Source organism: Phocoena sinus, chromosome 14, assembly GCF_008692025.1.
Source record: "Phocoena sinus isolate mPhoSin1 chromosome 14, mPhoSin1.pri, whole genome shotgun sequence".
Lineage (NCBI taxonomy): Eukaryota > Metazoa > Chordata > Mammalia > Artiodactyla > Phocoenidae > Phocoena > Phocoena sinus.
Genome location: NC_045776.1, coordinates 74084954 through 74229132, shown reverse-complemented (window position 1 = coordinate 74229132; position 144179 = coordinate 74084954). Strand labels below are relative to the sequence as shown.

At 42.6% G+C, this 144179-nt stretch overlaps 2 protein-coding genes across 6 annotated transcripts; one reads left to right on the top strand and one right to left on the bottom strand.

Annotated features, from left to right (window-relative positions):
- Positions 1 to 31860: 31860 nt before the first annotated feature.
- On the bottom strand, positions 31861 to 109049 carry PTPN11 (protein tyrosine phosphatase non-receptor type 11). 3 transcript variants are annotated; one of them, XM_032654362.1, is made up of 17 exons: positions 108818 to 109031; positions 90909 to 91031; positions 87618 to 87664; positions 84903 to 85097; positions 82704 to 82896; positions 79527 to 79643; positions 78763 to 78876; positions 60475 to 60571; positions 57769 to 57848; positions 57484 to 57642; positions 53171 to 53302; positions 48924 to 49078; positions 47944 to 48011; positions 47298 to 47449; positions 38905 to 39017; positions 36585 to 36687; positions 31861 to 35876 (listed from the first exon to the last, which is right to left on the bottom strand). In XM_032654362.1, exons 4-16 carry the CDS (start codon positions 84989 to 84991, stop codon positions 36618 to 36620), a joined length of 1539 nt encoding a protein of 512 aa, XP_032510253.1. In that variant the 5' UTR covers positions 84992 to 85097; positions 87618 to 87664; positions 90909 to 91031; positions 108818 to 109031; the 3' UTR covers positions 31861 to 35876; positions 36585 to 36617. The 3 variants fall into 3 exon arrangements, with proteins under 3 accessions (XP_032510253.1, XP_032510251.1, XP_032510252.1); XM_032654360.1 differs by lacking the exon at positions 87618 to 87664 and having other exon boundaries at positions 48924 to 49090; positions 108818 to 109049; XM_032654361.1 differs by lacking the exon at positions 87618 to 87664 and having other exon boundaries at positions 108818 to 109049.
- Positions 109050 to 121389: 12340 nt separating this feature from the next.
- RPL6 (ribosomal protein L6) lies at positions 121390 to 127547 on the top strand. 3 transcript variants are annotated; one of them, XM_032654321.1, is made up of 7 exons: positions 121390 to 121427; positions 122375 to 122599; positions 122689 to 122787; positions 124568 to 124711; positions 125279 to 125327; positions 126347 to 126531; positions 127354 to 127547. In XM_032654321.1, exons 2-7 carry the CDS (start codon positions 122375 to 122377, stop codon positions 127504 to 127506), a joined length of 855 nt encoding a protein of 284 aa, XP_032510212.1. In that variant the 5' UTR covers positions 121390 to 121427; the 3' UTR covers positions 127507 to 127547. The 3 variants fall into 3 exon arrangements, with proteins under 3 accessions (XP_032510212.1, XP_032510214.1, XP_032510213.1); XM_032654323.1 differs by lacking the exon at positions 121390 to 121427 and adding an exon at positions 121506 to 121521; XM_032654322.1 differs by lacking the exon at positions 121390 to 121427 and adding an exon at positions 121572 to 121587.
- The last annotated feature ends 16632 nt before the right edge of the window (positions 127548 to 144179 follow it).

Genomic DNA, 144179 nt, shown 5'->3' with positions numbered 1-144179 from the left:
TAGATAACACTTTCTCTTGATCCAGTCGTAAGTTAGTGAACAACTGGGTGTTTGCAGGTCTTGTTACAGCCCTTATTTTAGTCCTTGGAGGTGAATAGGACTGTGAGTTCCTTGGAGGACAAATCCATGCCTTTTGAATTCCTGCTCTAACAGAACCATAGACTAGGCTCCTAAAACAACAAACGTTTATTTCTCACAGTGCTGGAGGCTGGAAGTCTGAGTTCAGGGTGCCAGCATGGTGGAGGTTTTGATGAGAACCCTCTCCCTGCTTTTGTCCGCCCGTGGCCTTTCCTGGGTGTGTGCACAGAGAAAGACCTCTTATCTCTCCCTCTCCTTATAAGGACACTAATCCTGTCACGAGGGACCCACTAACCTAATCACCTCCCAAAGTCCCCACCTCTAAATACTGTCACATCTTGGATTAGGATTTCAACATACGAATTTTGGGAGGACACAGCATTCAGGCTGGTAGGTGGCAATTTTAACAAGCAAGGGAACTTATTCCCAAGGCTTGTCTTGGGGGAGATCTCCACACCCGCCTGAAACGCTTATATAGAGGCCACAACTGGGCTCAGTTATATATACTGTCCAGACGGTCTCAACCACACCTACTCTCTCAAGGCTGGGCTGTCCTTGAGAATGGCTCTCACTGCAGGAACAGTGGGCAGAATGTACACTGCAAGGTCGGGGAAGCGGGTGAGGAGCCTGACTGCCTGGGGCCACCAACCGGTGGTCACGTCCTCTCAATGACCTCCCTCAACAGCTGACCCTGACACAAAAATGTGAGTGCAAATAAATTATTTGGGGAGGTGGCCTCAGGAAGCACCGGTAGAGGACAGGGGAAGGCAATGGAAGGAAGCAAATAAAAGTGCATCACTGAGGAGATTGCCATTGGGGCAACAGAGCTCAAACCCCCACTCAATGTATCCTCAACCAAGGAGCAAGGGATCTGGGATCTTATTGTTATCCCCCAGCTATCACCAGTCGTGGGTTGATAACATGCTCCAGGAGAAGGGAGGAGTGCTAACTCCTGGCACTTCTAGCCTGCCCTGTATATAGCCAGATAAAGCCCTCGCCTACAAATCTTAGGTGTGGCTGCTGGAAGCTCTCAGGTCTGCATGCCCAAAAATGGAGTGTGCCAAGCAGATATGAGCAGGGCACCCACGACATCTGCTACAGGGACTCACTGAAGGATTTTTTTTTTTTTTTTTTTTTTTTTTTTGCAGTACGCAGGCCTCTCACTGTTGTGGCCTCTCCCGTTGCGGAGCACAGGCTCCGGACGCGCACGCTCAGCGGCCATGGCTCACGGGCCCAGCCACTCCGCGGCATGTGCGATCTTCCCAGACCAGGGCACGAACCCATGTCCCCTGCATCGGCAGGCTGACTCCCAACCACTGCGCCACCAGGGAAGTCCCACTGAAGGATTTTAAGCAGAGTGAGTTTCAAGGCTCACTCTGGTCTTTGGGATGAGAATAGGCTGCAGGCGACAGGAGTGGAAGCACAAGTGCAGTTCGGATCCTGCTGGCAGTGGTTCCAGCAGGAGATGGCCGTAGTTTGGACCAGGATGGTGGCAGTGGGGGTGGAGTGAGTGGGAAGGTTTGAGATATATTCAGAAGTAGGAACTGCAGGGTTTGGTGATGGACTGGATATGGGGATGAGAGAGAGAGGGCCATCAAGGATAGCTCCTAAGTTTCTGGCTTTGTCAACTAGGTGAATGAAGATGCTATTCTCTGAGAGGGGACTGGAGAAGAGGATGTTGGTATTATTGTGGAATTGGATTAAATTAAGGAGACTGCACCTAACCTGGGGCCTTTCCTATGCTAGGCACTCGGTATGGTTCTGTGTTTTTCCTCCCACTCCCATGTTCTCTGAAGACAAGATCAAAGTCTGCTGGGGCCCACAATGAGTGAAACATTTAACCTCTGGGAAATAACAGATAATAGAAACAAACCTCACAGCTCACCTTGGCAGGTTACTGGAATTCCATGTGACATCCCAACCCAATTCTGGAAGCAGATTCCAGAAATTACCTTTGGTCCTACTATACCAGGGGCAGATCTTTTTCCTGATTGGCAGCAGTTATGGCATAATCTGAGTGTTAGAGCGATGCGGTCATTTTCAGCTGGCAATGTGCTTTTAATTCAGTATTTTCAAATGGCTCAGAGTTTTCTTCTTAACACATGGTCCAAAAATAAACATGGGAGAGCAAACATTTGGGATTTGTTCCAGAAGATATGAATCAGTCACTCACGTATTCAACAAACATTAGCATCGATTTCAAGGGAACTGGGAGAGAAAGAAGAGCTTTCTCAAGAGCTAAATCATATGGGCGGAGATGAAACTGTTCAAAACAAAGAAAGAAACTGCACTGAGGGGATCAGAAAAAGCAGTGATTATGTCCACAAGCGGCTTTACAGGGAATACAGGGCCATGGAATGATGCAATAGACTTAGAGATGGAGAGACATGCAGAGTTACCTGAACAGGAGTGCAAACTGGTACAACCAGTTTGGAAAACTGTCTGGCAATATCTATTAGGACTAAACATACATATACACTGTAATCTAGCAATTCCATTTCTAGGCATATTCCAAAGAGAAACGCATTCATTTGTTCACTAAAAGACATGCGCTAGAGTGTTCAAGGTTGTGCTATTCATAATAACAAAAAATCAAAACAAAGAAACTGGAAACAACCCAAATGCCCACCAATAGTAGTATGACTGAACAAACTGTGGTATATTTACACAATGGAATATCGTACACTGTACAGCAATGTAAATGAATAGTTTGCAACAACATGCAATAACATGGATGCTTCCCATACAAAGTCATGATTCTAATAATAACACTTTGCATTTGGATATACTGTTAAATAATTTCAAGAAATACTGAGTAGTATTCCCAGAACAGACACTGTCCTAGGTACTGGAGATACAGACAGCAAACAGGACCTTGAAAAACCCTTGCCTTCATGGATCTTACATTCTAGTGGGGGGAACAGAGAGCAGTAAGTAGTATATCCAAAATCTCCGAACATGTTTTACTTTGGGTTTTGGCTTTTTAATGGAATTAAATAACTTAATGGCCAGGATTGAACTAAATGAACATGATGCTCTAAACCGGGAGGTGATGGACCTTTGTGGGGCGGGGGGGTGACCCTTGATGGACATCAAGGGACCAACGAGTCTCCTAGAAATTATATGTAAAATGTGTGTCTGGGGATTTTTGTGGGGAGATGGCCCAAGGCATACTCAGTTTCTTAAAAAGGTCGCTGACACAAAGGGAGTTCAGAATCTCCAAACTCTCCCCAGTGTTGTTTAGGGAGCATACGAACATTCTCAGAGCACTTGCCTATAATCATGGGATCAACTGTATTTTGCTCCATGTGCTCAACATTATTTCTCTGAACCAGCAAATGTATATACAGCCACAGCCTATGTGTCATTCGTAAATGCTACAAAAGATCATGCTGCTTCACACTCTGATTGCTTAGCGGAACCACTCCCCAAACATCAGGCATGGGGTTGTTTCTCCTTTCTTATCATTCCATAAAGGCTGCTGTGAGAGCTTTGGAAAGATTGTTTGCTCCTTCTAAAGGGTTGTCTTGGAGTGTTTTTGAAAACTGCAAGAAGTGGGTCAAATGGTATCAATGGTTTAATACTCCAGGATGGCTATTGACCACGTTTTCAATATAGCAAGAACAGCTATTAAAAATCACCTACAGGATATGACAAAGGGATCGTTTCAGCTTTAATTCATCACTGATCTTCCTCTCCCTTGCACAACAGTAGTCATTTATCCGTGATGAAATAGAATGAAACATACTTATTACAATAATGGAAAAATACCTATTTTCTGGCAAGATATTTCATGCTTCTATGACCTTGGAAGTGAAGCTCCTCTCAAATTTTTTTCCTATCATTCACCATAACCAATGTGTCAGTTTCAGGGTAAACAGGCAAGATGGGGGTGAGGTGGGGGGTGGGGTTAAAGGGTGGAATGTTGCCATGGTAACAAAGGATTTCAGTGATGAGTATCCATGGTGATTGTTGCTAAATTCTGGGAGGTTTTAAATGCTTTATTTAAAATACATAACAACTGTGCAGCTGCTGAGGATGTTATGAGGGGAAGAGAGGAATGGGCTGTTTGTGCATTTATGGATACATGCTTGGTGTGGTTCAGAAGGAAAAAGACAAGGCAGTTCAAGGACAGACGTGCTCCCTGTGTGATGCCTTTTAGCAGCTATCAAGGACTGCTATCCCTCTAACACAGAATGCTGTCACACCCCCAGGTCCCAATTTTACCTCAATCTCCTACTCAACAGGGTGACATCTAAGATAGTCTCAGGAAGGAACCAGTCTCCACCCTGCTCCTTCCCTGGGTACCCTGCCCACATCACTGCCTCAGAATAGAAATACCCGGCACTTCTGAGCAGAACTGAGAGTTCCCAAGGGGTGAAGCCCATTGGAAGCTTAAAATGAATGCTGAGGATTGTAAAGCAGAGCCTAGTTTTTCACTCCCAAATTTGCATGGAATACGAATTGAAGAAATGGGACTAGAATCCAGGTCGTCTAGTTAGTAATCCAGAGTTCGCTCATTCTCCTTTTGTATTAGAATGAACTTTGACTATGAACAGCAAAGACCCAACGTAACAGGAACTTTAACAAGATGGGAGCTCATTTCTCTTTTGCAAATCAATTAATCAAGCACTAAATCCAGAGGCTCAAGAGGCCAGGCTCACCTTGTTGCTCCACTAGACTCCACTCTCATGGTCACTTCATTGTCCATTATGGCTGCCTAATTCCAGCGATCACAACCAAATTCCAACCAACGGGAAAAGGAAAAGATGAAGAAATAAAAGCAAAGGGTCCAAATGGTTGTCTTTTTAAGAAGGTTCCTGAAAGCTTCTACCTGACGCTTCCCCTTATACCTCATCTACTGTTACCGAACACAAGTTTGTGTGCCCGACAAACAGTGAGGCCAAACAATACCAAAACGTTGGAGTTTGGAGCAGAGAACGTTTATTTCAGCGCCATGCAAGGAGATGGGTGGCTCATGCCTTAAAAACCCCGAACGCCCTGAAAGCTTTCAGCAAAGCCCTTTTATAGGAAAGGTGAGGGAGGGGCGTGGTTAGTTGTTACAAACTTTTGTTTGTAACAAAACTTTTGTTGTTGTTACAAACTTTTTTTTTTTACATCTTTATTGGAGTATAATTGCTTTACAATGGTGTGTTAGTTTCTGCTTTATAACAAAGTGAATCAGTTATACATATACATATGTTCCCACATCTCTTCCCTCTTGCATCTCCCTCCCTCCCACCCTCCCTATCCCACCCCTCTAGGTGGTCGCAAACCACTGAGCTGATCTCCCTGTGCTATGTGGCTGCTTCCCACTAGCTATCTATTTTACCTTTGGTAGTGTATATATGTCCATGCCACTCTCTCACTTTGTGGAGGTTCCTTAAAAAACTACAAACAGAACTACCATATGACCCAGCAATCCCACTACTGGGCATATACCCTGAGAAAACCATAATTCAAAAAGAGTCATGTACCAAAATGTTCATTGCAGCTCTATTTACAATAGCCCGGAGATGGAAACAACCTAAGTGTCCATCATCGGATAAATGGATAAAGAAGATGTGGCACATATATACAATAGAATATTACTCAGCCATAAAAAGAAACGAAATTGAGCTATTTGTAACGAGGTGGATAGACCTAGAGTCTGTCATACGGAGTAAAGTAAGTCAGAAAGAGAAAGACAAATACCATATGCTAACACATATATATGGAATTTAAGAAAAAAAAACTGTCATGAAGAACAGGGGTAAGACAGGAATAAAGACACAGACCTACTAGAGAATGGACTTGAGGATATGGGGAGGAGGAAGGGTAAGCTGTGACAAAGCGAGAGAGTGGCATGGAAATATATACACTACCAAAAATCTAGAAACAATAAATGCTGGAGAGGATGTGGCAAAAAGGGAACACTCTTGCACTGCTGGTGGGAATGTGAATTGTTACAAACTTCTTGGTGTCAGACCCTTTGTTCTTGAGGTCAGGGCACAGTCAGGTCATGAAATTCCTGTAAACCCCCACCAAAACAAAAGTTATTCTCTGTCCTGACAAGAGAAGGCAAGGCCCGAGGCTCAACTTTCGCCCTCTGAGGTCCAGGGCCTGGCTAAGAGGAGGGGGTCCCTGCACCAGCCGGTTACCCTGCCCGGGAGCATTAGTCCAGCACCCAGTCTCAGTACTCCTGCCAGTGCCCAGGCCCAGCTGAAGAGACAGATCTCAGCTGGTGGCGCCCCCAGGGGCAGGTCCCCAGATCCTGCCCAGCTGTTATCACTGAGGGAGCCAGGCGCCCAGGACCCAGCTGGCCCTCAGGCTTTTCATTTAAACTGAACAGAGTCATTTGTACAGAATCAATAGGAATACATGTTGTAGCAAATACCAGCTGGGTTATTACCCAGCTCACCCCAATTGCCCTTCTCTGAGAATAGCCCCAACTGTTAGAAGAACCACTGACCAAAACTGCCCACCCTGGCCAGGCCTGACAGTAACCACTTGCATAAGTTATCTTACAACGGAGGTCCCGGTGAGGAACATGGAACCAACAAGCTACCACCAAGTGGAAGAATTCGGGAAAGGTCAAAAGGAGGGAGGAGACGCCAGTCCATATGTCCTACAAACCCCCCAGAATTCTTCTCGCTGGAATTCATCCTGGCTGAGCGATATGCGCACCACCAGGAAGGACCCTGAGTCAGAATGACTGGCCAGAGACGACCCGGAAACTAACCCCATCACCATTAAACCCGAGACTGCGAGCCACGTGGCAGAGCAGTTCTCCTGGGTTCCCTCACCCTGCTGCTCTGTGCCTGGGCGCCTCTTCCCAATAAAGTCTCATGCTTTGTCAGCACACTTGTCTCCTCACACAATTCATTTCCGAGTGTTAGACAAGAGCCCACTCTCCGGCCCTGCAAGGCGTCCCCCTTCCTGCAACACAACCACAGAGGTGGACCTGAAGTAATGATGTGCAAGTCCTTGCAACTTAACCCTGACCTCTGACCACCTCCTAGGGGTAGACAACTGATCTAAGCTGGACCAGTTTTTGAAATTTGAACAGAAAGACCGAAGTTGGTTGAAGCTGTTACCTTAATGGCAGTGTCCGTATACTCCGGTTCCTGAGGACTCCACAGGCTGCGCCCCACGGAGACCGCTGCCGCCGCCATTAGGCTGCAGAGGCGGGGACGGGGGAGAGGTCCACTGCTGCCTCAAGGCCTGAGCCCAACCAAAGGGCGGCTGTGGCGAGGGCTCTGGAGCTCTGCTGGACACAGCCCTTAGCCTTTCCCGGGGCCCCCAGCTCACCCGCCAGCCCTGAGGCCGGAGAGCCTGGAGAGCCCCGGGGAGGAGGCTGCCATCTACCTCTTACCGCACTCTACCCGCCGCGAGGACCACCACCGGCTAGGCCGACCGTTGGCTGAGGAAGACCTCCAACCGCTGCTCTGCAGCTCTCGTGCCAGAGGTCTCGCGGTAATGATCACGGTCTCGCGGTAATGGTCATGGTCTCGCGGTAACCATGGCAATCTAACAGCTGAGGGCCCACCCTGTCCCTATTACAATGTCTGCTACTGGGCCTCATCTCACTGCAAAGTGGGGAGAGAAAGAAGTGAAGAGAGAGAAGCTCTCACAGTCCACATTTATCTAAAGTGAGAACTGTGGTGGTGCCTGAGATGATTTTACATGGTACATAATCACCTTGGCAGAAATTCATCGCTTTTCCATTCCCTTCCAATCCTGAGCATGACAAGGAGAAAGTCTCGGGTTGGTACCACAGGTTCTGTACGCCACTCTCACACTTGCTATTGCCTCTTTTTAACAAAGAGAGAGGGGGGTCTCAGCCTAGAGTTCTGAGTAGCCCCTAATATCCCTAAATACTAAACCTGATGGGCAGAGCAGATGCTGACTTTTGTTTTACATGAGTTGCTGTCCTATCAATCACAGTTGCCTTGCTAGAGCTTTATAACATGATTTTGCTTGTCTTGTTTTAATTGTCATTTATTTTCTTTTTTTTGGGGGTAATAAGATTTTCCATTTACACTTGTTCAGTGATTTCCTTTTAAATAAACACCTTTACATTTTTAAAAATGAATTGATTTAAAGGGAAAAACATTAAGTGAAAATAGTACAGAGGGTACATGGATATGTTAAAAATGTGACTGAAGTGTGGAACACACAATCTTAGTGGAAAATACAATGGCTGAGGCTGGAAGGGGCTTGCATTCTAATCCCATTTCTGCCACTGATTTGCTGTGTGGCCTTTGACAAGTCCCTTAACCTCTCTGAGCCTCCATTTCCTTACATGTAAAATGAGGAAAACTGGACTCAGTGGTTGCTAAGATCCGTGCTCTGCCCCAAAATATAACTTCCGGGGCCCCCAGACATCATTCCTCTAGCAATAGATGCCCGCTTTGCCTCGGTGAGCATTTGAGAGTACATAAAGCAGCAAATGCTTAGCTTAGTGCTGGAGATTAAACTATATTCAGAACATTGCAAATAAATAAAGATTTTTAAGCCAGTGGGGAGCCATCTCCCAAACATGCAAAATTAGACTTAATTATTTTTAAAACAATACATCTCTTAATTTGCAAATGAGCAGAACGGCATGCTAAGCAGGGTCTTATTTTGGACTCTAACTACAGTAGCTTTTTCAATTGAAGATTTACATACTCTCTCTTCACACTTCCCCTCAACTGTTATTAATAACTCTGCCTTTTCCTTGGGTTTAAATTATCCCTAAATATTAAAGCCAGTGTGCAGAGCAGATGCTGACTTTTGTTTTACATAAGTCACTTGTCATTATAACCCAAAACAAAGACCCATTTCCCATTTTGTCGAGAAATCCCGGGAACAGTTCTTAGAGCTTTCTGAGATGCTCTTCCCAGGTTATGATCCTCTAATTTGGCTTAAATAAAATTTTCCATTTCTTTCTTAAAAAAAAAAAAAAAGAAAGAAATCCCGAGAGATGGTCTACTCTGGAGGTCTGGACTTGACCGAGGTGGGGGACACAGCTCCACTGTTCCTCAGACATGTTGACACCTGAGTTCCCAGGCATATCAAGAAATGCACGGGAAAACCACAGTGAGATACTATTTTATACATAAGCATTGGAGAAAACTGAAATGTCTGACTATAGCAAGTATTGGAAGGATGTGGAATTCTTACAGACAGGAAGCCAGTCTAGGGAAGCAGTATGTATGGTGGACAGAATGATAGCTTTGGAGTCGTTCATTCAACAAATATTTATTGAGCACCTACTGTGTGACAGACACTGTTCTTGATGCTGGGGAGGGAGCAGAGAGCATAACAGAAAAAACACCTTGCTTTCATGGAGCTGATGTTTTAGAGGGGAAGGGTGAAAAACAGACAAAAATAAATAAGAGATAGAGTGTGTTAGATAATGAGAACTGCCAGGAAGAAAAATAAGGAAAGAGGGAGAAATCAGGGGTAGTGGGGAAAAAATTGCAATTTTTAAAAGGGTTGTCAGAAAAAGGTCAGTGAGGTGACTTTTGAGCACAGACTTGAAATAAACCTAGGTGGCTATTTGAGGAAGAGTATTCTAGGCAGAGGGAACAGCCTGTGCAAAGGCCCTGAGGTAGGAGTGTGCCTGGTATGATTAAGGAAGAGCAAGAGGGCCTGTGTGATTGAAATACAATCAACTGGGCTTCCCTGGTTGCGCAGTGGTTGAGAATCCGCCTGCCGATGCAGGGGACATGGGTTCGTGCCCCGGTCCAGGAAGATCCCACATGCCGCGGAGCAGCTGGGCCTGTGAGCCATGGCCGCTGAGCCTGCGCATCCAGAGCCTATGCTCCACAACAGGAGAGGCCACAACAGTGAGAGGCCCGTGTACAGCAAAAAAAAAAAAAAAGAAAGAAAGAAATACAGTGAACAAAGGGATAAAGAGCAGGAGATGAGGACAAAGAAGGAACATAGGGGGCTTGTCAGCCAGGGTGAGGCTCTGGGCTTTTACTGTGGTAAGATGGGAGCCATAGAAGAGTTTTGAGCAGAGGAGGACTTAGTGTCCCTGGGGCTGCTGGGATGAGAACAGACTGGAGGGTAGAAGGTGGTGGGGAGGACATAATCAGGGAGACCAGGGCAGAGGCTACTGAGATGTGATAGTGGCTGGACCAGGTGATAGCAGTGGGGTTGGGAAAAAGTGGGCAGGTATTTATTTTGCAAGTAGAGCCAACAGATTATGCTGAATCCAGATAGAGCTGAGTTCAAATCCCAGCTCATCCACTCTCTTAGGCATATCACTTATCCTCTCTGAGCCTCAGTTTCCGCATCTGTAAAATGGGGATAATCATTCCCATGGGGGGCTGTGGTGGGAAGTCAGTGAGGGAGATGGTGCACAGTAACTCAAAGCTATTATTATCATCTACTCCAGCCAGTGTCCATCTTCTCGTGGCTACACTGACCGCCCCAGAAAGACTTAGAGACCCCTGGGGTGGGGGGGTGGGGTCACAGAGCCATGTTCTGATATGGAAAAGGGAAATGGGTCTGACCAGAATGGACCCTAAGAAGCTGATGTCACCGGCAGCCTAGAAACGTGATGGGTCACAGGCATAGGAGGGAGGGGACTGACCAGCACATGACCCATCCGTCCTCAGCGAGAGGCCGGGAAATACTTTTTCTGGGGTCCACCTCTCTCTCTGCCTCTGCCAGTCCTCTCCTCCCTCCATTAACTGCAGCCTCTTATTCTCGATGGAGAAGTTTCTGGCTGCCTCTGATGGCCTTTCTGCACACTGAAGATGTGGGAAAAACAAAATAATTAAGCCCTGCCTTTCTTGGTATCTTTCAGCTGGGAACCCAAAGTGCTTTTCCAACATTAATGAGACTGTTGAGGCTCCCAGCAGCTGAGCATGGAGGGCAGGTCACAGACAGAGCATGGACCGGGCTGTCAGGGTCTCTCTTTCTGCTGCTTTAAGAGCCCTCCCGAAGGAACATGAGCTAATTCAGAGAAATGTCCATGCCATTCTAAGAGGATAGATGAATCTGCCCTTTGGGCCACTTCTTTAAAAAATGGTAAAATTCAGCACAGAAAAAGGAAGCCAGGGGCTTCCCTGGTGGCGCAGTAGTTGAGAGTCCGCCTGCCGATGCAGGGGACACGGGTTCGTGCCCCGGTCTGGGAAGATCCCACATGCCACAGAGCGGCTAGGCCCATGAGCCGTGGCCACTGAGCCTGCGCATCCGGAGCCTGTGCTCCGCAACAGGAAAGGCCACAATAGTGAGAGGCCCACGTACCGCAAAAAAAAAAAAAAAAAAAAAAAAGGAAGCCAGAAAACCTTAAAATGTTTATGGAAGAAATCTATGTAATTCGCACAGATTACCAACAATCAGTTTATCTGGCTTCCCTGGTGACTCAGTGGTTAAGAATCTGCCTGCCAATGCAGGGGATACAGGTTTGAGCCCTGGTCGGGGAAGATCCCACATGCCACGGAGCAACTAAGCCCGTGCACCGCAACTACTGAGCCTGCGCTCTAGAGACCACGAGCCACTACTACTGAAGCCCACATGCCTAGAGTCCATGCTCTGCAACAAGAGAAGCCACCACAATGAGAAGCCCAAACACCGCAACAAAGAGAAGCCCCCACTCTCCACAACTAGAGAAAGCCTGCATGCAGCAACGAAGACCCAACGCAGCCAAAAATAAATAAATTAATTTAAAAAGAAAAAAAACAGCTTATCCAATTCTGCCATAATCAAGCTGGAAATCAGCATAATGTCATGAAGTCAATCAACAAACATTCTGTCATTTCACATGTCGCTCACACGTTATTTTCTGATCTCTGTATTTAAAATAGCATCCCGCTGCCCCCCCACTGTCTCCTTTATTCTTTGTTCCTTTATCATATTTTATTTGTCTTCTTTCTCCTATTACTATATGAAATTATGATTATCTATTTCCTTATTTAATATTTTCTCCTCCACCTGCAAATAAACCTCATATCTGCCTTATTTGTTGCTCTGTCCCAGCACCTATCACAGTGACTGGCACATAGTAGGCCCTCAATAAATACTGAATGAGTGGGTGAATGAATGAATGAGGGAACAACCCTTCGAGGTAGGTGGGACTGGTATATCTTTGCCATTTAACAGATGAAGAAACTGAGGCTTATCCAGGTTAAAGCTAATAGCTCAAGAAGGGGAAGGGAAAGGGACCAACATGGGTGCCTACTATGTTCCAAGGAATGAGCTAGGTGTTCTCTCATCTGAACCCTTTCACAACCCATGAAGGAGGCAAAATTATCCCCATTTTACAGATGACCAGCAAAGTGCAGATACCACCTTGTGATATGCAGAAAAATAGACCCCCTAAAATGTCCACATCCTAATCCCTGGAACCTGTGAATATGTTACTTCACATGACAAGGGAATTAAAGTTACAGACGGAATTAAGTTTGCAAACCAGGTGACCTTAAAATAAAGAGATTCTCCTCGATTATCTGGGGGCACCCAATGTAATCACAAGGGTCCTTTACATGTGGAAGAAGAGGGCAGGAGAGTCAGTGTCAGTGATGTGACATGAGAAAGACTCAACCAGCCACCACTGGCTTTGAAGGCAGAGGAAGGAGCCATGAGCCAGGGAATGCAGCTGTCCTCCAAAAAGCTGGAAAAGGAAAGGAAATGGATTCTCCCCTAGAGCTCCAGAAAGGAACACAGCCTTGCTGACACTTCAATTGTAGCCCATTTTGGACTTTTGGCCTCCAGCACTGTGAAATAATAAATCTGTGATTTTTAAGCTGCTAAGTTTCTGATCATTTGTTACAGCTACAAAAAGAAGCAAATACGTACCTCCTGATCATTCAGGAGTAAATCCTTGCAGTAGATCCACAAATCATTACTGCCCTCAAGGGAACTTGCCCAGCTCTCAGACAGACTCTTCTGTCCCTAGTTGAGTGGGCAGTGGGGACATGACCCCTCCCCAGCCGTGGTTGATTGGACCAAGCAAGGGACAACTGAACCAAAATAGGTCAGAGTCTCTCTCTCCTGGGGATTTGGACTGGAGACAAAAGCCTCAAATTAGTTTCTGTTTAGAGCAGCTTCAGGCCAAATCTGGTTTGTGAATGGGATTTATTGGGCCTGCACTGTGCTTTATTTTTTTTTAAAAAAAACATCTTTATTAGAGTATAATTGCTTTACAATGGTGTGTTAGTTTCTGCTTTATAACAAAGTGAATCAGCTATGCATATACATGTATCCCCATATCTCCTGCACTGTGCTTTAAAATCTTTTTTTAAATTAGTCGCCAATGCATTTAAATCTTTAAATGTCATATTTTCAAAATCTGGATTACCTGCTGCTGTCAAAACTCAGAGCACCTGGCAATACTAGCCCACACCCCTGAGGGTGATAATTGGCCAGAGCTGGGTTGCAGCTCCCGTCTTCAAAAGGGGTCTGCACACTCCTCTTTGCCCCACATCCCACCACCCCCCATTGCTTCCCAGCACTAAGAGCAGGAAGCCATCAACATCCACCATCATGCCTAGGTTATTGTTTGTACTCACGTGTGTCACACTCCAGAGGCTGAGCCTGTGGGTGGCACCAATGGGCTCCCGTGCCCTCTGGATTTCAGTTGGGTGTGGCCAATGGGAGGTGCCACCAGGAGATCAGAAGGCGGAAAGAGCACGCGATTGTATTATTTATCTTACTGGCTCTCTCCCTGTGGGGTCACTAAGACTGACTGTAACCCTCCTCTGAAGGCCACAACTCCTGCCCACGTGGTCCTTTCCATCCCAGATTCCAGAACCACTCCCTCCCCAGTCTTTTGGATGCAGGAGTGGTTACAGCTCTACTATACTAGCCCTGACGTTCTGCGCTATCCATCCTGGCTTCCTACAGCCTGCCCGAACCTTTATAAATAGTCCCTTTATTAAACCCTTATCCTGATGAGGGTCTGCCAGCTGTTTCCTGATGGGACCCTGACTGGTCAAGAGTGAGGACACGCAAGGTGGACCGAGAAGGCCATTGCTTTCACTGACATCACCTGCCTGGGCCAAGGGAAAGCTGTTTGTTGGGGGTAGAAAACAGAGATTGGATGCATGGACTGGGGATCTACCTGAGGCCCCTTGGGGTATGCGGACAGAGCCAAAGTTTGGGAGAGAAGGGAGGGTGGGCCATGAGCTCTTCCTGAGTCATCACATTCGGGCCCATGACTCTCAGGAATCCAAGATTCTAAATTCAAACCCATATTTGTGCCAAGGTATAAAGATAGCTCACATTTTATTTATTTGCCTGATGTATAATTTTCAAATACACAAATAAATGATATATGGGCCTCCCTTTGCACTCTTGCCTTGGGGCCTGCAAATGTTAGGGGTGCCTCCATCACCCCAAGCCAAGAAGTGAGCATGGAACCCATGCTGAGCTGACTGGATGTCCCCTCTCCCACAGTCTACACCCTGAGCTTTCTGATTAATGCCTTTGACCTAACTGAGCCCGAGTTGGCTTCTGTTGTTTACAACCAAAGAACCTGGACAGATATACACCAGGTATGCCCAACCCCAAATTCATTGTTCCTTCCATTAGAATAGGAGGTAAATACTCACCAGGTCTGCATCCACAGAAGACATAGAAGGTACAGAGAGGGAAGAAGGGGAGGGTAGGAGGGAATCCTTAGGTACATCTCACAAGAGGTATCCAGAGACCGAGATGGATCCTCCATCCCCAATTTCCCCACTCCCCACCAACTGACTCAGGGCAAATAGTGTGTTAAGATCCACTGAGTATCATAAAAAGGTTATGCCTTCAGCTGCAGCCTCCGCCCTCAAATGTATCAAACAAAACAAAGCAAAACCATTTTTTTTTCATTTTTTGCTAGAAATCATCAAAGCCTCCACACTTGATTCTCTGTCTTTTGTAAATATTTCTATCACATCCTTAAAAGTGATCTCACTGAATGGATGAATAATAATCTAGACAGAGGACAGGAGGAAATTTACATCATTTAAATGAGAGCCTCTATTATGCAAAATTATTATTCAAATCATGTAAATATCATCCTCTCAACTGGATGAACTTGTTGGGGGGCAGGGGCAGGCCACTCTGTGGAGCAGCAGGAGGGAGGAAGCACGATAATCAGGACCCTAGAAGAGCAGCTAGAGGGAACTAAAGCCTGGAATGGTCCACAGTGGGATGGGTCTTTGTACATTAGGTTTGCTTGTGCATTACTCTCTCCTAAAAATATGCAAAAATCTGAGTCATTACCCTGCAAATCACAGGAAATGCACGCCTCAGATGTTGGAATTCCCTCCCAGCAGGGTGTCTTGTAAAAATGAGACAACCTGAAAAAAAGTTAGCTTTCAGGATAAATGGGGAAAGGACAAAATGTTTGATACAACAGAGACCAAGCTCCATTATTATTACTGTGGACGCCAGTACCCTAAATAAGAACCCCATTCCTTTGCCTGAGAGGCAAAGGGTCTCCTTTTTTTCTTTCTTTCCTCCTTCCTTTCTTCCTTTCTTTCTTTTCTTTCTTCCTTCTTTCCTTCCTTTCTCTCTCTCTCTCTCTTTCTTTCTTTCTTTCTCTATCTCTCTATTTCTTTCCCTCCCTCCCTCCCTCCCTCCTTCTCTTCCTTCCTTCCTTCCTTTCTTGGTGATGTTCAAAGTTGGGTCTAGATGGCCAGGCCTTCATACTCCACCTTGATCTGTGGGCTGGTCTGGGAAGGGAAAAGAGCAAGGTGGCTCTGCAGCTGAGGGATCCTTGAAGGGATCCTTGAAGGGATTAACAGCTGAGGGCCATCGGCTGTCAGCAGCCCCCAGCAGGGAGGACAACAAGCCCTCCATTGAATGGGGATCTGGGTGGCACATGGAACTGAGGCTTGATGAGGTTATGGAACCTGCCCAACGTCTCATAGGTAAAACATAGACAAATAGTAGAGCCAAGATTTGAACCCAGATCTGTCTGATGCCAACATTTCCCCACCGCCATGCACTTTTTTTTTAAACTGCTAGTCTATACTGCTTAGCAAAAAGCAAAGGAGTTCATAATGACTTGGTTAAAGGGAATAAAAGAGAAAAGATTAAAAGACCAGTCTGAGGTTTGACAGCCTGGGAGCCTGAGTATATATGATGGCATCCCTCACAAATGGGAAAGTTGGGGTGTGGCACCAAAGGAGGGAGGCGAGGTGACAGGTTCTGATCTGACCAAGCTGCCTGTGGCAGAGGCAGCTAGAATGAAATTTTCCATTCAGGGATAGATGACAAAATCACCATGTTGTGAACTCTCTGAGTTGGCAAAGGGCCAAGAAGAAAACCCAGCATTTGTTTGGAGCATTGCATCATGGGAAATGCCGTTAACACTTGGAAAAGATGAAATGCAGCTGAGGAGATTAAATAACAACACTGCACTTTCTTCCAGGGACTGTGAGGACTTGGGCTTGTCCCCAGAGAGAGGCAGCAAATGAAGACAGTTTCACAGATGATGACAAAATGGAACAAGCACACCATGAGGAAGCAGGAGACCTGAGGTTCAGCTCCAGAATTGCGTTGACAAACATACTGTGTGTCCTTGAGCAAGCTGCTTGGCCCCTCTGAGCCTCGATGTGAGTTACAGTGAGTACAGTGAGTGAGTTCTGTCTTACAGGCATAATATAGAGCAAAATCAGATAGGTTTGTTTCCTAACAATGTCTTAGATAGTATTCTTTTGTCACAGTCACACATCGTTTGCACATTAAAGCTTTAGGAAGAGCATTATTTCCACAAAGAAAAATGTTCATTCTTCATCTGCTTCTAAGACAAGGACCTCTTGATCTGCCTTTTGTTCTTTCCCTCTCGAAGGGGCATTAGGTAAAAGAAATATTTTAGTTTCCTCTTTACTGTAACAGCATATATGTGCTGATACATGAAAATTAATGACACTCCATCTGCAAGTTTGAGAGGCAATAGGAAGTGATCTAGGATGTGCCAGGAAGGCAGGAGGAGGAAGAGATCCGGGTGCTTCCTTCTGGCCCCTCCCTGCTCTGACAACCACCCCTACCTCCTGCTTCTATCAGCGACCCCTCCTCCACAGCGCCACCTGTCGCTGGGTCCTCCCAACTGCACTCCCTCTCTTTGCCCGAGAGGTGGTAACACTCCTTTCTCTGCTAGCCCTTCAGTGCCTCAATATACCCTTTAATTCCCTTGACCACACCCACATCATTGTACATAGTCTTTTTTACCAAACTCTGCTCAATTACCCAGTTAAAGTGTGCCTTCTCTTTCCTGCTGAAACCCTAGCTGATATAGTAGGTGCTCAATAAATACAGGAGAAAAAAATAAATGAACAAGTAAGTGAATAAATGAGTGGATGAAAATGGTAACTGTGTGAGGTGACGAATGCATTAATTAACTTGACTTTGGTCATCATTTCATAATGTATATGTATATCAAGTCATCACGGTGTAGACCTTAAATATATGCAATTTCTATTTGTCAATTATACCTGGGTAAATCTGGAAAGGGAATGAGCCGATAAACGAGCAGATACAGGGGAGAAGCGGAGGATTCGGGTTGAGGTTAGTTAGAGTAAGGTCAGTGTTAGGGTTTGTTTGCAAAACAGACGGAGACAGGACTTCCCTGGTGGTGCAGTGGTTAAAAATCCACCTGCAAACACAGGGGACACGGGTTCAAGCTCTGGTCCGGGAAGATCTTGCATGCCGCAGAGCAACTAAGGCCCGGGCACCACAACTACTGAGGCTACGTGCTGCAACTACTGAAGTCAGCGCGCTTAGAGGCAGTGCTCCACAATAAGAGAAGCCACCACAATGAGAAGCCCGCGCACGAAGAGCAGCCCCCGCTCGCTGCAGCTAGAGAAAGCCCGTGCAGCAACGAAAGACCCAATGTAGCCAAATAAATAAATGTCTTTAAAAACAAACAAACAAACAAACAAAACAGAGGAAGATGGGATGACATAGAAGGTGAGGAGCTCTGCCCACAGCTGTCTCTGGTGCTGTGTGCAGACCCCTCCATCCCATCTCTGCCACCCAAGAGGATGTAATTAAAGCCCATTAATTACTTTTCCAAAGGTCAGCCGGCACACCCCACACTCATTCCACAGACAGTACATTGAACCAGCTGCCACATCATGGTCCTTCCAGAGGCGGCTGGTACCTCCACGAAAGGACGCTAGACCTCAGCCTCGAGCGAGGTCACATTGAAGGGGTCCGGCATGCCTGACACCCTTAGTGGACGCCACCAGGCTCCGTGGCTATGAAAGGAAGACATTTCTCATTTTCTACAAGCAATTTTTGTGAGCTACCAGTGCTGTGGCTTAGAATATACTCAGGAGGCCCCATCTGGCTTACTTCCCTAATGCAGGCATTTTCCTCGTTTACAGAATTCTAGGTTTCTAGAGTGTTCAGCGTTTCCCAAGTTTCAGTTATTCAAAGCCATGGTCACAATTTTACTGTGTCCTTGTCATGCATGCTTTATTATCTATTTTATATAATTGACTCTCACCTCCCTCCCCCTTTTTTATTTGGTACATACGTTTTAAAAGGAAACATTATGTCACGCATCAGCAAAGTAGAATGGTTAAGGGCACAGGCTCTGGAGGCGGAGTTCCTGGGTTCAAATGCCCCCTCTGATAGGTACTAGCTGTGTGACCTTGGGCAAGTGCTTCAACCTCTCTGTGATTTGATTTTCTCTTTTCTAAAGTGGAGAATACTAATAATAACTTATCTCTTAAGAGAATTGAATGAGTTATGCATAATAACTTATCTCTTAAGAGAATTGAATGAGTTATGCATGTAAAATCTTTAGAAAAGTTCCTGGAATTAGTAAGCACTATGTTAGTGGTGGTGGTTGCTAGTGTTATAAATAAATGGAAAACTAGTTCTCACTGGCTACACAGACAGAGGGAAAAGGAAAACACAAATACTATATATATATATAATATATATATTATATATATATAATGCATTTATATATATATATATTCATATAATAGAATACTACTCAGCCATAAAAAAGAATGAAATTTTGCCATTTGCAACAACAGGGATAGACTCGAAGGGTATTGCGCTCAGTAAAATAAGTCAGACAGAAAAAAACAAATATTGTATGATACCACTTATATGTGGAATCTAAAAAGTACAACAAACTAGTGAATATGACAAAAAAGAAACAGACTCAGAGATATAGAGAACAAACTAGTGGTCACCAGTGGGGAGAGGGAAGGGGGGAAGGGCAATATAGGGGTAGGGGATTAAGAGGTACAAACTACTATGTATAAAATATGTATAAAATAAACAAGCTACAGGGGTATGTTATAAAGCACAGGGAATATAGCCAATGTTTTATAATAACTATAAATGGAGTATAGCCTTTAAAAATTGTGAATCAGGGCTTCCCTGGTGGCGCAGTGGTTGAGAGTCCGCCTGCTGAAGCAGCGGTCACTGGTTCATGCCCCGGTCCAGGAAGATCCCACATGACGCGGAGCGGCTAGGCCTGTGAGCCATGGCCGCTGAGCCTGTGCGTCCGGAGCCTGTGCTCCGCAACGGGAGAGGCCACAACAGTGACAGGCCCGCGTACCGCAAAAAAAATAAATTACTTAATTAATTAAAATTGTGAATCACTATTTTTGTTTTATAAATTCATTTCATTTATTTATTTATTTTTGGCTGCATTGCGTCTTCGTTGCTGTACATGGGCTTTCTCTAGTTGCGGCGAGTGGGGGCTACTCTTTGTTGCAGTGCACGGGCTTCTCATTGAGGTGGCTTCTCCTTGCTGCAGAGCACGAGCTCTAGGCACGCAGGCCTCAGTAATTGTGGCTCACGGGCTTCAGTAGTTGTAGCACATGGGCTCAGTAGTTGTGGCTCACGGGGTCTAGAGCGCAGGCTTAGTAGTTGTGGCGCACGGGCTTAGTTGCTCCGAGGCATGTGGGATCTTCCCGGACGAGGGATCGAACTTGTGTCTCCCGCATTGGCAGGGGTGTATTTTGTACACCTGAAACTTATATAATATTGTAAATCAACTATACCTCAATTTAAAAAGATAAAATTTTTAAAAAGAAAAAAAAGCAATGTTATTAAATTTTCTTTGTTAGAAAGAGAGACTAGCCAATGCCTGGCATTAAAACTATATTAGCACCAAGCTGGATGTTTCTTCATGGAAAGGACTGAAATAGAATTGAACAAGGAAGGGAATTCCCTGGCGATCCAGTGGTTAGGACTCCAGCTTCCACTGCAGGGGACACGGGTTGGATCCCTGGTCAGGGAACTAAGATCCTGTAAGCCCTGGGGCACGGCCCAAAAGAAAAAAAAAAAAATTGAACAAGGTAGAACACTTTAACCAGGTGATCCGGTGATATTTAAAGCTCCAAACTTGTATCATCTAAAATTATCCTTTGCATCATACCCACTATTCCAATGACAGGGGAGAACAGAGGTCATGAAGATGGCCCGCCCAAGGGCACAGGAAAATTAATACAGATGTCATTCCCAGCCAAGCTGGAGGTTCTTTGGACATAAGGATGCCTGGAATCTCTCCTAGACGTGCACAACCAAGAGCCCCAGTTCAGCTCTGTTAAGTGGGTTCATATCTTCAGGCGCTGGACATGGAAAGCCCTGAAATGTAAAAGAAGGCTTTTATAAAATTTCATAAAAACTTGAGAAGCAGTCAATGGCCGTTACACAAAATGATTTGCAGAAGCTTCAACTATTTTCACCTTCTCCAAACTGCCCTTATGAAAAAGACAGCCATAAACGTGAAGATTTTAGCAACCCTCTCAGGGCTTGTGAACACTGGTAGGTTGCAATCAGTGTCGCAGTTAGCCTCAGGAAATGCAATTCTTTTCGCCACTGAAAATGCCTGCGATATTCTCCTTTGGTTTTCAAAATAAATTCAAATGAGCATCCCTCAAGACAAAGGGAAAGTAACAAATAAAATAAAAATAAAAACATCAGGCTTGGGGGAGTGAAACCAGGAGATGGAGTTTGTTGCTGTGGGAGGTGAACCAATTATTTTCTGTCTTACAGGGTCTGTGCTCCTCACCTGAAAAAACAGGGAACTGAAACTAATGGTCTCTACATAGAGAACAGACTTGTGGTTGCCAAGGGCAGGGGTGGGGTGGAGTGGAGGGAGAGGGATGGACTGAGAGTTTGGGGTTAATAGGTGCAAACTATCACATTTAGAATGGATAAACAGCAAGGGCCTACCGTATACTGCAGGGAACTATATCCAATCTTCTGCGATAAACAGTAATGGAAAATAATTTTTAAAAAGAATGTCTGTATGTCTATAACTGAATCACTTTGCTGTCCAGCAGAAATTAGCACAACCTTGTAAATCAACTATACTTCAATTAAAAAAGAAAACTAATGGCCTCTAATGACTGCCACTTACACCTCACACACACACGCGCGCGCGCGCGCACGCACACACACATACACACACGTGTGCGCGTGCACGAGCTCTAACAGGGCAAACTAGCTGCTCCTCCCACCCACTCAGCCCTTCCCCACATTGTTCTTAGTTAAAGGTTGTCCAGCCTCCCAGGAACCCAGACTCCAGGCTTGAGGCCTCCAAGTACCTTATCTCCATCCCACCCATCCACATAGCACACCAAATCTTGCTGACTCTCATTTTGTTATTTCTTTTTGCTTTTATTTATACAATGCTTATTATCTTCCAGAAAAATGGGCTAGGGGTGCTTCAAATATGATCTCTTTAAATCCTTACAACAGTCAGTAATGAGCACCTTTTATTTTGCTGCCCAGCACCCACACCCTTTCTTCTGGTAATGGCATCCCGTTTTCTTTTGAGGATCACCCCCACTCTCAGTCCATGAGGCTTAGGAAAGGCCAATACACACCTCCTTCCAATGACCCAGGTCTGACCAGTGAGTGTGTGTATTCCATCCCCCTGGCCATAAGGATTCACTCAGGAATGGGTATGTGAGCTGTGGTGATCCAATAAAACCAACCTCATAATTTTTATAAGAACTATTAGGAAAGAGGTACTCTCTTTTCATAGGATTTGCTGAGGGAGTATGATGTAGGCTTGGCGATATTGGCAGCTATCTTGCCACCATGAGGAAAGAAACAGCCTGAATAGAGCCAACGAGTCAACAGATAAATCTCCAGTGACTTTACTAGAGCCTCTGGATCCAGCCATACGGGAAATTAAGCCAGTCTCTAGTGAACATACAACACAAGTAGTTACCTTAGTGGGAGAATGAAAGCAGAATATCTCAAGTAGAACAGTGAAGCATATGCAACAGCCCTGAGGCAGAAGCGTTTTTGTGAAACAGAAAGAAAACCATTGTGGCTGGGGTGCAGAGACCAGGGACAGGCAAGAGTGGAAGAAAATAAGTTCTGAGAGAAAGGTAAGGACCAGACCATCCAGCGTAGGCCAGAGTAAGTATTTAGATATTTATTCTAAAGACAATAGGCAAAGTTTAAAGGAGAGGGTTAGTAATCTGATTTGAATTTTGAGAAGTTCACTGGGGCTGCTTGGAGGAGAATGGACTGGGGTAAGGAAGAGAGCAGGGCAGATATTGGGGGGACCATATGGGGACCACTGTAATTATCAGGGGAGATAAAGGGTGGCCTGGAACACGGTGGCACGTGTCCAAACAGCTGCCCTTGGAAAGGCCATAGAGAGGAAGGGAGGCCGGCCACGTGCTCTATCTCTCTAGCTACATGAAGTGAAAACTAATGCAACAGCCAAGGCAAGATTTGCCGCCCCCAGCAGCCCTCCCGAACCACCGAATCGTGGAAAGCTAACACAATCAATAAATCCACAGCTGCTGGGCGAAGAGTGCTGCTGTGCATACATATAGCCACGAAGCAAGGAGCCGGGAGATATGCACCAGTTACATTCAGTTACGACTGAGCTTGCAAGAACTTGGAAGCTGGGCGAACTGTCTGCCAGACAGGACCCCTTGTACCTGTTTGTCTTTTCCTGTTTACACTCTTCAGTGGTTTCTTCTACTGAATGATATTTCCCTTGAGTTAAAAAAAAATGGCAGATGTTCATTATGAAGGGGAAAGATTCCTCAGGGGAGAAATTAGACAATATCACCTTGGCCAAGCGATCAAGGTTAACATCATCAATAACAGGACAAATGACACCATTGTGCCTCTTAATGGGACACATCGAGAAGGACACAACGTTGCCCACATTGTTTTTGCCAAAAATGTTTAACCCCAATCTAATCACAAGAAACAATCAAACAAATCCAAATCGACAGACTTTGTACAGACAAATGGCTTGTGCTTTTCAAATACCAATGTTGTGAAAGACAGAAAGAGGGACGGGAACTGTTCTAAATTCCGGGAGACTGAATCAAAAGGACTGCTAAATGTCATGCGTGATCTTTGATTGGATCCTGCTTCCCAGAAAAGCAAGACATTTGGGGGACAACTGGGGAAATTAAAATACTGACTATATGTTAGACAATGGTGTTGTGTCAATGTTTAACTTCCTGAGGGTGAACACTGTATTGTAATTACAAAGAAAGATGAGGATGTTTTTAGGACTTGGGCACTGCACAGAGTTGAAGGATGAAGTGTCATGATGTCTGTACCTGATTCTTAGGGAAAATAATGATAGAGACAGATAGGTAGATAGATAGGTAGATAGATAGATAGATAGATAAAGATAGGTAGGTAAGTGGGTAGATAGAAAAGATAAGTGGGTAGGTAGATAAGATAGGTAGGTAGGTAACAGATAGATGGCATAAATGTGGCACCATGTCAAAAATGGCTCTGTCAGGGTGACAATTATGTGAGTGTTCATTGTACTAATCTATTATTCTTGCATTTCTTTTGCACATTGAAATCTTCAAATTAGAAATTGTGGGAAAAATCAGTAACACTCACGCATATAGGACATAGCCGGTGTCCTGCTGTCACTGTGATAAGTCATCTCCCTGATGGGGAACGCTGGGATCACCATGCACCCTGGTTTGACCAGGACAGACATCGTTATTAACAGCACCCCCTGAAAAAACGCTCACCCTAGTTATGTCCAAGATGGTTACCCAAAGTGGAGAGAAAACATTGCCATCATCTGACTTCTGAGATATCAGCGTGTATCACTCATTCATCCACCAAATGTGTACTGAGCACTTGATGGTGTGCTGAGTACAATGCTGAATAAAGTCAGGAAGTTTCCTGCCCTCATGAAACTGATGGCCTACAGCCGAGTTTGGCAAATTACAGCCCACGAGCCACATCCAGCCTGCTGCCTGTTTTTTAATAACTCGTGAGTGAAGAAAAATTTTACATTCTAAAATGGTTGGAAAAAATCAAAAGGAAAAGGAAATTTTATGACACATGGAAATTAAATGAAATTCAAACTTCAGTGTCCACCAATAAAATTTTATTGACACATAGCCCCGGTCATTCATTTACACATTATCTCTGGCTGCTGCCGTACGCCAGCTGCAGAGTCGTGACAGTGATGGCATGGCCCACAAAGCATAAAATATTTACTCTCTGGCTCTCTGCAAAAGAAGTTTGCTGACCCCTGATCAAAGTTGTGTTTTCAGTGGAATTCCCAGGGTTGCCAAAAGATGAAGTAAGATAACGTGCAAGTGTAACAGTACAGGACCTGGCACTTAAGTTCTCAGTTGATGTGTGTTGGCTAACTGCCTCGATTTACTCACCTGTCAAATGAAGATAATAACTGCACCTACGGGGTGTGGTGGTGTGTGGATGTAGTCAGAGAATGCAGGTCAAGCCGTTGGCACGGTGCCTGCATCTGGCAATCACTCAACGAACAGCAGCTACTGGCTGTTACACACGCTGACTTGAGCAATGCGCTCGCTATTCACAAGGTGCTTGTCACATTTATTAGCGTAATCCTTTTAACGCTTCATCCTGAAATATTTCAAATGTTCAAAACAATATATAGGACATATAATATAAACATATTATAAAATGTTATAAAATCCATAAAAAATGTGGAACATATAATCTTATAGTGTAAATACATTATAAAATGTCATAAAATCCAGAAGTATATGGAACATATGCTCCTATAATGTAAACAGGTTATATAATAAGACATACAAATTAATAACATGAAAAAACGGCTCAAATAAGCTTCTTGGAAGCCATTGGAACCCCACTTGCCCCTCTCTGTTCTCATCCAGCCTCATCCCTTTCCAATGCCAAAGCAACAACTATCCAGAGAGTGGGGGTTATCGTCCCCATATTTTCCTTCAGAGTTTGACTACAAATGATTTTCTTCTCCAAACATTGTATTATTTGTTTTTCAATGTGGCTGAGCATGCAAAATAAAGGATCTCATCCCATTCATCTTCTCCCACAATTTTCTTGTCCCTTTGTTATGATTTGTCCATGTTGACATGATCCACTCCTTTCCTATTCTTTCCCTACACATCAATCAGTGTATGGAAAACACCACAATTGATCCCATCCATTCTTCTGTAGAGGGGCATTTGAGGGTCTTCCATTGTTTTGCTCCTACAAACAACCGTTCTTTTATATGTCTGTTAGCTCATTTTATCTGCACAGGCAGTATATTATGATTGTCACCCCATTCTCAGTGAGGTTCTGAAAGCTTAAGTTACTTGCCAAAGTCACGTGGGCAAAACGCATGACCTGGTCTTTACTGTCAGCCCGTCTCCATTCTCAGCTCTTTCAGATCAACCTCCTTCCCAGATTGAAGCAATTTCCCACTTATTGACTATAATAAAAGTAAAAGGTTTTTGCTCGACCATTACCTCTTGGAAGGGCTGTGTAAACTCTAATGCAACCCATGAATTTCGTTCACATCATCCCTGCTACGTGCCATCAGCTGGTAAATTCATAAACAGGCTATGTCAAGGGCCTGCAAGACATTCCCAAGCCCTATAGGGAGAACATACATGTTTATTGGTTGAGCACCTACTATGTGCCAGGTCACCCACTGCCATTAAACTTCTCAACAGCCCTTCACAACAAGGTAGATTTCCTAAAGAGGAATCCATCGATCAAAGGCTTGAACTGACTTGTCTTAAGATCCTATAGCCAGAAGGTGACAAAACCAGGAAACAAACTCAAGACTGTGGGATTCCAAAGCCCTGATTTTTCCCACTAAGTCAACATGCCTAGAACAGAACGTTCCATCTCCTCCTGGAGTCTAAAACTCAAATGTAATTAACACCTTGTATCAAAACATATATTTTAACTTACCCTTAGCAGAAACTTGATGGTTTATTCTTATATCTAAAGAGAGGAATTAGGACTTCCCTGACGGTCCAGTGGTTAAGAATCCGTGCCTCCACTGCAGACGGCATGGGTTTGATCCCTGGTAGGGGAACTAAGATCCCACGTGCCATGCAGTGCGGCCAAATAAATAAATAAATAAATAAAAAATAGAGAGAGGAATTATGTTGGTTCCAAACAAGGATCGTAGTCCATTTTCAAAAGTGGAAAAGGTATTAAACGCAGTAAATCAATTCACAATAGGCCACTGCTAGAGGCTCATTTGTATGGCCAAAGCTCAGGAGTCTTTTCTGTCCACAACCCAAACCTTTGTTAGATATTTTCTAAAGCCTTCATACAAACTAACACTTGAGAGAATCCACCTTTAGAAAGAAGGAAATTGATTTCTGTATGAGAAAAAAAAAAAACAGTAATAGGGGAAGCAACCATCAAACATGTATGAATGAAGATGAAAAAAACTACTTTTTACAAGTCGAGAAATCTATCTGGACCCAGACATCTGTCACCTCCCAAACAGACTTTAATTTTAGAGTTTGCTTCCTTTACATTTTTTCCCCTTCTCTTCCCATAGTTAGATGGATTTAACATATGCTTGGGATTTCACAGACTCGGTTTTGGTAGGTGCGATGTCTAAGAATATCTGAAGCTGTTTTCAAGACCTTATCGGATGACGTTTGTCTTGTTCTTTGAGAGCCAGTCTTTGGATTTTACTTACTCTTCATGGCTACTCTTGTGATATCAAGTGATTCCCAAATCTCTGTCTGCAGACGTGAACTGACCCAAGCACAGGTATAATTTCCAACGACCTTTCTCTCAACGTGGAAATCCTCCAGCGCAGCTCATCTCAAACGTGCCCACGCGTCCCCTGCTGATCTTGTAAAAAAATACAGATTCTGATTCAGTAGGGCTGAAGGGGAACCTGAGACTCTGCATTTCCAGCAGTTCCAGGAATACTGTTGCCCTGTCTCCTTGACTTTCAGAAACAGCAGTGGCTTGACTAGGATGGCAGTAGTAAATGTAGGGAGATGCAACAGGCCAGGAATAGATATACTTTAGTAGAGCGGCCAGAACTGTCTGCTGGGTTGGACACGTAATGGGGGAGGGGTCAGGGACGATCCCTAGGTTTCTGGCCAAAATAACAGGGTGGTGGTCATGCCAGGTCCTGCACCCGTGGAGTAGATGCTGAGACTGCCAGCCCAGATCTTAAAGGGGCAGGTGCAGCCTTCCCCTGGCACTGGGCATGACTGCTCAGAGCTCACAGCTGCCCCCAGGGAATCAGAGTGAAGCTACCTCCACCTGTGACCAAGTCCTGCTTTCCCCACCCTCCCCTGCCTCCCTCTCTCCCCTTCTCCGGAGGGCGTTTCTTCTGCAAATCACTTGCCCAGGAGTTCCTGTTGCAGGCTCCACTTCTCAAGAACCTGACCTAAGACAGATGGGGAAGTTCTCCCTGAAATCTTATGATTTAACCCAAAATTTTTGATTAAAAAGGCTTTGGGGGGTTTTTGCCTAAGTATAAGAGGGCTGGGGGGCGCTGGGGAGTGGCGCCTGAAGGGAACAGCATTTCTTTTCGGGGTGATGTAAATGTTCTAAAATTGACTGTGGGGCTGGTTGTATATACCTGTGAATATACTAAAAACTGTTGAATGGTACAGTTTACACGGGTGAATTGTATGGAATGTGAATTACATCTCAATTTTTAAAAAGCAGTTTAAAAAAAAATAGTTGTCCATCTTCTGCCCAAAACAAAAAAGGCCACCCTTCTTGGTCGAGGCCCCAGGTTGCCTTCCCAACCTTACCTCCCATTCTGGCCTCCAGGTATGGGCTCCAGCCAAGTTAGGCCCTCCCCCTCCCCCGCCCCCAACCATGTGCTCTGCTGTTCTGTGGCTTTGCCTGCCCGCCATACCTCCAGGAATGCTCCACTGGGTCCCACCTCCAGCTAAGTGTGAAGCCCTCGGTCTCTCCCGGGATTCCTCAGGGGACAGTGTGGTGAAAAGGAGGGGGCATGGACTTTGGAGTCAGACCCACCTGGACTCAACAAATCCTAGCTCCCCACTTAATGCGTGGGACCTCAGATAAGTCAGTTCGTGTCCCTGAACCTCAGTTTACTCATCTGTAAAATAGGGATCAGCCATTCATCCTACAAATACTGAGCTACCCAGGCACCATGCTAGGCACTGGGAACATGGCTGTGAGCAAAACAGATGGGGGAGGATACCTGCCTTGCAGGTTTTGAAATCATCTCTGGTAGTGTTTGGCACATTTAACTGTCATTTAGTAAATGAAGGGTATTATCATCATTTCCTTTCACTCTTTTAGTCTTGATCCAGGGCTCATCCGCAGCTGTTTCATTTTCCATCTTGTATTCAGCCTGTGTGTGTCTCCTCTCCCTAAATGGGCCATCAAGTTCTTTAAGACAGGGATCAAGACAGATACTCGTTTTGTATTCCTCACAAGCACCTAGTCAATGGCTCACTGTACTCATTAAAAAGTGGTTGAGGGGCTTCCCTGGTGGCGCAGTGGTTGAGAGTCCGCCTGCCGATGCAGGGGACACGGGTTCATGCCCCGGTCCGGGAGGATCCCACATGCCGCCGAGCGGCTGGGCCCGTGAGCCATGGCCGCTGAGCCTGCGCATCCGGAGCCTGTGCTCTGCAACGTGAGAGGCCACAGCAGTGAGAGGCCCGCATATCACAAAAAAAAAAAAAAAAAAAAGAATCCGCCTGCCAATGCAGGGGTCATGGGTTCAAGCCCTGGTCCAGGAAGATCTCACATGTCGTGGAGCAACTAAGCCCATGCACCACAACTACTGAGCTCATGTGCCATGACTACTGAAGCCCGTGCGCCTAGAGCCCATGCTCCACAACAAGAGAAGCCACTGCAATGAGACGCCTGCACACTGCAAGGAAGGGTAGCCCCCTCTTGCTGCAACTAGAGAAAGCCCGCGTGAAGCAACAAAGACCCAACGCAGCCAAAAAAAAAAAAAAAAAAAAAAAAAGTGGTTGAATGGATACATGCATGCATTATTGTTTGGCACTTTTGAATCTGAAAGAAAATCTGAAGTAATTCTCAACTCACTGGCCCAGATAATTAAGACCAGTCTCACATGGTAGCTGGTATAGAGCTTTAGCATCCTGGTGATGGCAAGAACGCTCTCCCTCATCCCCACTGAGAATGACAATCACAGCAAGGCCCAAACAAAAATGCACAGACAGGTGCATCCCATATGCACCTAAAGAGCGGTTTATAGAAATTGATCCTGGTGACTCAGTAATTTCAGTCGTCAGTCAGTCATGGAGAATTAAGTATCTTTATTCCTAAACTCAAAACAAGACAGACCCAGAACTTGAAAGAAAAAAAAAGGCAAGTGACCTAAAGAGTTCACAGAAAAGCGTAAACAAAGCATTTGAAAAGATGCTTGGCCTCCTTCTTAAGAGAGATGCAAATTTAGTTACACTGAACTATCTTTGTTCACCTATCAGACAGATGAGGGCTCAAGTCTGAAAGGTAGTTTGATAAAGGTGTGAGGAAAGAAGCTGGTAGGGCTATAACTAGGGTCAGCCTCACTGGGGCACAATTCAACATTCTACATCCAAGTAACAAATGTAAACCCTGGGAACCAGCACTTACAGTGAGGCATATGTTCAAAGTTGCTCTCGGTCCTTGGGGATAATGAGAAAGACTGTTCACGGGAGACAGGTGTGGACGAGATTTCCCACTGTATGCTCTTCTGAACCTTTTACACTTTGTTCTAAGTGAACGTATTACCTACTCAAAAAAAATACAGACAACTTTTAAGTTCAGAAGAGCTTTAAGCCTGAGGGGGGGAAATTCTTTTAAGCAGACATATTGGTTAATGGGTACAGAATTTCAGTTGTGATGATGAAAACGGTTCTAGCAACGGATCATGGTTTAATGTCGCACAATAACGTGACTTCCCTGCACTGTATACTTAAGAGTGGTTTAAATGGCCGATTTTGTGTTGCCCATATTGTACAATTAAAACAATTTTTTAAACAAAGTAAAGACAAGCACACAAGACCTCATGAATCATGAGGCCACATTCAAATACCATCACCAGGAATTCCCTGGCGGTCCAGTGGTTAGGACTTTGCGCTTTCACTGCCGAGGGCCCAGGTTCGATCCCTGGTCCGGGAACTAAGATCCCTCAAGCCACATGGTGTGGCCAAAAAAAAAAAAAAAAAAAAAATACCATCACTTGGAAGACCTAGATCACCTGAGTTATCTAGGGTAATCCTGAATGAACAGATGTTATCTTTCTTAATAAAGGATGATTCATTAATTGTAAAACTAAATTACAATGTAACCTTATTGACTTTGTAAATGTATATGAAAACATTTACAATGCAGGAAAAAAAATCCTTTGCCTTATGACATGAACTTGATATTTCCCTTGAAAAATGTTTTCTCAATAATGATTACATTCAGAATGAAACGGCTCATTCCAAACCATAATTTATACTCTATACTAGGAAGTCCTTGCAAAACTGGCCTAGATTATCCAACACAGTGAATTTATATTTCATCAAGAACTGAATGGTTAAAAATGCTGTAAGTAGATGCCTGGATAGAGAATAAAGACACTCATAAATATGTACTATATTTTTTTGCAAAATGTGTCCAAAAGAGTGCTAGAACTGCCACTGGTATAGATCATGACAGAGAGAGTTATTCTTTGTTCAGAGATGAATGGAGAAGCAAGAGCTGAATAGAGAAATAGCTATTTGCCTTGCATGTTCATTTCTAAAAAGAGATCCAAAGAAACTGGCCTTGACTGAACCCATAAGAAAATGAAAGGACAGTTTCCCTCTTTCTCTATACACACACACACACACACACACACACACACACACACACACACACATAAGGTTCCCCACTGGTCAAGAATAAGCTTAAGTGATCCTCACCATTGAATCCTAACTCCCTGTAATTCACTCCTCTATGTAACCATCAATTTCAGTTAATAACCCTTATTGTTTACTCTAATCGAATTATAACTACCTGTATAACTGTTTTATTCATCCATTTCCCAGTCCCTAGCTTCTAGTGGGGATTTAATCTTTGCTGAATGGAAGAGAATTTGTACCCAAAACGGTCTATGGCCTTACCAGGTAGAGACATGACAACAAGTCTGAGCAACACATGAATTTCTTTGTCCATAAACCACCCACAGATTCTTTTTTTATATATAATATTTATTTATTTGGCTACGGGTCTTGGTTGTGGCACGTGGGATCTTTAGTTGCGGCATGTTGGCTCTTAGTTGTGGCATGCGGGATCTAGTTCCCTGACCAGGGATCTAACGTGGGCCCCCTGCATTGGGAGCGTGGAGTCTTAACCACTGGACCACCAGGGAAGTCTAATCATGTCCTGTATACATTATACAGACATACTTTTTACTCGCTATTTACTCATAAGTTCTTCCAAATAAAATTCCCTGTCTCCCAAAGCTACTCATAAAATAGGCACTCAAATGCTTGAGGAACTGATTCATTCATTCTGAATTCCAGGTTCCCTTCTAGATAAGAGCTGCAAAATGTCAGCATTTGGCTAGTATAAGAGGTTGAGGGACCTGTAATCCCAGTTTTTCCTGGACATTTCAGATGAAGTAAATGACAAATACCATAATATACGAAAATGGTTTTATTCCTAATTTTTAGTTCCCATACAGTTTACAAATACACTTTTACTCTGATAATACGGCTTTGCAACTAGCAAAGCAGTTGAACTAACACCCATAAATACAGGTGAGGAGACAATTAACATCCACTAATGTTTCTCTACATAAACTATTCTTTTAATGTCATTTTTTTAAAAACAATTGCAAATAGACTACATAATATACGTGGGCAAAAAGGCAATTAAGTGAATCTCTTGAAACACTAATGTATAATAAACAGTGCATATTATCAACATTTACATGATTCACATCAAAATGATGACATCCTAAAACGTATTCCTTTTAAAGGAGAGATTTATCAATAAAATATTACATATCTTTTAATACTCTGGTACAATACTTCATATACTGCAGGAAAATTAACTGTAGATCTAGTCATCGACTTAATAAAGGATCCTTTTCCATTAGCTTTTATTAATAAAAGAATCACAACTAGGTCATAAATAAACAGGCAAATTATTAATTACATGATTTGAGGTTTAGGATGAAAACTTGTAAAAATTAGTTTGATATACAGCAAAGTTATATAACACACTAAAACCAACTGTTTAATATTTTTGCCTTATGTGAACTGCCCATAGTAAAAAAGGAACAAACTTTTTAAGGATGGAAGATATAATAAACTATATTTTGGAACTTATTTTTCAAAGGAAGAGGAAAAAAGATTTTAACAAAATTAAGGGCTAATACAGATCCTAATAAAGGCATATTGAAATCAGGGAGGCCATGTGCTTACGATGTAAAACTTTATTCCGCCAACAACATACAGAAAACAAAAACTGCACTGGGTTTGTACTTACGTCTACAGTCTAAGTTTCCCTTACGGATTAACAAGCTACAACAGAACACTTCACAATTGCATACCTTTTTCCACATTCCTCTGAACTAGAAATAACCCAGGACATTATATTAGTTCTTAAAAACCCTAGTAACCCCTTAATAACCCTTCAAGATAATCTTGATGATTTTCTTGGCTGTTCCAAAGCAACTGGGCTACGTAAAGAATGCACGAACACCAAGAAAGTAGTACATGTATTTTCTCATCCCCATTTAGCCACATTTGTAAAGTCACCGATTTCAAAGGGCGAGATGACCAGAATTTTCAGGAGGGCCACACACTGGATACAAGGTGTCTTTTTGTTTTGTTTTGTTTTTTTAAAAAAAAAACAGGCTATTAAGACTCTGAAATTTGGCTTTTTTAAAAAAACCCCAATACCACATGCCAGATAATTTCTTCACCCCAAATATAAAATCCTATGCTTGTAATTTTAAAATACTTAGCCAGCTATGGGAATATTGTGCAAATTTAATGTCTACCAGCAACCCAGAAGCAGACTGCAGACGTGTAGCTATCACACCTATTTTCCAGGTAACCTGATTCAACTATTACTGACTGCTGTGGTCCCAGGCCCTCTGACTTCCTCAGAAACCACCTCTTTGGAACTTCCATTTCCACTGTTTTTTTTATACCCGCACCTCGAGCTCACCTCCCCCTCCCCCATCTTCACAGCCCCTCCACGTGAATCCATCCCATGTAATCTTACCGGAGAACCTGCACTCACCTTTACCAAACACACGACAAACCTAGGCAACCTAGGGACTATTAATCTTGTCTTGGCATCAGCTTACACCACATAATAGGTGCTGACTTCGTGGAGGGAAATCTAAATGAAATCAATGTCCTATTACAAACGAAGCTGGCCAGGATCAGGTGTTTCCAAGTGCAAAAACAACTGATCTTAAGCTACAGGCAGAGACGTTAATGCAGCAGATATGTTGTACAATCAAATCCTTGTATGCTGGTGAAAGACCTTGCCCCCAAAGTCCAGAGTCAAAACGTTATCGCAAAAACGAGGACCATTCAATGTGACAATGCAATACAAATAACAGGATTCAAGATCCTTGTTGCAAGTCCTGAACTGGAATCTCTTTCTTTACAGGCTTGACAAGAAGACAGCAGTCATTTACATTCCTCTTAGAAGGTAATTACCTTCAACAATTCTAAGTTCAATGGATGGGGGGGAGGGGAGGTGGGGGGAGAAGTCAATGTAATTTTTTCTGTGAAAATGGCAGCCAGGCTCTCCCCAAACAACCTCAGGGTTTCAAAGGAGGTAAAGACCTCAGAAAGGAGCTACTAACAGGGTTGGATCTAGTCCTTCCTTTTCTGGAGACAAAGCAAGAAGAATTCGATTAAGGAGATCATGACAACGGCAAAGCTGCCGTGGCATTTTATTATCTTTACAAAGTCCACCAATGATGCTTCCATTGAAATACACTCATTGAATGATGATTCAACACACAGGGCAAAGAGGGATGTCTTTGGAGAAGGCACTTCAGGTAGAACATTAGCAAATCCTACTGCTTGGTTAAAACAAAAATGAGCTACTGCTAATTCAATCTGACTAGTGGCCTCATGAGAACTGCCCCTCCGCACTGCAGCCTTGACTGCGTGCATGGGTGTGGGGCCCAACTGAAGCCAGGGGCGTGAAGAAAGCACCCCATTCACCTCCCTCTGCAGCAGCCAGGGCAATGAAGCGGCTCTGCTTTCAAATGCTCTGCCCTCCTGAACACACCCAACCTTAAGAGACCAGTTTCCCAAAGCAATGGTTTAGAACATATGCTAAGAGCCAGCAGAACTGGTTCAGGAAGCTCGCTGAAGGCCCTCTGTTTCTGCCTGACTTCCAGCTTACAGCAGCTATCATAACCAGCTTCAGCTTCCCAAGGTCACTAGCAGCTTCTACTTTTGCTAACCTCTTTTTTTAGCTGTTTTTCCATGGCACTGGTTCTGACGGTCTGTTACACTGGGGGCCTCCAAGGAACCTCACCTCCACTTCATGCCCTCGTGCAGTCTCCTCTTCCCAAATCGGAGCTCGGCCTGGGACTGGTTTTAATCAATAGAAGGCAGTAGAAGTGATGCTGTGACAGTTCTGGGTTTAAGTCTTAAACCTGGCCACTACTGCTTTATACCCTTGGGACCTCTGAGCTGCCATAAATGTGGTCCAGCTACCCTGTGGGCGAGGCCACGTGGAGAAGGTGAGACCTGAGGACCGCATGCAGATGGAGAGGCCCAGCCATCCTGCCAACCACGAGTGACACCAGCAAGACAAGGAGAGGAACCGCTCAGCTGAGCCCAGCCCAGTTTGAAGAGATGGGGAAAAGCCAGTTGTTGTTTAAAGCCACTCAGTTTTCAGGTGGTTTGTCAGCAACAAGTGATAACCCAAAACTGGTTATCCATAGATGCATTTTTTTCCTAAATACAATTACTCAAATGAAAAGAAAAGATGACAAACGTTTTCCCACCACGAGTTTCTCAGTCAACAGGTTGAATGGTAATTGGTCAACTGCTAAGAAGAAACCATGCCTTTTATCCTAAGTTCCCATGATTTCCGCCCCCATGATTTTTCAATGGCAATGCAAGGGGAGACAGTCTGGGAGCACTGGCTTAATTATTATTTAGCCAAAATAAGAGGCCATCAAAAGGCATTATCCACTACTGGATAAGTGATGATAAATGAAATTGTTCTCACTTCTATAGGGTGTTGTTACTTAATTATCCCCAATCATTTTTCCTCTTACAAGTGCCCTATCATTCCCCACAAAGCAGGGGGGAAACTAAGTTTGTTGAGGTTATCAAAAGAAAAAATGACAATAACTAGAATTTGAATCACCATCATCTGGAAAATATAGAGCACAATTTAACTGCTTCCTCAATTTAAAATAAAATTCCATAAAATATAACACTGTCTACATCATAGAGATGATTTCTTCTTATCTGAGGACATGAGTAATTGGAAATCAGGTATTGTTGAGTTAGAATACAGTGGTCTTTAAATGGTTTCAAATTTTGCTTATCAAAAGGTAGTCAACCACAATGCAAGCCTTCCAAATTCAAATTCATTCTTCATGTAAACTTTCTTGCATCTGTTCTTGATCTTTTCAGGGAGAGGGGGAAAGTCCACATCTGGCAAAGAAATAAGTTAGAATTTTTAAGGAGCATACATCTAAAAGTTTGGCAAGGCAGTAAACCATTTTAAAGTAGATTTAGACCTTTTAAATACACTATACATTGAAATAGGAATTTCGACGTGAAATGCTAAAAACTTACCTTTTAAACATACATCACACAATTGGGTCCCTGTCTAAAAAGGTAATTGGAAGGAAGGAGACGTACAAGGGAGACGAATTCCCAGCATCAGAGCTGGAAGGGATGTGGAGTTGAGCCAGTCAGAGGCCCAGGAAGTCCAGTGCCCTGTGTCATACAGCCAGCCAGTCAGAGGCCCACTGGGGTGAAAACTCAGGCATCCTGATTCTGACCATCCAGTGCCATGTCCCCACAGTCCCTAGATCCCTCCAGATCATCTCCCAGCACAGCGTGGGTTAACCTACTTTAATAAAAATTGCAGGAATGATGATATCTGCTCTTCATCACCAGTATCAACCATTTTTCTGTAAGTGCTAACCCTGCCCTTCACAGAATTAATTCTGTATTTGATTTCAATATTTAATGAATCCAGCTTGGAAAAAGAAATACAGGCAGAAGAAAAAAGAGGCTGGGTTTTAAAATTCAATTGTGGTTCACTTTGTTAAAACAGTCACAAATTATTTGCCTGCTTCAAAATGCCACAAATGATATAAACAATTAACCAGTAGAGCACTTCTGTTGAAATACCTATTTCTGTGCTTGAAGTCTTGGCGGGTCTTCTCATCTGAAACTTTTCTGCTGCTGCATCAGACCCACATTTTCATAGACTCTAGCATTATCTTCTCTCATTCTGAAAAGAAGAAAAGGAAGACAACACTAATAAAAATGCAGACATACTGCTTAACCTTACATGATAGTTATAAGGCACATACTCTATTCTCTGGGGACCGTATGCGGCGCAGACATAGCTCCTACCCCCAGGAGCTGACATTACAGGAGAGGATATCGGACAGAAACACACAGCAAAATAATTCTGAAGTAAGAGCCTCAAGTCCCTGTGCTCCCGGGGTTTGGCGGAAGGAGAGTTGTTTTCCAGGAGGGTGGAGCGAGGCAGGCCTGTATGATGAGGCATTGGGTTAGACCTTGAAGGAAGGTGAGACATGTGCATAGAGAAAAGAATGGTATTCACTGTGGGCAGAAGGATCTGAATGGGCCAGAGCAATGTAAAGGCAAAGTGTAGGAACGGTTAGGCAGGGACTACAGATCCATTCAGCCCCCAATCCCGCGACATGAAGGTGAACATGAAGCCGACTGGCAGTTTAGGGCCCCAGGGTGGAGGGGCAATACATCAGAGCCCAGACTCTGGTTTTTTTTTTTTTTTTTTTTGCGGTACGCGGGCCTCTCACTGCTGTGGCCTCTCCCGTTGTGGAGCACAGGCTCTGGACGTGCAGGCTCAGCGGCCATGGCTCACGGGCCTAGCCGCTCCGTGGCACGTAGGATCTTCCCGGACCGGGGCACGAACCCGTGTCCCCTGCATTGGCAGGCAGACTCTCAACCACTGCGCCACCAGGGAAGCCCCCAGACTCTGTTTTGCTGAGCAGAGTGGAGACCAGAACAGTCCAGGGGGACGAGGAACCCAGCAGCTCTGGGCTGGTCAGAGAGGAACAAGCTGAAACAAGCAGCAGGGGCCAGGGTCTCCTGGGTCTGCACCCTACAAGGGGGACAACGGGAACGGAGAGGCAGAGAACCTATTAGTCACAGGCAAGCCACTGGTAAAAAGGGAGTCGTCAGAGCTAATTCTGGTGAGCCAACATGTAGGGAAAGCTTTCTGGCAAGGACTCGGAGCCCTGACGTGCTGGTTCCACTGCAAATCACTGCAGATAGCAATTTAAAATCAACTTTCCCCATCAGTCCGCTGGGAAAGAAAAAAGCAGGCAGAAGGAAGAGGCAGCTTGGTGGAGAGCATACTTTTGCTATATAATTTCATTTCAATGTTAAATAGAAAGCAAATGTAAATACGAGCCTCATATATGTTATGAAAAACGTTTATATAGAGTATTAAAGCCAACAGGGGTTTAAAAATCCACATCAGAAGCAAACAGGGATAAGACTCCTAGGGGAAAATAAAAAGTAAATGTTATACCAGAGAGTGACTTTAGGATACACAGAAAAAAAATAACTTACAATTGTTATTCACATAATCGATTTAACAAATATTTTCTTATCACATGTTTTAGTTTAAACATGGAGTTGGCAAAGTTTTTCTGTACAGGACCAGACTAAAAATAATGTAGTCTCTGTGGGCCATACACGGTCTCTGTCATGTATTATTCTTTGTGTGTGTGTGTTTTTAATAACCCTTTAAGAACCGTCCATGAGCTGTACAAAAGCAGGCCATGGCCCAGATTTGGCCTGGGGGCTGTAGTTTGCTAACCTGGTTTAAATACCCACAGCAGATTTCTGCTGACTGTGGAAAATTAGACCATGATCGTGTTGACACATTGATGGTCAATTTACTTACTTTTACATAGCGAAGAGTCTTGACTCATCAAAAAGGGTGTTACCTACCTCTGCAACAATCCACACCCCATCAAAAGAAAAATTAGATTCTTGGGACTTCCCTGGTGGCGCAGTGGTTAAGACTCCGCGCTCCCAATGCAGGGGTCCCGGGTTCGATCCCTGGTCAGGGAACTAGATCCCACATGCCACAACTAAGGTTTGCATGCCACAACTGAGGAGCTGGTAAGCTGCAACTAAGGAGCCTGCCTGCCGCAACTAAGACCCAGCGCAACCAAATAAATAAAATACTTTTTAAAAATTAGATTCTCCTTGGAGAACCAGCACTTGATATCTGTACAGTCCCGTAGACTCCTAGCCAGTGTAGCAAGCAGCCTTCAGTTTAGGTCAACTAAAATTTAGTTTAGCTAGCCACTGGCACACTCAAGAACCAGTTAGGCAACAATAATGTGCACCAAGGAAAGGCATGTGCTGCAAAGACGTATCATTTTTTAAAGCTTTTCTATAGGATTATGTTCAGGTAAAAAGATTCTCCTTCATTTCTACTTACTCTGCACAGGACGGCGTTGGGGTACAAGGCGGGAGGGGACTCTGATCTCCAGTTGCCTGGTCCGTCAGGGAATACTTAATATTTGTGTATTCGTGCCCTTTCCTCTTGCTTTTCTGCAAAGTGAAGATTGCATATATGAAGAACTGTGACTTTTTTGAGGGAATGAAGAAGTCAAAAAGGCATTTCATTAAAAAGGAAAAAAGAGAGAGAGAGTTTGACAGACAGACAAGTTGGACCCTGAATACTGGTATGTATGTTGACCAAATGTCAGGGAATTCACCTCCTTCATGTAAATACATCATATGGGTGAAAAGCACCTTTGAACCATACAGTTCAAAAGCAGAGAGTCATGCATTAACAACTTACTGTATTAAATGAAATGTACCTGTTTCTGGACTGAGACAGAATTCACACGTTCTTTGACACATTAGCATCTAATCATTTCATAGTTCACTTGCAACACATTTAATGATTTTCAAGTAAACAGGTGGGAAAAGAGTTTCAGAAATAAACGCACTCCAAGTAAAAACTGCACACAGGTACAAAAGATGGCAGCACTCTTAGCAGAATCATACACTTTATCGTATCGTCCCCACCCCACCCCCACTCCAGAAAAAACTCCAGCACATTTAAAACTTTATTTTCAGCCCAATGATACTCTGGGGGAAAAAAGGCAGAGAAAACCAGTAAAATGTAATCTCATTTCAGATACAGAATGAACTGCATTAGGTAGGACTCTAGTTAGATGATTTATCATTCTTTCCTCCTAAATTCACCCAGAAACAACCAATTCCGAAAATCTAATCCATCAAGTTATCTTCATTATATAATGCTGCCTTCATTACAGGATTATTCAAGAAACAGTAAATGTTAGAAAGAGTACCCATATCAAATACTGACGTATAGCAGTGACTTTCATTCACTGTTGTCGAAAGGGTGAACTGGTGCCATCACTTTGGTACACAACTGATAGTACCAACTAGTTAGTATCTGGTAATGATGAAAAGGCACATATATTTTACAACCTTGAACATTTACTTCTTGAGAAACTCATGCACCCAAGCCTAGAAAGAGCTGACAAGGATGTCCAGTGACGTGCTGTTCCTAACAATGTTCACTAAGAGAACACTGAATACCTCACAATGAACACCTCACATTCATATCACGAAATAATATGCAACAGTGAAGAGGAAAAGTATGTGTGTGTGTGTGTGTGTGTGTGTGTATCAAAACAGATTACATACACAATGTTAGGTGGAAAAACACAAACTGCAAAACAATGAAACAGTATATCATCTTGCTAAACATTCTAAACATAAAAACAATGTCATATATTGTATACAGATATTTGTATTTAAAAATTTTTAAATACAAAAAGAGACTGCAAGGTTAGTTAATGCCTTGGGGTTCCGAGGGTGAAGATGAGTGGTGGCCGTGGGGGTGGGTGTCAAACGGAATCTCAGCCATATAGCGGTTACACTTGACTGCTTTTAAAAAGAAAAAAGATTTGAAAGAAATGTGACAAAAGGAAATGGTCTATTATGGGTGTGGTACTGAATGTTTTAAATTTTTCAAAATAAAATGTAAAGCATAAAAGAAATTTAAATCCACCAGTGGAATTTCTTTTTCCTCTCCTTGCTCAAAACTCACCAAAAACAACAGCTAAATAAAAAATGGAAAATCTTACTATACATAAAACAAGGGAATGCTACAACTCCAATCTACAAACTATAAAGTGTCTCTGATATAGTACTGTGAAAACTGGACCAAAATAAGAAGGAAGCTGAGAAGTAACACATACCCCTCAGGTGGTAGCAGGAAAAAGAAACCCCTGAATGTCGCTGTCCCAGGAGTGAAAGGCCTGGAGCTGAGCCATGGCAGGCCATAGGAGAAGTGGGGGAAGGCTTGTCAAGAGCCAGTTCAACAGAGTAGAAAGGCCCACAGTCTGAAGAGCCTTTTCTGCCGTCCACTGCCACCCTCCCAGCTGAGGTGGCCTAGAGGAGAGGCAGGGTAGGAGGGAGCATTATTAACCCCTCTGACTGCCTCCTGGGTCTGCTTTTAGAGGTTCACAGTCCTCATTAACAGATTAAAGGTTCTGAGAAGTCCTGTAGTGAAGAAATACGGTTGGCTTTGTTTAACCCAGCATTCCGCCTTTTTATTTGATTTTTTAAAATTCTCTCCAGGTATGCTTTGGTAAACACCAACCTCTCTACAGGCTGCAGCTTCCCACATTTTAAAAAACTTCTGCTCCTGGGCTTCCCTGGTGGCGCAGTGGTTGAGAGTCCGCCTGCCGATGCAGGGGACACGGGTTCGTGCCCCGGTCCGGGAAGATCCCACATGCCACAGAGCGGCTGGGCCCGTGAGCCATGGCCGCTTGGGCTGTGCGTTCGGGAGAGGCCACAGCAGTGAGAGGCCCGCGTACCGCAAAAAAAAAAAAAAAAAAAAAATTTAAAGTCCTTGTGAATAATCACCTCTGAATAGCAGCCATACACTTTTTAGCACTGAAATGCTGACTTACATAAGAAGTAATTTTTTTAAAGATACAATATAATTTAAAATTAAATATTAGCTGGAAGAATTGACAGAGAGCATCACTTACTTAAAAGTTTAAAAATCCTAACTCTTTTTTTTTTTTTTTTTTGCGGTACGCGGGCCTCCCACCGCTGCGGCCCCTCCCGTCGCGGAGCACAGGCTCCGGACACGCAGGCCCAGCAGCCATGGCTCACGGGCCCAGCCGCTCCGCGGCACGTGGGATCCTCCCGGACCAGGGCACGAACCGGCGTCCCCCGCATCGGCAGGCGGACCCTCAACCACTGCGCCACCAGGGAAGCCCCTAACTCATTTTTTTAAATAAAAAATTTAAATATACAATAAATAAACTGAAGCATAAAGATGCTTTCTACTCAACACTTTTTTAAAAATTGTGGTTTAAAATAAAACACATGAGATGTATCCTCCTTACAAAACATTATGTGTACAGTATAATATTGTTAACCACTTGCTATTGGTGTACAGCAGATCTCTAGAACCTCATCATCTTGCATGACTGAAACTCCACCCCCCACCCATTTCTTTCTCCCTACTACACACTTTCTTGAAAATCAAAATCAATATTTCTACATGAAGTGATGACAAAAGAATTTTCCAATGAGGAATAATTAATGCAAATGGAACAGGAATTATTTTTAAAAATCATAGCAGCTTGAGGAATAACATAAAAATGCTGGAGCTTTTTAGCTTATTTTGGAAAAACAAGAAATAAAACTGATTCACAAGTCAGATGGGTTTGTTTCTCGGAACCATGACAGCCCAGGCTGTCTTATAGATCAAGAAAAATTCTCAGGGAGTAGGGGCTGTTTTGTTCCATTTTGTTTTATTTTGCTTTGAGGAGTGGAGGGAAATTTATTTCAGAGGAGGTCTAAAAAAATGATCTGAAATTTATCTATCCTCCACTGGAATTCAATGACATAGCATGGTTACCAAGTCGTTTGCAATGTTTATAATAAATCTTACGGTCTTGTCAACTGACACACAGCCAAGGTTGAAAGGAGGAACCAACCATGAGGCTCTAAAATCATCTGGTATTAACTATCTTTCCATGTGAGTAAACCCAGTTACATTCTTAAACCTTATATTACAAACAAGCCCAAAAGCCCAGAGCAGGGAGAGAGTAAAATGAAAATGCTCTTGTCTAAGTTACGGAACAACAAGATGATGCATCCAGGGTGCTCTGGGCTCAAATGTCAGGATTACAAAAACCCTGACTCCTTCCACATCTAATCACAGAATCTTACTGGTTCTACTCTCCCTGGGCTCACTATCAGCCCCTGCTATCCTGTCCAAACCACCATCGGTTCTCACTGACGCTGGTCCCCCTGCAGCTGCTCAAGCCTCGTGCCCACCCAGCCTTCCCTCTCAAGCCAGGGCCCTCTTTTTAAAATGACAATCTCTTTTTTTTCATAAATTTATTTATTTTTTATTTATTTATCTTTGGCTGTGTTGGGTCTTCGTTGCTGTGCGTGGGCTTTCTCTAGTTGTGGTGAGCGGGGGCTACTCTTCGTTGCGCTGCACAGGCTCCTCACTGCGGTGGCTTCTCTTGTTGCGGAGCACGGACTCTAGGCGCGCGGGTTTCAGTAACTGCGGCACGCGGGCTCAGTAGTTGTGGCTCGAGGTCTCTAGAGTACAGCGTCAGCAGTTGTGGCGCACGGGCTTAGCTGCTCCACGCCATGTGGGATCTTCCTGGAGCAGGGATCAAACCTATGTCCCCTGCATTGGCAGGGGGATTCTTAACCCCTGTGCCACCAGGGAAGACCCGAGGATCTTATGTCACTCCCCTGCTTCAAAATCCTCAGTGATTTCCCATTTTCCTTAGGATAAAGTTTTAAATCCTCAATATGGCCTGCAAGACCCGCCCCCTCGAAATCTGGCCTCTGCTGACTTTTCTAATCTCACCCAACATGCCCCATGCTCTCCCTCTAACTCCTTCTGCTTCATCGTACGGATTTATTTCCATTTCAGGAACATGACTACCTATATTTCCAGGATCTGGCACAGTGCCTGGCACATAATACAACTGACTTTAATTAATGCAGGAATGAATAAACAAATGAACAAATGTGAGAACACCTTTTTATTGAACCAAGGAGATTATGGAAGATATGTGAAGAAGCACAAGGCTAGGGAAACAAATAAAATAGGACAAATGTAGGCATGGCCTCATACATATATGTGTGTGTGTGTATATATATATATATATATATATACACACACGCACACACATGCACACACATATATATGAGAGAGAGAGAGAGAGAGAGAGAGAGAGGGATTATATAGAGAGAGCTAGACAAGAGAAGTAATTAATTTGCTAATTAGCAATTCAAAGAATATTATACCAGTACAAACAAACATACCCAGTATCCAGATCTTGGCTTTGAAATACCACTCTTCAATAAGAAGAATCAGGGCTCCTTAGAAAACTGGCTGGGAAAGTACAAGATGAACCTAGATCATCTTGTGGTGTCAAAAAGAGTAAGGAAGTAATCAAAAATGGGAACATATCAAAAAAACACAGGAACCAACTCGAAAAGCTTCCCACTAGGCAAATTTGGGACAGTTTAAGCAACAGAATAAGTAACAGTAATGGACTATAACCCATTCTGACATAAATAAATAAATGAATAAATAAATAAGGAAGATGGGAAATTTATTTCTTATAGTAGGCTTCCATCTAATAAATGAAAAGGGAATGGTGGAAAGAGAAAATCACCATTGGGCAAATGTCACAGTGGGAATTTTTCCTGGCAAGAATCGTGAATGAATATAAAACTGGTAGGCAAAAAGTATGATGAAAAATTGTTCATTTATATAGTTTCTTGCATCTACCTACAAGATATTAATTAAAAAGGGAAAGACAGCAACTTAACAGTGGAGAAATCAGACAAACACCTTAATCAAGTGATCAAAGTTAACACCGCCAGGAGTGAAACAAACTGAGAGGGAGCTCATGACGTGATGCACCAGGAAGGACACAGCATCACTTCTGTGACCGTCCTGGCAAAAATGCATGACCTGAATCTCATCAAGAGAACACATCATACAAATCCGAACTGAGGAGCATTCTACCAAGCAACTGGTCTGAACTCTTCAAAAATGTCAAGGTCATGAAAGATAAAGATTGAATACTGCTCCAGATTAAAGGAGACTAAAACTACATGACAACTAAATGCACCATGTGACCCTGAACCACACGAAAGATATTAGTAGGACAAATTGGCAAAATCTGAACACGGTCTACAGATTCGAAAATAGTTACTGTATCAGTGCTAATGTCCTGATTTTGATAATTTTACTATGGTTATATAAGAGAATGTCCTTATTTCTAGGAAATACACATCAGAGTATTTGGAGGCAAAGGGACATTAATGTTTGCAACCTACAAACATTTCATTTAAAAAATTATATAGGTATATATAAAGTTATTTATATGTGTGTGTGTGTGTGTATATACATATGGAGAGAGAGAGAGAATATGAATCAGTGATAAAGTAAATGTGTTAAAATGTTAACAGGAAAGGGAATTCCATTATACTGTTTCTGCAAGTAAAAAAAAAATTGTTTTAATTCTGAAATGGAAGTTAACAAAAGAAATCTACTTCCAAGTAAACAGCAGAATGTGAGAAGATCCATTTATAAAGAGCTGAGAATTTTCTCAGTCTTGCTCATTTGCATTTCCTCTAGATTCCCACCTGTTTCTGCATTTCCTCCTTCCAATGCTGTTTCTCTACTGCCTTTTCTTTTTTTCATTTATCCCTTTGTAGCACATTCTTCCACTCCCAAAGGTCCTCAATGCTTCATAATTTTGGAAATGACTGTATTTCAAAATAATTAATTATCCTAAATGAGTTTTGTTCTTTTGCTTAATTTAAAAATCAGGTGGTCTTAATGTTCTTTTTTTTTTTTGCGGTACACGGGCCTTTCACTGTTGTGGCCTCTCCCATTGCGGAGCACAGGCTCTGGACACGCAGGCTCAGCGGCCATAGCTCACGGGCCCAGCCGCTCCACGGCATGTGGGATCTTCGCGGACCGGGGCACGAACCCGTTTCCCCTGCATCAGCAGGCAGACTCTCAACCACCGTGCCACCAGGGAAGCCCGGTTTTCATGTTCTTAAGTCTGCCACTTAAACCTTCTGCTAAAATAAAGTACTTCTTACTTTACCACTAAATCAAGTAGCAAGTTCCTACACTGAATCAAACAATACAATGCAGAAAACAACATATTACAGGATCTAATTTTTAAAAATAAATATAATCTAAGCCTACATATATTTAGGCTACATAAATCCAAAGGCTCATATACCAAATAGTAGTTCATGTGCTGACACATATTGGCACCAAAAAAGTATTGGCTGAGTGGATGAATGCATGCATTCTAGTACTCTTGGGATGGGATTACCAGGGACATTCAGTTTCTATCGTCTACAGTCTGTAGACTACATTCTATCTACATGCTACCTCTCCAACCCCTCACCTCCAATAAAAGAGCAGCAATAAAGGTTTTTTGTTTTTCTTTTTAAGTAGTTCCTAAATCCAAATTACAACTTCAAATTCAGGGTCAGAGGGACCATATATAGTAATGGGAAGATCTGAAGTGCCAGAAAAGCTGGGAGGGAAAGTCCCTAAATTCTCCAAAACAAGAAGAAAAACCAAAGCTTCTGAGTGAAATAGAGAGCTTTCCCCCCAGCTTTTCTGAACAAGAAAAGACTACATTACGTTCTTCAAGATATTCCCGAATAACTTCCCATTTGTACCAACTGTACTATCCTCTCTTGTATTTATTAGGAGTCCTTCTCTTTGGGCAGCTTTATGCTTTAAGTATTCCTGGCCCAAATTAATATAACTGGAAGACAAATATAAAATAGCCTACAGTAACCATCTAAACAGTTCACAGCACTTACAATAACACAAAGTCAGACTTAAAGCAGTAAAGTTCAAAACCAGTAGCTTGTTCACTATTTGGCGGTAGCTTTCTATACACACACAGCTTCTGAAGATGTTTTTGTACAAGGAAACAATCTAGTGAGTATTTCTGTGTGGACTGAGAACCTACTAAACTAACTAACTAACTTTGGCTAACCACACTTTGATAACGTGGCTGCTATGCTGCTGGGCTAGAAATCTTTCAATTAGGTGGCAGGTCCTATTTTGAGAAGCTGAGTTTTCTGGAAGGCAATAAACAGGGTAAAGCAGGCAAATCCTGTTGATGTTTAGACACCATCCAGTCTGCAGCACAGCAATGGGGCTGGGGCTGGGGCTGGGGAGGGAGATAAGCCTAAGCTCCCAAAAGAGCAGTCTGCTCAATCCTCTTTAACTCAGCTTAGTGTCTGTTATGAATAGCTTCCAATGGAAAGGCACCAATGCCACATTGTTCTTCATTATGCATGGCTTATTAAAATTGAAATTTTACTGTTTCCAACTCGACCAAATTGGTGGCTCAAACCCCCATGTGCTATTAAGAGTGAGGCGTCCATTTAAGAGATGGAATCAGGATGAATATCGCCTGGACCAAAAGTGGAACAGGCTGGAAACTTTGAGGCTTTGCGTTCTAAGCTTGCCGTGTGAGCCTGGGAAAATCCCAATTTTTCTGTGGCTGTTTCCCCAATCTGTCAGGCCTGGTGCCCCTTCCTGAGCTACTCCATACTGAAAAATCAGAGCTGTGAAGTAGGGAATAATTCGTTTCCAGAGAGGCCCTTCCTGGTTGGGAACTTGTTTCTCCTTTTCAAAGAAAGACAGTTATCTATCAGAGCCTGTCCTTTTGCATGGAAGGAGAGCATATCCAAGCTGCCCAGAAAAAACCACTGAAAATCCACACGCCAGCCTTCTAGGCTTGGTACCTGCTCTTCTTCAATCCTGCGCTGTAGTGTTTCAATATAATGCTGGACGGCCATATAGATGAATCGGTACTGTGCTTCTGTCTGGACCATCCCTGACCTCTGAGACCGCACCATCTGAATGGTTTTGGGAACGTCAATGTCACAGTCGACACCTACAAAGCAAGCACCATGGAGTATCAGGATAAACTGCAGAGACAATGTGAAGTGGTTTAATGCACAACTGTTAGCAGACTCAGAGATAAAGCAAATTTAGTCTTTAATGTTCTAACCGAACATGTTCCAAGGGCTACAGCACTGGCCTTCTGACCAATACCAAGGATCCTAGAAGATTACAGCGTAAAGGGTCAGCAGTGAGGGATCCCTCACGTTCCAACAGCACCGTCCCATACCATCAGCAAGGCAGCTGCATGTTCAACAAAAGACCAGAGCAGTGGCGCCCACAGCTCGTAGGCTTTGTTTTATGCCAAAAGCTCAAACAGCATCACTTCTGTTCTCTGGCAAACATATTGAAAGCTGAAGTCTCCGGCCTAGATTTTTGTGAAAATATTTTAACACTCAATTCTCTTCTACAGGCTACTTTCACTAGCACTTTCCTTCCATAAACTGAAAACAGGAACTGTAGCTTCTTGTCCTCCAGATGACCTACCTTTCTCTCTGATGATGTCAATAAGAATATCAATCACAATGAACGTCCCTGTTCGGCCAATTCCAGCACTGTGGGCAGAAGGATGAAGAGCGAGGACAACGGAGTCATTCATGAGGGTTTTATATGCAAAACCAAGCTATTAATATTAACAAAAACAATGTCTGCTCTTGGGAGTGTTTATAAGATTGTCCATTTATATTCACAAATATATTAGCAAAGAGCACAGGGCTTTGGACTCAGTCCATCCTACACTTGGAGTCCAGCTTCTCCAGCACAACGTGCCTGAGGCAACTCCCTTAACCTCTCTGACCCTCAGTTTCCTCATCTGTGGAACAGGTTGTTGTGAGGATCAAATATGAGTAACGGATGAAAAGCACTGAGCTCAGATGCTGGTATAGAGCAAGTGCTCAATAAAAGGGAGCTTTTAAAGAACTGAATAAATAACATTTCACACACATCTACTTGCATATGAAAGAGATTTAGGAAACCAAACTTTCCCCAGTATAATCATGAAACCTAAGCTTGGGCACCAGCAGCCTGCGAACTCTGGTGCAGAGGCCATGGGCCTGGCTTCTAGAAGCCTGGATGGGGAGCGGTCCGAATCTTCTGAAGCAAACAAGTATATTGTCAGGGGAAAAAATATACCTTATTTCCATGGAAAAAGAGAACAGAAGCACAATCAAAGAGATGAATCCTAAATTATTATATTAACAAAGAAAACCAAGCAAACATTACCAGACTAAGGGCTCCTTGAGAATAAGGACTGTGTTTACCACCCTGTGCCCCACCACCCCCAGGTACACGGTGGTCCCGTAGGATCTAGAAGAAATGTACTTTGGGTCAAAGTGGTCCCTTAATGCCTCAAACAGAGCTTAAATTTTTCCCTCAGTTAAAGAGCTGGGGATGGGCAGGTAAAAACAAGCCCCCTGGGCATCAGAACACAGGACAGGCAGCACCCTGGAGGTGGGAGGGTTGGTCACCTGCAGTGAACCACCACAGGCCCCGCGTCCGTGATGCTCTCCTGCTTATGGTGGACCTCCTCCAGGAAGTCCAGCACGCCCCCGGGGTCACTGGGCACTCCGTGGTCCGGCCAGGTCCGAAAGTGGTATTGCCAGACCGTTCTCTCCGTATTCCCCTGGAGTAGAGCCAAGAAAAACCAGAAAAGAATTAAATAAATCAAGGGGTTGAGGACTCGTCTGGTCCCCATCTTTCCTAGATCCTACGTGAGCCAGGGGACCGGGCCCGCACAGAGCCTCCTCACACACTGCTTACAGGTCCCCTGCACGAGTTTCCCAGATCTCTCCTACTTTGGGGTCTGACTGAGCAATCCTAGAGGCAACCCTTGGCCTCTGCCATAAGAACCAAGATGTCTCATTCGGCTATTTGTTCTTCAGGAAACTACAGCCTGAATCAGTCTCTGAATCCTCAGCCAGGGGCAGATGAGGTCCCTGATCCTCCTCATCCAAGGGCAGCTCTACCTGGGAGGAAACTGAGGCCTCTGGGACTCAGGGCCCTCCTCCCACCAGATGAGAAAACGGGTATTCCCTCAAGCACTTGTTCCTCTTTGTCTTTTTGTACCTGGCCCTCCTCCCCTCCCCCAACACACACTTTTATTATAATATGATATTTAAACCTCTGTTTGCTGCAAAGCAGATAAGAAGACAGGCTTTGCAATCAGATGGGTGCATTTAGGCCCAAATTTCAGGATTCACACTCACTGCGGCCCCTGGACATCTCTAAGCCTCAACTTCTTCATTTGCCGATGGAGATAAGAATCTCTCAGTCACAATACCATTGTGAGGACTAAACAATGTCAATTAAACACACAGCCACTGCGCAGGAGACAGTTAAGAGACTCAGCACACTGGTGCTCTTCTGAGGACGGACATTAATAAAGGTCAACAAGGATACCAAGACCACAAAAAACCAAAAAGCATCGTGTTCTGGGTCTACCCAGATTAGATCCCTGTAATGGCACTATTCATCACTACATCTTCTTCCGACATATCTGGAGACAATTCAAGCTAAGTAACATTTTTAAAGGGGATTTAAAAAAAGAGAGAGAGTAACTAGACCAGTGTCCACCACCAGTAACCTTCAGAACATCCAGGGAATCTGAACCACAATCAAGATCCTTTCTTGAATTATGTGCATTTAATTTGCTGAGTCAGAAAAAGATTTTTCTGGATGTTACCAGTGAGCTAAAGATCAGGGGGCTACCAGGGTCACAGAAAGGACAGGGAATGAGAGAGATCCAGCGCCCGGAGCATCCTTGCTCCTCATCCTTCGTAAATGGCCACTGAGGTCTCTGCTCCCACCCCTCCTTCCCAGGCAATCAGAAGGCATAAATGAGATCATGTGATAGCACTTTAGAAAACATGGAACGAGCTCTACAAAAAAGCAGATAATCTGTGACCAGCAATTTTGGAGGAATGATCGGTCCCATGCCAGCACCTGCATCCGAGGGTGCAAAACACAAACCCAAAACGCCAACTTTTCCCGTACCTGCTCTTCCCAAATCTCCGATAACAAGAAGGATGTTTTATCACTAAAACTGAAGAAAAATCCACCTGGTACTGAGAAACACCTGATGATGAGAAGATGGGTAGTTATCACTAAACCTGAAGAAAAACCTATCTGGAATCTTTGTCCGACGTCCTCTAAATCTCTGTCTCATTTCTGTTGGACAACTCCTCTCTCAGACTCTCCAAGTGAACCTCCACCCTCTCCCCACAACCGCACCCCCGCTGACATCAGAAGTTTGACATCCCACCCTGGACCACAACTGCCGAGGCTTCCAGCTCACTTCAGTCCCCCGACCACCTCATGGAACTCACCAGACCACTGAGCCCCTCCCTCCACCCTCCGCCTGCCTCCTCCTGCCCTTGCTGCTGGCTTGCCCAGCTCAGATTCCATGCACTCTGCTCACAGCCACTCTCCATCACAGACCTCCACTCCCTCCACCCTCTCTCCATCCACTGCACACACAAACACACACACCCCGCCCCGCCCCAGCAAAGCCCCAAGCCTGGACAAACCTAACCACCCACTTTCTCTGTTTTGTACCCAAGGAACAGAGTGTCCTTGGAGAAAACTCACACCAGGTGACTGGTATCACTGAATGGTCATCTTCACCACCTCAATGGGCACTCAGCACTGCCCAGAAATTTACTGGATTTCTTGCTTTGCTACACAATGACTATTTCATCCTTTCCCCACTTTCCTCAAACATTTCGCCTCTTCTTATTCCCTTTGAATGTCAATGGATGGCCTTGCCTCAGGCCTGATAGAGAATTTAGAGCAAATCCCTGTCAGCTCCCCTCCCTATATCTGTGGCCACCTTCTCCTCTTTCCCTCCTGTGGCCAAGAAGTGCTATCCCCATCGATCAAAACCAATCCATCCATGATGCTCTATATCCCACGCCCCTCCTCGTCCAGCCTCCACCCTTGCCTCCCTGGCATCCTCGCCTTGACGTCTCAAAGGCATCTCAAACTTTACGTGTCCAGCAGGTTGCGCTTCATCCTCCCTCCCTCCTCAAATCTGCTGCAGCCCTCGCCCCTCATTCACGCCATCATCAAACCCCTTCACATTTACATCCACAATTATCTCCAGTCGGTCCCCTTCTTTCCATTGCCCCTACCATGTTTTACCCAAACGATTCAAGCTTTACCATCCTGTACATCTTCCAGCTTTTCAGACCTCTGCCACAGTGCCACCGTCCACTCAGACTCAAAACCCTACGACGTCTGATTCCGCCTCCTCCTCCAATAGCCAAACTATCCCTACACACCCTACAGACTTCACCCCCCAAGGGGTCTCTCACATCCCTTGCTTCTCTTCTAGAGTTTATTCTGGCATTTTATATCATATTCATTTCCAAAGGAAGGAAAAAGAAGCAAAACGTGGAGAGAGGCCATCAGACCTAGACCTCTGCAGAGCCCTCCTGGTTACAGGCGTCCTGGCCACTGGAGTCACTCTATCCCACTCTTCCCTCGGGGGGCTGTAGGGCACCTTCCTGGCACCTGTCTCCACATGTGTCCACTTGGCACAAGAACCATCACGGGTCCAACACCAGCCAATGAATAAAATTTACATTTCCTTTTTTTTTTTTTTTGGCCATGCCTGCGGCATGTGGGATCTTAGTTCCCCAACCAGGGATCGAATCCGGGCCCTCTACAATGGAAGCACAGAGTCCTAACCCCTGGACCAAAAGGGAAGTCCCTAAAATTTACATTTCTTCACATGAGAGTTAGGGCTCTTCCCAACTTGGTCCCAACCTCTCTCAACCCAAGTTTACTCCCTCAATTCCCCATTTGCCTTCATTCCCTGTAAACCCCATTTCCTTGACATTGGCACTTCAGAACCCTGGCTGACAATGACACTTCATCTGGGAGACCCTCTCTCCACCATCTTCTCCCACAGAGACCCCGACCTAAAGGCCCACCCTCTTCTGAGACGGTCTCCCTGATGCCCCGGCTGGAAGCCCAGCCTCGGCAGAACTCCAGCATCTTAGACGGGTGTGACAGCCGGTGTCTGCTCGAAAGCACAGGACTTTGTATACGTGGCTTCTCTCGGCTACATGACTGCAATTCCCTGAGGACAAAGGCTATTTCGCTTACCTTTGTGTCCCCAAAGGACTTTGAAAAAGTAAGCCCCTCTCACCATGCAATTAAAATGAATCCAAATCTTGTTGGATTCAAAGTTAGTCACCCCAGGGACAAACCTGAACTACAAGCAATTAAAAGCTGATGCCATGGAATTTGGTCACTGAATAGGCCTCAGGGCCTTTGCACTCGCTGCCCTCTCCGCTTAGAACACTCCTCTCCTGACCCTCTGGATGCTGCTCCACCTTCAGGTCTCAGCTTGTGTGGCACCCCCTCAGAGAGGCCCTCCCTGTTTACTCCATCTTGGGTACCCAGTCACTCTCTAACATACCATCCTGTGGCTTTCACAGCTGGAGCACAATCGGAAAGCTTAGTTGGTTATTTACTCCTTAACCTTCCACCTCCCTAGGCTCTGTGGGGGCAGGGACTGTGCCGGTCTGGTTTGCGATGTATCAGTAGTACCTTGACGGTGCCTGGCACATAGTAGGCGCCTGATAGATGGATGTTATTCAATGAGTGAACGAATGCCTGAAGGTATGCAGACAGGAGTAACCGCACGACCCTGGATTAGCGCACACCATGCGCAGTTACCAAAGTCACTAAAGTACGACAATATACTTACTTGTCCAACCTTCGAAAGTTTAAGTTCTCTTAACGTATAGTCATGAGCAGCACTTTCTTTGACGTTCCTAACACGCATGACCCCGTATTCTTTTAGCGCATACTCATCAGGCCAGTATTTGACACATTTGCTCTGGAAGGGATCAGAGAAAAGACAGTTAACCTCTGTGAACTCTGACATGAAAGCCGAAACCAAAAGAAAACCAATGTTCAAGTCTTCCTTGATGACCACTAACATGGAAAACGGCCTGTCTGGTATCTAACTGTTGGGTTTTGAAAGAAGGAAAGAAGAACTCAAAAAGAAAAGCAGGTGTGTGGAGAACCAGGGAGAAGTGGGAAGAGAAAGCCGCTGTTGCAAAATTGTCTAATTTAAGCCACAGGTCCAAGGAGAGTCAGTGTTTGTTTATTTCTCTCTAAAGAACCAAAGAGGCAGAAAGAAGGGGACTACCCAGTATGAGGGTGCTGCCTAGCATGCACTCAGTTCTGAATTCCAGAGATCTACCAGTCACTGTGCAGGGAAGGCAAGCAGGGGCTCTGGAGGTGGATGGGCTGCCCAACGAGCCAGACTGTCTGGTCCATTTCCGTGCCAGTGTAGGAGGTCTCCCCGCCTTATCTAACCCAAGTGTGAAATAACTCCAGCACAGAAAGGCAGCTGATGGGGTTTTGAACCAGCTGCTTTTTCTATATCCAGATCCATCTGATACCTGCTACACACGTCACCTTCGCTTAACTGGGTGCCTGGGAACGCCAAGCCTGCAATAGCTGCTGGCTTCAGAGCAGGCAGATTGGAGAATATGGCACCAAAGGAATCATTCTGGTTGCCAAAGAGGAAGATATTTTGCTCAATGAGAGATGAGTCTGCGTATACTTGGTGATGTGCCCTGGGCAGAGAATGCCTTTGTGTCTTGCTTTTTCCTGGGAACAGTCACCCATGCCACTCACTTTCAACAACAACCAAGACACAAATATCAGCAAGAGAAACCTACCTTGTGCATTAGGAAGACAGAGAAATTCACTGTTATAAAACGAGAAATCAGAGAGCAGCTGCAGACGTCCCCACAGTCAATGACTGAGGGAAAGAAGAAAAACATGGCAGGAGGAAAGGTCAACAGAAGAATTAATGGACAGCGTTTACTTTTCTGCTTAACATGGCTTATGTGGTCTTTTACGCATTATTCTGAATTCAGCTTTCCCTCCACGATCCTGTAGATCCAAAAACTTCTTTGACAGATTTGACACAATTTTTATTATCCCCAAATAAACACTTTGACTATTAAATGTATGCAATGCTGTCACTCTCCAATCAATTCTGAGGACTGCTGGTCGCTCAAAAGAAGACAAATCAAATCACAACTCCTAACATTGTAGCTGACTCTGCATGTCTGCAATCTACTGTGCCCTCCTCCCAGTTTCCCAAACTCTGATGTAAACCTTGGCAAACAAATTCTAAAATGTGAGTGCTAACACTTTAGCTTTTAAATTAAAGCCCAGGAATCAAAGGGAATTCAGAGTCTGGTTTTTCTTCTGTGCACTGGAGGGGATAACAGGAGAACAAGTTACCAGAAACGCTCGTGGGGAGACTGAAAGCCCATCATGTCCTCCTCTCCAGCAGCAGAGTACAGAGGAAGAATGAGAAAACAGACAAAGGCTGGGAGAAGGAGGTAAGGAGCGGGGGGCAGAGTGACTTGGCCCAATGTCTGTCTATTCTAGGAGTTTCTGGCAGCTCTTCTGAGAGGGACCAATCCTGATCCCTCTGAAGTGACCTAAGAACCCTCTCTTCACAGCCCCCAAGTCCTCTGAGAACAGGTGGCCTCCTACAACTGCAATCAGGCAACAGGCAGGACGGAGGGCTCAGTTTTCCTTCCCATACTTAGAGCAGGTGACACTCACCTGAAGCAAAAACTATGAAGACATTTTAACTTGTCCATTAATGCAGGAACATCTACTGTTACTGCAGGCAGCTGCTAGCGGAAGCCTTTGCTTCACAATGACCAGACCTGGCCTCAAAGGTATTCAAAAGTGTAGCAACTAGCAGTACAACAACGAAAATCTTACAAAATCACATTGCCTTTCACAACTGATATGAAAATTACATTAGAAGGGCTAATATCCAAAATCACCCATCTGTCTTTTTATAGGGTATGACTGCTACATTCCATGCAACTTTTACATAAACCAGTTAAAGTATATCTAAAAAAAAGAACTTTTGACTAGAACACAAACAAAAACAGAGAACTTTTCCATATTAAAAAATGGACAAAGAGATGACACAGAGCTGTCACTCAGTGAGATTTGTCTGCTTCTCTATAGGTGTGGGATGTTATAACTTTTAAAAACCTGAAGTGTCATGAAGAGTGCAGGGAGATGGGTACTAGGCATATGCTGCTTGGGGGGAGCGTACACTGGGACAACCACTCTACAGGGTAGTTGGCAGAATTTATTAAAATTTACAACATGCAAAAGCAAAAACAATAAATAAACAAGAAAAAATAAACAAAAAAATTTCAAAAATGGAGAAAAAAAGAAAAATTAAAAAAAAATTTTTTTAATTTACAACATGCACACCCGCTATGACCTAGTAATTCTTCTTGACATCTAACCTAGAAAAACACTTACCACATACAAAAGCAAGAACAAGATTGTTCACTTCAGCACTGTTTATAAGAGCAATAACTGAAACATTTAAATGCCTAATATATGACTGTTAAACAAACGGTGGTACATCCATACCATGGAATACCATGTGATTACTAAAAAGAATGAGATAGGTCAATATGTACTAACAGAAGAAGTTAGAACATATATTTAGTGGGGAGAAAAAAAACCAAGATACACAATAAAGTTACTGGATGACAGCACTTTTTCATACAGTACTTGTCCGAAAATAGCACTATATACTTCTTTAGGAGCATGTATGTATGTAAATACATGTACATGTGCAAATGTAGGTATATAATGCCTACTATACACATGCATATGCAAATGCCAAGAAGACAGTGTAGAAGAATACACATCAAACTGATAAGAGGGTTTATGTTGGAGGAGGGAACAACTGGGTGGACAAGGGATGGTGACAAAGGTAATTTTAATTGTAAGGCGTTTGAATGTTTATCTGAATATATTGTCTGGATAGTTCAAATTAATTTTTTAAATGCTTACAAGTCCTAAGTATAGTTCACATGACAAGTGAAATCAATGTTTATTGATTCGTCCTCTAATCCCCTGAAGGTACCAGACAGGCCTTCTTACACTCCCTTTATGACCTCTGCTTCTAGACACAATGGGGTAAAAGAGACTGGATTTACTCTCCTACCTTAAACCACTAAAATGGAAAAATGAAATGACACATATAATAGGATTAGTAACAAGGACATTTAAAAAATTATTATAAATATATTCCATATGTTCAAAAGGTACAGTAAATGATGGACATGTTAAGAAGAGAGACATAGGATATATTAAAAAGACTCAAATAAAACTTAAATGAAAAGGACAATGTCTACTGTGAAAATTACACTGGATAGGATGAACAGCAGATTCTACACTGCAGAAGAAAAGATTAACTGAAACACGTATAGCAAAAGAAACTTATCTAACTTATCCCAGACACAGAGGGAAAAAAGTGAACTGAAAAAAAATGAAGAAATTCTCAGTGAGATACAGGACAACTTCAAACAGCCTAATATATGTGTAATTGATATCCCAGGACAGGGTGGGTTGGCAGTTCATATGTGAAGAAATAGTAAACATTATTCAAATTTGAAGAAAACTATAAACCCACAGACCCAAGAAGCTCCATGAACCCTAAGAAGAAGAAACAAAGAAAACTACACCAAAGTACGTCATAATCAAATTTCTCCTACTCCCTTTTTTCCAGAGGGTCAGAGTAAGCTTACTGTGTTTACTCAGCTTTTTTTTTTAAATAAATTTATTTATATTTTATTTTTGGTTGTGATGGGTCTTCGTTGCTACCCACGGGCTTTCTCTAGTTGCAGTGAGTGGGGACTACTCTTCGTTGCGGTGCGCGGGCTTCTCGTTGCGATGGCTTCTCTTGTTGTGGAACACGGGCTCTAGGCGTGCGGGCTTCAGTAGTTGCAGCACATGGGCTCCACAACGCAGGCTCAGTAGTTGTGGCGCACGGGCTTAGTTGCTCCGCGGCACGTGGGATCTTCCCGGACCAGGGCTCGAACCCGTGTCCCCTGCATTGGCAGGCGGATTCTTAACCACTGCGCCACCAGGGAAGTCCCTATTCAGTTCTTAACATGTTCAACCTGACATGTCCAATACTTCAAAAAAGTAGAGTATATAGCATACCTTTCCTCTCTCCACTTCTTTTGTTGTCATGACAATCACTCGGGAGTTCTCTTGAAACACCATCCGCCAAAAGTCATTCACTGTGTTTTGCAGGCAGCCCTGTGTGGCAATGTAACTCTTTTTGGGCTTTGAGTTGTTGCACTTGGTTTCAAATTCAGGCTAGAAATTTAGGAAGAAAATACTTCAAACATTTGAAAACTGCTTTCAGGCCATGAGGAAGTATTTAAAATACAAAAACTGGTTAGCAATATACAGTCAGAAAACACCACGAGAAACAAAGTTTACCATGATAATGTTTGCATTGATGTAATCTGAAACAGGCTCATTGGGATCACCATCGTGTAGGACAACCCTGGTGTGGTCAACTGGAAGAAAAAGAGACCATGGTCACAAAGGTACTGAGACCTCTTCAGGACAAATCAATTCAAATCAGTTCTTTCTCAACGAGTCCAAGTTTTGCTCATTTCATGATAAAACAACATTAAAAACTAAATCCTAAACAATAATCTGAATATGATGCCTCATAATGCTTTCTTTAAGAGAATAAAGTAGCAATGTCAATTCCCTGGTTTTGATAATGTACTATGGATATATAGAATATTATTATTGGGAGAAGCTGGATAAAGGGTACCTGGGAACCCTCTATATATTTTTGTAACTTCTTGTGAGTCTAAAATTATTTCAAAACAAAAGGTATTTTTGTTTTTTTGGGTTTTTTTAGAGGAAGAGTAAACTACAGGTAAATGACATGATGTCTGAGATTTGCTTCAAAACAATTCAGGAAGAGAAGAGAAGTGTATCAGAATATAGATGAATCAAGATTGGGCAGGAGTTGACAATTGTTGGAGCTGGGTGATGGGTACGTGTGGGTTCTTTATACTATTCTGTCTACTTTTGAATATATTTTAAACTTTCCATAATAAAAAGGGTGTTTTTTTTAATGGAGTAGAATTAAATACAGTATCTAGACAACAGGATTCTGATGATAGTATCTACTGACCAAATTTTATACAAAAGTACATTACTGATTTTAAAAAAATCTGAGTGTTCCACCTAAGCAACACATTTTACACTGAGAAATAGTAATAAAGTTGTATGTCTTACTAGAATAATGTTCTTTTGCTTCAGACTCCCCATCTTTAAAGAATATGATGTTAATCAGAAGAAACATCTGATTGGGATCTTTAAGGGAGGAAAGGGCAATAATATTCTATTTATCAATAGATACTGCATACCACTGTTCCCTTCATCTTTTCCTACATCCCCACATCTTACTAATGAGTACCATTTAGACCTCTTGAGCAGAAATGAAAACTTAAGACATAAAGAGGGCAATGCTTCCCCAACGTCATTAGGACCATGCTGTGGCTCAAAATGATTCTCTACAAATTCCTCGTTGTCTCTCCTCAGTATTAGAAATGCCTCCACTTTCTCCCATCCTCAACTGCACACATTAAAAATATCTATATGGATGTGATATACATATACACTGTGTGTGTGCACCTATGTATACAGAAAGACTATGCCACACACACACACACACACACACAGACACACACGCACACATGGGATGGGTTTACAGTATCTGACAAAATAGCTCTGGCCTGAGGAGACATTACAGCAGTGCTCTCCCCTGATCATGCTACCCAATAAACTTCAATAATAAAGTTTTTGAACACTGAAATATATATACAATTATAGATACACACAAGCCTTATTTTTATTTTTTTTGCGGTACGCGGGCCTCTCACTGTTGTGGCCTCTCCCGTTGCGGAGCACGGACTCCGGACGTGCAGGCTCAGCGGCCATGGCTCATGGGCCCAGCCGCTCCGCGGCATGTGGGATCTTCCCGGACCAGGGCACGAACCCGCGTCCCCTGCATCGGCAGGCGGACTCTCAACCACTGCGCCACCAGGGAAGTCCCACACAAGCCTTATTTTTAAATTGGGTAAAAACATTATGCACGCTCTGCCATCAAGCTGCACATCAGATTAAAAATTTACTTTCTTTTTTTTTTTTTTTAGATAAAGGATGTAAATCAAGAGACGTTCTAAATGTTCCTTCCCTGTCCCATAGCAGACTGCCTTACCCAGCCCACTCTGGAGACCCTGCATTAGAGCTCAGGGCTAAGAACAGTGACTTTGGGGGCTCCAGTACCAGTTCTCCCACTCACTCCCACATGTGACCTTGCTAAAATGGTCCCTAAAATGGGGATAATAAGAACTCCTGCTTTGTGTGCATGGGATACGGATTAAGTGAGATATGGACTCAGAGTCTGGCACAGAGACAGCACTCAGGGGAGGTGAGCTATCACAACTGTGTGGTGCCATTTCTGGGATCCTCACCCAAGGCCTACATCCTTCTGGGCCTCTTTTTCACTACAGTTCAACTCAGGCTCTACCTGGCAGCACCTGGGTGTTAAAGGAGGTACTGCTTTATGAATATCACAAGGTCTACTTCTGAGCAAAGCATAGGTATGCACCTGAATCTCCAGTAATTTGAGCTCAAGGGATGAGGGATGTCAGAAAAGATGAAGGGAACAGTTGGAAGAACCCCCAGGAGGAGCTCGTCTGTTCCCCAGATGAGGGAACAGAACCCCAGAAAGGAGGCGTGCCGTCCCCAAGACCCAAGGGCTGGGCGCTGCAAAGCAAGGACACAAGCCTGGGACACTTGAGCCTGATGGTGAGACCCTGGGAGATGGCAAGCCTTGAGATGATCTCTCCTACACAGGCAAAATTAATTAACAGAAGGAAACAACCACACACTAAGTCTCCCAGTGGCAATTTTACTCCGTAATCAACATCACAGGAACTCAGTGAATGAGGCCATCCATCCCCAAAACAGCTGATTATTTTGGAAACAACTTACAATTAAAAGAAGCTAAGGCCTTGGATCTGCTGAGAAAGCACATGGCCCCCAGAAAAGTTACTGAGACACTGGGAATCAAAACCTCCAAGAATGACTATTATGGAGAAATACATTGATACTTACAGGGCAGGATGTTTTTATATCTATTTTTGTTTTTATTCTCTTGCCTCTGACCCTCTTTTCTGCTGTAGAGAAGTTTGCATTCCTGTTGTTGTAGTGTCTAGAGAGAAACAAAAGTAAATATTATTATGCACCAAAAGCTTCAAAAAAGAAAAGCTTGACCCAGCACTTCCACTTTAGGGAATTTATCCTAGGAAATGTTCCAGAGTCGTGGGCAATAGCTACAAGAAAGCTCACCTTAATGCTATATCAAGAGTGGCAGGAACACTGGAAACAACATAAATGTCCAACCAGAAAGGGCTGCCTAAATAAACACTTTCGTTCATTCATACAAAAAATGTTCTACGGACGTTTAAAAGATATCCTAGGAGAATATTTAATGCCTTGGAATGATGATCAGAGTAAGTATTAACTGAAAAGCAGGTCAAACTTCCAAAACAGTGTCTTACATAAGCCCATATGTCTGCATGCACCTGTGTATATAAGAAATGGCAGAAGGATGTACACCAAAAAAGTAACGGGGATTATTTTTTTGAGAGCAGTGGGATTATTCTTTTTCTTTTCTTTCTTTTTCTTTCTTAACTGTTTTTTGCCTAAATTTGCTACAATAAATAAATATTTATAAGAAGAGAAACCTTTTAAAACAATTATTAAGAATGAAAGCCAATGAGCATTGGTATACAGCATCCAAATAATACATATGATCCATGTTCTTGAGGATTTTATGATCTGCCTTTTACCATTGATTAATTCAGAGCAAGCTGAAAGTCAGTTCTCAAATTTGGATCCTGGGGGACAGTAGAAGTAGTTCTGGTACCACTAGATCATGGGCATGCAAGCTTTGTTAGCAAGGCTTTAGAGTCCTCCTATGCCTCAAACCCATGTCAGTGCCCTGGGCAGCCAGCCTGCGTCTGCACAGACACCCACTCTCCTATGCTCTGAGGGGAGGGGGCCCCTATCCTCTACCACAGCCAGAGACGGAGGAGAAGAACTCTTGGGCTCCCAAAGCGAGGGGTCAGAAAGGACACCTCTGCAGGTAAAGGAGGTGGGGAACGCGATCAGGGCAAGAGCCTAAACTAGGCAGCCACAGCGGAGCTGGTCCCAGGGGAAGAGAGGATGTGGGGAAGTGGTGAGAAGCACCAGCTGCAGAAACAGACAGGAAGGTGGACAAGCTAGGCTGAAGTATTTTCAAGGAGTAGGTTTCATTTTCAAAATTACCACAAGTGCCTCTTCAAGGGACCCTTGGTTTCAAACAAGCCTAATTTGAATGGGAAATCACAAATGGGGCAAATCAAGAAAGTGAAAAGAAGACTAAAAAAAGGGGGGGAAAAGGTGTGTTATATATTTTTTTAATATATTTATATATGCTAAAATGATTTTCCCTTAGAGATTTCTCTACAAGGAGAGGCAGAGTCAGTATTTCGTAACACAGCAGCCCTGTTAGATTTCCATTTCATTTATCAGAATTTCACAGACAGGTACGAAAGTCAGGAGTTTAAATTGCTAGTTTGACTCTCAGTTTCAAAATGCAATATTTGGCCTTGGCACTCAGCTCATAACCAAAGTGTTCAGCCAGTGGAAACCTGGACAGAAATAAAATACAATGTATGCAGAACTCTGACAATCAAACGGTCACTCAAAATTCTTAAATGAGGTCACTTTAAGTAATTACAGCCCTTTGCCTTCTTGGAGCTGGCATTTCCTCTGAACTGTGAGCCAGCCTTACCGCGCAATATTGCTGTGTTAGGAAGAAAGTCTGATCTTGATTATTAGACATTAAGGTGAGGTTCAAACACTATGAACCGAATCAATCACTTAAACATCAACCAAGTGAAGAGAAACAACATCAACAAAAGCTACAATGGGGTGGGGGGAGGGCGGGACACATGCTAGGAAATAACTAGGTGCTTGATTCAAAACAAACTTGACAGCAAAGCATTCAAGTGTTCACTTACGGAACAAACTTCAAGTGACGCTTCACTTGTGGAGGGCACACTGCCAGAGCAATCTCTAGAAAAGGCAGATTTCACCCAGTCCCGCCCTGTTTAATCACCTTCAGTTTCTCCCTCTGCCTTCAAGATCAAATGCACGCTTTTCAGAACAACTCAGGAAACCTTCTCTGAGCTAATGGAGGCCTGCCTCTAACCTCAGCTTCTGCTTTGCCAAGTTACTATCCTGTCCATGCCTCAGTGTCCTCAAGTGTAAAGTGGGGCTAATCCTAATTACCTACCCCATAGGGCTGGTGTTAACAGTTAAGGCGCACTGTCTACACTCTAGCCACACCAAATATACACAAGAGTCTTGAACTCACCATGTTTCTTCAGGCCTTCATGTTTTTATTCATGCCATCCCCTCTGCCTAGAATTCCCTTTCTCTGCCTTGAGTACCTATGTATGGTTACATTTTACTTACTCATTAGGACCCACCCCAAATACCTCCTCCTCTGGGAAGCTCTCCTGACCCACTCAGCACGACCTCCCTGTGGCTCACAATACCAGTTCAAGGGCTGCAGCACGTCCCTCCGTGAGTACGCTCGTCACACTGAATCCCAGCTACGTTTTTACAATCTTGTCTCTTCTATTAGAGAGCATGGACCACCCCTGTTTGCCTGCAAACAGCACAGCATCCAGCACAAAGCAGGCACTCAAAATGTATCCGTTGAATGAACAAATAAATACAGAAGGGGGTGGAGGGAGACATACAAACCACAGACCATCATGGTGATGACCTCGGCACTACAGGGCCCACACTCAGCATCCCATGCTGACACTGTCGGCCTGGCTTCAACATAAAGAAAAACCACGTAGGCAAAATATTAAAACAGCACTTCCGGATCTTTAGTCATTTGAAAAGCATCTTCAAGATGCTGTGCCATCTCAGCACATCACCTGTTATATCAATTGTTTTCTTAAATTAACAGCCTCTTTTTTCCCCCTTCAGAAAATGTATTTCAAAAGGAAATTGCATATTACTAGCACACATGAAAACCAGTATCACTTGCCATATATGGAAGGTAACCAGAAAAAGGAATATAATAAAAACAAAATATTGTCAAATTCTACCTGGATACTGTAGCATGCCTGAGACTCTGTAAAGGAAAAGGGACACTGGCAGGTGTTAGAGGTAGGTGTTAGAGGCATACTAAAACTGTACTCAGACCTTCTCCTAAGCCGCGTCAAAAGAAATGGGTAAGGGTTAAAAAAGAGAAAAACCTTCCTCATTCGCTAATTCGATCTTACTGTAATGGGGTGCCACGGAAAATCATCTCACACACCAAGAACACTTTGCTAGAATAATCCAGAGTTCCAGGCCAGGGAAATCCTCACCAATACCCATAGCATGTTGGCTGGACCATCTACTCAGCTCAGCCTCTGTCTTCCCTCATCCTGCGTTAAGTTACCAATTGCATCTTCCATGTGGATTTGAGGTTGGAACAGCACACAAGTTGAGACAGTTTGGGCCCTGGAGTGTTCCAGAAAAGACAGGCCCAGGGACCCTGTGTCCCGGGTGCAGTAGGGTGCTAACCGCCAGCGGCTGGCTGGCAGCTGTCACGGATTAGTAATGACTAACAGTGCGCCTCTCCCCCTCCAGCCCCTGCTCCTTCCTCAGTGCCCACTAGCCCATTCTCATCTGCGCCTGGGGCCCAAGTTGCCTGAACACATTTCATTTCCCACAGTGGAAGGCTGCCATCCATCTCCAGTGAGACTGAAAATAAAAAGAACTCAGAAGTTGTCACTTTCCATGTTCTGCCTGCAGAGGCTCCCCAACTGCACCCGAGATAATCAGCTACCGCCTGCTAAGGGGCGCTTCCTCCCCAGCAGCAGCAGGCTGATGGCCGGAAGAGGCAGGAGAATAGCCACCAAGCCCTGCCCCCAGGAGTTTACAATCCCTTCAAGGTTGATCTTCCACAACCTCCCTCTCAGCTGCCCCCAGGGCACCAAAAGCTGTGAATGACCTGCAGCTGAATGTCACTGTCTCCATCCCCATTCTCCACTGGGCCTGGCAGGATGCCAGCGATAAGGCGTGGGACAGGCAACGAGAGCTGGGGCACAGGCTGCAAGATACCCCATTTTCCCAAGTAAAACAACCAAAGGGTTTGCAACCAAGGATGAACCCTCAGAAAGGACCAGAGGCTAGTTACAGTCACCTGATTACATGAATCAACAGTGATCAACAAATGGATTATATCAAACTTTTAAGCGTTTATAAAAGGCATGAAGAGAAAGGCAATCCCCAATCCACATTGTACATTAGGCGTGCCCAGCAGCATGACTGAGTGTGGACGGAACAGGTGTTCACAATGCAGAACGGTCCCTCACAGCTATGGCTGTTGAACATCTGTGCTCCCCACACCTGGACCCCTGCCAGCCTCCAGCCTAAATGCCAGTAGCAGCATCCCCAGTCACCGTGATGACAGAAAGAGACCCTCACAGGCTTCCAAAGTCCTCTGATTAAAGACCACTGGAACCGGCTCTTGACCAGAATGTCACGAATGCAAGTGGAGAAACAGGATCAAAGAAAGACAGACAAACAACAAATGAATGGGCAGAGCCAGGCAGCCCCATGTGCCAGGACAGTGGCCTGAGAACCATTTGCCTGCACTGCTCTGAGCAACAGGGACAAATTGCTAAGGGAAGAAAAAATAACGCCACTAACCATTAAGGCCAGACCAAACTGTACAGTGTTTTTACAAACAAAGCTACAGGGACTTCCCTGGCGATCCAGTGGTTAAGACTCCACGCTTCCACTGCAGGCGGCAGTGGTGGCCACAAACAACAACAAAACAAAAAAACAGAACTACAAGGGGAGGAGACAAGATTAACAAAATACTGGTAAGTGTTACAGCTGAGTGTTGGGAAAAAGAAGGTCCATCGTCCTGTTTTTTCAACTTTGGCGTGTGTGAAAACTTCAATAATAAAAGAACGTTTTTATAAATTATAAAAAGATAAAAATGTAAAAGCTCCTATTAACTCTCCCCCTACCCCACTCATGGCTGGTCACCTGAAGGAGAGAAAGAGGGCTGAGGACGGCTGTCAGGCAGATGGCCTCTCTAGTGGGGGCCACAAATAATAAGACAACAGTAACCACGTAGGCAGGCGCCAGACTGGGCCTTCTTCCCGGTCTGAATGAACTTCTGTTTCCCTTTGGCATCTGCCCTCCGCACAGAGGAACACTAGAATTCTCACTCCGTCCTCTTTACTGCAAACTCTGTGGTGTTACCAGGCACCACCGGCAGGTGAAAGCCCCCATTTCCAGATGCCACGCTGCACGGCCTGTCACCATTTCCCCACGGTGGAGTTGGGGAGGCTCGTCCCCAATGAGTCCGCGGCATCATCCAGGAGTGAAAGGGCAGCTGGAGATTCTCAGCACCAGAGAAGGTCCCAACTGATGGACAAGCACTTACAAAGCACCGTGAGGGACAAAACCAATCCAAGATTTGGTTCCTTTCCAGGTGCTTGTTTGCAGTTAAGTCACCTCCTTCCTCCAACAAGGTGAAGTAGAAAAACAAATCTAGAAGACACGGTCCCCAGAGGAGAACAGGTTCTGACATAGGAAACAGCAGCAAACAGTACAAGACAAATCTATCATTAATAATCTATGATTAAGTGTGTAATTAATCTATGTAATAAGTGTGTAATAATCTATGATTAAGTGTGTAATTAATTATGTGGTGTGGAATTTAGGGAGTGAGATCCATGAAAACTAAGTGAAGCAGGTTTCTGGGAGGAGGTGAGGCCTGAGGCAAGTGAGGGGCTAAGATGGGTACAAGGAAGGGAGGAAAACATCCCAGCAAGTTAGGGACATAAGCAAAGGTGGCTAAGAGGCCAGAGTTAGTGGCCTCAGAGTTAGGGTGAAGGAAACTGGTCAAAGAGTCTGGAAGCTGAGTTCTGTCAGTGTGGGAAATGAGGTTAGATGGGGAGATGGGGGGCCTTGAGAACTGGGCAGGAGATCTTCAACGGCTGAGAAGCACAGCACGGTAGACTTAGAGTCAGAAGTTCTGGAAGTTCAAACCGCAGCCAACTACTTGCTAGCCACATCCTTGGGGACAACTTCCTCCCTTCTTCTGGGCTTCAGTGTCTTCATATTCAAAATGAAAATGCTATGCCTCTGGTGGGAAATCGGGAGCCACTGAAGGTTTTTGAGCAGAAGAGTGACAGGAGAAATGCTGAGAGTAGATTAGCATGAAGGGCGAATGGAAGGGCAGAGGCCGAGAGTAAAACGGCAGCTGGTGTCTTGTGAGGCGATGAGAGCCTGCACCCCTGGCATCAGGCGAGACTCCTGTCTCTGCTGCTGCCCACCTGGGCAGTCCTGGGCAGGTGCCTTGATCTCTCAGAGCACCCAGGGACACAAGATCTACCTACCGCATCAGATTTGGGGATGCAATGAGATGATTTCCCTAGCCCAAAATGCAGCACCAAGCAGACAATAAATGCTAATTTCTTTCCTTCCTCTAAGACCACAAAGACAACTAGGAAAGAAAAATCAACCGGACCTGGTGAATGGCAAGGTATGGGAGAAAGGAGAGAAAGATGAGTTAAGGGATGCTCTGAGGATTCCAGCCTACAGGGTCAGAGAACACAGGACAACCACCAGAGATGAGAAGTAAAAGGGGATATTTGGTCTGAAGGGGAAAATAACAAAATAACAGGTCTGGTTGTGAATGCTTGAGTTTGAAGAGCTATTACAGCCAAGAAGAAGTGTGGAAGGCACAATTCAAAAGGTAGAACCAGGGCTTCCCTGGTGGCGCAGTGGTTGAGAGTCCACCTGCCGATGCAGGGGACACGGGTTCGTGCCCCGGTCTGGGAAGATCCCACATGCCGCGGAGCGGCTGGGCCCGTGAGCCATGGCCGCTGAGCCTGCGTGTCCGGAGCCTGTGCTCCGCAACGGGAGAGGCCACAAAAGTGAGAGGCCCGCGTACCGCAAAAAAAAAAAAAAAAAAAAAAGGTAGAGCCAGAGCCGGGAAGCAACACAAACTTAGCAGTAATCAGAGGAGGGTGAAAATGGATGTGCTCCTCAGTGAAGAGCAAGTTTAAAGCAAGATAAGCAGAGGGCCCAGACCACGTCCTGGAGAACCACCAGAGTTAACTGGTTGGGAGAAGAAAAAGCAACGAACAGCAAGAAGAGCACAAGGGAGGGGAGGAAGGAATAAACCAGGCACATGCCGCTGCGGATCAGAGAAACAAGAAAATGGTGGGAATGAGGAACTGGACAGCTGTCTCAAGAGCGGCTCACGGAAGAAAGAGGCCAGAGAAAAGATTATTTTTTAATCTTAATAAGAAAGCCACTGGTGTCTTCTCAAAGTGTTACTTCAGCATACTGTGGGCTGTCACATTCCAAGGTTAAAGAAGAAAGGGGCTAAGAAGAAATGGAGGCTGCAACACAGGCCCACAGTGCGGAAAGCAGCAAGGTTGTTCAAAGGCAAAGGGGAAGGTACAGCAGAGATGTGAAAGCACCTGGAAGCACCTTCGGTTCTTCAATTCTCTGTAAAGATGTCAAGCATCTCCAGCAAATGAAAACAACTCTAAAGAGAAAAACCTGACACTGGAGGGGCATAGAACAAAAGCAAGGGCAGGCGGGGGTGGTGGTGGTGGTGGAGTGGGCTGAAAGAGAAATAGTTCAAAGGAAACAAAGGAATTTCTCCAGAATGGAGCTTGTGGAATAAAACCCCTTAGCCACTGTGATGCTCTGCCCACCAGAAGGGAGCAGCCCTTCTATCAAGCAGCCAGGAGCTCAGGCCTGCATGGAAAAGCCTGGTGACAGCTCAAGGCTGCCCTCCCGGAGCATTTTTAATCATGAGGCTGGAGCCCTGGTTGGGGTAGCTGTTCAATATGGCTTTGCTTAGTCACCAAGCAGAAGATTTCCACTAGAGATCACCAGCAAGAATTATTTTTTGAGACACAGCTTTGGGGTGCAGTTAAAGCCTTGTCTCCATAAAACCTAACCATCTCCAAGTAGAATTTGTGGGTTTGAAGAAAGGCACTAGCTCTGTCGGTTGGCAGAGCTGCTGGTGGAATCCAGGACATCTGTGTGGCTGTCAGAGAAATGCCTGCGATGCCCATGCAAACGGAGCACAGCTTCAGACCACGACAGGGAAGAGAGGCTTGTATAACAGAAGGAGGCTGGGCTTTAAAAAAAAAAACCCAATTACTAAGGAAAATAAGCTTTAAAGAGCTGAGAAAATAGAACCCCAGTTAAAAAGGTGTTGTGGAAGGTTTGTCTGTGTGTACTGTGTTTTTTTTTTTAAATCAGAAACAGAGGGTTCAAAACTAAAATCTGCCTGAAATTCATTACTGCGACCCTGAATGACATCCTTTTAAGCAAGTGTGTAGAGGGGTCTCAGAGACTGAAATGTGCATTCACCAAGCCTCAAACAGGGGCTCCAAATGAAAACTGCATGGGAATAAAGACGAACATCTCAAAGCAAAGCCTGGAACATTCCTCCACACTTTTTAAGCATCAGAAAGCTGTTCCCTATTGAATATAAGCAAAGGGTCTGAAGCCAATACAAGTCTCTCTTGCTATGGAAAACAGCTCAGATTCAACACAACACAAATACTTATTTTGTGCCTCCTGTGTGCCAGGCTCTCTGCTGGATTCTGGGGCTACAGTGAACAAAACAGGACTATCTGTCCTTGTGAGGCCCACAGACTGACCCGGACTATGTTTTTAGATAATATGCACACAGCAGACATAAAACAGCAGGATCAAAGTTTGTCTCTTCATTTTTTCACCAACAGTTTCACTTGAACAAGACCTCTTTTTATTCCAACAGACCTCGTAACGCCATCTGCTTCTGTGGATTCACAGTGACAAGAAACAAACATTAAACCAATAACTACACAAATTATTCATGAATTCCAAGGATGGTAAACTCTACAAAGGAAAGGATCTGCTGCTATGTGCACATATAACAGGAAGAATCAATCCAGGCATAGGGACAGGGATCAAGGAGGTTTCCCTGAGAAAATGACAAATGACCCTGATGCTGGGAACTGAAGAATGAAGAGACGTTAGCAAGGTGAAGTGAGGAAGGAAGAACATTCTAGTGTAATCCCACCTGTAACACAATTGAATTAGCTGAAGAATCATATTCCCATTAGGTATGTAATAGGCAGTTCAGACTTTAACATGTCTAAAATGGAAGTTGATCACTTGCCCCAAAACCCATCCCTCCCAGTTTCCCCCAAAACTCATCCCTCCGAGTCTCCGCCAAACCCATTCCTTCCATTCTTCCCCATCTAAGCAAACGGTAAGTCCATCCTACTAATTAATCGCTCAAGCCAAAAACTTTCACCTTATCCTGCCTCACCTCTATCTTAACCATACAATTTGTCAACTCTACCTTCAAATACTGACAATTCTACCTTCAAAAAAGTCTCAAGTTCTCAAGCACCTCCGCTGCTGCTGCCCTGGTCAAAGCCAACATTATTTCTCTGTTCAAATTATTGCAATTTGCCTCCCCGCCCATCTCCCTGCTTCTGTCCTTCCCCTTGCAGACTGTCCTCCGTGTGGCAACCTGAGTGATCACCTCACTCCTGTGCTCAGAACTCTCCTTAGATTTTCCATCTTACTCCAAGTAAAAGCCAACAGCTTTACCCTGACCACAGTGCCCTGTGGGATCTGACCCCTCCGTCATGGCTCCACCTACGTTCCCTCTTGCTCACCCTCCTCTGATAGTACTGGCCTGTCCGCTGATTGTGCACCACGCGCATTAAGCACATTCCCACTTCAGGGCCTTTGCACTTGCTGTTCCCTTTGCCTGGAATGTTCTTCTTGAGGTTATCTGCATGCCTTGCTCCATTATTTCCATCAGGTCTCCACCCAAATGCCACTCTGTCAGAGAGCTCTATGTAAAATGGTGATGCCCCCATCAGCACACCCTTTTTATCTTCCCCTACTTTATTTTCTTCACAACATTTATCACCATCTCACATAATGAATACTTACCTGCTTCTTTGTTTACTGTCTGTCTCTCCCAACTGACTCCACAAGGATAAAGACTATGACTTGTTCTCTGCCACATCCCCAGAACCTAGAACAGAGACTCCAGCATAGAGTCTGTGCTTAATAAATATTTGTTAAATGAATGAACAAATTAATCACTGCCACCACCAATGGCTACTGTTTGGGGGAGATATTTTGGGGATGTCTGCCCAACTCCCTATAACCTTCATCTGAGAACTATTTTTCCCCAAACACAGTGGTCCATGAAGATGTCTTTGTTCTATGTGATGGTGTCCTTGGACCAGAGATGGATGGCGTCTGAGCCAGTGAAAATCGCTGAGACTTTGATACAATGACTGAAAGTTGCCAGTTTCAATATCTGAAAGGGGTAAGAAGTAAAGTTCGTAAGTCAAGAAGCAAAGAAACCTTCCGCAGGGAAAGAAGAACGAAACAGGTGTGTGGAGAGCCGGGGTTCTGGATACAGAGGGGGCAGTGAGATGGAAGAGGAGGGTGAAGGCAAAGTCTGGCAGCCGAAGGACAATCAACAGCAAGATTTCCATCCTCAACTTGGGTCCTGCAGTCAGATGACGTCCAGGCTCAACTCACAGTGCCCCTTGGCAACTCAGGTCTAGAGACTCAAAGGGAAGAACAGGCACAGAGAGAGGGCAGATACCCTATAAATGCAGCCATGCGATATGCCTCTCACGGTGACACACAAGGGTTGAATTCAGGTTTCGGGTAACTTGCACAACACAGGGACAAAATTGCAGGATCAAAACCTGCCTGATCAGTTATTTAGTGTCCGTCTCATTTTGACAGAACTTTACTTCATTTCAACAAATCTAGAAATACTTTCCACTTCTTTACAGTCATGGCAGAGATATGCAGGAGACAAAAGATGTTTATAGAAAAGGACAATCTCATTTTACCACAGGAAAAAAAAATGGGGACTCTATAGGAAAAATTAAAAACTTGGGTTTGCAATGTTTTGACCAGACCACATATCCTAGAAGAAAACCACCAACCTGAATTTATTTCAGGAGCAAAGGAGAAAAGAACCAAAGAGCTTCACAAGAGACTTTGTATTTTAAGATGCATCAAAATCGGAAGTAATTTGTAAGTGTCTTCTAGGGGAAAATTACCCAAAAGAACACAAAGAGTTTGACAGAAAACGAGAAGCCGGGCATACAGACAAACAAAACATAGCTATCAGAGTTAAATTATCAGTGGCATTGCAATTTAGAGCTTTGGTTCACTTTAAAGACCACCAGAACACACAGTAAGAAGGAACTGATCCCAAATTTATCACCTTCTGGGAAACAACTAAGATACAATCACTAAAATAATTACTGCCTTGCTGTTGGATCAAACTTCAGCTTCAGAGGATTTAGATTTTAATGAGTCTCTGCTTCCACATACCTAAGTTCTTCTATAATGGTTCATTCTGTTCTCAGCCTTATTCCCCTGGCCCCAACCTTAAAGGGCAATTTTTTGAAAACTGACTGGATTTAAGAAGCAGGTACATAAGAGATCTAGAAAGCAGGCCATCAGCTATTTGGATCTAGCTTCAGTTTAAATGAAACGTTAATGCCCTGATTTAGTGCCTGACAATTTATCACCCCAGCCTGACATCTACAGAGGACTTAGTAGAGTACAGATGTGATCTTGTTTTTTTCCATTTCCCCTGAAAGCCAACTCAGTTTTCCCCCATTTTGTTGTTAATAATGTATAAAAGATGAACTGAATTTCAGATGTCACGGACTGAAACCATCAGATCAGCGTTTAGAATCAACCTTTTTCCATGGCCAGAAAAGTCAGGCTAGGATTTCCTTCTAAGTTCTATCCTGACCCCGCCAAAGGGATCATAAAAAACTCCCTACTGCCACAAGCTGTAGGAAGGTTTGACTTTGTTTCTCTAAGCATTGCCTAAGTGAACTTAAAGAATCCACCACTGCACCAGATACCCAATTTGCTGCTGTAATTTTTTTAAAGTTCATAGTCACTTTATATGAAAAGTGGTCTGTGCAAATGATGGCCTCAGCTATTTTGAAGTGTAACATAAAAATGGGACTAGATTATAAAATAGCTCACTGGGACTTCCCTGGTGGCGCAGTGGTTAAGAATCTGCCTGCCAATGCAGGCGACACAGGTTCGAGCCCTGGTCCAGGAAGATGCCACATGCTGCAGAGCAACTAAGCCCGTGCGCCACAACTACTGAGCCTGTGCTCTAAAGCCCGCGAGCCACAACTACTGAAGCCCGCGCGCCTAGAGCCTGTGCTCTGCAACAAGAGAAGCCACTGCAATGAGAAGCCCACACACTGCAATGAAGAGTAGCCCCCACTCGTCGCAACTAGAGAAAGCCCGCGCTCAGCAACAAAGACCTAATGCAGCCAAAAATAATTAAAATTTTTTAAAAAAATAGCTAACTTTTTTTTAAAATTTAATTAATTTATTTATTTTTGCCTGCTTTGGGTCTTCGTTGCTGCGTCGGGCTTTCTCTAGCTGCAGCAAGCAGGGGCTACTCTTCATTGCGGTGCGCGAGCTTATCATTGTGGTGGCTTCTCTTGTTGCGGAGCATGGGCTCTAGGTGCCTGGGCCTCAGTAATTGTGGCACATGGGCCCAGCTGCTCCGCGGCATGTGGGATCTTCCCGGACCAGGGCTCGAACCCGTGTCCCCTGCATTGGCAGGCGTATTCTTAACCACTGCACCACAAGGGAAGCCCCTAGCTCACTTCTTGTATTTACCAAAAAGGTTTGATATCTTTTAATTTTAATTAAAAATACTTTTCAGACTTTAAATATGCTAACCAAAATCACGTAGGATATATAATAAAAATTAAAGATGAGTAGGGGGTTCCCTGGTGGTGCAGTTGGTTAGGTTTCGGCGCTTTCACTGCTGTGGCCTGGGTTCAATCCCTGATCGGGAACTGAGATCCCGCGAGCCACACGGCCCGGCAAAAACAAAAAAACAAAAAAACAAAAACGTAAAGATGAGTAACAATCAGCACTTTTTTTTTTTTTTTTTTTTTTTTTTGCGTTACGCAGGCCTCTCACTGTTGGGGCCTCTCACTGTTGTGTCCTCTCCTGTTGCGGAGCACAGGCTCCGGTCGCGCAGGCTCAGTGGCCATGGCTCACGGGCCCAGCCGCTCCGGGGCATGTGGGATCTTCCCGGACGGGGGCACGAACCCGCGTCCCCTGCATCGGCAGACGGACTCTCAACCACTACGCCACCAGGGAAGCCCCAGCACTTTTTTTTAACACAGAATATCAAAAAAATGTTAATATTAACAATAATCAGCAAAAAGAGAAAAATATGCATGCACAAGGCTAATCAGCAAAAAGAGAAAAATATGCATGCACAAGGCTATCCATTGTATCTTCTTTGTAATATATTTGGAAACTATCCAAATGCTCGTCAATAGGTTGAATAAACTATGGTACATCCACACAGTGGAGTACTGTGCAGTAAAAATGAATGAAGACTATCTGTAGATACTACTGTGGAGTGATCTCCAATGTAATAAAAAAAAAAGAAGTTGGAAAAAAGTATGTAAAATTATGCTACTATTTATGCATGAAAGGATGGGTTATGAAATTACAGATATATATTTGCTTATACTTTTTGAAAGGTAATGATGAACTTCAACTTTTTTTTTAAATGGCTATAAATATAAGGAGGAAAAGACAGGGATAGAAGATAAACTTCTTTGAATGTACTTTTTATATTTGACTTTAGAATCAAAGGCAATATTTTATATAATTGTAAATAAAATTTTATAGAAAGAAATTTCTGAAATCCAAACATAAAATGAAACGAATAACCTAGTTGTATATCCAGTTAGTATATAAACACATAGAGAAGAACTATTACAAATGAGTTGAAAGCACAGTAATTTGACTATACATCTCTGAAGGATCTACCCTAAGGATTAAAAAATAAAAGCTGGAAAAAAATTAAACTGTTGGGCTTCCCTGGTGGCTCAGTGGTTGAGAGTCCACCTGCCGATGCAGGGGACACGGGTTCGTGCCCCAGTCCGGGAAGATCCCACATGCCGTGGAGCGGCTGGGCCCGTGCGCCATGGCCGCTGAGCCTGCGTGTCCGGAGCCCGTGCTCCGCAACGCGAGAGGCCACAACAGTGAGAGGCCCGCGTACCGCAAAAAAAAAAAATATATTAAACTGTTTTCAGTAATGATATTATTGGGGGTAACGGAAGTCTTATTAGTCTGAGTCCTAAATTTGAATTGGAAGTATCATTTGGACTCATAATTTATTTCAAGAAGACAATTTTTTCTAGCTCCACCCATTGAGATAGAAATAACCAACCTGACAACAATAAACACTTCTGGCTCCCAGACTGTAGTCTCTAAATACCACTTCCCAGGAAAGGAAGAAAGAGAAGGAAGGAAGAAAGGGAGGAAAATGAGAGAAAAGCTAACTCACTCCTTGGAGAAATGACTGATTCCAGTTCTGACATGGGAAATGTATTACACTGTAACAACTTATTACACCAGAAAGTAAGGAATCTAGCAAAAACTACCAGAGTTGTATAGGAACGAGTAGAAGCCAGCTTGCAGAAGCTCCCACTGGTCAAAGCTAAAATAATTTGAGCAACAGAAGTGATAATAAATGCCATAGATAGAAGCACACTAAATATGTTTTAAAAATCCATAAGTACATATTGATAAAAAAAATTTTTTTTTTGGAGAACACTATTTTTAAAACTACTTAGTAAACAGGAAAGAATCAAGCATATATCCTGCCTTGGTGACAAAAAGCTTATCTTTATAGAAATATTCCAGCTAATAATGACGAATGATAAAGTTATTACACACCTTATAAGTGAATGGATCTAGGCAATAATTACCAATTGCTCCTTAGAAAATAAAAAGAGAAGCAACAGGGCTTCCCTGGTGGCGCAGTGGTTGAGAGTCTGCCTGCCGATGCAGGGGACACAGGTTCGTGCCCCGGTCCGGGAAGATCCCACATGCCGCGGAGCAGCTAGGCCTGTGAGCCATGGCTGCTGGGCCTGCGCATCCGGAGCCTGGGCTCCGCAACGGGAGAGGCCACAACAGTGAGAGGCCCGCGTACCGCAAAAAAAAAAAAAAAAAGAGAAGCAACAGGACATAAGCACCTCCTGACACACCATCTCATATGTAGTCTTCCCAAAGAAAAACTGGATCTAACAAAGTATCTAGATAGATCAACTTACAAGAAATACAGGGGAGAAAGGTGTTAAAATCCACCACAGAGACACACTCAGAAAAATCCAGATCATAAGTAACTCTCTGGACAAAGGACCTGCTTTCTCCAATAACAAAAACAGTAACAAAAAACAGGGTCCTATGGTCTGAATGTTTGTGTCTCCCCAAAATTCCTATGTTGAAATCCTGATGCCCAAGGTGATGGTATTAGAAGGTGAGGCCTTTGGGAAGTGATTAGGTCAGGAGGGTGGAGCCCTCATGAATGGGATTAGTGCCCTCATACAGAAGGCCCACAGAGCTCCCTCACCCCTTCTGTCAGGAGGGAATACAATGAGAAGTTGCCAATCTGGAAGAGGACCCTCACCGGACCATACTGGCACCATGATCTCAGATCCAGCCTCCAGAACTCCAGAATTCGGAGAACTCTGAGAAATATATTTCAGTTGTGTATAGCCACCCAGTCTATGGTATTTTGTTATATCAGCTGAATGGACTAATACAGAGCAAGAAGAAAAGGGAGTGGAAGAGAAAGGAAGGGAGGGGAAAGGATGGAATAGAGAGGCTGAAAGGAGAGTAAGAATATAAAGAGGCTTAAGATTTTAAAAACAGTGGGAATTCCCTGGTGGTCTTGTGGTTAGGACTCTGCACTTTCACTGTCAAGGGCCCAGGTTCAATCCCTGATTGGGGAACTAAGATCCCCCAAGCCTCACGGCAAAACAAAACAAAATAAAACAAAACAAAACAAAAAAACCAGAGTTTAAAAACAGAGATCCATGGGGAACTTATTTGAAAAATGATCCAACAACAAACAAATTAAAAAAAAAAAAGACAACTATCCTAATTGGAACAATGACTAGCTATTTGATGAATTTTTATTATCTTTTTTTAGATGTGGTAGCAGTGTTTTGGTTAATTTTTAAAGAATTCCATGAATACTGAAATATTTATGATATTTCATGTGATATCTGGGGTAACTGGTGAAACTGATAATAGTACATGGGGGTTCTTTATACAAATCTATTTTATATTCAAATTTTTTTCAAAATCAAGTGGGGAAAAAACACTTCCCAATTCAAACAATCTGCATGTGTGTGTGTGTGTGTGTGTGTGTGTGTGTGTGTGTGTATCAAGAAAATGTGGGGCTTCCCTGGTGGCGCAGTGGTTGAGAGTCCGCCTGCCAATGCAGGGGACACGGGTTCGTGCCCCGATCCGGGAGGATCCCACGTGCCGCGGAGCGGCTGGGCCCGTGAGCCGTGGCCGCTGAGCCTGCGCGTCCGGAACCTGTGCTCCGCAACGGGAGAGGCCACAACAGTGAGAGGCCCGCATACCGCAAAAAAAAAAAAAAAAAAAAAAAAGAAAATGTGAACAGTGACCGATATGTGTTAATATTAAGAAATTGTTGTTAATAGTTTTAGGAGTGATAATGATATCCTGGTTATAATTTTTTTTAATGAAATAGTTACAGATGAAATAACGTCTGGGATTTGCTTCAAGATAAGCCAGGGCTGGGGGAGTTAAGTGGGGTATAGTTTAAAAAGACTGGCCAGGGGCTTCCCTGATGGCGCAGTGGTTAAGAATCTGCCTGCCAATGCAGGGGACACAGGTGTGATTGCTGGTCCAGGAAGATCCCACATGCTGCGGAACAACTAAGCCCATGTACCACAACTTTTGAACCTGTGCTCTAGAGCCCGTGCTACACAACAAGAGATGCCACCGCAACGAAAAGCCCACACACCTCAACAAAGAGTAGCCCCTGCTCGCCACAACTAGAGAAAGCCCATGTGCAGCAACGAAGACCCAACACCGCCAAAAATAAATTAATTAATTAATTTATAAAAAATAAAAAGACTGGCCAGATATCAACAATTGTTAATGCTGAGTGATAGGTTTATATTGCTATAATTATACAATTCACTCTGCTTCTGTATATATTTGAAATTTTGCATAATAAAAAGTTTTTAAAAATAGGCTTTTCATTCAAATTTTGATGTAAGATTTCTAAAATTTCTGCACTTATCCCTCTCTCAACTCAAAGCTCCTTAAAGACGAAACCCTGTCCATCTTGTTCACCATGGTGTCCTTGGTGACTAACCCAATGCTGGTATAAAAGAATAAATGTGAGGTCAAGTCCCTGGTTAGCAATGTTCAGCAATGACCATGACTGTTCTATTCTGTACACATCCTCAGTGCTGCAATTCAATCAATATTCGTGGTACAGAAGTTGGACAATTTACTTAACCTCCCTGAGTCTGAGGCTCCTTGTCTGTAAAGTGGAAATAATATCTCACCAAGTTGATCTGACATACTGTGGTTAAAAAGACTTCATGTGGCCATTCATTTGTTCATTCATTCCACAAATATTTATGAATTCTAAAGTCCTACAAAAAGTATGGAATAATCATTCCCATAAACAGAGTAGTATTAATAAAATAACATAAATATTAGCTAAATGTAAATACTCATTCAACAAACATTTATGGAGTTTCTGCTGTGTACTAGGCACTGTACTACATGCTAAGAATAACTATGAAGGTAAATATGGCACACACACACAAAAAATTGTTTTTGACGAAGTTTTCTGTCACAGGGATGATAACGGAGAGAATAAGATTACAATGAGTTGGCAGGTGACAAACTTCAGTGCAAGAGGAACACAGCCCACTCCCACTGGGGACATTCTCCTACCCAAGCTGGTTTCAGGAAAGAAATCAGTTCCCTTAACCTCTCAAAGATATAAATTTCAACTCCCAGATTAAAGCCACCATGAGATAACTGTCTTTCACTTATTCAGTGCAGTAAAGCCATAGATTCTTTCTAAAGACCACAGCCAATGCTGGAAATCTTCCGAAGAATTAGATTCTTTTCTTTTTCTGGGGTTTTGCCAGCAGTCCAAACCAAAAGACCCAAATGGAGCTATTGGCTCATCCATGTAATATTAACTGCCAACTCCCTTCTCCCAGAACATAATGCAGCTCTATTTGAAAAAGCCCCCTCAGCAACTTGTTCCATGTCAATCAATGGCCAAATTAAGAAAGGACGCAGATCCGAGTCTTTCAGATCCAATCCCAAACATAAAACCAACTTCTCTTCCATTAAGAACAGGATTTAATAAATCATGTAAAAAAATTATTTTTAATAACTTACCTCAAATTCTTCCCAAAAGCCTTGTTTGACTTTATCTGTGGTCTCAGCTAATTTGCTTAGTTCTCGAACCCGACTTTCTATTTCAGCAGCATTGATACGAGTTGTGTTGAGGGGCTAATCAAATTCAGCAGTTGGTGTGAAATGAAGAAAGTATTACAGAAAAAAGTGTTAATGCAAAAAAAAAAAAAGACTTCTATGTTGGTGTTCATAGAGGCAAGGACAGGAAGTTCACAGTAAATGTTTTCAAATAGAGTTTCACTTTCCTTTCTGTTCTTTCAGGAAATATATGTTTCTTCAATCTCCACACACTTTGCTGATATAAATTCAAACCTATTTTTCTTTATAAATAGACCATAATGTTAGAGATGGTATCATTTGCCACTAAGTAATAAGTGTGAGCTTTGAAACAGCAATAACTCCAAAATGTAAAGGTATGATCACCTAAAGGTAACCAAAGGTGCATCTACAATGAAAATTTGATAAAAACTTTGCTTTAAAAACTCCATAAGGCCTTTTAGAATTACATACGGAGATAATCATGAAAATGATGTACTATCTAGAATTTGTTTCCAAATACTACAAGAAGAAGGTAGTGAGTGGAGTAATAAATGAAACAAGATTTGATGAGTTGATCGTAATTGAAGCTGGGTGATGGGTACATGGAGGTTCACGATACTATTCTACTTCTGTCTGTTTGGAATATTCTATGTTCGGACTTCTTAAACTCTATAAGGAGGGGGAGTTTAGCTTTCCAAAATGCTTACCTGCTTGAGTTGTAGTACTGTGCCCAATGTTTCTACCATAGGATTCTTCTTGTAATGCTCCACGAGATCTGTCAAAGAGTCAAACCGTTCTCCTCCACCAACATCATATTTCAGTTCCTTTCAAGACCAAAAAAAAATTATGTTCATGACCTTTATGTTAAATTACTGTTTTTCCCAACTCAAGTACAGAGACTAACTCTCCCCCAATAATGGAAAGATTGAAGAGCTGTAAGAGCACAAAGAAAGGGAAGCAACAAAGATGATGAAAATGGAGAAGCAGATCCAATGTAAAAGAGTTCATTGTGAGGTGTGAGAAGCTCTAAATAAGTATCCAACATTAACTAGGCCACAAAAAAGTTTCTCCCTCATAGGTTAACTAAATACCTAGAAAAAAAAAAAAAGAAAAACCATATTTACTATTTACTTATACTCTAGGCTAAGTGACTATACACAAGGCTGCTGAACAGAAGATAAATAACTACTTCTCTCTGAAACACAACAAGCTCTAAGGCTGGTGAGGCAGCACTGAAGTCCAATATACAAGCCTTTACTTCCATCTTCTAATGAAAATTTAAAAGGGAAATTATAAACAGAGACCAGGAAATTTTTTCTGACAAGGAGACCAGAATAGGCTGTTTCAGGAAAACAACAGGAAAATGGTTAAACTTAGAAAATACAAAACCCTAGAAATGATACATGAAGATATTTGGGTATGACCTTTTATTTAAAAATAAATCGAGTGAGGGGGGAAGAAGCACTTTCAGAATGACAGAGTAAGGACCTCTGAAAATCTGCTCTTTCACAAAAGTAACAAGAACCCTGGCAAAAATTGTCATCAACTTTTTCAGAACTCTGAAAATTAACCAATAAAGTTCAAGGAGCATTTATTCAAGAAAAAGATTGGACCTTGATGAGAACAACAAATTGTGGCCTTTTAACTTGCCCTATTCCCACCTACCTCTCCCCAGCTTCTTGGTAGCCTTGAAAACCAATAGTCTCATAACCACAGTAGCTGTGAAAACAAAGCAGCTTAGCATAACTGGAGTAGACAGATGGATTTGGAGCTCTTTCCAGACCTATCCCTAGACAATTATCACTGATCTGTTTAGCAGCTCCCTGGGAAAGCCTTATTTTCAGAGCTTGTCTTTATTTGATTGACTTACAGCTTACTCAGCCGGCCTTCAGGGGATCTCCCAAAAACAATCAGCAGCAATTGTTTAATATCACAGTGGCCTAAGGCAGCAATACCAGTCAGGGCAAATAAGAGACTGATCAAAAGCTTAAAAGGAAAACCCAGACATCGTCCACAGGGGGCTCTGAAAACCTCCAACATACCCTTGAGAATCTAGAAGGACATGTGCATGTGCACGTGCATGGCTGTGTGAAGTCCAGGAAAGATCCAAAAAGGCCCTAATCTTTACGTCTAGCTCATCCTGAGGTTCTGTGCAAGCAGGAAGTGAAGACTAAGGCAGAGTTTTAAGGTGCCAGAGCACCGAAGGCAGTCGTGCCCCAACACACACACACACACACACACACACACACACACACACACACACAGAGCCTCCCTGGCAAAGGCTGGGAGATTTAATGTTTCAAGGCATTTAAGGAAATCTCTGTTCAATCATTAACTGATCACTAAGCTACCCAAGCAAAGACTTCAGTGGCCACACAAGACAAAGACAGGAAAGTCACTGAACACACAAACAGCAACAACAACTACAGGAAGAAGAAAAAGTAGCAACAACAAATAATACTGCCTGAGAAAGGAGGGCAAAGGATTTATATTATATTATTTAAAATGCCTAGTTTCCAACAAAAACTTATGAGACATGCAAAGAAACAAGAAAATATGGTCCATACTTGGGGGGAGGGTGGGAAGCATTCAACAGAAACTGTCCTTGAGAAAGCCCAGACAAAGACTTTAAACCAGCTAGTATACATATATTCAAAGAACTAAAGGAAAGTATAAATTAAAAGAAAATATGAACATGATGTCTCATCAAACAGAGACTATCACAAAATGATAAATACATAAATGTATATAAATATTCATAGCAGCATTATTCATAATAATTAATGGGCCAAAATGCCCATTAATTTTTTAATGGATAAACAAAATGTGGTACATATCCATATAACAAAATGTTTGCCAATAAAGAGTTTACTGACACATGCTGTAACATGGATAAACCTTGAAAAACATGCTAAGTAAAAGAAGTCAGTCACAAAAGGCCACATATTACATGATTCCATCTATATAAAATATACAAAATAGGCAAATCCATTGAAACAAAGAGGTTAGTGGTTGCCAAGAGCTGGGGGGAGGGGGAAAATGGGGAGGGACTGGTAATGAACCCAGGGTTTCTTGTTGGGGTGATGAAAATGTTCTGGAATTAACGTTGTTGGCTGCCTAATTTGTGAGTATACTAAAAACCACCAAATTGTCCACTTTAAAAGGGTGAATTGTATGGTGTGTGAATTATATCTCAATAAAGCTGGGTTTTTTGGGTTTTTTTTTTTTAATCTTATTGAAAAACCGAAGCAATAATAGACAGTTGCTATTTAGGAAACTATGTCAAAACAAAGTTTGATGTAGTTGACCGAGAACCAACCTCCCTGGTCTAGCCATCACATAAAAAACAAGAAATGGTGAGTTCAGTTCTCCCAGCCTTAACCAGAATTCTATAATATGAAAGTACATGTAGTCACAGGCTAGACTGTGCTGACCCAAGGGAGAAGCTGAGGCCATCGCTTTAGAAATTGAGACAGAGGCAGACTCCAGCTGTAACCAAGCACAGACTGAGATACTGCAGGGCTGGGAATTCCCTGGCGGTCCAGTGGTTAGGACTCCATGCTTTCACTGCCAAGGGTTCAGGGTCAATCCCTGGTCGGGGAACTAAGATCCTATAAGCTGCGTGATGCAGCCAAAGAGAAAAAAAAGATACTGCAGGGCAGAAGGTGACGTACTGAGGCATGACTTAATCTGCCAGAGATAGAGAGGAAATAAGTAATTTAATAAAGTTCGGAAATGATGAAACAGTTATAATTAACAAGGTACTAAAAGTGGAGAAGCCCTTAACTAAATGACTTTGGAAGTAATGGTGTCGGTCTTCTCCCAGCCAAAAAACCACCCAAAGATGACGTTTCACCAGACCCACAGTTCAATCCGGGTTTTACCTGACAGCGGATCATAACATGGGTCACTTTAGACTTGCCGTCATTGCTCTCCCCTTTGTCATCTCCGGTTCGGACAGAGAGAACAAAATCTCCAGGGTGGCTCTGGCTCTCCCGCACAAGAAAGCTACCGTGTTTTCCTTTCTCGGTTAATAATTTCTCTGCTTCTTTCCCAGACAGATGTCCATGAAACCACCTAAATTTTTTTAAATGAAAAATCAATTGAGTTCTGCCATGCGTTCACAACATTCTTTCACAAAACTACCGTACAGTCACCTCTACTCAACACAATTAAAAACACACGTTCCTCCAAGAGATTGATCCATTCCACATAAGACAGAATTTGCATCCCAAGCAGGCAGGAAAAATGACAATGGTTAGGATTCCGGGCTTTCACTGGCATGGCCAGGGTTCAGTCCCTGGTCAGGGAACTAAAATCCCACAGATCACGCGGTGCGGCCAAAAAAAAAAAAAAAAAAAAAAAAATAATGACCATTAAACTCCTTAAATGAGCCCACAATCATTTGGAGGCAAATATCCTCAATCTTTCCTATTTTTTTTTTTTTTTTTTTTTTTTTTTGCGGTACACGGGCCTCTCACTGCTGTGGCCTCTCCCATTGCGGAGCACAGGCTCCGGACGCGCAGGCTCAGAGGCCATGGCTCACGGGCCCAGCTGCTCTGCGGCATGTGGGATCCTCCCAGACCAGGGCACGAACCCGTGTCCCCTGCATCAGCAGGCGGAATCTCAACCACTGTGCCACCAGGGAAGCCCCCTATTTTCTTTTAAATACCCCATCTTTTAAAAAGGCAGTTTGTCATTTCTCTACTGCCAAACCCTAAAAGGACCAACTATTTAATTACAGTCATTTAAAGAAGTTATAATAGAGAGTTATGGTAGCGACAGAGAACCATCTGAATGTTTGCCCTTGCTTTGGCATGCAAACACTACATTAAAAAGGATCTTCACTATAAATTAGTTCAGGCATTCCAAGCTTTTCCAGATTTCCAATCTATACTTCAATAGCCTCCAAGTTTGCTGTCAACATCCTTGTACTATCCACTGGGTCATCATTTCAAATTTTAATGCACGTAAGACTTGGAGTAGAGGCAAGGGATTTTGCTAAAAATGTGAATTCCCATGCCTCACAATGAGAGATACCAATACACTAAGTCTGAATGGGGCCCAGCAATCTGCATTTTTAACCAGCACACCAGAGTCCTAATGTAGGCCGTCTGAGGTCAGACTGTGAAACAGTGCTACTCTAAGTTACTACAGAAAACATCTTAACATAGTCATATTAATAATGTGGCTTTTTCCCTCACGATCTTGGTGAGGAAATAAGCATGATCACAGCACATAGTGCTAATGGCTCAACACTAAAGGAATATACTTCGAGGTATTTTTCATCTACCCTCAACTGAACAGAGTAAAATTAAATAAACTGCACAGAGTTGGCTGACAGCCTTTTGCTTAATAATGTGGCTGGAAAACAAATTATCAGCATAAAATACCAGTGACACGAAGGTGTAAGTAGAAGAAACCTACTTGAAGACAGAAAATATTCAAACCTAATTAAGAGACCCTGATTTGGTACTGAGTCAGAGAGAAGAGACTGGGAATGCAGAAAACCAATAAAATTAATGCAAGTTAAGTCAAGCCCCAGCTTTCATCAGCTTAGCTCCAACACTGGGGAAAGATCTCTGAAATAATACGATTCCCTCTAATTAGGGTCATTCTCACACATTTGTGGGTATAACATAAAAGAACTGATGAAAAATCTGACCGAGTCCTCTGCTTTCCCACTTCTGAGCTTAAACTGACATCTGTTGGTGGCATTGCTGAATAGCTGGTCGGAAGCTACTACGGGGAACTGCTATTTTGGTGTTCCCATTATCATTTGTTTTCCTCTCCTAACGCTCAAAGTTCGATAACGCTCAAGGTCAATAATCTTAAAATTATTGCATGTATCAAGTATATACAGGAATAGTCTGAGACTTCTGTAGAACGAGTGTAAGTAACACTGACTGAAGCTTTTGCCAGAAAAGGCCCCTCTGAGAATAATCTGATCCTATTACTCTTACTTTAGTAACACTTTTAAGATTACAGTTTGAGAAACAGAAGTCAAACCCCCATAATGCATTCACCTCACACCTATGGCGTGGGAGGGATGCAGACTCTGCAGTTACGAAAATGTAACTGACCTTTCAGAGGTAGGATCTGCACAGTTCAGAGGATATTTGAGCTCAATAACATCTCCATTCTTCTCTTTTAATTGCCCATGATGTTCCATGTAATACTGGACCAATTCAGCCAAAGTGGCAAACTTCTCCCCTCCATACAAGTCATAGTAATCACCAGTGTTCTGAATCTTGATGTGGGTGACAGCTCCATTTCTTCTAAAATAGTCCATTAGAAAAGTGGGGGTAAAAGACAAATAAAGAGCTACTAGTAAAAATGGATCTCATATTCGTTATCAGATTTCACCTAAACATTGAAACAAACCCAAGGAATGTGCAAGTTTACGCTTTTCCTAAACAAATGCAGTGAGTGAAATAACCACACAGTCAACCATTTCAACACAAAGGGCTCTGCGTATATTAAGTGACAATCATTTTTCTCATCAATTAATCAAGACAAATATCACTAAAATTAAACGTACATTTACCTTATAATCCAGTAAACCCACTCCTAGTATTTTGCCCCTAAGGAATGAAACTGCATGGCTACCAAAAGACTTGTACAAGAATATTCATTGCAGCCTTTTTGTAGCAGAAAAAAATTGAAAGGTCAAATATTTATGGCCAAAATGGATACATAAATACTCATACAATGAAATATCACACAGCAATTTAAATAAAAGAGAGAGAGGACCACTGATATATACAATCAACTTAGGTGAATCTCAAAAACACTACGTTAAGAGAAAGAAGCCAGACACAAAAGAATATATACTGTACGACTTCATTTACATGACGTTGTAGAATAAGCTAGTCAATGGGGATAGAAAGGAGAAGAGTGGTTGCCTCTTAGGGGGAGGGAGAATAGAAACCGGCACCAAGAAACTTTCTAGGGTGATAGAAATACTTAAGATTTTGATTGGAGTTCTGGTTGCATTGATAAACACATTTGTCAAAACTCATCTCACTATACACTTAAGATACTATACATAATTGTATCTTTAAAAATCATTTTAAAGACATAATTAACAGAGTTTCCCATGTGAGATAGCTAGTATGTCAACCCAATGAATTGACAACACTGACCAAAAGTTTCTAAAACTTGGTATTTTAGTTAGCCTAGGCAGTTTGATGATTTCCATTTGGTTTTCTGTACTATTAAGTACATCTCAAGGACACCCGTAATCATCTTTGTGGACCCAAGGGGTCTGGCAACCCCAAAATGGTAATCACTGACCTTTTTTTATTTTTTAGTCTGACCCTATAGTGTTATTGATGAAGCCTCTGTTAAATATAAACACAATTCTACTAAAGATAAAGGAAAATGGAAACGTAGGAAAGTAAGAAAAATTGTCCTACAATGTTAATAACAATATCTACTTCTAACTTTTGGTTACAATCTTTTCCAGTGGGTAAAAAAAGCACTATGGGTCTCTCTCCTCTAGCTACACCTGATTCTATTTTAACACCTCAGCTTTCTATCTCTAACCTTGACTTAACATATCACAAAAACAGATATTTCAGGTATGGACTATAAAGCAACATAGATGGATCTCAAAAACATGATACTGGGAATTCCCTGGCAGTCCAGTGGTTAGGACTCGGCGCTTTCACTGCAGGGGCCCAAGTTCAATCCCTGGTTGAGGAACTAAGATACCCCAAGCCACACAGCACAGCCAAAAACAAACATGATATTGCATGAAAGAAGCACAATGCAGAATGATATGCTCAGCATGTACCATTTTTGAAAATTTCAGAATGCACACAAGTAATATTATACATTATTCATGACACAGACCACAGACATATGTATATATTATATTTTATTATTATATTCCTTTTATGTTATATTACTTATTATATGTACTTTTTAAAAAAAATAAATGTTTTATTTATTTATTTTTGTCTGCTTTGGGTCTTCGTTGCTGTGGGCGGGCCCTCTCCAGTTGCGGCGAGTGGGGGCCACTCTTTGCTGCAGTGCGCAGGCCTCCCACCACGGTGGCCTCTCCCGCCGCGGAGCAGGGGCTCCAGGCACGCAGGCTTCAGCAGGTGCGGCACATGGGTCAGTAGTTGTGGCTCACAGGCCTAGTTGCCCCGGGGCATGCGGGATCCTCCCGGACCAGGGCTGGAACCCAAGTCCCCTGCATTGGCAGGCGGACTCCCAACCACTGTGCCACCAGGGAAGCCCTGTACTTTTTTTTAAATGAACTAGAAAGAAATACACCAAACTCAGAAAGTAGCTGTCGCTGTGGCAAAGAGAAGAACAGCAGGAAGGGTGGTGAAAAAAGGGAAATTTTGCTTTTTTTTATATTTTATTTTGAAGGAAAAAAATGACTGGCAATAAATACAATATGGGTAATTGGACATAATTTTTTGTATTTTTTTTTCCTCAAAATTAAAAAAAGGGGATCTTCCTTGACTAACTAAGGCAACCTAATCATCAAATTTTCAGCATGGGCACATAACAAAAAGATTAGATCACCTGTAGAAAACTAGAACAATAAACTTGTCATTTATGCATGCACACACACACACACACATGCATCTCAGTGTCTATAATATACATCATATACATAAGAAAACATATGTAAAGTGAAACTTGGCAGTTTAAGAGTTGTTAAAAGCACTGATTCTAAGACAGTTCACCAAAAATATATACAGATGACCTTTAACCTTATTAAAAGATGTTCAGCTTCAATCATAAGAGAAATTAAAATTCACTGAGATACCGTTTCTCACCTATCAGGTTGATGAAAGTGAAAAGCTTGACAACACTCAACTGGAAGCTGTGGAAAAACAGGGACCCTCAGACACTGTTGGTGAGAATGCAAAATGGTACAATCACTGCGGAGAGGAATTTGGAAAAACTATACTAATATATATTGACTCTCTGCCCCAGTCATCTCACTCCCGGGAATTCACCTCTGAAGATACATTTCCAAAAGCACAAAACATATGCAAAATGTTATCATATTAAATGCAGTATTATTTATCATTGTAATATATTGGAAATAACTAAATTCCCATTTATAGGAAATTGTATAAAGTTACATGCTATGTAGTTAATTTAAAAAATGAGAAAGATCACTAAAAGATTTCTGTAAGTGAAAAAAGTAAACTACAAAGAAATAGACTTAGTATTCCACTTCGTGTGTGAAAAGAAACACAGAAAGATAAACCATAAATTAATAAAACTGGTTACCTACAGGGATGGAAATAAGGTACATGGGGTAGGGATAAGAATATGGTTTGTCAGAATATACCTTTTTATACAGTTTGACTTTTAAATCTTGTAAATGTTTCACATATTCAAAAAATAAAATCAACAAGGATCAAAAATATGAGTACAAAACCAAAAAACTGAATACAGAAAGAAAGAAATGACTCTAACTTTGCAGTAAGTTTGTAACTACACAGAAAATTAATTCCCGTAGCTTTTGAACACAGTACAGATTATACACCCTTAGTGGTATATATGCTGTGAACAGAAACACTCCAGAGAAATCATGAACTTTACTTAATGGGTTTGTAATTAGAAATGATAATGGTATAGTAATTCTGAAACTATCTTTGTATTAGAAGATTGGGCAAATGAGGTCATACATTGATGCTGCTGTGAAACACGGTTCTCTCTACAGAAGGGAAACACAAATACGGAATGGGAAAAGGTAAGGAAACTGGGCTGAACTAGAGCTATCAGATGTCTGATATATATTTATATATTTATTGATACTGATATATTTAAAATTTGGTTTTAAATATATAAGTATTTATTTCCCAGCTCTGTCTACTATAAGGGCCTAGAAGCAATGACACTCCAGAAGATGGGGCAAACAGATATTATGTGCTTCCTGATGTGAAATAAAGGGATGGCTTCAAAATCCACTATTGAAATGACGAGAGAAATTTGAATATGGACTGTGTGTTAGATAACATTATGGAATCACTTAAAATTTCTCATATATAATCATGATATTGTAGTTATACAGGATGTCCTTGTTCATAGGACATGCACAGTGAAGTACTCAGAGGTAAAAATAAGCATCCTGACATCTGCAACTTATTTTCAAAAGGTTGGGGGAGGGGAGAGTATACACATACACACACACACACTCAGAGAAAAAGAGCAAACATGGCAAAATGTTAACAGGTAAAGGGAATGTGGGTATTCACCATACTCATCTTTTGACTTTCATATAGGGCTGAAATTTCTCAAGATAAAAAGTTGAGGAAAAAGAAAAAAAAAAAAAACCTCACCAGTTCTGTGGTCCCGGCTCTGCCACTTACTAGCTATGAAACCAGCTTTGTAAATTAACCTCTGTGCTTCAGCTTACTCACCCCTAACATGAAGATAATAGTGGCATTTATTCATAGGTTGTTGGAGAGATTAAATAAAATGATATGTGGAGAGTGCTTAGCAAGATGGCCTGGAATATGTCAAGCCCTCAATAACGTCTGCTATCATCCTCCTCCTCAACATCATTGTTGTTATTATTATATAATCTCCATCCAAACTCTTACAGGTCAAATGTCACTCAACTGTAGGTCAGAAGTTTGTGCTAGGATAAGCCTGGGAAAATTCATGAAGGTTTCTGCCCTCTCCTTGTTGCAAAACGGAAGTAAAAGCCAACAATGTGAGCTCCTTGAGAAACTAATCGATACCAAAAAGGGACTTGCCACATCCCGAAGAAGTCCTAAATAAATCCTCGGAACATGTTTTCCCTACTTCTTTATTTAAAAATAATAATAATAAAAGCGAATTCATAGAGCAGTTTAGTTCTGGCTCCTGGAATGAGCTAGAGTAAGAATGAGTATATAAGAGAAAGTCAATTTCTAGAAAAACTCTCCCACATGTGTCCAAAGAGACATGTAACAGATGTTGCCAATACTGTTCAAAACAATTTTAAACAAGCTAAAAACAACTCAGTGTCCAACAACAGGGGATGGGATAAACTGTGGTATATGCACACCTTCGAATATTATATAGCCATTAAAGTTAATAATTAGATCTATATGTATCAGCACAGAACTCAAAAAAAATTTAAAGGTAGTCTCAGAATACGTACATTATAAAGCCATGGATATGAATTCTAAAAACACACAAACCAACCTCATATCATTCACACACAGTACAAATGCAGTACAAGTATAAAAACATGTTCAGGAAGGAGATATACCAACCTCTTGATGGTGGTTTCCTCTGAGGAAAGAGGGAGGGGAATGGGACTGGGCAGGGGAACAAACGGGACCACAACTTCCTCAGTGATGTTTTATTTCTTGAAAAAGAAAAGTGATCTGAAGAACCTCTTCTCCTTCTTTCTTTCTTTCTTTTTTCTTTTTAAATTAAAGTATAATTGATTTACAATGTCGTGTTAGTTTCAGGTGTACAGCAAAGTGATTCAGTTATATGCTTTTTCAGATTCTTTTCCCTTATAGGCTATTACAGGATATTGAGTATAGTTAGTTCCCTGTGCTATACAGTAAGCCTTTGTTGTTTACCTATTTTGTATATAGTAGTGTGTATCTGTTCATCCCAAACTCCTAATTTATTCCCCCACCCCACTTTCCCCTTTGGTAACCATAAGCTTGTTTTCTACGTCTGTGAGGCTGTTTGAAGAAACTCTTAGAGAGTATTTTTCCCATTTGGTAATCAACAGATGGGAAAGGAAAAATGCAGGGAACAAGGATGGAGCCTTGTTTTGGATTGAAGCAGGATCGACCCAGGCTTTAGGAACTTGCTATGTTATGCTCCAGCTCATCCTCAGTGGCCTCTCAAGAGAGAAAAAGCCCACCTTCAGGCCCCTTCTGCTGACTCCCCGAGCCTCTCACTCTCAGGAGGCCACGTCCTGAACCCCACAGCAGGCCTGAATCACACCTGATCTGTGGGCCAGGGCACTGGCAAGGCCTCACCCACGGGGCAGCAGGCAGACCTTCAGACTCTAAATGAGGGTCACAAGTTGTCCAAGTGTGGTCCTAACATTTCCCCCCTGGAAAACACTCTCAGGATTCTCTCTTTTTCTTGCAACTTACCTAACAGAAAGTGTAAAGTCTCCAGGGTTACTTTTACTGGGCCTTGCCAAAAAACTGCCATCAACTCCTCTTGTCAACAGTAGGTTTTCTGCCTCCACGCCAGTGATATTTGGGTGAAACCATCTTGAGAGAGAGAGAAATAGACCAATGAAAAACAAAGGACTCTGTCGGCACTACTTCCCACACCGTCACAGCTAAAATGCTTATTAGTAGAGTAGCAAATAAAAACACCAACCCAATCCCTTTCCCTTCTTCTCTTTGGTCACCGCCTCCTCCTTGTCTTCCCCATGGTAGGAGCCTGGGATCCTGCTAGCACAGTAGATGGGGCTGGGGGCATGGTCAGTGGGATTGGGGCTGAGGTGGATGCTATTTATATAGGGTGGTGGGGAGGGCCTTAGCAATAAGGTAACATTTGATCAGACCTGGAAGAAAGGAGGCAGCAACATGCAGCCATATAGGAAAGGAACATATCAGGCAGAGGGAGGAACAAGATCAAGGGCACGGGGGCAGACCGTATTTGACATGCTCAAGCACGCAAGAGGCCAGTATGCTTGGAGCAAAACACGCAAGGGACAGAGCAGTAGATGAGGCCAGAGAGGTAATGAAAAGCCTGATGATGCAGGGCCTCGGAGGACACTGTAAAAACTTCAGCTTTTATTTTTTGTGAGATGGGAAAGGACTAGAGGGTTTTAGGCAGAGGAGCAACGTGATCTGACTTATATTTTTAAATCAACTTCAAGCTATCGTGCAAGGGTAGAAGCACATAGATCAGTTAAATAAGCTATTGTGATAATCCAGGCAAGAGATGGTGGTACCAAGGACCAAAGTGGTGGAAGGATTAGTGATAAACGGTCCAACTGGGAACATTTTAAGGGTAGCCAACAGGATTTCCTAATCTATTACATATGAGATGGGAAAGAAAGAAAGGAGTAAGAACAACTCCTAGGTATCATGTCTGGGCAAGTGGAAGGTTGGCGGTACTACGTACGAGATGTGGAAAAAGGGTGGGGAGAGGAAAAATCAAGTGTTAGATTTGGTACGTGTTAAATCTTTTTTTTTTTTTTATTTTTTATTTATTTTTGGCTGCATCGGTACGCGCGGGCTTTCTCTAGCTGCGGCGAGTGGGGGCTGCTCTTCGTTGTGGTGCGCGGGCTTCTCATTGCAGTGGCTTCTCTTGCTGCGGAGCACGGGCTCCAGGTGTGCAGGCTCAGTAGTTGTGGCGCACGGGGTTAGTTGCTCCGCGGCATGTGGGATCTTCCTGCACCAGGGCTCAAACCCATGTCTCCTGCATTGGCAGGTGGATTCTTAACTACTGCGCCACCAGGGAAGGAAGCCCTGGTACATGTTAAATATGAGATGCTTAATCATCTGAGTGTCTGGTACATATTAAGCACTAATGGTTAGATATTACTGACAATCATGACAATAACTATAAGATTGTTCTGACAAGAAATAATCAGAAAAGGCAAGAATCTAGACATAGTCTATCACCATTCCTGTTGTTTACATTAACTGAAATTTATTTTCTTTTTAATTTTTCCTATAGCATTTTACTAGCATTTTGGGGGAAATCTAAACATCATTCTGATTATCCTAGAGAAAAATCACAGGGTTCAGATCAAAAGGAAAAAAATATTAGTTTGCTCTTTACTCCCTCTGAGAGCTTGTCAGAAGACTGAGGCAGAATTTTATCCAGGGAAAACTCAACCTCAATTTATAAGATACCTATCATTCCAGCATCCAATACTTTTGTATACAGTATGATTACGAAACTATCCTTTTTTTTTTTTTTTTTAAATCTTGTCCACAGCTTCTTTAATCTATGGTTCCCACCTGAGTCCCCACAGTCCTAGGGAATCAAACAGCAATAACAGAAGGCTTCCTCCGGTTACTTTTAACTTTTCAAAAAGTATAGTGAAAATCTCATGTTAATCTTCAATTTGTCTACTTGTATAAGCTAGTTAAAATGTCAAATCTCTCTTGCTTTTGGCTACAAAACAATTATGTTACTTGGTGTGGTAGCCTGAAGCTGAGTGGCATATATGTTTTCTTCTACAACAAAAAGGGAAAACTAATTATTATATGATGAATACAGGTTAGGAAACAATTCTCTTTAGAATATTGGGTTTATGGTTTAAAAAAAAAAAACAGAGGAGACCCCAGAAGTAAAAAAGCTGAGAATCGCTGGCATGTGGTGGCAAAGCTTTATGGGTAGGAGCACGGACTCTGGAACCAGACTACTTTGGTTCAGATCCCAGCTCTGTGTGATCCCAGGCTAGTTAGTTAAACTGTTAACTCATCTATAAAATGGGAATAGCAACAGCACTGTGTCATAGGGTGTTGAGAGGATAAAATGAGTTAATATTTATAAAGTGTCTATAACAGTGCCTGGACTTCAGGGTAGCCAAGGACAATGATGACTGCCTAAATTCACATCTTCCCACATATCCTTCAAAAACAATACGGGGGACTTCCCTGGCAGTCCAGTGGTTAAGACTCTACGCTTCCAATGCAGGGGGCGTGGGTTCAATCCCCATGCCACACAGTGTGGCCAGAATAAATAAATAAATAAATAAAACTAAAAACTAAGGGGAAAATTTTTTTAAATATGGAATTTTTAAAAAAGAACAAGTAAAACCACACAATAACCTAACCATGCCCTCAACAAAAGTAGAAGACAGAGAATGCGCAAACTTCCAAATTACCTGTAAGTAAAAAAAGAAGACATACCAAATCTCAGTAGTGATCTCTCATCTTCTTACTGCAACCCTCTGTGCCAAGCCAAGGGCATTCTGAGAAAAACTGCATGTCAGAGAGAACAGGGGAGCTAGTGGCAGGCCTAAAATTGCTGTAAAACCACCTCCAGAAAAAGAAAGTCCACCCTAAGTGTGAAAATATTGAAAAAGTTTTCTTGTAGATCAGAGCCCTATTTATAGGAAAGGGGAATGATTTAAGGTGTAGTGTTAGAAATGCATGGTCTCTGGGGAAGAAAAACGCAAAAAAGAGACAGGATCCATTTGGCAATTAGGTGACAAAAAGGAAAGGAAGTAGAAGGGGGAAATTTATTTACCTGCAAACAAACAAACAAAAAACCCAGAGGACAAATAACCTCTCCCCTACCACAAACACAAATACATACACAAATCCACTAAAAAAAAAAACCTGGACTTTTCTATACTGACAGAAGAAAATGCCATTGAATTAGGAACCTTTAAAATATTTAAGAGCCACAAAATAAATAGGAAAAAAGTGAATAAGTCTATATAAAGTTACTACAAAAAAGAAGAGTCACACATCAGTCAGCTTTTGAAAATTACCCCAGACAAACACCCATGATGCAGAAGAAAACTATGAGACAACACTCCAATCTGAGTTAAATATACTCAAGATTTGGGGATATGAAAAAACACTCTGAATAAGAAATTTAAAAGTTAAAAACAGATATGGACAGGGCTTCCCTGGTGGCGCAGTGGTTGAGAGTCCGCCTGCCGATGCAGGGGACACAGGTTCGTGCCCTGGTCTGGGAAGATCCCACATGCCGTGGAGCGGCTGGGCCCGTGAGCCATGGCTGCTGGGCCTGCGCGTCCGGAGCCTGTGCTCCGCAACGGGAGAGGCCACAACAGTGAGAGGCCCACGTACCACAAAAAAAAAAAAAAAAACAGAAATGGACAAAAAGTAGGAAAAAATGAAGAGGGAACTGATCAAACTCACAAAGAAAAAGGAAAAGAAAATCATCTCAGAAATGAAAACTAAATTACTAGGCACCCAAAGGAGAATAAGTTCAAATGAAAATCTAATAAGCGGCATTAAAGAAAGGGAGGAAAACAATGAAGAGAATAAAATATGATGAAGAAAGAAATAAAAGAGATCACAAAGAAAATGGTTAATATGAAAGACAAGCAAAGAAGAAACAACATACATATAATTGGGGTAAGGGGAGAGGGGAAATGCAATGGAACAGAACTAATATTTAAACCTAAATTGAGAAAACAAATAAAATAAGATGTGAATCTATACATTGGAAGGGACCACCAGGTACTTGGGAAAATTAGCCCAGAATAATTGCTCTGGCACTTGTTCTAATGAAACTATTATGCTTTAAAGACAAATGGAAAAATATCTTCAAAGCCTCCATGAAAAACAAATAACTTACTGTAACAAATTAGATTAGCATCTGACTTTTCAAAGCCAACATATAAAGCAAGTTGATAAATGAACAAGCATTTTTTAAAAACTCAATGAAAGAAAAGGGTAAACTAAGAATTTTATATCCAGCTAAGTTATCCTTCAACTATCAGCGCTACAGACAAAACAAGTTTCAACATACAACAACTAAGGGAATGCTGTACTTATCAGTCTTTCCTGATGAATCTACTAGAGGATAAACTTTATTTATCTATCTTGTTGTAACAAGCAACATTGACAAAATAACCGATGGTGAGCATTTAATAATCTATAAATGTCATGTAAGACTAAAACAAAGATGGGAATGAGAGTAGAAAACTAATGTACAACAGTTATATACTGTGACACAGTAGAACTACTACAACTAGAAAATGGGAAAAGGAAAACAGAAAAAAACTCATTGTTGTATAGGCAATAGGCGATAGATGGGTGTTTAAGGATAGTGAAAAAAATCTGATAAGCCTGAAAATAAAAGTCAAATAACAAAACAGAGGACTAAGGACATTCAAAAAGGTGTAACTACTAGATTAAAAAAAATACAAACCTTCCTAAGTACCCCCTCAAAAAACTGTTTTCAACAAAAAATTTTTAAATATACATCTTAGAAAAAAACTATATATAATATATATATACACACACACACACACACACATGTACATACACACACACATCTTGTGAGAAACAATGCAAGGAAACACTACAGTTGACCCACGAACAACATGGGCTTTAGAGGCACCGATCCTTGCGCAATTGAAAATTCATATATAACTTTATAGTCAGCCCTTTATATCCACAGTTCTGCTTCCAACTACATGGTTTCAACCAATGGCAGATTGTATCATACTGTACTACATATTTATTGAAAAAAATCCGTGCATAAGTGGACCCGTGCAGTTCAAACTTGCGTTGTTCAAGGGTCAACTGTAAGTATAAAACATTAAGATAGAGGACTTCCCTGGTGGTGCAGTGGTTAAGAATCCGCCTGCCAACGCAGGGGACATGGGTTCAAGCCCTGGCCCGGGAAGATTCCACATGCCGTGGAGCAAGTAAGCCTGCAAGCCACAACTACTGAAGCCCGCGTGCCTAGAGCCCGTGCTCCACAACAAGAAAAGCCACCACAATGAGAAGCCCGCACACCACAACAAAAAATAGCCTCCACTCTCCACAACTAGAGAAAAGCCCATGCACAGCAACGAAGACTCAGTGCAGCCAAAAATAAATAAATAAATAAATTTATTTTTTTAAATGTTATGATAGAGTTGATACCAAACCTATCAGTCATAACAATAAATGTGGATGAGTTTGCTGTCTATTAAAAGAAATCAACAAACCTATGAATATTTATGTACCAAATAACACAGCAATCACCTTTGTGAAACAAAAACTACAGGAGATGCAAGGAAATGCAGATGGAAACACACCAATAATAGGAGACTTTAATACACCACACTCAATACAAGATAAAATAGACTAAAAAAATAGGTAAAGAGATAGAAAATCTAAATAACATAAACAATAGGGTAGATCTTATGTGCATATATTGTACTCCACACCCTGATAATAATTACACATTTTTCTCAAGCGCCTAGAGCATTTCCATAAAAATTGAGCAGATACATACAGTCACAAGGAAAACAGTAACCCCTATAAAGTAGAACTATTACACAGAATATCACAATGCAATAAACCTGAACTTCACAACCAAAAGCAAAAAACAGAAAGGCCCTTCTACCTGGAAATTTTAAAACCTTCCATTAAACAACTCTTAGGTAAAAGGGGAAATACAAGCTGAATTACACAATTTGTAAGAAATAACGGCGGGACTTCCCTGGTGGCACAGTGGTTAAGAATCCGCCTGCCAATGCAGGGGACAGGGGTTTGATCCCTAGTCCAGGAAGATCCCACATGCCGCAGAGCAACTAAGCCCGTGCACCACAACTAGAAAGTCTGCACACAGCAATGAAGACCCAAAGCAGGCAAAAATAAATAAATAAAGTTTATCGTGGAGTCTATTAAAAAAAAGAAATAATGGCCATGAAAACACTACATATCAGCATCTATGGGATAGAGCTAATGGAGTTATCAGTGGAAAATTCACTACACAAACAACTAACGTTAATAAAAAATGTAAGAGAATAAAAATAAAGTCCCAGTTCAAAAAAAAAAAAAACCCTAGAAAAAGGAGAAAGGATAGCACAAGGAAGGAAATCTATTTTATAAAGATAAAAGCAGGGGACTTCCCTGGTGGTGTGGTGGTTAAGAATCTGCCTGCCAATGCGGGGAACATGGGTTCAAGCCCTGGTCCGGGAAGATCCCACATGCCGCGGAGCAACTAAGCCCATGCACCACAACTACTGAGCCTGCTCTCCAGAGCCCGCGAGCCACAACTACTGAAGCCTGCACGCCTAGGGCCTGTGCTCCGCAACAAGAGAAGCCACCACAATGAGAAGCTCGCACACCGCAACGAAGAGCAGCCCCCGCTCGCCAGAACTAGAGAAAGCCCGCACATAGCAACGAAGACCCAATGCAGCTAATAAATAAATAAGCAAAAATCAAAGAAAACAAAAAAGTAGTAGATCTAATTAATAAAAATCCTGCTTTTTAAAATTAACAAAATAGACAAACCACTAGTTAACTTATTCAGAAGTACAAAAAAAAAATCACAAAACAAGAAATGACAAGGGAGAAATAAGCATTGAAACAGAAGAAAAAAAATTTTTTAAAGAAACTACTTTGCAGACTGCTGTGCAAATAAATTATAAAATCTAGATGAAGTGAATAATTATCTAGGGAAATAAAGACTGCCAAAACTGAGTCCATTAGAGAGAAAACTTAGGCAAACCACTTTCTGTATAAAAATAGAGAAAGTAATTTTAAAACTACCCCACAGAAAAGCACCAGGCCCAGATGGTTTCAAAATGGAATTCTATCAAACTTTCAAAGACCAGACCATCCCAGTGCTCTATAAATTATTCCAGAGAGTCAAAAGGAAAGGAAAACATACCACTTCCTTTCATGAAGCAAATATAACACCGATACCTATACCAGATAAAGACAGCTACTTCAGTGATACGGAAGGCAGACACCTTGCTCCTAATTTTAATAAGATTCTAATTATTTTAAAATTATAATGATGGTTGTACTGCAGTATTTTTTTTAAAAAGTCCTTAAACCTACAATTTTCAGGTTAATGAAGTGAACGGAGGGAAAAACCATTCTGTCTCCCCTCTACAGCTCTCTCCCAGCATCTTCCTCCATTATTGGTCTTCATTAAATGAAATACTGCCGGCTCAGAGGTTGCTTCATTTTTAAATACCATCCAGCCTGGGCCGCCACCACCTATGAGGGATCTGTTCCCTTACTGTCACCACTGTTATCTCCTCTTTCTTTTTTAAAATAGATTCTAGAAGAATTTCTCAGGTTTGTCCTCAACCTCACCACTGGGAGGGCTGCCTCAAGGGCACACTTTACTGCTTCTAGCAAGATCTTTTTATTTGCTTATCTTCCTGTTTTTCATTCCCATTTCATCTTTCCTTATCTCAGCCAACTACTTCAGGCAGCTCTAATTTTTTATAGACTCAATGTCCTTTAGAATCTTGTTGAGAACACAAACATAAACTTTCTAAAACCTTTTAAAATTCATTTACTAAAACAGCACAGATAGGTATGAAATTCCGAGAAAAAGCCCAAGCTTCCCTTGCATCGTCAGAAGTCACTAGTTAGCAGTTTCCTAATCTTTGAGAAATGTCTCGTGCATATACATACGTATACTTACCTACGTGTGCATGTGTGCAAACACACTACTCTCTCTATGCCAGCCTGTGTGGAACACACACATACACAAATGCAATCCTGATCTACACCCCAATTTTTTCACTTACTACGACGCAAAGATCTTTCCGTGCAAGCATTTTTTTTTTTTTTTTTTTGGCTGCGTTGGGTCTTTGTTGCTGCACGCGGGTTTTCACTGGTTGCATCCAGCGGGGGCTACTCTGTTGCGGTGCGCGGGCTGCTCGTTGTGGTGGCTTCTCTTGTTGCGGAACACGGGCTCCAGGCATGTGGGCTTCAGTAGTTGCAGCACGCGGGCTCAGTAGTTGTGGCTCGCAGGCTCTAGAGCGCAGGCTCAGTCGTTGTGGCACACGGGCTTAGTTGCTCCGTGGCATGTGGGATCTTCCCGGACCAGGGCTCGAACCCGTGTCCCCTGCACTGGCAGGCGGATTCTTAACCACTTTGCCACCAGGGAAGTCCCTGAGCATTCTTTTTAATGGCTATACTCTATTCCATTATAAGAATGTACCGTCCATAATTTAATCCCTATTAGAGGACATTTATATTATTCATAGATTTTTGTCATTACAAATAATGCAGCATATCACACCCTTTATAATCATCTTTATACACTTTTACAAGTAAATAAATATCTGTAAATTAAAATTGTAGAAATAAAACTGCTTTGAGAAGAGTTTTTTTTTTTTTACTCTGACAAATTTGCCAAGCCACACTCAAAAGAAGGTACCAGTTTTGACTCCCATGAATTAAGCATGAAAGCCCGTTTTCTCCCAGTTTTGACAATACTACGTATATTACCAAACTTTTTTATCTGAGTCATGGAAAATGGTACCATTCTAGTTTGCATTTCTATGTGAGACTAGCACTTTTTCATGTTTTCAGACCACTTTTTTTTTTCGTTTTCTGTGAGTTGTCAGCTTGTCATTGTTCATTTTCTATTGGATTTTTTTTCTTACTGATTTAAAGGGGCTCTTCTTGATAGAACCAGAAAATGATCCTTTATTATACATGTGACAATATTTGTCTTAGCTTTTTTCCCTTTTTACTTGCTTGTGGTTATTTTTTTTCCCCAAAGAAATTCATCTTGGCATGGTTAAATTTATCAGCTTTTTCCTTTATGGCTTCTGGGTTTCTTGCTATGTTTAGAAAAACTTAACCCACAGCACTGTTGTGAAATGGAAATAAATTAATACACATAAAGTGCTTAGCACAGAAAAAAACTCCAAGGAGTTTCACCTGTGGAACTAGGAATTTAGTTTTAGGTCAGAATAAAACACAATAAAGGCACAGATTTTAACAGGACCCTGCAATAGATACTAAAAAGGGGGGATGACTGGGAGAAGAAAGTAAATAAGACAGAGATGAGAAGTTACATCAAGAAAGAGTATGGAGACAAAGAGAAGACAGAATTATTATTTACTACTAATAATATTTTATATTTAATAAAACTTTATAAATTATAAAATAGAAACGACTTCTCCATGCTTATATTATTACATACACTTTTTATCCCCTCAATTATCAACTAGCTCTGATAGCAAGGGAAAAAATAATTTACTGGCCATTATATATTAGGGCTGGTTAAAATTATAGCTACATTTACTGTTTGCCATGTGCCAGCGTGCAAAGTAGACTCCAGAAGTCAAACTTTTAACCATTACACTCTGCTATTTATTTCTAAAAATTTCTAAAGCAGAACTCTGACTGTAGATGGTCTTCATTCACAACCATGTGTTCTCACCTTTGTATATTTTACAAAAATAACACTTACGTAGAGTATCCTGCTGATGCTGAGGGACATCATAAAAGTGACTTCCACTGCTGAAGGTGGCACTAGGTAACTACAACCACCACCCATCAGGTAGATTGGCAGAGGAGATAAGGCAGGTGGTCTCTTTAGCCCTTTATTAAATAAACCATTATTATTTCATTTCCAGCCAACTTCTAATTATACCTATCATGTTTTTAAGAGTGAACATACAGACACACACACACACAAAAGAGTGAACACAGGAAAGTGATGTTTACAGGGGAAATTTAGTAACCAGCATTTAGCACAAAGGCTAGACAGAGTATGGGCTTAATAAACATTTGTTATCGCTGTTGTTATCATTATTATTATTGGTGGAAGATATGCAGATAGATTCTTCTCTTGCATAATTATGTTAGTTTCACACAGACCATTTTGAGATATGAATCATTTATGTTACACTGCCTTTTCAAAAACTGAACTTCACAGCTCAGGAGCTGTCCCTACATTATCTCAAACAGCATATAATTAGAAATTGAAAGTTCTATTCCATAACCCACCCACTTGAGTTTTGATATACTGTAAACTCTCCTTCCCTGGCTATTTTTTTCAAAAAGCCTTTGTATTTACCAAAAACGTCTTTCCCAATTACACGTTTAATATTTGTAGTGCAATTACTGGCAGTTTTGTGATTTGCAACATGCTTATCACTAACACAGAGCAGTTAAGAGTTCATTCAACCCCTGAGATCTTAGTGAGAGACGGTAAGGAAGAATAGTGGAGTTAATAGGACTAGTATGATATTATAGAGCTGGCCTCAAGGATTATAACACTGGTAATATTAGGTACTGAGGCTGTACATCTCTAAACCCTGCCCCCATCTCCCACCTAGTGTGAATTCAAATAGCAGAGGTTAGTCTCCCCAAAAGGTAATGTAAATGTATCTGTATTATCTAAAGGGAGGGGAGAAGGGCAAATTAGTATATCTACATTTGGGTCTGTCAACAAGGTGTGTCCATACAGGATGAGAAAAAACATAAATTTCCAGTCTTCCTCATGTATACAGTGGGCACTTGGTGAACGACTGCTGCCTGAATTAACTTCAGGGAATGAAGAAACACCAGGGAGGAGAAAAGAGAGAGGAAGGGCATAGCGAAAACGTCACACCGGGAAGCGGGGGAAGAGCATTCTCCTCTTGCACATTCTAACCCCTGCAAACCTGCCAGAGCTTGACAATCCCTTCTAATCGGTCATCCTCTGGCACTGTCTATTATTTATTAAGACTCTCAGGTCATAACATGGTCCAGGTCAGTACCACCCATCTCACAGAAAGAGCTTGAAAACACATACACACACACACACACACACACACACACACACACACAAAACATCAACACTTATGAAAAAGAGCCTCAAATCAATGTCTAAAACAAATCAGCCCTGTGCTGAGTGGGCCAGAAGAAAGGAAAGACAGAATCCCTGCCTCCAAGAGAGTTTACAAACCCAAACTATTTGCCCAGAAATCCTACCAGAAATCTAAATCCCTCATTAGTGAATACAGATTCTGCAAAGGCTTAGCTCACTGACGCCAGGATCTTATTTATGTCAAGTGAGTTTAAAAAAAAAAAAATGCTGATGAACCAAAAAGAAAATACAATGATGCTGAATATTTTATCTATGTCCCCTTCCCCCAGTGATGTGGGGAAACAGTCAAGCAGGCCAATAATTTCAGGAACTTATTCTCAAGGCTGCTATGCTAAGAAGGGAATTTAAACTAGGGATCTGAAGTCTTATTTCAGTTTCTTGCCTAAATATAAAGTGATACTGGGTATAGCTTTCTTACCTGCTGCTCCAGAAAAATCATTATCTTTGTCCTTGGGGAGAAAGCTTAGAGTTTGGTACTTTCTGCAGATTACAAGAATATTCCTCTTTTCCAATTAAATTTTAATTTTCTATGGGAAAAGGATGAGTCACAAGGGAGGGGCAGTCGACAGGGACAAGCATTCTAGGTAACAGAGGCAAGAAAAAAAGTTAAGGCAGTTAGCTTTCTAATGGTAGTGGATAGCTGCTATGTCTTTATAAATCATTATCTTTTCATAGAGTTTCACTGGTCAGCATCTCTGCTCTGATGACAAGACAATAAATGGAAACTGCCTCCAAAAGTCTTTCCACAAATGGCTTCTACCCTGTTCAAAGCCTCTCTCTCTCTTGTCTGCTCTCCCTGGGTCCACTCCAGCCTCCTACAATCCTCCCTTCACAGCAGCTAGAGGGATATTTTTAAATAGATCAGCTCACGCCACTCCCCTGATCACATCCTTCTACAGTTTTGCATTGCTCTTAAAATACAACCCAAACTCTTCTCCATGGTCCACGTGACAGTGAGGACCTTAAAAATCCCTGTGTGGTCTAGTCTCCACCTACAGCCCCCGTCTCAGCTCCTCCACGTGCTCCCTTCTGTCCTTCAAGCACTCCAAGAACTCCCTACCTCAGCACTCCCGCACTTGCTGTTTCCTTAAAACTTGGAACACCCAATGCCTAGCACAGTGCCCCCCACACTTAGTAATCCCACGATAAATAAGTTAAATCCCAAGTTCTTGAATGAATGGGTCAGTGTTTCATTAGAGTGGGTCAATGTAATGACACAGACTTGGACCTATAGTCTACTATTTTTAAAATAAACATATTGCGTGTGTGTATATGTATGTGCGTATAGACAGACATATATATAGTGTGCATGAATATGTATATCAGTATACAAGTATGTACGTATTCTAAACCGTATGCTCTATACTGACAAATTTTAGTTTCAGTTTGGTACTATGTTCATCAAACTCATTTGATGCTGGCCTACAAGTCTGTCTCCCTCTCTAAATTCAATGCTCCTTGTGAACATGAATCGTATCTTTCATATTTCAGTGCTGCCAAGGACCACAGCATATACAAGCTTGCTAAATGCACACAACCCTCCAAAACTCAGTAATGAACTGGGCTGCATTTTAGGGTGTTTGAATCCATTTCGGAGAGGGTCTCAAACCGTTGGTTGCAGGCCACAACTGCCACAGAACCTGCCAAACATCAGTATTTGCCTTCCCCTTCCTTAAAAAGGTAAGCATTGGAGGGCAAGTGCTGTCTGCGTTTCCCAAAGGGAAAGAGGAATAAGCACAGTATCTTCTATTGTTCCATAGCTGCCTAACAAAGTACACCAAGGCCCGCTAGTAACAATTACAAACAAGAGTTGGCTCTGCTTTTCCAGCTCTTGTGCGACTCTCTAACATTCGCCACACTGACCACTTGCAAGAAGGGTAAGTGATCTTAGCAGTGGCCCCTGCATTTGAGCAGCTCTGGACAAAAACCCGAGCTTACATGGGGCAAGACATTAATAAAGACAACCCAGTTTCAACTGGAAAGACGTAGAACTGTTATTTTTCAGTAAGGCAAGTTTATTTACTCCTACAGGATACAAACAAACAGGGCCACTAAGGAGAGCCTGGGACAAATGTACCTGACCTGCATCAGATAAATCAAAAGCCTAGAATCTGAGAACAAGCTAAATTTCCTGGCCCTCTCAGTTTAAGCCCTCAGACACCACCTTCCAGAGGAACAAAAGCAAATGCAAAAGATGCACCAGATGCTGAAGAATACAGCCAGTTTTGTCAGCTAAACAAGGCAGAGTACGGCAGCCGAGCAATCTCAAAATCTAAACTCAGCACAAGCATTGCTATATTACCTGGGTGGGAGGGAGAATCATATAATTGCTCATACCTTCCTTTCCTTACCTGTGATGTTGAGATGTATCAGCATACTGAATATATGACATTGTAATTATTAAATGCATACAAACTCTAAACCTTAAACCCATGAACCAAAAAGAATTACTTTGATAATTAAACAAAACAAAATTCAGAATATTAGTCATTCAGGAGTCAGCTCATATGATCACCTCCTCAGAGATTTTTCCTAAACCCATTATCAAAACTAACCACGTTCTCCACATTCGGTTTATTTTTTTCCCTCCCAGCAGTTATTACTACCTGAAATAGTCTCATTTATTCATGTGTTTGTCCACTTTCTCTTTCAGCCATAAGAACAACGATCTTTGCCTATTCTACTGCTTCATCCTGCCTGGTTCAATAACTACTTGTTGAATGAATTAATTCTGAGGTTAAAAATCATTTGAAAAAGAACACAGTTCGAAGACTAACACTATCTGATTTCAAGACTTGTTATAAAGCTACAGGATCAGGTGGTATTGGCATAAGGAAAGTCAAATAGATCAATGGAACAGAAGAGAGTCTAGAAATAGGCCCACATATAAATGCACAACTGATTTTCAACAAAGGTACAAGTTCAATAAAGATGGACAGTCTTTTCAACAAATGGTGCTAGAACAACTGGACACCCATATGCAAAAAGAGAAGATACAGCCACATCTCATACCACATACAAAAGTTAACTCAAAGTGGATCATAAAGCTGAAACTATAAAACTTGTGGAAAACAAGAGAAAACATTTGAGACATTTTGGGTCAAGCAAAAATTTCTTAGGAATGACACCACAAGCATGATCCTTTTTTTTTTTTAATTGATAAAGTGGACTTCAGCAAAATTAAAAACCTCCATTTAAGACATTTTAAAAAATGAAAAGACAAGCCACAGACTAAAAGAAAACATTTGCAATTCTGATCAAAGACTTGTATCCAGAATAAGAAACTCTCAAATTTCAATAAGAAAACAAACAAGTAAATTTTATTTTTTTTTCACAAGTAAATTTTAAAAGGGAAAATATTTAGGGCTTCCCTGGTGGCACAGTGGTTGAGAGTCCACCTGCTGATGCAGGGGACATGGGTTCATGCCCCGGTCCAGGAAGATCCCACATGCCGCAGAGCAGCTGGGCCCGTGAGCCACGGCCACTGGGCCTGCGCGTCTGGAGCCTATGCTCCGCAACGGGAGAGGCCACAACAGTGGGAGGCCCGCGTATCACAAAAAAAAAAAAAAAAAAAAAAAAAAGGGGGGGTGGAAATATTTAATCAAATAGACGTGTCACCAAAGAAGATATACAGATGGCAAATAAGCACATGAAAAGATGATCAACATTATTAGTCACCAGGGAAGATACAAATTAAAACTACAATGAATAAATATCAAATCATTATGCTGTACACCTGAAACTAATATAATGTTCTATGTCAATTATACCTCCATTAAAATATGAAATAAGTAAAATTAAAAAGTGCTGATATGGGGAAAAAAACTACAATGAGATACAATGACACACCCTTTAGATGGCTAAAATTTAAAAACTGACCATTCCAAGTGGTGGCCAGGATGTGGAGGAACCGAACTCTAATACATTGCCAGTGGGAATGTGAATGGTAATGTAAATGGTAATGTAAATGTAATGTAAATGGTAACCACTTTGAAAAAGTTTGGCAATTGCTGAAAGAGTTAAATATACATCTGCTATGTGATCCAACCATACCACTGATAGGTATTTACCAAAGAGGAATGAAAGTATACATCCATACAAACACTTGTACATGAACATTCAGAGCAGCTTTATTTGTGAAGCCAAATTCTGAAACAACCCAAACATCCATCAATAGGTGGATGGAAAAATAAACGGTGGTACCTCCATAAAATGGAATATTACTAATCAATAAAAAGTAAGGAACTATATGACACACACTACAACATGGATGAATTTCAACATAATTTTGCTGAGCATCAGAAGCCACACATAAAAGTCCATTTACATAAAATTCTAGGAAATGCAAACTAATGTATAGTAACAGAAAGCAGAAGAGTGTTTGCCTGGCAACAAGGAAGGGATTATAAAGGGCACGAGGAGCCATCAAAAGGGGTGATGGATATGTTCATTATTTTGATTGTGGTGACGGTTTCACGAGTGTATACACGTGTCAAAACTTATCAAATTGTACACTTAAATATACGCAATTTGTTGCATGTCATTTATACCTCAATAAAGCTGGGTTAAAATAATAAAACAGACCTATGATCTGAAAAAAAATAATAAATAATCCCCAATTATGTGTGTTACATTCATAATCTGCTTTTTAGGTGGCACACGTTTCTTTTCCATAATAGGTAAGGGAGGGCTGGAAGAGAGGAGGAATTACTCCGTTTCAAACTGTCATCTTTACCACTTGCTGCTTTGGCTATACCCACACTTCCTGGCTTCTAAACTAACAAGCTGGACAATGTAGGGTCTATTACTACCCAGCCCCTACCCCACTCCCAGCCCCCAGTCTTTGTCTCCTAAAAGAAGCAGATCCTTACTTGTCTGGAAGAGCAGACACAAGGAACAAAAGGCTCAATGACTATTTGACAGATTAAATAGACAACTGTTTTATTTAAAAGCTCCCTAAGGAATTAGAACATTTGAGGCTATACACTGTTCTGCTGAAATGCAATTATATATTACCCAGATCTGTAAGCACTTGCCAACAGACCTGTCCAAATCACTCACTTCCCAAGTTTTCAGTTTTCTTCTTTCTCTCTCCCATGAATGAATAATGTGCAGGTATTTCTGAGAAGACATTCCTAATATTTTGAAAAGTCTCTCATTCAAATAACTCCAACAGCTTGAAACAGTTTCTCAAATGTCTAAGACAGTGACCATAACAGGACAATGAAGTCTAAACAATGGGTCTTATATATGAATCGTATATAAAGAGCGGAAATACAAAATAGCAGGATCATTATCTGAAAACAGTAGATCACACTACTGTTTAACAACAAAATTAAGGCTTACAAATTATTGGCAATACTTATAAAATAATAGTAACCTGGTAATTAACAAGAGCGTTCTGGCTCCATCATTTATTGATTGAGTGACCTTAGGCAAGTTGCCTAACTTTTTTTTTTTTTAATTTATTTATTTATTTTTGGTTGCATTGGGTCTTCGTTGCTGTGCACGGTCTTTCTCTAGTTGCGGGGACCGGGGACTACTCTTTGCTGTGGTACGTGGGCTTCTCTTGTTGCAAAGCATGGGCTCTAGGTGTGCGGGCTTCAGTAGTTGTGGCTCATGGGCTCAGTAGTTGTGGCTTGGGGGCTCTAGAGCACAAGCTCAGCAGTTGTGGCGCAAGGGCTTAGTTGCTCCGGGTCATGTGGGATCTTCCCCGACCAGAGCTCGAACCCCAAACCCGTGTCCCCTGCATTGGCAGGTGGATTCTTAACCACTGTGTCACGAGGGAAGCCCAGGTTGCCTAACTTCTGAAACTCACTTTACTCATCTTTCGAACGGGGATAACAATACCTACCTCACAGAGTTATAGCAAGGATTAAACTTGTTTGGCATACAGTAAGAGCTAAATAAATGTTAGCTATTAGTAGTATGATTGCCCTGAGCTTTCAAAGGATCTCATTAATTCACTAACCTTCCTTCTGACTCTTAGGTTCAAATCCTATCATTTACTAGCATGTTTCTTCTGAGCCTCAGTTTCCACATCCGTAAAACGGGGGTGATTAATGTTACCTGACTTTTAAGGTTGTGAAGGATTAAATAACTAGACATACAGCTCCCTTCCCTTCCATCTCCCAAAGCGAAGATCGCAGAGGAAGGAAATACTTCTAATAGCTGCAGATACAGTCAGTTTTTCCATTTCTGGCACGTGAGGGGTGGGGGGGAAAAGGAGATGCAAAGAGGCATATAAAGGGGTCAGGGATCCTGAGTAAAGCCCCCAAATGCGCGCAAGAGGCAGAGGGACCCAGAGCGGCTCGACCGTCGGGGGCCTGGCCCCGCGCAACTGGCCCCTACTCTCCCCTCCCGCGTCCCAGGCCGAGGAGCCTCCCCAAGTGAGCGGGGTTATTTCGGAATCACCATGAGGCAATTCTCATGAGGCAATGGGTCAGGAATGCGGCGCCGAGCCCGGCCGCTGGCGTCCGCGGTTCCCCGGGCGGTTCTACCTGCCCCGTCCAGACGGGCATCCCCAGGGCTGCGGGAGCCGGAATTCGGGGAGGCAGGAAATGAATGGGGACCCGAGGGGTGGGGGCGCGGTGGGGCCGGACCCCCGGGCCCGGTAGGGCTAGGCGGTTGGGACGGAGCCTGCCCCCGCGACCCCGGGCGGGAGTCCGAAGCCCAGCCGGGCCGCCCCCTCCCGGGCGGGGCTGAACGAAAGCGGCGGGGGCCGGGCCGAGGCCCGCGCCGGGCCCTCGGGGCTCCTCACCTCCGCGATGTCATGTTCCTCCCGCCCTCCGGCTCCGCGACGGACCCGCTCCTAGCTCAGGCTCCGCTGGGCCCGGTCACATCGGGCTGGCCCAAGGGAGGCCCGCTCCGGACCGGACGGGGGGCAGAGCCAGCCGGCCGCGCGCAGACCCCCCTCCAGGCCTGGGGATCCCAGAGACTGTGCAGCCGCCCCCCAAGCCCGGTTCGCTCCTCCTCCTCCCCCGCCCTTCGCTGCCGGCGCCGCTGTGACGTCACCCCCACGCGACGCCCGCCGCTACTTCCTGTTTCCACGCCGCCGTGGACTGAGCGGCGGCTGGTGATGGCAGTTCGGTGGCTCACTAGAGCCTTCTCCGCGCTGTTTCCAAAGCACCTTCTTATCCTCTTTTAGATCTTGGCGTCAGGCGGTGCATTGCGCGCTCAAGTTGCACGCACTCGAGTGAATTGATCGCATCCGCTCCCACCGTGTCAATTTCCATCCCTGCGCCAAGTCGAATTTCATTCATTTCATTCCACAAATAGTCGCTCCACTTATCAGCTGTGTAACGTTAGGAAAGTTGTTTGGTTTCTCTGAGCCTCAGTTTCCTCCATTCCTTCATTTCTGTAAAATGAAAATAGTAATTGTATTTTCTTCGTAGGATTATGGGGAGGATTAAATACGTAAAATGTTTAGAACTAGGCCTGGCCTATTTAATAAGTGCTTTGTGAATATTAGCTGTACTAAGTAGCATTAGAAGGACACATCTGAGTGTTTTCTATCTGCTAGGCACTGATTTTTGATTATGGGGATACAACAGTGAACTGAAAGGACAAAAATCCTGGTGTTCTCATGGGAGGAGCTACAGTAATCAAGATAAATAAAACACACAAGATAATACTCCGGTCCTCATTTCCCTTCTTTTTTCCATAGCCCTTTATATTATTTTAAATAGGTTAGTTATGGAAGGCTTCACTAAGGATGACATTTGAGTAAAGGAGCAGTCAGTGGGAATAATTTAGGGGAAGAACATTTAAAGGTCAGAGAGAGGCCGGTGCATTAGACCCTGAGGCAGGAGGCTGCCTCCTGTATTTGAAGAAAAATGAAGAAGTCTCTGGCTGGAGCACAGTAGGAGATGGGAGGGGTATAGGAGATGTAAAGAGAATAGTAGAAAGGAGGTGAGAAAGGGGTAGAGATGGTATGGGGTTGTAGAGGCTGTTTAAATGAACAGTAAAATGGAGAGCCACTGAAAGATTTTCAGCAGAAAATGAATGTAATCTATGCTTTAAAAGTATTACTTTAGGTACTTTGAGTTATTGGATCAAGAGGGCAAGGCTGGAAACAGAGACCAGTTCAGAATAGCAGAATACTGTAATATTGGAGATGATGGAGATGAGGTAGCTCAGACCAGAGTGAGAAGGTAGAGCTTTTTTACCTGATGAATGCTCCTGTGACTCATTAAGGGCCACAGATCTAGTAAATGGAAGAGCCAGAATTCAAACTACATCTATAGAGCTCCAAAATCCTCATTTTTCCCTCCCAATGCTCCCCATCTCATTCCTATACAAAGAATTCTCATACAGTATGCTAACTGCTTCAGCATTGATGTTACCCAAAAATCCTTACAAAAATTGTATTTAATATATGCCAGTTTAATTTAGTTAATAGGTATTCAACAAGCAGTTGTCCAGCCTGTTTCTCTCCATTCCCCTGAAGCCTGGCCCCACAGATGACCCAAACAACATCCTGACTGATCTTAGGCCTGCAGGCTTGCCTTCTCCAATCCATTCACCACATAATAGCCACAGTAATCTAAAATGCAAGACAAGTTGCTCCTTAAATTGAACACTTCAATGGCTTTTCTTTTTTTATATATAAATTTATGTATTTTTGGCTGCGTTGGGTCTTCGTTGCTGCTTGTGGGCTTTCTCTAGCTGCAGCAAGTGGGGGCTACTCTTTGTTGTGGTGAGCAGGTTTCTCATTGCAGTGGCTTCTCTTGTTGCAGAGCACGGACTCTAGGCATGCAGGCTTCAGTAGTTGTGGCACACAGGCTTAATTGCTCTGCAGCATGTGGGATCTTCCCGGACCAGGGCTCGAACCCATGTCCCCTGCACTGGCAGGCAGATTCTTAACCACTGCACCACCAAGGAAGCCCTTCAACGGCTTTTCATTGCTTTTAGGATGCAGTCAAAAATAAATTTTAACAACCACCTGGTCTTGTCCCAGCTTACTTTACTAGTCCCTTCTCTCCCCACCAGTCTATGACCCAGCCATGCTGAAAAACTTTCAGTTCCTCTCAATAGCCATGTTCTCTCCCAGCTCAGGGCCTTTAAACAATCTATTCCGTTTCCCTGGAGGATTCTGACCACCCTCCCCATGAACTCTAGTCCATGTCACTGATCTCAGGCTAGAGGTCATCTCCTCTGGAATAGAATAATCTGATTCTCCCAGTCCATCTTAGATGGTCCCCAAGACAGCTATCCTAGCTTAGAACTGAACACACTCCATTATAAACCTAAGACAAAATATCATATGAGGATTAAGTTCTTAATCTCAAAAGGTCAGCCAGCCTGCCTGCCTGCCTGGATGTCCTTGGGTAAGTCACTTGAGTCCTCTGTGTCTCAATTTACTTCTCTGTAAAATGGAGGGATCAAAATGCTACCCACCATAGGGTCGGTTGTGAAGAATAAAAGAGTTAATATTTGTGAAGTACTTAGAACAGTACCTGGCAAAGTAAGCATGTGATAAATGCTGGTTATCATTTGTGTCTTTTCCAAAGTAAACTGTAAGCTTCCCCCAGGCTCCACCCCTTGCTCTGAGGCTTGCAGGATCTTAGTTCCCTGACCAGGGACTGAACCCAGGCCACGGCAGTGAAAGTGCTGAGTCCTAACCACTGGACTGCCAGGGAATTCCCAAACTGTAAGATTTTTGAGTGCAGAAACCATTGCTTCCCCAGTTTCTCCAGTGTTCTATACACTCCACAGCTAGAATGATCTTTCTACAATACAAATCTAGTCATGTCCTGTTCTATGAAGGAAGTTCAAAGCCTTTAGCACTGAATGAAGATCCTTCCGTTAACACGTCAGGCCCTTCTAAACGTGAACTATGCCTACCTGTTCAGTTTCCTTTACCTCTACTTCCTCACATAATCTGGCAGTTTCCAAAGGCCTCTGGCTGTTTCTTGTATACCTGTCTTCCAAAGTTTAATTCCTTCGGTCTGGAATACCCTATAAACTCATCTCCATCTGGAAAACTAAGTGTCATGCAAGATTCGGTTCCAATTCAACCAGCTCCTCTAGGAAACATTCACTGCGCACACCATTTGACTACTTCCTGAGAATAAAATAGAAACCCTGTCCCTGGGAATTCCCTGGAGGTCTTCATCTTTATACACCCAGAGCCTAGCACAGGGCTTGGCATATAACAAGCTTAAGAAATATTTATTTAGATATACTTTATTTTAATTTCCCTCTCAGCTACAAAAACAACACGAGCTCCTTGAAACAGGTCAAATAAAAACAGTAATTTTCCCTGCTCTACAATGTATATAACCTCCCTTCTCCAACCCCCACCAGGATTAATGGTTTGGTGTGTATCCTTCCACACTTTTCTCTATTCTTACATGAACCCACACACATATCCCACACCTACGCTCACTCAAACACATAACATATATAGGGATATTTTTAATGCAGTCATAATATGTGTATATATTTATGGGTTCATAATATGTATATATTATACATACACATACATATGTGTATATATGTACATATGTGTGCATATATGTATAAAAATAAAACTGTGATTTTTTTTCTCTTAAAATATAATGAACATCCCTCTAGACCAGCACTGATTTTCCAATACAAATATAATGTGAGTCATACATGTAATTCTAAAGATTCTAGTATTCACTCATTTTTTAAAATAAATTTATTTATTTATTTTTGGCTGCACGGGGTCCTCGTTGCTGTGCACGGGCTTTCCTCTAGTTGCAGCGAGCAGGGACTACCACTGTGGTGTGCAGGCTTCTCATTGCGGTGGCTTCTCTTGTTGTGGAGCACAGGCTTTAGGTGCACGGGCTTCAGTAGTTGTGGCACATGGGCTCAGTACTTGTGGCTTGTGGGCTGTAGAGTGCAGACTCAGTAGTTGTGGCGCACGGGCTTAGTTGCTCCGTGGCACATGGGATCTTCCCGGACCAGGGCTCAAACCCATGTCCCCTGCATTGGCAGGCGGATTCTTAACCAATGCGTCACAAGGGACATACAGTATTCACACTTTTAAAAAGTAACAAGTGAAATTAATTTGAAAAATATGTTTATTTAACCCAATATATCAAAATAATATCGTTCTACATATAACTAATAAATATAAAAAATTGAGTTATTTTACCTTCTTTTTTTCTTGTTAAACCTTTGAAGTCCAGTGTGGGTTTTTTTTTGTTTTTTTTTTTCTGTACGCAGGCCTCTCACTGTTGTGGGCTCTTCCAATGCAGAGCACAGGCCCCAGACGCGCAGGCCCAGTGGCCATGGCCCACAGGCCCAGCCGCTCCGCGGCACGTGGGATCCTCCCGGACCGGGGCACGAACCCGCGTCCCCTACATCGGCAGGCGGACTCTCAACCACTGCGCCACCAGGGAAGCCCCAGTGTGTATTTTACACTTACAGCCAATGTGTAAAATCTCAGTGTGAACTGGCTACATTTCCAGTTCTTAATAACCACATTCGGCCGATGCACCCATTCTGGACAGAACACTGAGATGTAACCCAGTCTTTTCCATATCTGCATAATATTCCATAGTATGGATGTTCACTATTTAGTCAATTCCTGTGCTAGTAGATATCCAAGTTATTTGCCGGGTGTTTTTGTTGTTGTTTTGGTTTTGGTTTTGGGTTTTCTTGATGGTGTTTGCATGAACTTCCTTATGAGAAAATTGAGTGAGGGAGTGAACCACTATGTTGACCTTAATATTAACATTTAGGGAGGAGGGTTCGTGGCAAGAATCATGCCTTGCAGGCCGCCCTGGGTGGTCTCATCTTCCTGCAGCTTGTAGACCCTCAGGCTTAGGAGCTGTTTCAAGCACACAGCCTTGAGAGAGTAAGGTATTCTTGAGGCCATCTGTACCAAATCCGTGACTGAACCCAGTGAAGACCTCTGTATAAACATTTAAGATTCTGGCATCACATGCGGAGACCTACTCTTTTAGCCACCGGCTGCTGGATACAGCCTCATAGACAAAGGGCTCCCAAGTCATCCTCTTATAGCTGAACAGCTACTGTAGACCCTCATAATCTGACTTCAGAATGGAGACTGCCACAGTCACAGCCGTGCAGCTAACAGGGCCTTGGTGCTCCTGCTGGGTGTCAGACCTGAGCCTCTGAGGTGGGAGAGCTGAGTTCAGGACACTGTACCACCAGAGACCTCCTGACCCCATGGAATATCAAATGGCGAAAGCTCTCCCAGAGATCTCTGTCTCAACGCTAAGACCCAGATCCACCTAATGGCCAGCAAGCTCCAGTGCTGGACACCCCATACCAAACTACTAGCAAGACAGGAACATGACCCCACCCATTAGCAGAGAGGCTAGCTAAAATCATAATAAGTTTACAGACACCACAAAACACACCACCGGACGCGGTCCTGCCCACCAGAAAGACAAGATCCAGCCCCACCCACCAGAACACAGGCACCAGTCCCCTCCACCTTGTGTAGGAAGCCTACACAAGCCTACACCAACCTCACCCACTGGGAGCAGACACCAAAAACAATGGGAACTATGAACCTACCGCTTGAGAAAAGGAGAACCCAAACACAGTAAGTTAAATAAAATGAGAAGACAGAGAAATATGCACTAGATGAAGGAGCAAGGTAAAAACCCACCAGACCAAACAAATGAAAAGGAAATAGGCAGTCTACCTGAAAAAGAATTCAAAGTAAAGATAGTAAAGATGATCCAAAATTTTGGAAATAGAATGGAGCAAATAAAAAAATGTTCAACAAGGACCTAGAAGAACTAAAGAGCAAGCAAACAATGATGAACAACATGCTAAATGAAATTAAAAATTCTCTGGATGGAATCAATAGCAGAATAACTAAGGCAGAAGAACGGATAAGTGACCTGGAAGATAAAATAGTGGAAATAACTACCACAGAGCAGAATAAAGGAAAAAGAATGAAAAGAATTGAGGACAGTCTCAGAGACCTCAGGGACAACATTAAATGCACCAACATTCAAATTATAGGGGTCCAAGAAGAAGAAGAGAAAAAGAAAGGATCTGAGAAAATATTTGAAGAGATTAGACTTGAAAACTTCCCTAATATGGGAAAGGAAATAATCAATTCCATGAAGCACAGAGAGTCCCATACAGGATAAATCCAAGGAGAAACACACCACGACACATATTATTCAAACCATCAAAAAGTATATACAAGAAAAAATATTAAAAGCAGCAAGGGAAAAGCAACAAATAACATACAAGAGAATCCGCATAAGGTTAGCAGCTGATCTTTCAGCAGAAACTCTGCAAGCCAGAAGGGAGTGGCAGGACATATTTAAAGTGATGAAAGGGAAAAACCTACAACCAAGATTACTCTACCCAGCAAGGATCTCATTCAGATTTGAGGGAGAAATTAAAGCCTTTACAGACAAACAAAAGTTAAGAGAATTCAGCACCACCAAACCAGCTTTACAACAAATGCTAAAGGAACTTCTTTCCTCAGGAAGCACAAGAGAAGGAAAAGACCTACAAAAACAAACTCAGAACAATTAAGAAAATGGTAATAGGAACATACATATCAATAATTACCTTAAATGAAAATGGATTAAATGCTCCAGTCAGAAGACATAGACTGGCTGAATGGATATGAAAACAAGACCCGTATGTATGCTGTCTACAAGACACCCACTTCAGACCTAGGGACACATACAGACTGAAAGTGAGGGGATGGAAAAACATATTCCATGCAAATGGAAATCAAAAGAAAGCTGGAGGGCTTCCCTGGTGGCGCAGTGGTTGAAAGTCCGCCTGCCGATGCAGGGGACTGCCGATGCAGGGGACACGGGTTCATGCCCCTGTCCGGGAAGATCCCACATGCCGCGGAGCGGCTGGGCCTGTGAGCCATGGCCGCTGAGCCTGTGCGTCCGGAGCCTGTGCTCCGCAACGGGAGAGGCCACAATAGTGAGAGGCCCGCGTACCGCAAAAAAAAAAAAAAAAAAAAAAAGAAAGCTGGAGTAGCAAATCTCATATCAGACAAAATAGACTTTAAAATAAAGACTTTTACAAGAGACAAAGAAGGACACTACAGAATGATCAAGGGATCAATCCAAGAAGAAGATATAACAATTGTAAACACTTATGCACCCAACATAGGAGCACTTCAATACATAAGGCAAATGCTAACAGCCATAAAAGGGGAAACTGACAGTAACACAATAATAGTAGGGGACTTTAACACCCCACTTTCACCAATGGACAGATCATCCACAATGAAAATAAAGAAGGAAACACAGGCTTTAAATGACATTAAACAAGATGGACTTAATTGACATTAGGACATTCCATCCAAAAACAACAGAATACATCATCTTCTCAAGTGCTCATGGAACATTCTCCAGGATAGATCATATCTTGGGTCATAAATCAAGCCTTGGTAAATTTAAGAAAATTGAAATTGTATCAAGTATCTTTTCCAACCACAACGCTATAAGATTAGATATCAATTGACGGGGAAAAAAACTGTAAAAAATACAAACACATGGAGACTAAACAATATGCTACTAAATAACCAAGAGATCACTGAAGAAATCAAAGAGGAAATCAAAAAATACCTAGAAACAAATGAAAAGGAAAACACGACAACCCAAAACCTATGGGATGCAGCAAAAGCAGTTCTAAGAAGGAAGTTTATAGCAATACAATCCTACCTCAAGAAACAAGAAAAATCTCAAATAAACAATCTAACCTTACACCCAAAGCGATTAGAGAAAGAAGAACAAAAAAACTCCAAAGTTAGCAGAAGGAAAGAAATCATAAAGTTCAGATCAGAAATAAATGAAAAAGAAACGAAGGAAACAGTAGCAAAGATCAATAAAACTAAAAGCTGGTTCTTTCAGAAGATAAACAAAATTAATGGAGCTTCCCTGGTGGCACAGTGGTTGAGAGTCCGCCTGCAGATTCAGGGGACACGGGTTCGTGCCCCGGTCCGGGAAGATCCCACATGTCGCGGAGCGGCTGGGCCCGTGAGCCATGGCCGCTGAGCCTGCGCGTCCGGAGCCTGTGCTCCGTCCGCAACGGGAGAGGCCATAACAGTGAGAGGCCCGCGTACCACAAAAAAAAAAAAAAAAAACTACACTGAGGTATCACCTCACACGGTCAGAATGGCCATCATCAAAAAACCTACAAACAATAAATGCTGGAGAGGGTGTGGAGAAAAAGGAACCCTCTTGAACTGTTGGTGGGAATGTAAATTGATACAGCCACTATGGAGAACAGTATCGAGGTTCCTTAAAAAGCTAAGAATAGAACTACCATATGACCCAGCAATCCCACCACTGGGCATATACCCTGAGAAAACCATAATTCAAAATGAGTCATGTACCACAATATTCATTGCAGCACTATTTACAGTAGCCAGGACATGGAAGCAACCTAAGTGTCCAGCAACAGATGAATGGATAAAGATGTGGCACATATATACAATGGAATATTACTCAGCCATAAAAAGAGGTGAAACTGAGTTATTTGTAGTGAGGTGGATGGACCTAGAGTCTGTCATACAGAGTGAAGTAAGTCAGAAAGAGAAAAACAAATACTGTATTTTCATACATATATATGGAATCTAAAAAATAATAATAATGGTTCTGATGAACCTAGGGGCAGGACAGGAATAAAGATGCAGACATAGAGAATGGACCTGAAGACACGGGGAGGGGGAAGGGTAAGCTGGGACGAAGTGAGAGTAGCATTGACATGTATACACTACCAAATGTAAAATAGATAGCTAGTGGGAAGCAGCAGCATAGCACAGGGAGATCAGCTCGGTGCTTTGTGACCACCTAGAGGGGTGGGATAGGGAGGGTGGGAGGGAGACGCAAGAGGGAGGGGATATGGGGATATATGTATACATATAGCTGACTCACTTTGTTACACAGCAGAAACTAACACAACATTGTAAAGCAACTGTACTCCAATAAAGATGTTTGAAAAATAATGCAATAAATATAATATTTCACTTTCACATTTTTCAATAAAAATAATTGTAGTTTCTTCAAAAACTTTAGGAATTTATTATTAATATTGTCAATATCATCCCCATTTTATAAAAAAGAAAACTCACGTGCAGAGATTTATCATAAGATCAGATAGCAAGTGATCCCCGGCTAGAAGGATAATACCCTTTCTGCAGCACAACTGCCTACTGGTTTTCTGTCTTTCTGTAGCACAAAGAGATACGATTCAATGTAAATGTATGTGTGACCTCAGCTAAGACATTTATTGTAATCAAGCCTCAGTTTTTTCATCTTAAAGTCCTACCTCATAGGGAAGTCGTGTTGAGGCTTAAAATGATTTAGTGTCTGCAAAAATGTTTACTTTGTAATTAATAAAGCACTGAACAAATTTATGAGCACTTTATAGTGGCAAAACCCGGTGCTTAATCATACCGTTTATAACAGAGTGATGATATTTTTCCCAACTAACGAATGCTAAATTTTGCAATACCGCAAAAAAACACAAGAGGGTGTTCATTATATTTTGATTTCAATGGCAAGTCATTTCACAAACATTTTGGGGCACTGACTATGTGAAAGTCTCTGAGATTGTCAGAATTTTTGAGGGGCTCAAGTAAACAATTCTGCACTTTATTCACTCTGATACGTTTTCTAAAGTCGCAGTTTCTAAGAGGTGTTTTGTTCAGGAACTGGACAAATAAAGGTGTCGACATTCCCAGTCTCAAAAAAGAGCTGTGCCTAAGCTTTTCCTTGAGAATATTACATGCCTGGACAGTGAATAACCCTAAATGGGTATGAAACGGAGCAGGACCCTATGGTCCTTGCCCACCTTGTCCTCAGCCTGCCTTTTGTCTGTGGAAAAACTTTAGACAAAGAATAAGTTTAATCAGAGAAGTGAGAAAATGCAGAAGCAAAGAAAATCGGTCAAACAGGAGAAAACCATGGTAGTTTAGTCTGTAAGCAAAGTCAAGGACCTTTAGTTCCTTCTCAAAGACTACAGATGATATTCTGAGCCATATCCTGTGAGTGTCTTATAGATACTAAAACCTCCACCAGGTGGAAGAAGTTAACTACATGATGACCAGACTGTAGCCATGACATAAGCTGCCATGATTCCAAGAATTGGCCTCAAGAAAATGGGAACAAACCAACCCTGGAACTGAGGATTCAGTGTACTTAAAACAATCAAGATGACACTGTTCAGACCACCGAAAACCCATTTCAAGATGACTGTCAGAGCTGATTGTGCTGTTTCTATATGTAGCCCCCTCCCTCAGCCTATAAAAACTCTTGCCCTTGATTGTCAGGGGTGGGTGGGGGCGAAGTCGGCCCTTTAGATAGGAGTTCCCCCCTCCCCCTCCCCCTGCCCCGTTGTCAGCATCCAAAATAAAGCAAGCTTTCCTTTTCACTAACCTTGCCTCTTTAATGGCTTTTGAGCGGGGAGCAGCTGGACCCACTTTGGGTTACAGGTATAACATGCAGCCTATTAAGATCACACTCATCCTTAATCTGTATGGGAGGCAGACATGTTTAGAAGTCACATGTTTCAGCAAACGTGGCAATTCTGCCTTTACTATAGTCTGAAGGATCCCACTGGAATCTCTGAGGCTTTCAGAAGCATCTGATCACTATGTATGTATCCTCAGTCAACCAGAACCAGAAAAAGGCTACATGATTCCAGGGGACACAGCCAGGAAACGATGGTTTGGATACATCAAGGTGAAAAGCTCTAGCCACCAGCAACCAATGGAAGAGAATGGAAAATTCAAGCCAAAAGATGTCACATTGTGTACATGTTACCTTAAGGGCTTTGATGCAGTTAAAAAACAAACAAACAAACAAAAACTATAAGATATACTGTGCTGTTGGTTTTGCAAAAGACAATAACTATTCTTATTTTTAATTCTAATATGAGCAAAGAACTCTCTTATTCACGTTCATTAGTCAGCTCTTTAATCTTTACAGACTATTGATTAAGAGTGCACTCTGGGCTTCCCTGGTGGCACAGTGGTTGAGAGTCTGCCTGCTGATGCAGGGGACATGGGTTCGTGCCGTGGTCCAGGAGGATCCCACGTGTCGCGGAGCGGCTGGGCCCGTGAGCCATGGCCGCTGAGCCTGCGCGTCCGGAGCCTGTGCTCCGCAACGGGAGAGGCCGCAACAGTGACAGGCCCGCGTACCGCAAAAAAAAAAAAAAGAGTGCACTCTATGGATCAGATCCATGCTGTGGGCAAGTTACTGCACCTCTTTGAGTTCCAGTTTCCTCATAATAGTATCCTCTATAGAATTTTTGGGAGGATTAAATAAAATATAGCAAGGCTCATAGAACAGTTCTAGGCACATAGCATACAGCATTGCTCTTATTTATCCCAGGTGTATAACTTTTAGCAGAATACTTGGCATATAGTAAGATCCCACAGGGTCCTGCTCCATTACATCATCCACAACCATGATGTACATGGTGATGCTGGTGGTGGTGACAACAAGAACTAACATTTATTTAGCCGTTACCATGCATCAAATACCTTTTTTTTTTTTTTTTTTTTTGTGGTACGCGGGCCTCTCACTATTGTGGCCTCTCCCGTTGCGGAGCACAGGCTCCGGACGCGCAGGCTCAGCGGCCATGGCTCACGGGCCCAGCCGCTCCGCGGCATGTGGGATCTTCCCGGACCGGGGCACGAATCCGTGTCCCCTGCATCGGCAGTCCCCTGCATCGGCAGGCGGACTCTCAACCACTGCGCCACCAGGGAAGCCCATTCTTAGTGATTTTATGTACATTAACTTATTTAATCTTCTCCAAAACTCTGTGAGGTAGATATGGTTATCTCCATTTTCGAAGTGAAGAAACAGAGTACAAAGTGGCCAGAAATGCTTGTAGAGGGAATAAACAACCATGCTCTTTGATGCCTCCATGCCTCTTGCATTTATTGTTCCAATTGACACTTTCATCTGCCAAATTTGTATCTATTCTTCCAAATCCAACACAAAAACAAACTCTGGTGCAAAACTTTCCTAAATCTCCCAGAAGAAATAACTTACAATTATTAATTTACCTGTTTGCTTTTCCCTTGAATGTGTGTTCTTCAGAACAGGAATATATTTTATTCATTTTAAATTCTAGCTTTTTTCCTATTGTATAGCACAGGTAAGCAAATATAAAAAGTTTCAACTTTATGCCGGTTCCCAAAAGTACTTTGAGAATTCTATTGGTCTATAAAATGAAGCATTTTCAGAAAAAAAATTCTCCACTTTCGCCTCCTATTGAGAAAATTAGCTCTGTTTACAGTACGAACGAGGAAAAACTACATTTCCCATGATGCCCCTGACCCGGAAGGAAGTGAGACTCGACACCTCCCGTGATTGCTTATAGACCGGAAGCCGGTGCCTTAGTTCTCTTTCCCATCCTGCAAGGTAAGAATGGCGTCGCCTCTCTGCAAGACTCGATTTCAGGATCCCAATCCTTCGCCATCTTAACCAGGAGGGTATCAAGTCGACAACTGCAGGGGTCGGACACGCTCAGGGCCATTTGGGAGGCCTCCCAGACCCTTCATTTCTCTCGCTTGGGTTTACGGTGGGGCACGAAGAGGGTGCTGTGGGGCACGAACAGTGTGAGGTGGAATGCTGCAGAGGCTCCGGGGCTCCGGTTGCTCGCCACCCTCCCGGGCTGGGGAAACAGGGCCCCTCCAGGGATTCGTAGCGGGCCAGTGGGGCAGCAGGGACAAGGGCGGCGGCGCGCGCTCTGAATTCCGGACCTGGGTTCCAAAAGACGACGCCGAGCTTGTCTCCGCCACGTTGTGGATTTGAGACTGAGAACAAATGCAACTTTTCCTGTCTCTCCAAGTCCGCGGCCGGAAGTCGCCTGCTGGGCTTCGCTTTTTTCAGTTTGGCCAGAGTTTGGGCCATTTGTGTGTGTGTGTCTTCGCCTCCTAAACGGAATTTCTTGAGTGAGACAGTCTGATAAGAGCAAAAGTCCTGAAAGCAAACGGTTTCAGGTTACAGCCTCGCTGCTTTCTGGCTGTGGAGATTGTTAAAGCTAAGTCTAGGATTTCTAATTCGTAAAACAAATAATGGAATAGGGACTTTTGACCTCTAAATATATGTAGCGAACAAATAATAGTTGTGAGATATATTCAAATCGTCAAGAAGGTTATACTGTATTGGGGAGACAACCCAAAAGTTAACCATTTATGGATATTGTTGCAGATGTGTGGCGATTTGGAGGAAGGCCTGTATCTTATAGTGGGAGGGATGTAAAGGATGGAGAAGGAGGACAAGGACTTGCAGTCTGGGAGGCCTGTCGATGTATAGCTATGAGATAATTGGTGAAATGCCTTTTTAAAAAGTATATGTATTGGTAGATGGCGGGTGAAAAGGCTGAGAAGCCAGATACTAAGGAGAAAAAACCTGAAGCCAAGAAGGCTGATGCTGGTGGCAAGGTTAAAAAGGTGAAGCAGGTTAAGAAGGGGAAGCCCCACTGCAGCCGAAACCCTGTCCTGGTCAGAGGAATTGGCAGATATTCCCGATCGGCTATGTATTCCAGAAAGGCCTTGTACAAGAGGAAGTATTCAGCAGCAAAATCCAAGGTAAGGGATGAGGGGAAGCCCTGAGCATTATGTCTTAACATAAAACGTTTGTCTGCCTCTGACTTTTTGACGCATTTGTGTCCTACTAGGTTGAAAAGAAAAAGAAGGTGAAGGTTCTTGCTACTGTCACAAAACCAGTTGGTGGTGACAAGAATGGTGGTACCCGGGTGGTTAAACTTCGCAAAATGGTAAGATTTGGAGGAGATTGTAATTTGGGTGTTTAGTTGAAGCTTGAATCCTGTGAGGGTTATTTATTTATTTATTTTTACCTGCATTCGGTCTTGGTTGCTGCGCTCAGGCTTTCTCTAGTTGCGGTGAGCGGGCTTCTTATTGCGGTGGCTTCTCTTGGTGTGGAGCATGGGCTTCAGTAGTTGTGGCTCGTGAGCTGTAGAGCACAGGCTCAGTAGTTGTGGTGCACGGGCTTAGTTGCTCCATGGCATGTGGAATCTTCCCCGGCCAGGTCTCAAACCCGTGTCCCCTGCATTAGCAGGCGATTGTTAACACTTGTGCCACCAGGGAAGCCCTCCTGTGAGGATTTTTGTGTGTGTGCTCAGGTTTTAGAAGTGTATGTTTACCAGAGGATTATTAATGGAGGATAGTTCTGGGTTTGCAACTTCGCTTTATTATTTACTGTTCTTAAGTAGAGTTACTTTTCTGTGCTTTTGTTTCTTGTAAAATGGGAATAAAGTTTTGACTCACAGGGTTGTTGTGAGACTTACCATACGTAGAGCCTAGGATGCTCCCAGACCTGTAGAACATTTGTCCACTAGAGTGGGTGTTTCTTGGCCCCTCTTTACCATGCACAAGACCCAGCGTTTTCTCTGTGAAAAATAAAGGTTTCCTCTGTGATTTCCATTATGGGACTATTGCAGATGTATTACACTCTTCACAGTTGAATATTACTGCACCAGAGGGAAAATGGCACTTTGATTTCTTCTTGTCACGGGTTTTGTGAGCTGATTTTTCTATTAGGTATTAATGTTTGTGGTAAAAGAAAGACCGTCCACTAAAATAATACAGTTAGATTATTTTGAGTTACTTGTCAATAAGCGAAAGAGTCTTTGTGTGGGGTCTTTTTAAAAAATTAATTTATTTATTTTTGGCTGCATTGGGTGTTCGTTGCTGCGCGCGGGCTTTCTCTAGTGGCAGAGAGAGGGGACTACTCTTCGTTGCGGTGCAGGGGCTTCTCTGTGGAGCACAGGCTCGAGGCGCGGGGGCTTCAGTAGTTGCAGCTCTCGGGCCCTAGAGCGCAGACTCAATAGTTGGGGCGCTCGGGCTTAGTTGCTCCGCGGCATGTGGGATCTTCCCAGACCAGGGCTCAAACCCGTGTCCCCTGCATTGGCAGGCGGATTCTTAACCACTGTGCCACCAGGGAAGCCCTGTGTGGGGTCTTATTTTTACAATAAATGAACTGGCAGTCTTGATCTAAACTAATGTCTATGGTTTTATACAATTTATTCTTTGTGGATAAGATGGAAGTGATGCGTGTTAATGTGAAGCATATGAACACACTTAATTTGAGTTGGAAAACAAGCCATGCCTTTTTTCATAACATACAAAATTGTGTCAGGCGTGTGTTTCTGGAGAAGTAGGGACCCCAGAGGGTCAGGGACCCCAGAAAAGCTTGAGAATCACTGCTACACAACAGTGTATAATGATAGCTTGCCATGTAATCTCTAAAGTTTGGTTTATTCCAAATTTACAAAGGTAACTTGCTTGATGCTTTCCCTCTTTGCTTGGACACAGCTCCTTCAGTTAAATGGATTCCACCCTATGTTTTGCATGTAAAGCTATTGAAGCAGCGTTGATCTTTTCTACCTTTTAAATATTAGAAGTGAAAATGCGGTAGTGTGAATAAAGTGTTTCAAGTGACTACAGGATTGTAGTGAAGGTTTCACTGACCTCACAACCAGCTCTACTGACTTGATTAGATTATTTAAATAAGTTGGACCTATGGGCTCTCTCCAGCCTAGGTATTATCCTACTGAAGATGTGCCTCGAAAGCTGTTGAGTCATGGCAAAAAACCCTTCAGTAAGCATGTGAGAAAACTGCGTGCTAGCATCACTCCTGGAACCATTCTGATTATCCTCACTGGGCGCCACAGAGGCAAGGTGAGCAGAGCATGACACTTGAGGTACCTGGAGTACTTGATCCTAATAAGTTTGCTCTCTGGATAGGGTTTATTTACCTGTGTGAACTGCAGTTGGTAGCAAGAGGTTCTGTGGGAGAGGTGAGAGTGATCCATAACAAAACCAACAACCCAGTCACTATCATAACGTGTTTAGTCAATAATAGACAATAACTTATTACCAATTCCTGTCATTGGTAATACTACTTGTTACAAGTGATTCAGATGTCCCTGTACCCAAAAAATGTTTATGTATTTGAGTTAACTTCTTAGGATGGATTTGCAGGGATAGAATTACTGAGTTAAAGGGTACTAGTTTTTTTTTAATGTTAAAAGTAGTGGCTGCTCATTAAAAATCAAGCGCACAAAAGTACTGCTCGTATCCTAGAGTCACCCCTGTTATTAGTTTGATAAGTTACTTCCAGAACTGCTGCACCTATGCCTATGTACAAATTTCCTTTTTTACCAAATTTAGGAACCTGTGATTTGATTAATTCAGAAGTCAGTTTCTAATTTGTGGAACCATCTAGCATTTCTTTTTAATCTACAGAGGGTCATTTTCCTGAAGCAGCTGAGCAGTGGCTTGCTACTTGTGACTGGTAAGAAGATCCTTGGATTTAATATACTCTGAAATTTGCAGGTCTCCCCACCTTCAGTTTTACTGAGAAATAATTTATATGCATTACTCTTGCGAGTTTAAGGTGTACAACATGATGGTTTGATTTACATATATTGTGAAATAATTACCGCAGTAGGTTCAATATCCATCTTCGCATTTAGATAAAAGAAAAAACTTTTTCCTTGTGATGAAAACTCTTGGGATTTACTCTTTTGAAGGTTGTATTTTTATTAAAAAAATTTTTTTTTTTAATATTTATTTTGGGTGTGCCTGGTCTTAGCTGTGGCATGTGGGATCTTCATTGTGGCACGCGGGATCATTAGTTGTGGCATGCTTGTGGGATCTAGTTCCCCGACCAGGGAACGAACCCAGACCTCCTGCATTGGAAGCACAGAGTCTTACCCACTGGACCACCAGGGAAGTCCTGAAGCATGTGTTTTTAAATGCTTGAAGTATACACTTTGCTCCCACCTAAATAGAAGTTTCAGTGTCATGAGATTCTTTGCCCTATTTCATTGCCTTATGTACATGGGAGTTCTGAGGAAGCAGGTATTTAAAGTTTGCGTGGCAACATATCACCAGGTATAACTGCCACCTAAAATCCAGAATGGTTGGCTACTAACTCCTAGGAATGCATCCTTCATAAGACTTGTAATTGGTCTGCCACTTGGCACCAGGATGGAGTTCCTGGATAGGGGGAAAGTGAACTGTTTACTCCAAAAAACAGTGCTCAGTTTAAATTTGTCCTCAAGGACCAGTGATTTTTGACCAATATGTATAAGTGACTATGCTCTCTCCTAATCTGGGTAACTTTAAAATTTGAGGATGGGGGGAGCCTTGGACTGAGATCTTGAAAAAAGCCTTGATGCTGACAGTAGAAAGCAGTTTGGAATTTCTTTGGATCCAGAGAAAAGTTAGAACTTCAACAGGTTTCTTCAAATCCAGTCAGTTCTTGAATATTTGTATCCCCTTTCCCCTCACTATATTTTCCCCCCTTAGGGCCTCTGTCCCTCAATCGAGTTCCTCTGCGGAGAACACACCAGAAATTTGTCATTGCCACTTCCACCAAAATTGATATCAGTGGTGTGAAAATCCCAGAACATCTCACTGATGCTTACTTCAAGAAGAAGAAACTGCGTAAGCCCAGGCACCAGGAAGGTGAGATCTTCGACACAGAGAGAGAGGTAAGCTATTTCTGTCTTTGCCTCTAATAGCTCTGGCTCTCCTACTTGGGAGTGAAAATAAACAAGGTTAACAATTGTTGGAAAGAGAAAAGCTGTAAATAATGAGGACTCTCTGGGGAATAATATTTTTCCAGATTCTGCTAATTATTTTATTTTTGGCTGCATTGGGTCGTCGTTGCTGTGCATGGGCTTTTCTCTGGTTGTGCCGAGCGGGGGCTACTCTTTGTTGCGGTGCGTGGGCTCTGGAGCGCAGGCTCAGTAGTTGTGGCGCATGGCCTTAGTTGCTCCGCAGCATGTGGGATCTTCCTGGACCAGGGCTCGAATCCGTGTCCCCTGCATTGGCAGGTGGATTCTTAACCACTGCACCACCAGGGAAGCCCAAGAGTTGCTATTATTATATTAAAAATAGGTTGTATTTCACAGCCCTCCAAGGAAAGAATTATCAAAGTTGACTTCTAGGGACTTCCCTGGTGATGCAGTGGTTAAGAATCCACCTGCCAATGCAGGGGACACGGATTCGAGCCCTGGTCCAGGAAGATCCCACATGCTGTGGAGCAGCTAAGCCCGTGTTCTGCAACAAGAGAAGCTACCTCAGTGAGAAGCCCGCGCACCACAACGAAGAGTAGCCCCCGCTCGCCACAACTAGAGAAGGCCTGTGTGCAGCAACGAAGACCTAACACAACCAAAAATAAAAATAATTAATTTTTAAAAATTGCCTTCTAAATATTCCTGGGATTGAGTACTTGTGACGTAGGATTTCTTAGTTCATGTGGAGTTTGGTACTTGTGCCCATTTTTTTAAATGATTTTTCTTTTTCTTTAGAAATACGAGATTACAGAGCAGCGGAAGGTTGATCAGAAAGCTGTGGACTCACAAATTCTGCGAAGAATCAAAGCTGTTCCTCAGCTCCAGGGCTACCTCCGCTCTGTGTTCGCTCTTACAAACGGAATTTATCCTCACAAAGTAGTGTTCTAAACTTCGTACAAAGAACCTAATTAAATAATTGGGTCCATTTCCTTTGTGTCTTTTTTCTTTTTTTAATCTGCCTGAAGGTGTGGTATGGCTCAACCAACTTGATGGGATGTTAGCCTCTACTAAGAGGAGTGGGATTGGAGGGGAGTGCTATCAGCTGCAGTGGAATCCCCTCTTTGGGTCAACATCCTTAACTTCCTAAGTGTCTTCTCAGCTTTTTCACCTGGCACCTACCAATACAAAGTCGTGGCATTTCCGCAGCCATCACTGAACAGGTCAGTACTAACAGTACATGGATAAGAAACAAGTGGGGGCTCTCAGGCCACAAACTTTCCTCCCTTTCCATGACTTAACATCCATTTCTGCCCAATTCAGCCCCTCTCCATAGTCATTACTATTAGTTTCTTGTGTATCTAGTTTCTTAAAGCATACACAACAAATTAGTATAATTATTTACCTTTCCTTTTTTTAACCAAAAACCCCATGTGCAGTACATGCTGTTCTATGGACAACAGTTGAATTTGATTACTCCATAGGAAGTGTCCATCTTTACTGCTGCATAGTGCCGTAGTGCATTCTATGGATACTTGGGTTTCCATCATTTGTAATTATACAGGTTTCCCCTGCTATCTAAAAGTAGAGTATGCTTCTGAAACCTTTTGTAAGCCAAAATGGCATAAAGTGGAGAAATTACCTTATGACACATCTTGCTAACAGAGGCATAAAATGGAATAAAACACATGCTCACAGTTCAAAGTGATGGCTCTGGATGCTGAGATGCCAGAGTAGTTCCAGGGAAGGAGCTTGGCGGTGCCACTCCCACTGCCCAGACAAGCTGCCGTCTCTAGTGGCTCTGCAAAACAAAACCGCTGTTTTCCCCCTTTGCCTTTTTTCATAAAAGTGAAAATCTTGATTTTTTTTTTCCAGTTAACAAAGACAGGTACAAATGAAATTCTTTCGGTTAAAGCAAACTTTCAGAAAGTGCTGGGTAACAGAGTGCGATGTAGTGAGTAACTTGTGGTGTGCATACAGATGAGCAAGCATCAGGTAAGAAGTAGCTTTTTGCTGAGTCAGGATTTAGGCAGTTTTGGTAGGTGATGCCAAACTGCCCTCCATGGAGGTTGTACCATTTTATACTCATGTATGAGAGTGCCCGTTACCCTACAGGCTCCCTAAAATGATGTGCCATTAGACATGGGTTTTTGGCAATAGATAGGTGAAAAATCACTGATGGGTTTTTAAAGTTATTGATAATTTACATTTGGTAAAATTGATTTTTTTGTGTGTGCAGTGCTGTGGCCTTTGCAGTTTGGGAAGCACCACCAAAGTTCCTTCCAAAAGTCAGTTTCCACTCCCAGTAACCACTGATAAAATTTTTGTTTTTCTAGTTTTGTCTTTTCCAGAACATCATGTAATATGTTTTGTGGCATAATATCTGTGATATTTGTTCACATTAATGGTTCAGTAGTTATTTTGTCAGTCAGCATTCTATTGTATCAGTGTGTCACTGTTTATTCTAAAATAATACCCATTGAAAGATGTTTGGGTTGTTTATAATTATTGGAGATTATGAATAAAGCCACTATTAACATTCACATACAGGGTTTTGTGTGGACATATGTTTTCATTTCTCTTGGGTTAGAATACTTACAAGTAGGATTGGCTGGGTTGTGTAGTTTAACTTTGTAAGCAAGTTTCAAACCTATTTTGTATCCCACCAGCAATGTGTAACAGTTCCAATTATTCCACTTCCTTCTCAGCACTGGCTATTTTCAGGTGGTTTTTTGTTTTGTTTTTTTTTTTTGAGGTATAATTGACAAGTTAGTCTTAGGTGTACAGCATAATTTGTTATTTGTAAATATTGCAAAATGATCACAATAAGTCTACTTAAGACCCATCACCATACATAGTTATAAAATTCTTTTTCGTGATGAGAACTTTTAGAACTTTTAAGGTCTATTCTTAATTGACTTTCAAATATACAATATAGTGTTATTAACAATAGTCATCGTGCGGTACATGACATTCCTATGATTGTTAATTCTAACGGTTCCAGTAAGTTTGTACTGTTAGGTATATAGTGATAAGTTCTGATACATTTTTTGAAACAAACTCCAACATCGCTTCTGACTAAAGCCCGTTAAGTGGCTCCTTATCACTCTAAGGTTTGGCTCCAAAATTATGGCCACGAGTCCTCTGGCCCATTTCTCCAGTCGACTCATTTTTACTCTGCCCCTCAACATATTAAGTTGCTTTTAGTTCCTCAAATTGGGCTGTTTTTCCTGCTTCAGAGCTTTTGCACACCCTGTATGTTGAACTGCCCTTCCCACCATGTGACTGGCCCCTACTAACTAGTAATGATAATTTGACTTGTCAAGTAGGTTACCCAGGAGCAAGGAAACATTGCTCAGGCCAATGCAAGCATCTAGTCCACTTGACAGATGTATTATGATAAAAGGTGTTGTGATTTATCAGTGTCTGTGAGCTTAGGGCTAGAGCTACCTTCAGGGTGTTGAAAAATAAGGTTTCTGTTCGTGCAGATTCACACCAGTTCTTGGTTATATGCAAGGATGTTCATTGCAGCACCAAAGGTTCCATCGGTAGGGGATCAGTAGTTTACATCCATACGTTGGAGTATGATGTAGCGTTACAAAGAGTGAAGTAGCTGCATAAGAACTGTTGTGAAGGGACTTCTCTGGGGTCCAGCTGTTAAGACGCCAAGCTTCCACTGCAAGGGGCACAGGTTCGGTCCCTGGTCAAGAAACTTAAGATCCCACAAGCTGTGTGGCGCGCCACCCCCCCAAAAAAAAGAAAACGAGAAGATTGATACCCACAAAATATAAATTGTTAAAAATTCAGATTGGTAAGAAAAAGACTAAAATCTTGATAGACAAAAAGGCAATTCACAAAAGAAGACATACATTACTAGTATTTATGGAAAAAGATCTAGTTTCCCTAGTAAAGAAATGTACATTTAAAATGAGATACTGATTTTACCTATTAAGATTAGCAAAATATATTTTAACACTTCATGTTGTTGAAGATTTGTTGAAATGAACATTCATGAACTGCTTGTGGAATACAGATGGGCAGAATATTCAAGACAGCAACTTTATAATATATATCAAGACTCTACTAGGAATCTTGAAGAAATAATCACAAATATACAAAAAAAATGTCATGTAAAGTACATAGTATCTCATTTTGATAAAAAAGATTATATATATGTGGTAGATTGTAAAAATGGCCTCAAGAAATTTTTGTACATTAAGCAGTGGTTCTCAACTTTTTTTGGTCTCAGGAACCCTTTACAGTCTTAAATTATTAAAAGATATGAAAGAATTATTTATGTGGGTTATATCTATTGATACCATATGAAGACCAAATAATTATTAAAAGATTTGTTTTTAAATGACAACAAACCATTCCATGTTAATGCAATATTTTTGTGAAAAACATTTTCCAAAACAAAAATGAGAAGAATGGCATTGTTTTACATTTTTGCAAATTGCTTAATGTCTGGCTTAATAGAAGACAGCTGGCTTCTCATATGTGCTTCTACGTTCAGTCTGTTGCATTATCACATATGTCCCGCAGCCTCTGGAAACTATTCTACACTCATGAGAGAATGAAAGTGAAAAGACAATGTATTAGTAGCAGCATGATAAATGGATTTCACTTCATGGGTTCATTTTAAGAATCTCAGGGATGCTAAGGATTCCCAGATCATACTTAGAACCACTAGTCCCTTAGCAAGGTTCCAGAGGTGGAATCCAAATCTCTACCTTTGAGATGTCCTCCTTTCCAGTCCACCTGCTTCCTACAGCTCTGGTGCATCAGTGCAATGCTTAGGGCAGGACTGCTTGTGGACAAGGCTGGGAACCTCGTGCCTGCGATACTACTTCCTTAGCATCCAAATACCTCTTGTTTAGTTTTCCTGTTGCTGCTGTAACAAGTTACCACAAAGTCTATGGCTTAAAGCATCACAGATATATTCTCTTACAGTTCTGGAGGTCAGAAGTCCAAAATCAGTTTCAGTGGGCTAATGTCACGCTGTTGGTAGTGAGTGGCCACCCACACGCCTTGACTTGCGATCCCTTCCTCCTAGGTACACCAGTGCAAATGCTTCTGTCTTCACATCACCTTCTTCCTCTGATCCTAGATCTCTCTTATAAAGACCATTGTGACTACATCCCAACTGGATAATTCAGGGTATCTCCCTGTGAAGATCAGTTTCTCTACTCAAATACTTCTGACACCAAAATGTGTGGGTTTTCCACACCGAGCAATTCTCCAGTTCTCTGCAGATACCAGCTGAATGTCCTACCATTCAATTCCGATGCTACCTACCCGGAGTTAGCATGGACCCCACAAGTTAAGGGCTCAGTCCCACAAGACTGCCTCTCACATGATGCCAATCACAAGTACTGGGTCCCCAGCTTACCCACACTTCTGTCTGACTTGGCTACAAATGGAGGGTTCCCACGACTCCCTCCTCAGGTTTGATAATTGGCTATAATGGCTCACAGAACTCAGAGAAACACTTATATTCGTTCACCAGTTTGCTATAAAGGATACAACTCAGGAACAGCCAAATGGAAGAGAGAAATAGGGCAAGGTAAGGATGGTGCCTGGAGCACCATACCCTCTCTGGGTGCACCACCCTCCCAGCACCTCTTGATGTGTTCACCAACCAAGAAGCTCACAAGCATTTATGGCGCTTAATCACCAGCACTACCACCCCTTCCCCACTTTTCCTTAAGTCTGGGTAGGACTGAAATTTCCAAACTTCTAATCCCTTGGTCTTTCTGGTGGCCAGCTAGGGGTCCCTACCCTAAGTCACCTCATTAACATAAACTCAGGTGTGATCAAAAAGAGCTCCTGGGGCTTCCCTGGTGGTGCAGTGGTTAAGAATCTGCCTGCCAGTGCAGGGGACACGGGTTCGAGCCTTGGTCTGGGAAGATCCCACATGCCGCAGAGCAACTAAGCCCATGCGTCACAACTACTGAGTCTGCACTCTAGAGCCCGAGAGCCGCAACTACTGAGCCCACGTGCCACAACTGCTGAAGCCCACGCACCTAGACCCATGCTCCACGAGAAGCCGCCGCAATGAGAAGCCCAAGCAGCACAAGGAAGAGAAGCCCCCGCTCACCACAACTAGAGAAAGCCCGCGCGCGGCAAAAGACCCAATGCAGCCAAAAAACATAGAAAATAAATTTAAAAAAAGAGCTCCTTATGAATAACAAAAGGCGCTCCCATCACTCAGGAAAATTTCATGGGCTTTAGGAGCTCTGTGTCAGGAACCCAGGACAAAGACCAAATACATTTTTATCAGGTTTTTAACTTAATCACATGTGCCAAGTACCTTTTGCCATATAAAGTATTGATGGTATCCACAAATTTGCAGGATTAGGACAGGGACATACTTTGAGACTATTATTTAGCCTACACCACCTGCCAAGCTCTGGTTACAAGGGTTTGGGGAGGGTTCCTGCTCCATTCCAAGGCCTGATTCTCACCTTTAGAAGCTCTAAGTGGTTTGTTTGTTTGTTTGCTTTTTGGCCACACCTCGAGGCTTGTGGGATCTTAGTTCCCGGACCAGGGATCCAACCCACGCCCCCGGCATTGGAAGTGCAGTCTTAACCACTGAGCCGCCAGGGAAGTCCCCTAGAAGCTCTAAGTGTTGAACAGACCCCAGTGCTACCCTCCATGTATATAATTCAAAATAAAAACAGTGTCAAAGTGGAAAATACATGTAAGGAAAGGCAACCATGTTCTGAATTTCCCCATAGATTGTACAAGTATAAAATTGGAATTTCTTTGGGAAAATAGAGTGTGGAATAATTCATTCAAAAAATATTCATTGAGTGCAGGAAAATTGAAAATGGTGTAGAGGTTAAAGTTATAGCTTTGGGGATCCAATGGACTTGGATTTGAATCCTAATTTTGCTGCTTATTCATTTACCTTTCAGATAATCAATATGCTAATAATGGCAAATGTTGTGGTCCTATTTGCTAAGCAAAATATATACTTTTTTTTGGAATTGTTTTATTGTGGTAAATTATATATAACAAAATGTACCATTTTAAACATTTTAAGTATATAGTTCAGTGGCATTAAGAATTTAATATAAGGACTTCCCCGGTAGTGCAGTGGTTAAGACTCTGAACTCCCACTGCAGGGGGCGCAGGTTCGATCCCTGGTCGGGGTACTAGGATCCCACATGCTGCATGGTGCCCACGGCGTGGCCAAAAAACAAATAAATAAAAAATATGAGAAAGTCATTAAATGTAAAAAAAAGAGTTTAATATGCAATATTTAATATATATGTATTTAAATATATAAGCATTAATTAATATATAAGTATTTGATTAAATAATAAGTATTTAATATATTTAAAAATACATTTAATGTATACAGTCTAACAAAAGAGACAGGCATCTAAACTTTTATTAATAATTATTTAATTGCAGTTAAGATAGGTACAACTAAGAAAAAGTATAGTGTGCAAAGAGATTGAGAAACAGGAGCATTTGTCATGTTTGGGGGAGCCAAGGAATTTCCCTATGAGGTAGCTGAGATCTGAAGGATGAATAGGAGTTTGCCAAGTGAAACAGGTGGGAAGTGCAATCTGGCCAGGGAACAGCATGTGCAAAGGCCCGGAGTAGGAACAGTTGTACAAGTGGTAAAGAACTGGAAAGAAGCCAGGGTGACTTTCTTTGATCAAGATTGACATTGGCTTGAGGTGAGGTAAAGAAGCAGATGAGGGGTGGGAGCAGAGGGGGCTGCAGTGGCTGCAAAAGGTGATACAACATTGTGAATTCATGTGTGAACTGTTTTTGTAAGGCACCTTCAAAGTCATTTAGTGCTAAGAAGCCTTTACAAAGCAGCTCCTTTAAGCACCATGCCAGGCACTAGGGACTTAGGGTTAAAAACTCAGTGGCTGATAATAACAAGCATGTAGTGGACCCCTCCAGGGTCTGTGGGTTGGCTCTTCTTCAAGGATGAGATCTGCAGGGCTTGGCTCCAGGCTGGTGGCTCAGGCCTCCCCACATGTCCAATTCTGGGACCAGCAGCTCCCGGAGTGTGTGCTTTTATTGACAGATGACAAATTGAACAAGAATATTTGACCTCTGCTCACATCACGTCTGCTAAAATGCCATTGACCAAAGCACGTCACAAGGCCAAGCCCAGCTTTATGGGGCAGGGAAATTTACTCCACCTGCTCTGATGGGAAGTTTGGGAAAGACCCTGTATTTGCTTCCTAAGGCTGCAGTAACAAAGTATGACAAACTGGGTGGCTTAAAATAACAGAAATCCATTGTCTCACAGTTCAGGAGACTGGAAGTCCAACTTTAGGGTGTCAGCAGGGTTGATGCCTTCCAGAGGCTCCGAATGAGAATGTATTCTATCCTTCTCTCCTAGCTTCTGGTAGTTGCCCACCAACCTCAGTGTTTCTTGTCTTGTAGAAGTATCACTCCAATCTCTGCCTCTGTCATCACGTGGTCTTCCCTCTATGGCTCCTCTGTATCTCTGTGTCCAAATTTCCCTCTTCTTAGACAAGTATCATATGATATCATGTATATGTGGAATCTAAAATGTGATCCAAGTAAACTTATTTACAAAACAGAAACAGACTCACAGACATAGAAAACAAACTATGGTTACCAAACAGAAAAGGTGGGGGAGGGATAAATTAGGAGTTTGGGATTAGCAGATTCAAACTCCTATATATAAAACAGATTAAACAACAACATCCTACTGTATAGCACAGGGAACTATATTCAATATCTTGTAATAACCTATAATGGAAAAGGATATGAAAAAGAATATATGCATAACTGAATCACCTTGCTGTACACCAAAAACTAACATAGCATTGTAAATTAACTATACTTCCATAAAAATAAAAATTAAAAAAAATTTCAGGACTTCCCTGGCCGTCCAGTGGATAAGACTCTGCACTTCCAGGGCAGGGGGCACGGGTTCGATCCCTGGTCAGGGAACTAAGATCCTACGTGTCGCGTGGTGTGGCCAAGAAAAGTTTTTTCTTCCTCTTCTTAGAAGGACACCAGTCTTTGGATTAAGGTCCACCCTAATCCAGTATAACATCATCTTAACTTGATTACATCTGCAAAGGCCCTGTTTTCAAATAAGGTCACATTCACAAGTTCTGGGTGGACACGAAGTTGGGAGACACTATTCAACCCCCAGTATAGTCACATAATAAAGGGTATGGATGTATGACTTTAATAAACGGAGAAAGTAAAGAATTGAGAACACTTTCCAATCTACCACAAAGTTACAGCAAAAGCCCAGAAAAGGGAAAGCCCAGAGAAAGGGATGATGTATGTGAACTCTAAGTATTTTAGTACGTTCAGTAGGTGGAAAGGGGCTGAGGACTGTGAGAAGTGACACTTTTGCCCAGTAAGAGCCTGATCCTGAAGATTTTGTGGGGACCCAGAGGAAATCAAGAGAGATCACTACAGGATTTTTAAAAAATTTATTAATTAGTTATTTTTTCTGTATTGGGTCTTTGTTGCTGCGCGTGGGCTTTCTCAGTTGCAGCGAGCGGGGTCTACTCTTCATTGCGGTGCGCGTGCTTCCTTATTGCGGTGGCTTCTCTTGTTGGGGAGCACGGGCTCTATGTGGGCAGACTCAGTAGTTGTGGCGCACGGGCTTAGTTACTCCATGGCATGTGGGAACCCGTGTCCCCTGCATCGGCAGGTGGATTCTTAACCACTGCACCGCCAGGGAAGCCCCTCAGTACAGGATTTTAAAGCCAGGAAGTGACTTCATAATCACGCTTGCATTTTATTTTTATTTTTTTTTTAATTCATTAAAGGGCTTCCCTGGTGGCGCAGTGGTTGAGAGTCTGCCTGCCGATGCAAGGGATGCGGGTTCGTGCCCCGGTCCGGGAAGATTCCACATGCCGCGGAGCGCCTGGGCCCGTGAGCCATGGCCGCTGGACCTGCGCGTCCAGAGCCTGTTGCTCCGCAATGTGAGAGGCCACAACAGTGAGAGGCCCGCGTACCGCAAAAAAAAAAAAAAAAAAAATTCATTAAAAAAAGAATTTTGGGGCTTCCCTGGTGGCGCAGTGGTTGAGAGTCTGCCTGCCGATGCAGGGGACACGGGTTCGTGCCCCAGTCAGGGAAGATCCCACATGCCGCGGAGCAGCTGGCCCCGTGAGCCATGGCCGCTGAGCCTGCGCGTCCGGAGGCTGTGCTCCGCAGCGGGAGAGGCCACAACAGTGAGAGGCCCGCGTATCGCAAAAAAAAAAAAAAAAAAAAAAAGAATTTTGTTTATTTGGCTGCACCAGGTCTTAGTTGCAGCATGCAGGATCTTAGTTGCGGCATGTGGGATCTAGTTCCCTGATCCGGGATTGGACCCGGGCCCCCTGCACTGGGATCGTGGAGTCTTAGCCACTGGACCACCAGGGAAGTCCCCACACTTGCATTTTAGAAAGATCACTCTAAATGAGGACTGGTTTAAGGAGGACAAGGAAAAACTAAAATACCCTAGCAATGTGAACAGTGGCAGGAATCTGATCAACGTACTGATTTTTTTTCTACTAATTAGAACATTCAATGCAAATTTTTATGATAAAGAAACTCTGATATAAAAATAAGTAACTTCCAGGGCACAGCCTAAAATAATCCTAAAATTGTGGGGAAAAAAACCCCAGAAGTGTGATCCTGGAGTCCTAGTGCTGCTTTAGATTGAATTCCTTCGTGACAAGGATATTAAAAAGAAAATATCCACCTGCAGATTCTCCTCCTCACGTAACAGTTTCCTCCTCTGCGCTTTATTCAAGTTATTAGGTGCACACATATGTAGTCCATATTAGTGTAGGTAAACTCCTGTGTTTTGATTTTCTTCATAGACTATTATTTCATAAATGTTTATATTGCTGTCAAAGTTTCTTAATTATCCTTTTTAATGGCTTCATACTATTTCATTTAAATGTACATCATTATAAATAAATAGCCTTTTGAATACAACTGTTTTCTTTTGAATTATAGTTTTTTGCTCTGTTCCCCCACTCATTTTCCTTCCCTAAAACATCCTATTTCAGGGAATCATAGCTCCAACTCTGTTATGGATTGAATTGTGTCCCTTCAAATTCCTATGTTGGAGTCCTAACCCCCAGTACCTCAGAGTCTGATCTTATGTTATGGAGTAGGATTTTTACAGAGGTGATAAATTAAAATGAGGTCATTAGAGAGGCTCCTAATCGATATGACTCGTGTCCTTATAAGAAGAGGAAATGTGGACACAGACCCGCATTGAGGGAAGACAATGGGAAGACACAGGGAGAGGACAGCCAGCTACAAGCCAAGGAGAGAGGCCTGAAATAGTTCCTTCCCTCACAGCCCTCAGAAGCACCCACCCTGTTGATTATAGACTTCTAGCTTCCAGAACTGTGAGACAAGTTTCTGTGGTTTAAACCGCTCAGTTTATGATACTTTGTTAAGACAGCACTACCAAACTAAGAAAATCTCCCAGGCAGGTGCCCAGCCTTTAATCCTCATAGCCCCCCTCAGCCACTCCCTAAACTCCCATATCTTCTCAAGTGCTTTTGAATTCACCCACTTCATTCCATGCCACTACACACTCACCTAAGCCCAAGTTCAAGTTCACGTCTGGATTCCTACAACAGCCCAAATAGTCATCCAGCCTATAGGCTGAGCCATTCTCCACAAGACAACAAGAGGATCTTTCTAAAATGCAAAGGCAAATAATAATAATAATAGTAAATTAAAAAAAATTTTTAATAAAAATGCAAAGGCAATTCTCTCATTCTCCTCAAATTTCTCCGCTGATTTCTCATTGCTCTTTCGGGAAAATTCCTTTAACATAGCTCACAAGCCCCTTCCTGATCAGACTCCTGCTTTCCTCTCAAGCTATGTCTCTCCAATATGCACCCTACACCCTAACAATCTCTGCCCTTCAACTCTTCAGCTAGAAAGGGCAGCTTCTGGCGCTAGTTTAGGATTCAGAGGACTGGTTCCAGAATGAGCTTCCCTGGGTTCAGATCCCAGCTCTGCCTCTTCCTAGCTGTGAGAACTTCCTCCTTCAGTGTCTTGATGTCCCCATCTGTAAAATGGGATAACAGAAGTGCCTACCCCGTTTGGTTTTGGTGAGTATATTTGAAGCATCCCTGGCACACGGGAAGTAACAAATATGAGTTATTATTCTTCTGGTCTCTAATCTACCCTTTTCTCTCTCACCTCTGAGGTTTTGCACACGTTCTTCTGAAGCCCTGGAATACTCCTCTCTGCTACGAGCCTTCCCCCACCTGACTAATTTCAATCATCCCTTTGGATCAGTTTCTGAGCCTCAGCACTATTGATATTTGGGGCTGGATAATTCTTTGTTGGGTGCAGGGGAGGTTGTCCTGTGGATTGTAGGATGTTTAGAAGCATCCCTGATCTCTACTCATTAGATGTCAGTCGCATCCGACCCTAGTCATGATGATAATTATCATTTTCAGACGTTGCCAAATGTCCCCGGGGTCGGTGAAATAACCCTGAGTTGAGAACCGCTGCTCTAGCTCTTCTGTGCCCCTGCCCCAAGCCTCATCCCAAATACAGATCAGGTGCTCCTGGTCTGTACTCTCAACCTGTCCCATCACTGACAGGACTTCTTGCCCTGCAGCATATGTTCTGATTACTTGTCTTCTCCCCCATTAGATTTTCAGCTCCTTGAGGATAGGAGCTATGACTTAGTTATAAGAGCCTAGCAGAGAGTAGGAACTTAATAACTCCTTGTTTTGTTTTTTAATTTTATTATTTTTTTAAATTTTTGGCTGGCTGCGTTGCGTCTTTGTTGCTGTGCGTGGGCTTTCTCTGGTTGCGGCGAGCGGGGGCTACTCTTCGTTGCAGTGCGCGGGCTTCTCATTGCAGTGGCTTCTCTTGTTGCAGAGCATGGGCTCTAGGTGCGCGGGCTTCAGTAGTGGTGGCACGCGAGCTCTAGAGCGCAGGCTCAGTAGTTGTGCCGTACAGGCTTGGTTGCTCCACAGCATGTGGGATCTTCCTGGGCCAGGGCTTGAACCCATGTCCCCTGCATTGGCAGGCAGATTCTTAACCACTGTGCCACCAGGGAAGCCCCAATAATTCCACGTTGGATGAAAATTTTCTATGGATAAATTTCTAGGAGTGGAACGATGGATCAAAAGGCACGGTCCTTTTATGCCTTTTGGATACGTGTGGCCAAAGTGCTTTCCCCCAAAGACCATGCTGATTTAAAGTGCCACCAGCAATAGATGGTGTGTTTACCCCAGAACTTCACCATGCCTGGGTTCAAATGAAAATCTTTGAATTAATAGGTAAAAAATGGTGCCATATTTAATAATAGCTCATATGCATTGAGAGCTTCTTCATTCCAGGCATGGTGCTAATGGTCCTGCCCATATTAACTCATTTAATCCTCACAAAAGTGCTATGAGGTCGGTACCATTACTATCATCCTATTTTAAGGTGGGGAAATGCAGCACAGATGTGAGGAATAAGTTGTCAAAGGTAACACACAAGGGAGGTAGGACCCAAATCCACGCAGGCCATGATTCAAGCACTACACATCCTGCATTTCATGCAAATGCTTTTCTTTGGTTACTAAATCTTCCCACCCACCATCCTCACGTTCCTTTAGCTAACTCATACACACCAGTTACCAGCATTAAATGTGACATCATGGTGGTCATTTTGTAATGTGAAGAAATATCGAATTACTATGTTGTGAACCTGGAACTAACATAGTGTTGTAGGTCAATTATGTTTCCAAAACAAACAAACAAACAAACTCATAGGAAAAGAGATCAGATTTGCGGTTACCAAATCTGTGGAGGTGGGAGTTGGAAATGGGGGGGGGAGAGGGAATTGGATGAAGGTGGTCAAAAGGTACAAACTTCCAGTTATAAGATAAATAAGTACCAGGGATGTAACGTACAACCTGATTAATATAATCAACACTGCTGTATGTTATATATGAAGGTCGTCAAGAGAGTGAATCCTCAGAGTTCTCATCACAAGGGAAAGACATTTTTTCTTTTCTTTTGTTTGTATATGGGATGATGGATGTTCGCTAAACTCATTGTGATAATAACTTCATGATGTATGTAAGTCAAATCATTATGCTGTACACCTTAAACTTACACAGTACTGTATGTCAATTATATCTCAAAAAAACTGAAAGATCAACAACAACCCCCCCCCCCGCCAGGACATCCTCAGGGAACCTTCCTCATTTCTCAGATCAGGTCCCTGGACTTCTCATCCCCTTTGGAATTACTTGTTCCAAGTCACTTCCCCATCCTAAGCTTCTGGAGGGAGGGAAGCTGCCTTTTTCCTAGAGAGGAGTGCCAAACCTAACATTTTGCCAGCACAAAGTAGGCACTCAGTGAATACTGAATGAATGAAAACATAGAGTGTTTGCTTTTCCTCTTGTGCAAACTCTAAGATTGTGTCTTTTGCCCACTTTTCCTTTGTGAGGGCTACCGTTTTTTAATGTAAGTTTTTGTTTGCAGCAGGGAAGTGCTTGCAAATTTATTAAGAATTGGAAATTCCAGTGCGGTACGGCCTCTGATGTCCACAAGGGGGCGAGAGAGGACGTGGCATCTTTCGGAGCTCCAAGGTGCCGATTCCTCCAATGACAGTTGCACGTCATGCTGCTTCATCGTTGGCCTTTTCATCGTTTAGCTTTTCATCAACGTGGAGGCTTGTCCCTTAAGTTACCGTAATCAAGGGAGCTCTAAGGAGAATTTCTCCCTCTTCATTTTCAAATATCTTTTTCATCCGATTTCCTTTCTCTGCTGCCTCATAGACTCACCTATGAGCTGACAGAATCTTCCTTGAAATAAATTTAAAATAAAAAAGAAGAAGAAAACAGGGCCGACCAGATCACTTGGAAAAAAAGATTTTGAGTAGGTGTGTGTGCTTCCTCTTTGAGACTGTGATTAGTGAGATGGAAACACTCAATCTCCCCCACAGGTTCTGTCAATGTGTGTGCACGTATTTATTTAGCAGATGTAGGCATGTGTTTTTTTCCTTGGTGTTTTGAAAGGCTTTAAAAATTAACATGGCTGCTTTGTTTAAAGCTATTTCAAGCTCTATTAAGGCTTATCAAGGACCACTTATCTCCAGGCTACACTCGCATTTTTGTGGGCCTGGTAAGGATTACAGACTCATTTTAGACAGTCAGCTGGTGCAGAAAAGCCAGCAGAAGAGAGAGATATTGCAAAATCCCAGAGGGGCCCCAGCTTGAGCCAAGGCCAGTGAACACTGCATCAGCAGCTGGGGCAGTGGAGAGACAGTCTCCATCAACAAGCTTGCTCTCTCCTGGGGAGATGCCTCCAAGGGGAAACTGAAGTCCAATCTACTCATAGCTCTTCTTCCTGCTTTCTCATGCTTCCTCCAGAGGGTTGCCTAAGAAAATAAGTCATAAACCATAAACCTTTCCTTTCTATGATTCCATGAATGGATGTTTCCTGTGTGTACGGTGTGTGTGTGTGTGTGTGTGTGTGTGTGTGTGTGTGTGTGTGTGTGATCTTGACTAAATTTGGATTCTCTGCCTCCAGGCTTCCAGCATAGAGTTCTTTTGAGCAGGGACTTTCTTTGTCTTGCTGATCTGTTCTAGAAATTCCCAGTAAATGGTCTTTTTCCAGAGGGGGTTCTATAAATACTAATTCATCAGCTGCCTCATCGTGGTACAGTGGCAGCCATGCAGTCCTATGACTAATTAATTACTGTTGCTAAAATATTAAATAACTATTTTTTTTGGAGGTGATAAAAAGACTATTATTTTAAGGTTTTTCCATTTTACAGAAAATGGTAAATATTAACTCTATGTAGACTGTGAAAGTTTAGATACATATATTATAATCCCTAGAGTAACCCCTAAATATAATACAAAGAGATACTAGAAAGGCTAATAGATAAATTAAAATGGAATAATAAAAGTTTTTCAAATAACCAAAAAGAAGGCATCAAAAGAGGACCATAGAAACAAAACACAAAGGGACAAATAGAAAACAGCAAAATGGTAGATGTAAATCCAAGCATATCAATAATTGTAAAAAATGTTAATGACTGAGACACTAAAATTAATAGGCAGAGGATGACTGAGTGAATAAAAATAAGACCCTACTACATACGATGAGACATACATAGTAAATATGAACACAGGTGGAAAGTAAACTGTGGGACAATATATACCATGAAAACAGTAAGCATATCAAGACTAAAGTGGCTTTTTAAAACTTCAGATTTAAATAACTATTCAGTATGCAGTCTAAAGACTTTCAGCCTTGGATATGTGCTGTTTCCATTAATTGAAGTGAAGGACGATACAGACTGTCCCTGACCTAGGATGGTTGGATTTATAGATTTTTTGACTTTACAATGGTGCAAAAGTGATATACATGCAGTAGAAACTGGATCTCAGATTTTGAATTTTGATCTTTTTCTGGGCCAGTGATACGTGGTAAGATCCTCTCTCGTGATGCCAGGAAGTGGCAGCAAGCTTCCACTATAGATGAACAACCTATATACTTACAACCATTCAGTATCTATGCAACCATTCTGTTTTTTACTTTCAGTATAGTATTCAATAAATTACACAAGATATTCAATACTTCATTATAAAAGAGGATTTGTGTTAGATGAGTTTGCTCAACTGTAGGCTAATGTAAGTGTTCTGAGCATGTTTAAGGTAGGTTGAGCTAAGCTATGATGTTCAGTGAGACTTTCTACTTTTGATATTTTCAGCATATGATAGGTTTATCAGGGCATAATCCCATCATAGGTCAAGAAAGATCTGTACTTCTTCGGCATTTAGACTCCTGATCTTGAAATATAAACAATATGAGGAGGAGAATTTATTTTGAGCCACACAAGAAGGTTATTTAGATTCCGAAACCTGAGCATTCAAAAACTGATGGTTGCCATTGGATTTGGAAGGTGTGAGACAAAATAAGGAAGCTGGGATTATAGAATCAGACAGACCTGGGTTCACATCTGAGATTTGATGTTTACTGTCTGTGAGATATTGAGTAAAGTATCCAACTGTGCATCAGTTTCCTAGCTGAACGTGGGGGTAATGATATCTCCATTCTGTACACCTCCCAGGATTTGACACCTGCTAGGAGCTTAGGAAATGCGTGTGGGATCAATATCATGAAAATGAAATTAACAGTCATTGTAAGGCACATGAGATTGTTGTAACAGTGCAATGTATATGAATTACTTATTTGGGAGGGAGGCAGTACAGGATGGAGCCAGCTATGTGTTCAAATCTCAGTTCTGCCAATTCCTAGGCAGGTGCAAGTCACTTAATTCTGAGCCTCAGTTCCTTATAAAATGGGGCTATTAATGAATACTTGGAAGGGTAGTATGATGGTTATATGAGTGGAGACACTTTGATTCCTAGGTGTTCAATAGATTTTTTTTTTTTTTTTTTTTTGTGGTACGCGGGCCTCTCACTGTTGTGGCCTCTCCCGTTGCGGAGCACAGGCTCCGGACGCACAGGCTCAGCGGCCATGGCTCACGGGCCCAGCCGCTCCGCAGCATGTGGGATCCTCCCGTACCGGGGCACGAACCTGTGTCCCCTGCATCAGCAGGCGGACTCTCAACCACTGCGCCAACAGGGCAGCCCTTTTTTTTTTTTGCTTTTTTAAAAA

Bases quoted from the DNA above. Each gene is read 5' to 3' on its own strand.
- RPL6 (XM_032654321.1), top strand. From the start codon at position 122,375: ATGGCGGGTGAAAAGGCTGAGAAGCCAGATACTAAGGAGAAAAAACCT. The intron at 125,328-126,346 runs GTAAGAAGATCC...TTCCCCCCTTAG, and splicing joins TGGCTTGCTACTTGTGACTG to GGCCTCTGTCCCTCAATCGA. The intron at 126,532-127,353 runs GTAAGCTATTTC...CTTTTTCTTTAG, and splicing joins TCTTCGACACAGAGAGAGAG to AAATACGAGATTACAGAGCA.
- PTPN11 (XM_032654360.1), bottom strand. The intron at 48,012-48,923 runs GTGACCAACCCT...TTCTGCCCACAG, and splicing joins CCTGTGGTGGTTCACTGCAG to TGCTGGAATTGGCCGAACAG. The intron at 36,688-38,904 runs GTAAGTAGAAAT...TCTTCTTTTCAG, and splicing joins CCAACGCCGTCCTGTGCAGA to AATGAGAGAAGATAATGCTA.